Source organism: Chiloscyllium punctatum, chromosome 38 (genome assembly GCF_047496795.1).
Source record: "Chiloscyllium punctatum isolate Juve2018m chromosome 38, sChiPun1.3, whole genome shotgun sequence".
NCBI lineage: Eukaryota > Metazoa > Chordata > Chondrichthyes > Orectolobiformes > Hemiscylliidae > Chiloscyllium > Chiloscyllium punctatum.
In genome coordinates this window covers 24,557,412-24,687,786 of record NC_092776.1, presented here as the reverse complement: position 1 = coordinate 24,687,786, position 130,375 = coordinate 24,557,412, and the positions used below count along the sequence as shown (strand labels likewise).

At 40.3% G+C, this 130,375-nt stretch overlaps 2 protein-coding genes across 4 annotated transcripts; both read left to right on the top strand.

Moving 5' to 3' along the window:
• Positions 1-16,180: 16,180 nt before the first annotated feature.
• LOC140463454 (hyaluronan-binding protein 2-like) lies at positions 16,181-61,043 on the top strand. The gene is made up of 13 exons (XM_072557391.1): positions 16,181-16,312; positions 17,252-17,270; positions 25,012-25,080; positions 32,063-32,170; positions 35,631-35,747; positions 41,786-41,905; positions 46,038-46,209; positions 49,920-50,014; positions 51,040-51,319; positions 53,843-53,985; positions 58,398-58,532; positions 58,649-58,791; positions 60,416-61,043. Exons 1-13 carry the CDS (start codon positions 16,241-16,243, stop codon positions 60,569-60,571), a joined length of 1,629 nt encoding a protein of 542 aa, XP_072413492.1. The 5' UTR covers positions 16,181-16,240; the 3' UTR covers positions 60,572-61,043.
• A 16,246-nt stretch (positions 61,044-77,289) lies between these two features.
• On the top strand, positions 77,290-129,159 carry LOC140463453 (hyaluronan-binding protein 2-like). 3 transcript variants are annotated; one of them, XR_011954682.1, is made up of 14 exons: positions 77,290-77,502; positions 77,751-77,775; positions 91,551-91,649; positions 95,567-95,674; positions 103,675-103,791; positions 105,264-105,383; positions 105,766-105,937; positions 110,842-110,936; positions 114,777-115,035; positions 120,325-120,467; positions 121,433-121,567; positions 121,662-121,804; positions 125,244-126,208; positions 127,910-129,159. XR_011954682.1 is itself a non-coding variant. In XM_072557390.1 (13 exons), exons 1-13 carry the CDS (start codon positions 77,440-77,442, stop codon positions 125,397-125,399), a joined length of 1,641 nt encoding a protein of 546 aa, XP_072413491.1. In that variant the 5' UTR covers positions 77,290-77,439; the 3' UTR covers positions 125,400-126,856. The 3 variants fall into 3 exon arrangements, 1 of the variants encoding a protein (XP_072413491.1); XR_011954681.1 differs by having other exon boundaries at positions 91,545-91,649; XM_072557390.1 differs by lacking the exon at positions 127,910-129,159 and having other exon boundaries at positions 91,545-91,649; positions 125,244-126,856.
• Positions 129,160-130,375: the final 1,216 nt, after the last annotated feature.

The window sequence follows — 130,375 nt, the reverse complement described above, 5'->3', positions numbered from 1 at the left end:
CAATTGCTAAACCACCACCCTGTCATCCTCAACGCCACATCAAGAGTAGATCTTTGGGAGAGAGTGCAGAAATTCCACCACCTTCACCTGTCTAAAGTGAAGGTAGACCTAAGTTTTATATTCCAATATTACAGAGGTTGTGAGGCCTTTATACCTCTAGAGTGTTTCAGTTACCTTCCCCAGAAGGCACTTGCTTCACTAGGGAAATAAGATTAAGCAGAATGTATTTTTTATTTATTTGCAAAAATATACTTTTTTCATAAAATACCTTTATATGCATATGTGGTCACTAAAGCAGTGTGGTCCTATACAGCAGCATATGGAAAAACAAACAAACATCAAGCTTGATTCTACCTAGTAAACAAATTAAAGACATTTCTTACTTGTCCAAGATCATATTAACATGTATTTGAGGACCGGCAGGTTCCAATAACTGGATGGACCACTATTTAACTTCAGCTGAAAGACCTTAGACCATGGTTTTTCCCCACAGTGTCTTGTCAGCAGCTGCCCCAGGCTTTACTGCATCCCTCGGCATGCAGTCCTGGACCTTGGAATGTACTAGTCTGCAACACTCAGCCAAGGTTAACTTGTTGCTTTGGAAGACCCACAAGTTTTAGGCAGACAAAAGAGCATCTTTTACCAAGTCAATGATCCTCCATTACTATGTCATTATTTGTCTCAGTGTGTGTGAACAGCCCAGAGAGCATAGAGTCCTGCATCATGGAGCTGCTTGGGAATACCTCGACAAGAACCATTCCATCTTTCTCCAGACTTCATTTGCAAAGGCACATTCCGGGAGGAGATGTGTGACAGTCTCTACCCCAACCCTTGCAACCACGTCATGGGCAGCATATGATGGTGCAAAGAGTCCATGTTTATTAATAGACACTTGCTAGGTCCCCTTTCTGGTACTATAACACCGTTCTAGTGTTCTGACCAGCAGCTTATAGCTGGTGTAATTGATACAATCTTTCAGATGTGGTGTGACCATATCACCACGCAAATTAGTCTATCTCCATACAGATCTTTATCATCAGAAATTGGCAAAGTCCAGTGCAGTGCATGTGCACTGGTGTGGTGCAATATACAAACCTGGGAACTTTTGATTAGTTACAGACAGTGAATTCCCATTCTTAAGATTTCAGGAGGAATTGGTGATAAGTAATTATTTCAATCAGACGCAAAATTTTAGTTTCTCTTTGGACAAAATGTTAACTTCCTCTACAACTCTTTAACACTTAATGTGGGGAAATCCAATGGGACACAGACATTTAACAATACACCTGGTCCCAAATAAATAGAGCAGCTGCATTCTTATTGTTAGGAATTGAAGTGCATCAGGTAGTTTGTTGCAAATAATTATTACAGAGTTGTCCATCTTGCACAATACAATGGAAAAGTAATCAAGGTCACTACTACATAGTATGCAATCAAAGATGAGAGTCACAAGACTGGAGTCCTGCAACAGGGGAGAAAACTGCTCTGGTAGATTTGTCCTGGTGGATTGGGTGTTTGGGAGTGGAGTTTAGGAAGGAGCACTGACCTACATATGCTTTTGCTCCATTGGCCTTTATCAGAAATCTGATAGCAAGGTGAGTTTTACTTCAGTCCACTCCAGTATCTGACAGCTTCTTAAGGATAGTCTTGGGGCCACTCCAGGAATTAGAAATGCCACATAATCTAATAGTTCAGTAATTCTTATGACCTCTTAAAATTGGTATGTGTTCTATGTTGGACCATTTGATGGCTCCAAAGTTGGGTATAATAAGAAAGAGGATTGGTTATGTCCAGATGCTTCTCCTTGTATGCTTCCAAAACAATTGCAAAACTCTATATTTCTGCTTCAACCTCTTAAAGAGCTTTGGGTCTTCTGGTATCTTATAACTACTGATTCATTAACTGCTGATCAAGGAGGGCTGGCCCTGTAGGAATGGATCAAAATATTAAGATGCCCCCATCTGAGCACAGTGGGCAAGGGTCAATGTTGATTGTTGCATTTCTCAGCTATAACACATGTAATGATGATGTTGGCTTCAATGAAATTCAGCTCAGTTAGAACTCAATATCTAACATATGAGGAAGATGTTGACCAGACCATATAAATAATAGGAACTCAGAGTGTGAGTTATTTAGTCAATGGAAATCAGTAGCTTCAATACTACCATGTGCATTACATGGTATGGCTTTCTGTCAGTACAAAATGGTTTATCACCTCATCAAAATATCATTTTCACCCACTCTCAGTGGATAACCAGACTGAACCTGCAATCCCATCTGAAGTGAGCAGGAAAATGGAAAGCATCTTATTTAAATGCACTATGGAGGTTTTAGTTATTTAAATTGGGTTGTTCCATTTTGTGCAAGAGTAATTTAGGCTCATATGAAACTTCAGTGGAATGATTGGACACTACATTAATCAGGTGGCACATGAATGTCTCCTCAGTTTCTTGGCTCTTGTATGTCATTTTGTGGCTTAGTAAAATGGAAAAGGATGCATTTTGCCTCTTAACTGGAGTCAGGGGCTAACTTTGATATACTCCCCAGTATTTCCAGATTTGCATCACTAATCAAGTGAGAAATACAGGAAGCTCAGCATCGATCCTTCAGGATATCACTTGTCGCTATCTGGCCAATCCAAGAATGCCCACTCTACACACTATCCCACTCTACTCACTACTAACATATCATCCATACAACAAATTGCTTCTGAATGAATGTGTTTTGAGTTTACAATAACTGACCAAAGTTGAAAATTGTCTTAAAGAGAACATTATCTATTTCTTCAGTGATGCTAATGAGTTACGTAACTTTTCACAGACCATCATTAATCCTTTTTAATCAATCTATACTTACCCAACTACTCACTTACTCTGTTCCTGATGGTGCATTCTAATTTATTCACTAATGATATTAAAATTAGTGACCTGTCTTTATCTGATTTATCTCTTCAACTTTACTTGAAGGATATAATGTTTGCTACTATTAGTACTGTTTAGAAATCCAGTGTGTTGGAATATTGAAATTGATGCATTTGCATATGATCCAATTTCTTTGAGTATGCTCCTACGCAAATACAAATATAGTGAGAGACCTGAGAATTACCTATTTTTTAAAGAAAAACAAGAATGCCGATCATGGAATGTAAGTACTTACAATTATGTAAGGATGAACAGGATCAATAGTAGTGTAAACTTCAGATAGGTACACGATTAAATGAAAAAGATATAGAACATAGTGGAGGAAAAAAATTCACACAGATATTTGTGGAGTTCATTTCCAGATGTGAACAGGGATGTAAAGACTGACTAATGATTGAAGGAAGGAATAGGGATGTGGCTGAATGGTGGTCAGCAATGGGTTTTGGCATTCCTGCTGTTTTTGGCTCCATATTAAGATCAGTTTTTATTTATACCTATCTTCTATCTGACAGCATTCAGTAGTCTCTTGACAGATTTCTGGTTAGGCCATGAATAAACCATGATTTCCTGAACACGTTAAGCCTTATTTTCAAAGGGCCAATGCCAATTTTAGGTTCAGACTTCAAAAGCCTCTTTTATAGCACTGATCAACACGGTGGCTTTCTGTACAAACGAGTGTCTGTACTCTGCTTATGCCATTGCATGTGTGCATAGCCATTCTGCACCTGAAAAGTGAACAAAACACATTCAAATACTTAGGCCGTTATGTCTATATCTGAACAGCAGTTAATAGATTTATCTATGTCTGTTTGTACTTTGGTCTTTATTGATGTGCTGTTTATTCAATGCTGGTTAAAATGCTGTAGAAATATTAACTGCAATTAAGCTTAAGCAAAGTATTTAAGTACAGTAAAATATTGACACATCCTAGCATGTGACAAGATCAAGCAATGTCTCTCAGGGCCATATATGTAGCAATTTGAATGTTGTTTGAAAAGGACATAGAATTAATGAAACAATGACAGAATATGGTATAATGTTCAGGTGATTTGTACCATTGAAGCTGATGCTTTCCAGCATAGAGTTACAGAATATGCAGAACAACAACAAGTGCAGTATGGGATATACAAATATTTGCCTGACAGGGAGGCAGAAAGGCATTTTATAATCCAGCAATGAGGAAAAAGTAGCAAGGAAAGAAAAGCAATTCAGGTGAAAAACAGATACTGACCAGTGACGAGGGTGCTCAGCAGCGTATGTACCTTTGCCAAGTTCTCTTAGCTCATGATTGTTAATGACATGGACATAAATGATCATAGGATCCAGAAAATGGGAAACATTTACCACATAAAATTAACAGATTTGTTAGTGCAAGAATAGAGAAAATTACTTCTCAAGCAATTTGTTATCATTGTTAGTCACAAATTATTGAAGAATAGTTATTTTGCCCTCTATCCCCACATTAGTAGAGACTTTGATAAATTCCAGAATCTGAATCTGGAACTGCAGTTTTGCAAAAACTACTCATTTTTTCCTTGGCCATACTCAATCTGTATACTAAATTCCATTAGTTTTTGGGATATGTTGCTTTCAGGCAAATAGAGCAACAAAAATCTATCTCTGCCCACCTTCAGTGATGGAGGTATTTGCTGTATTTTACATTGCAGATATGATTTGCTTTATTTATTCATGAGATATTGGCATTGCTGGCTAGGCCAGCATTTATTGCCCATCCCTAATTGCTGTGGGGCTGCAGTCACGTGTAGGCCTGACCAGGTTAGGATGGCAGATTTCCTGCCCGAAGTAGGACATGAGTAAGTCAGATGGGTTTTTATGACAGGGCTCACATGGTCACCATTAGGCAAGCTGTTTCTTTGCCCAGATTTTCACTGGACTCAAATTTTGCCATCTGCCCTGGTGAGATTCAAAACCATATCTTCAGTAATAAGCCTGGGGTTCTAGATTGCTAGTTAGTGATACTTTCACTGTCACAAGAGAGGGATAATCAAACTGATCAGACTCATCATACATTTCAATCTCACCTTGAGTTTACCCCAAACATAGTGCAGTATAAGATCAGTATAGTGAAAATCTGCATTTTAATCTATCCATCAGCCTCTATTGGGTAATCTTGCTACTTTATGGTTTCATTTTTTATTGTACAATTGAAAGCATATTAATTTTCTCTTATGCTTTTCCTGTAACATAAAATATATGGACCAAAGCTCTGATCAGCGATTGTGGCACAGCTTTTTGTCATTTAGTGTGTCATCATTAATGTGGAGAAAGTGAGGACTGCAGAGGCTGGAGATCAGAGCTTAAAAATATGTTGCTGGAAAAGCGCAGCAGGTCAGGCAGCATCCAAGGAGAAGGAGAATCGACGTTTTGGGCATAAGCCCGCCCGAAGGGCTTATGCCCGAAACGTCGATTCTCTTTCTCCTTGGATGCTGCCTGACCTGCTGCGCTTTTCCAGGAACACATTTTTAAGCCATCATTAATGTGCCACTAGTGTTATCCAAGCATAACATTACACAGCATTGAGGTAGATCCAAGAAACTTAATTACACCTTCTTCACCATATGCTCATTTAGAGAGGACTATAATTAATTTTCTGGCAAAACTTTCATTAGATTGCTTCAATTTCTTTTGAGTTATGATTATTCAGATGACTATTAATATTTTTTCTCTGAATTCAGTATTTGAGAGAAACGTTGAGAAAAAATAACTTCTTCAAAGTAATTCTTTGTATCCTGGTGCAAAATACTACAGGCACAAAATGCTGGGAACTGCACAGCAGATCACTTAACATTCAATTTAGCCAGTTAGGGCACATGCTGAGTAATGGACCAATGGGCCCATTTTATGATTAACTTGATTCTAAATAAATTGGAAATTTATTGTTCAGTTGTGCAGCTTTCTTTGTCTTAGCCTCACTTTCTTAGCCTTTCTCCCTCTGAGACTATGCAACCTGCGACATGATACTATCACTGCATCCACAAGTGTGTCTCTAATCTAAATAAAGATACATGGACCAGATATTGTAGACTGAACAATCTCAAATGATGACCTAGAAATTCCAAAAGAATAGGTGAAGGATTTTAACTTGGCTTGTGCAATGTGAAAGATTCGTGAGTGGGCAGTGAAAATGCTTTCGGTTTCTATCCAACAGAAGGGTCGGAGCCTAATGTGCCTAATTTAATTGTAGCATTCTGGACTAACATTTAAAGCATCTGTGGAAAGCCAGTGGGTTCATAATTCCAGACTGCTAATTGGTCTCCAATGATATTCAGTCCCGGAGGCAATTTTAACCGTGTATTGAGTAAGGGAGAGTGCTGTGGCTTTTTTGCTAAGGAAAGATCAGTCTGAGGACAATTGGGAAGGTCTGTACATTCATTATTTTAATGGCTTTTTTTTGTAGGATCAGAAGGAACTGTGGTTGGGAGAGACACAGACATATAATTAAAGCTTTGCAATAATAAGAAGTTTTGCAATTCATGGGCAGACAAAAGGAAACAGGGAGAAGTGTTCACACAGCTGAACAAAATTCTACGCTTTTGAAATCATAGCTGACTCAGAAGTTGATATCAGAACTCAACTCAGAGGAAACACCAAGGTCATCAGGATTCCTAATTTATGTACTATAAGGATCAACTTGGTCACGTCAACTTACATGCCCCAGGAAGGCATTTGGTATGCTTTCCTTTACTGGTCAGAGCATTGAGTATTGGAGTTGGGAGGTCATGTTGCAGTGATACAGGACGTTGGTTAGGCCACTTTTGGAATGTTGTGTACAGTTCTGGTCTCTCTCCTATAGGAAGGATGTTCTAAAGCTTGAAAAGGTTCAGTGAAAATTTATATGGCTGTTGCCAAAGTTGGAGGGTTTGAGCTACAGGGAGAGGCTGAATAAGTTGGGGCTGTTCTCCCTAGAGTATCGGAGGCTGAGGAGTGACCTTCTTGAGGTTTATAAAATCATGAGGGGCATGGATAGGATAAATAGACAAGGTCTTTTCCCTGAGGTGGGGGAGTCCAGAACTAGAGGGGAAAGATTTAAAAGGGACCTAAGGGGCAACTTTTTCACACAGAGAGTAGTGTGTGTATGGAATGAGGTGCCAGAGGATGTTGGGGAGGCTGATACAATTACAACATTTAAAAGGCATCTGGATGCATTCATGAACAGGACGGGTTTGGAGGGAAATGAGCCAAGTGCTGATAAATGGGACTAGATTAATTTACGATATCTGGTCAGCATGGACAAGTGGGACCAAAGGGTGTGTGTCCATGCTGTACACCTCTAAGAATCTAATTACAATTAAATGTGTTTTCTTTTGGTGAGCAATAAAATATAAATGGATGCTGAAATGGAAGATGAATATGTCCCTCCACCATATTGGGTGTAGAAACGACATTGGCTGAAGAGCTTGGATGTGCAGCATGATTCTGGACAATAGATTTCAGATACAGTCACTGGATTTTGTCAAGTGATTCCACTGCATACACTTACACCAAAATGCAGGGCACAGAGATCACCTGGAAGGAGAGACAATCCAGGAGATCTCTGAAGCAATAATTTACAAAACAAAGCTGTTAAGAAGATGAATGACTGCTTCAAGAGATGCTTTGAGTGTGAGTCTGAGCACAGCACTTTTTGTAGACCTTTCAGGCTTTTTAGTCTCCCCAAACTGTTGGAAACCTGAATCCTCCACAAATGGGAAACAGGGAATCATGACACATGAAGAACATCTTTGACTGAAGCCTGCTTCAATGCAACAGCAATGCAGCAGACAGTGAAGAAAGCAAATGGTATGTAGGTCTTCATGGCAAGAAGATTTGAGTACAAGAGCAGGGATATCTTGCTGCAATTATATAGGGCCTTTGTGAGAGCACACCCAGAGTATTGTGTTCTTGATTTTTGTCTCCTTATCCAAGGAAGAATGTTCTTGTTATTAGGGAGGATAAATGAAAGTTTCCCAGACTGATTCCTAGGATATTGAGAGTGTGTTGATGGAAAAGCACAGCAGGTCAGCAGGTCGTGGGCGGCACGGTGGCACAGTGGTTAGCACTGCTGCCTCACAGCGCCAGAGATCCGGGTTCAATTCCCGCCTCAGGCGACTGACTGTGTGGAGTTTGCACATTCTCCCCGTGTCTGCGTGGGTTTCCTCCGGGTGCTCCGGTTTCCTCCCACAGTCCAAAGATGTGCTGGTCAGGTGAATTGGCCATGCTAAATTGCCCGTAGTGTTAGGTAAGGGGTAGATGTAGATGTCAGGGTATGGGTGGGTTACGCTTCGGCGGGGCGGTGTGGACTTGTTGGGCCGAAGGGCCTGTTTCCACACTGTAAGTAATCTAATCTAATCTAAAAAAAAAAAAAGGTCAGTCCGCATCCGACAAGCACTTCTTCAACAATTCCTGATGAAAGACTTATGCCTGAAACGTTGATTCTCCTGCTCCTCAGATGCTGCCTGATGTGTTTTTCCAGCATCACACTCTCGACTCTAATCTCCAGCATCTGCAGTCCTCACTTTCTCCTGATTCTGAGGATGGCAGGATTCAAATATAAGGAAAGACCAGATGGTTTAGGACCACATTCATTTAAGTTTAGAAGAATGAGGGAATCTATAAAATTCCAACAGGATTATACTAGACTGGATCAGACTGGACTGGACTAGACTAGACAAGACTAAACTAGACAGGATAAACACTGGAAGGAAGTTCCTGATAACTAGGAAGTGCTGAGCCAAGGGTCGCAGTTTGGGACATTTAGACAGAATAGAGGAGAATTTCTTTCACGCAAAGAGTATTAGAACATAAAACATAGAAAAATACAGCACAGAACAGGCCCTTCGGCCCTCGTTGTTGTGCCAACTTGTGGCTTATGTGTTGAGCCTGTCATAGAATTCTGTCATAGAAAGTAGTTGACACAAAAATGTGAAATGTTTTCAAGAAGTTCTTGGAGCAAAAGGGATCAGAGAATAATAGGAGAAAGCAGGAATAGGGAATGGAGTTGGATAATCAATCATTGTCTGGGTAGTGCAGGCTCCCAGGACAGACTGGCCTGTTCTTGCTCTGATTCTCTACGTTTCTATGTAATGCCAACACATTAAGGGAGTTTCAGATTTTAGCTTGGCATATTTTAACAGTGCAGGCAAATGACAATCAAAAATAAACTGACGGACATTGTGAATGTTCCACATAACAATCACGTTTAATGCACCGTACATTTGTAGGAACTTCAGACTGACTGTTAGCTTTCAAGCTGTGGAGGCTGCATTTAAAAAAAATTGTTAATGATCTTCTTCATCCGAACTGTGTGATGAAGATCCTGGAAGAATCCAGCATCGTAAAAGTATTTTCAAGGTACTGGACAACTCCAATGTTGCAAACAAAATAATTCTGTTGGAGAAAGGATGTTAAATGAAGTTGACATTATTTCCCAATTTCCTCTGAGAAAGAAATGCAACTTCTGAGGCACAGACAGACTTTTAAACAATGCCATTAATCCACTTGGCATGGATATTGTAGAAAACAAATATCTGCGATGCCTAAGAGCTTTCTATGTTGCCTCTTCTAGAACTTCCTATACTTCATCCTCTTCCTAACAGGAATAGAGAGTTTCCCATTGTGAAAATTATGTCCCTCCTCCAATAGGAAATGCCAGGGAACATTCTCAACTGGTCTGCATGAGCGCAAATTCTCAAAAATGCTCAAGAATTTCAACTATAACTAGAACAAAGAAGCCCACATGATCAGCAGCCATTCGACCACTTATGACATTCACTTCCTCCCTCACTAATATACAGTGACAGCAGTGTGTTCGAGGTAAAGGAACGTCACCACCTGCAAGTCCCCCTCCTGAAGTTACATACCATTCTGACTAGATGCTGTACGTGCCTAAACACTATCACTATTGGTAAACCCATGTCATTCTCAAGGTCATTCACCACCTTGATCTCAAGGTCACTCACAACCTCATTTTCAAGGTTGCTCACTGCCTCATTCTCAAGGTCACTCATCACCTTGTTCTCAAGGTCACTCATCACCTCGTTCTGAAGTTCACTCACAACCTCATTCTCAAGGTCCTTCACCACCTCATTCTCAAGGTCATTCACCACCTCTTTCTCAAGGTCACTCACAACCTCGTTCTCAAGGTCATTCACCACCTCGTTCTCAAGACAAGTTAGAAATAGGCAATAAATGCTGCCTTATTCGTGATGACATAGCATGCAAGTGAATAAAAAGGATCTTCAGAGCAGTTCCAAGATAAGAAGCAATCAAAAAGCATTGTCTGTGAGTTACTGACAAAACCTGCAATGACTCCTCAGGATGGGATCAGCCTCCACAAAATTGATAATACAGGAATATTTTGCTTCAAATATTTAGGAAGATTTTCCATTGTCGCTCTCTAAAATGTCAAGGTCTTTTTATACTTCAAGTTATCTGTCTACCAAATGAAGAGGCAACAAATAATCCCATCCATCCCTAGCGCACAACATCAAACAAATATCTCTGCCTCCAAAGTCCAAGATAAAACATAATGGAAAAGATCCCAAGGTATGCCTGAACATACCACTGAACAGTCAATATAATAAAAGGTGAAGCACAATGTGGGCAGGATCTTACAGGAGCCTGAGAGAGACAGGCTGTGGTGAGGTTTGTGGCAGAATCAGAGAAATCCAATGAGGACCATCTTCATGTGGAAAGTGACCTGCAACTACCAGGTCATTGAGGTGAGTTTCTCACTAGGCAGTAATAGTTATACATTAAAGGGAGATGTTTACTTGGTAAATCCCTAATTAATGGCACAGCATATCTCATTAATATTCTGCTGCCTAGCTTACCAAATCAGTCAAACAAATGAGACATGAACAGCTCTCAATGTAGAAGCCAGAGTAAGTATGTGCGTTATCAGCTCACTGCTGGCTGCGAGGAGCCTTCATCTCGCTCACTGAGCATCTCAGATCATAGTCCGTGGTTACAAACTCCATGTAACACTCCTCCATGGACACTGGCATCTGGGATTTTCTAACCCCTCATTACATCGTGGATCCAACTGGAGGATACTTAGGTAACACGGACCTGCGTTGCAGGACAGACTAGCAACAAGTATTGAAAAGCTGATGCAAGGACACACTGCACAGAGGGACAACAGCCTACCTCACAGACTGGACCAGGTTACATTGTGGGGGCTGCTCACTTCGTACCCCCTCACTTAGCGCCCACTTGCATGCCCACAGCACCTGTGCCTTGTCTTTGCCATGCCATGCTGTGCCTGTTAGTACATTGGTGCTTCAGGCAAAGGCTATAGGCTATTGATAAGCTGAGCTGCTTCAGGTGCTACAAGGCAGACAGGACCTGATTAATACCTAGTCCTAGTCAATGAGAGCTGCGTGCTACAAGTCATCATGGAATATAGAAGAGTCGTTGGTCATGCTGCCAACATTTGGGTGTGTATTGTGAGGGTGAACTACATCCTCTTTTGGGTTTGTGTATGCTTATGCTGGTTGTAAGTAAAATCTTGATCAGGAGTATTACCAGGGTCTGAGCAACATGAGCTACAGTGAGATTTGTGGCAGAATCAGAGATGATGTCAGTTAAGGGGAATTATCATTTGGTACATGCGTTATTAGCTGTGCAATTCATCTCATCAATAGTCAGCTTCTTACCTCACCAAGTGCACTGAAGGAACAACAGTACAGGAATTCTTGACATGGAAATCTGAGCAAGTACTGAGAGACTTCAACTCAATGCTAGCTGCAACCAGCCTCCATTTTGCTCAGCTCCAAACAGCATCTCAGGGCACAAACCACAGGCACCAGTGCACACAGGCTTTGCCCACAGAGATTGGCATTCGATATTTGCTACGATCCTTGTGGCACCTCTCCGACTTACTTGCAGGATGTTTAGGAAGTACAGACTTGCATTGCAAGGTGCACATGTACAGTACCTCAAGGGCACCTCAGATATCACCCCCCCCAGGCTTCCAATCAGGATGTCCTCAGTCGTGGGTCATGCCTCTCCAGTCAAGGGAGGGGAATACAGACAGTAATATGGCTCCATAGCAGCCAGTCTGGGCTGTCGAACTGATACAGCTGGGAAGTGTGCTGGCATTAATCAGTGCTCTGGTCATGTTTGGGCTAGGGGTCTCCAGTTAGGGTGCTGAGGGAATGGTGGACAATCAGTCCATCAAATCTGTCCCCTGAAACTGAGGGAAAGGGCAATGGGGGGGAGGTGTGGGCAAGGGGCTATCTGAAGCAGGAAGGAGACTCAAGAACCTATTCTTCAAACTAGGGGCTGTGAGCTGAGGGGAGGCAGCAATTATGATGAAGAGGGGCAACGTTATTTGTAAGGGGGGGATACAGAAAAGCATGGGTGGGAAGAGAGTTATGTGAAAGGAGAGTTTTCATCCATAATCAGGAGTACCCTGGCTTCAAGGCAGGTCAGTTTGTGCCCACACATAGTAATCCCATATGACAGGAGCTGCAGGAGAAGGAGGGTGGAGTAAATGGGTTGGATAGGGACCCTGCGAAGGTGTAAAGCCTGGGCAGGGAGTGGTTTGGGGAAAAGGGTTGTGGATGTTCAGGGCCTTGCTGACAGGTAGAGACTGGAATCCACTGGCCAAGGTGTGTTCACTACCACCCCCCATCAAATTGAGACTCAGAAGTGCCAAAGGGAAGGAGCATGGCTGTGACAATGCCAGGAGGTGAGGAGCTTTAAACAGAAACAGCACATGCCTTTCAGCAACCCCAGGGTCTGCTGGAGCTGGGTCTCCGAGGCAGACAGCCAGAATTGCACTGCTGCAGTTCCTGGGCAATGAGGGTCATTGTGTCCTGTATTCCTGTCTGCTGCTCTTGTTCCTCCCTGTCAATGTGGACCAGCACCTCAGGCTCCTCTCCTCTTATGCCTAGGGCTGAGCAGGTGTCCAATCTTTGGCAGTCCTCCAAGTGCCAGCGTCTGGGCTCTCTCTGGCTTGGCCAGCTGTGGAGCTGTTGCAGTAAAGTGCTGACCAGACTGTGTTTCCCATTCAGGTGTCAGTATCTGGTGGGATGCAGGAGGAGCCTTTGCTAATGTTCCTGTAAAGTCTCCCTGTCCTCTAAGACTGAAGAAGTGATTTCTACCAAGGTGGTGGACCTCCCAGTGGTACTGTGAGATACAAGAGAGAGAAGAAGTTACAGCTGTTGGTTAGAAGTGACACTGATAGAAACAGACATTGACAGAGACTGACACTGGCTGTAATGAATGGTTGGCTGGACATGAATATCTCAGAATGCCTTCTGGCATCTTCCTGATCCTTTCTCGTGAGGGTGAGCATTCTCGCCACCTCTGCTGAGAGGTGGCGCAGACTAATATTGGGCCCTATATCTGCCCTATTGTGAAATGGGAGAAAAGAAGGATACTGGTTGGCATATCTGATGCTTGCACTGTCAAATGTTGATGACATTTCCCAAGCAAATAAGTTGGCAGCTCAGAGACAATGCAGGTGGTTTTGGGGGAGTGAGAGCAAATGAAGGAAGATGTTGCCAATGATAGTAAGAGCAGAAGAGAATGAGCCTTGGTGAAAGGTGATTGCATGAACAGAAATAGAGTGACTGTGCAATAGCACAGAGAACAGTGTGGCACTTACCCTGGCATAGAAGAGAAGGTCATTAACCTTCTCACCAACTGCTGGCCATTCCTCTAGATAGCTGAGATTTCACTCACCTCAACCCAGTGGTGACCCCAGCTCATGCTGCCAATGCCAGAGGAACCTCCTCTGCTGGTCGTTTGGGAAGACCACTCCCCTCCTTTGCACCATTCCCTCCACCAGCCCTTCTAGATCCTGATAAAAATTGTGTGGCTCTAACCTCCCAATCTCGGACAACCTCAAAACTTGTCTGAGGACAACCTTGGAATGCCAGGGGTCGTCTGGGCACTCAACTGCATTTTTAAATTAAAAAAAACATTGACAGGAACACTGCCCTTTCAGCAGGCATCTGTTCAGTGACTTGTTCAGGAACAGCTCATGGTGAGGTGGGGATAGAACCAGACGAGAGGGATCAAGTAGTGACAGGGTGGGTAATTAATGAGATAAGTTTGGTAAGATGTGGCAAGAAATCTCACTAGGTCTCATTGTTAAAAATCCCTGCAAAATACCCAAGTAACTGGCAGTTAGCCAAAAACCAAGTAAGATTTAGCCTCTCCTGTTTGGAATTGTCTCACCATTTGTCTGTATGCAATGTTCCCCTAATGGACAATGACAGGCTGTGGATCGCCAGCAGGTGTTAGAGATGGAACAACAGTGACTTAGAGAGGAGTTTAGATGGGACATGACTTAGGATGGGTAAACTGTGTGCAGCCTGGTGCTTAAACAATGACCAGGGTGAGACAATAAGGGGTTATCTGTAGGAAGAAGTGTCAGCCATGTTGACCATATGTGTGGCGCTAGAACAGCACAGCAGATCAGGCAGCATCCGAGGAGCAGGACAGTCGACATTTCAGGCATAATCCCATTCCTGATGAAGGGCTTATGTTTGAATCATCAATTCACCTGCTCCTCAGACGATGCCTGACCTGCTGTGCTTTTCCAGAGCCACACTTTTCGACTCTGACTCTCCAGCATTTGCAGTCCTCACTTTGTCCATGTTGGCTGTATACATTGAGCAGTGTGGCTTTGTAGCTGCTGTACCATTATGCTGCCAGTGAAGGACAGCGTCAGAATGTCAATTCTTGCCCCATTTCACATGGCCTTTTAAAAATGGCAGGAGCCAGGCTGCTGAGATCTGCCGAGTGCCTAGTTGCTCAGGGATGGTAAGGTTGTGCTAGAATTGGATGTGAGGGATGCCTTCAGACTGGGCAAATAGTTGATGGGACAAGTTTGGTCAGATTGACGAAAAATCTCATTGGGCTCCATGGCAAGAATCCCTCCAAAAACTCAACACAACTCCTACTTAGCCAAAAAAAAATCGACTTCGGCACATGGAGTCCACGTTTTTTGTTTTGCATTCATCAGGACTGAAATGGAGTTCTTTTTTGACCCCTTGTTAAACCTCCCTTTGACCATCTGATTCGCAGTATAGGGCAGCCTTCAGACAAGCCTTGCAAATCCTACCTAGTTGTTACAATTAGGAATCAGTGGATAAAGTGAACTTGTGCCAGTGGACTAGTAATGTCAAAACCTGTGAGTACAGGTTATACTCCACTGAATGTTAGTGTACCAATTGGAGATGTGCAATATCAGCAGTTGTTTTCTCAGTACAGTCAGACATTTGACAGCAATTGTTAAAATATCATATATATTGTGACAATATAACTTTCTACGAATAACATATAAGCCTTCATTCTTAAACAAAATCCACCTCCTGTTCAACACAGTCAATGTGAAACCAAATGAGTTCTTTTGTCTGACAGTTCAGCTTTGAGAGGAACTTTTAAAAACTTTGGGACAAAGTCGTAAAACATAACAGGTCAAAAGAACCACTTGAGTCAGATTTTTGGATTGACCTCACCTGCCCAATGAGCAGCTCAAACTTTCAGGCCATAGGTGTTAAAGTATGAAATTGTATAAAAGTTGCCAGTGAGGAGAGACTTGGATTTTGTTATGGCAAAAACTTTCTGGTACTAAAGGGATCATTTTAACTTTGATCGATGGTAATGTTGAATTATCTACCTCCATCCAAAAATCCTTTCCATTGAAGTTAGTGTAAAAAAAAGTTAGGATGGATAACAGCCTATTTTGAATTACTCTTTTTACATTACCGTCCACAGTTAAAGAGGCCCTCTAGAATAGAATAGACCAGAAAGTGCTGGAGAAACTCAGCAGGTCTGGTAGCAGCTATAAAGAGAAAAACAAAGTTAACTTTCCAAGACCAATATGGCTCTTCTTTTCCAAGTTACTCGCAGCCATTGTGTTATAAGCGTTTCAAACCACTTTCCTCCAAACAATAATGGAAGAAAAGCAAAGACAAAATAACTGAATATAATTGAATTACTCAGTCTGTACGCTGAAATCATATTTATACCAATTTAAGGAGATAAATTTTTAATTTATGTTTTTGATGACAATAAAGCAACAGTTGCTAAATATGTACTTTAAATAGGACATTTGTTGAGAAATAGTCCATTTGAAGAGTTTCTTTTTACCTTTATCGTTATGTATTCAATGATACTAATTTCAAGTCTTTTTGCCATTTTTACCAAAGCCAATGCTTTTTGCCTCCTTAAATTATCTATGTTTGAAGACTGGTTAATAACTTCTAGTCTGTTCATATGACCCTGCTCGTGTGTTGTAATATAAATAGCAGAAAGTCAAATGTCCAGAGTGAAGCAAAGCACTTTCAAATCTTTGAAATATGCCAAAAGCAATAGTTTGGTCAACTACCAGGTGCTTTTTCATCTGGCTGGCGGTGTTACTGTCGTACTCTGTAAGTAAGCACTTTTTACGTAGCTTTAAAATGTATGAGTGCTATTTTTTGATGAAAGTAGAAGCACAAAAACAGTAGTCGCAGGAACTGGTTTTCTGGATGCACTACACTAGGTCTAAAATTGTTACACATAACTTTCCAGTTTCAATGGTATCGTTAAAGCTGTGCACGTTGTAAAACTTAATTTATCCACTCACTAAAAAAGCCAATGATGAAACATTTCTTCCATTATGTGTTTTTTTTTCTCCCACCACCAACTCCCCACCCCTCCCCCCTAAATTAATTACTGCGCACATTCCCTGGCCTGTTTCCTCTTGATTTCTCTGCTCAGTAAACTCCTATTCTTTCCATTAGGCCTCTGGATTGCAAGATATTGTTTACTTGCAATGGGCAAATGATGTCATGCTGCTTTAATAGTTCCTGCGTACAGCCTATTCCCATATACTTTTTTATAGCAGTAATAAAATCAATGTTGTGGAGGCAAGCTTTACTAGAATCAGCTGAAAATCATTCACAGTAATTACTCAATGTATATAAAGGCATTGCAAATAATTTATTTCTCCTTTAATTAAAATGTTTTGTCTTAAAGGGGCATTGTCCGTACTGAGACTTTGTTTACAAATATGTTGTTGAATCACTGATAAATACAATGGTGTAATTGCCGACACAGTGATGTCATTATGTTATTACATCAATCGTTCCATCTCACCGTGAAGACATTTAAACTGCAAATGGAGAAATCTACACTGTTGTCTTTTATACACTAGTCAATGTAATTTAGACTAGAGTATGAATCTACTTTAAATAGCAAAGTTTTCTCAGTGGAATGTTCCAGAGACTTAACTTGTCTAGAAGTTTCCAAGTCACACATTTCAAAGTTATGAATGCCCCTTTGTACGTTGCAGTAGATTCATGTATAACATTTTTTTCTCTCCACAGAAAGTCTGCAGTGACAATGGTGAGTGTTCCTTTCCTAAAAAAACAACATATATAGCATATATTTAACATTAAAGTTCTGTTTAATGAACAGCTGCCAATTGATTGACAATGAAACTGTGCAATGCACATTGTTTGGATAATTCTTGCATTGAGATATAAAGTAGAAATGCAAAGTATGTATAGATGGGAATTTTTACAGCAATTTAATAGAGTTTTAAATGGGTCAACATAACAGGTCTGGAGTTTAATATTTTGCCATTTTCTGTCTGATAAGTTTTCAAAAGAAATTCACTCTTCCAGTTAGTAGCTGAAAGAATAACAGAACAAGATTTTACAATTTAAGACTTTTGCTGTAACAAAAGGCAAAACGCCTTACTGACTAAATGATATTATCTCAGGCAATTTATATTTCAACCCATAAAACAAAGTGTTTACTTTTTACTATTATCTCAAACAAAAAGGAACTTCACAGACATTCTATATACTGTCCTTTAAGTAGACATTTAATTTACTCAGAATCAGTCTAAGGAGATTACTGCATAGAGTCATACATCATGGAACAGATCCTTCAGTCAAGCAGTCAATGTCAAACATAATCACAAATGTATCCAAATGTCTTTTAAATGTTGTAACTGTACCCACAACCATCACTTCCTCAGGAAGATCATTCCACACGTGAACCATCCTGTGTGTAAAACTTTTGCCCCCATTTTTTTTTAAAATCTCTCTCCTCTCACCTTTAAAATGTGCTGCCTAGTCTTGAAATCCCTCTTAACTCCTAAGAGGTTACTTTTATTGTTTTGCTTTCTCTGCTTAAATTGAAGTTGTCTTTCTTTCCTTTAGACGTTCTTCAACTCACATAAGCAACTTATGAGATTTTTCATTATTACAAGCTTGAATGTTTTTGTTGTTAATATATCCTTCATCTTTACAATGTTACTTTGGGTATTTCTATCCTTCTTCAACTTTTGCATCACATCTGCCATCTTCTGATAATCATTGGTCTTAGACAGATAAATTTGTCTCTTTGTTCCAGTGTGACACTATCCACATCAATCTTCACCCTAGTTTCTTCTAATGGATTCCTTCTAACTACCATTGTTTTCATGACTTGGTGCCCACACTCAATCCATGTTCTAAAATTCCACAAATTCTACTTGATCCATGATATTTTGTCCGGCCTCATTTTTCTATTTTTGTAGTGCTCTAATTTAGAACTTACTGGGTTTTAAAAAGAGAATTGAAGGACTTGTTTTCCCAACACATGGCTCTGCTTGGCCAACAGGAAGTAGCTAGCAGAGTTTCTGATAAATGGCGTAGTTTCAACATCAGTGAACAATGCTCTAATTCTTCACCAGTGCTACCAGCCCAGATGTTCTGAAGACCATATTACAGCTCACTGAACTGAAATTGCCAACCATAATGTTTCTCAGCGAGCACAAAGCATAAATCAACAGCCTTACATAAGCCAACATTTAAAATATGCTTTTTGAGATATGTATGACTCTGACTAAAATGTCTCTATTCATTATTCTTAGTTGTTCTGAGAAAGTGCTCAAAGGATTTTTCTTTCAACGGATGCATTACATATGGGGATAACAATCCTTCCACAATGCTAATAGAAACAAAACAACTGCAGATGCTGGAATCCAATGTAGGCAAGCAGGAGGCTGGAAGAACACAGCAAGCCAGGCAGCATCAAGTGGTGCAAAAGTCAACCCTTCAAGGAAGGTTACACTGGAAATGTTGACTTCTCCACCTCCTGATGCTGCCTGGCTTGCTGTGTTCTTCCAGCCTTATGCTTATCCACAAGGCAAAGAGACAGGGAATTCCAAGGTATTGATTCAACCATTAACAAGAGATGGTACAAAATATCCAAGTCAGGATTATACGGGAGGAACCTGATGATGTTCGATTAACATTGCTGCTCTTATTCCTTTTGGTAGTAAAGTCACAGGGTAGGCATATCTCTACCATGGTACTGATGAGTTCAACCCCAGACTGAGCATCAGTAAGCAGGCTATTGGTGCATAGCTGTTGATGTGGTTTTCTCACTGTTTATTTATTATGGTTACTGTGACACATTCTCAATTCCAATTTATTATTCAATGGTGCTTCTTCCACCAACCAATGATACCTCCATTTTTTTACAATTTATAGTCATGAGGAATGGAAATATCTGGAACTACAACAGGTTGATGTAATACATGCCTTGTCCTGTACACAAATACACTTTAGATTAGATTCCCTACAGTTTGGAAACAGGCCCTTTGGCCCAACAAGTCCACACCAGCCCTCTGAAGAGTAACCCACCCAGACCCATTTCCCTCTGACTAATGCACCTAACACTACGGGCAATTTAGCATGGCCAATTCACCTGACCTGCACATCTTTAGACTGTGAAAGGAAACTGGAGCACCCGGAGGAAACCCACACAGACACAGGGAGAATGTGCAAACTCTACACAGACAGTTGCCGAGTCTGGAATTGAACCTGGGTCCTTGGCACTGTAAGGCAGCAGTACTAACCATTGAGCCACTATGGCTGTGCTATTGGGTTATTCATATTGATTTTATGCACAGTGTATTCGGCAGTCTGTTGTGAGAAGTGGACATAACATTTCAATTAGTGTGATTCAGTTCAACAATAAATACAAGCTTGTTGTATGGATTCAATTACTTAATGATAGGTCTATTTTCAGAGCAGCTAATAACATAACTTACCAAATTAGAGAGGTTTTATAAAGAGAGAAAGTGGAAGAAAGGAGTAAGAGATTAGGTTACGCTTAGTTGGGAATGGCAGACAGACTATCCAGACTGTTCCACTGATCAGAAATGAATCCTTCCAGTTGCTAACAAATAACTTGAAGCAGCTTCAAATGAGGAGACTTGTGTTCAAGTCCTACCCACTCTCGAGGTATGTAAAAACATCTCTGAACAAGTTGGTTTGAATATATCTCAAACAAGGTGGACTTCACATTGAACATGCTTCAGTCACATCCTGACTAAAAGTTCCAGAAATAAGAGGAGCTTAGAAATTTGATTGTGCCAAGAAATGAGAGGACTGGGGCTGGTTTGTGACGGTGTTGACCCAAGCAAATCGTAATTTGGAAGACTCCAAAAACATACAGCTCAGCAGGGTCTGGGTGTCCTTGTGCATGAAACAAAAAAAAAGTTAGCTGCAGATGTTATGTAAATTAGTTTGTAAGTAATTTAAAGAGGCGTATAGAATTTTGTTCTTTATTGCTGTGGGGTTGGAATTTGAAAGCAGTCTTGTTAACACTATACAGGGTGTTGGTGAGGCCGCACCTGGAATACTGCAGACAGTTTTGGTCCTCAGATTTTGAAAAGGTTATACTAGAGACAGTTCAATATGAGTCATTAACCTGATTCATGGAATGAACTATAGATACTAATGATTTAGCTGAGGCAACTAAATGTGATATCTCTAAGTTTGCAGATGACACAAAGTTGTCAGAGAAGATGAACTATGAGGAGAATGTAGAATTGCTTCAGTGTGATTTGGACAAGTTGAGTGAGTGGGCAAATGGATGGCAGATGAAATGTAATGTGGATACATGTGAGATTAACTTCTTTGGTAGCAAAGATAGAAAGGTGGATTATTATCTGAATGGTGATAGATTGAGAAAGGGGGAAGTGCAATGAGAGTTGGGTGTCCTTGCGCAATAGTCACTGAAAGTAAAAATGCAGATGTGCTGACGAAGCAAAATGGTATGTTGGCCTTTACAGTGAGAGAATTTGAGCACAGCAGCAAAGATGTCTTACTACTTTCATACAGGATGTTGGTGAGACCACACCTGGCATATGTGTGCAGTTTTGGTCTATTTATCAGAAGAAGGATGTTCTGGCTATGGAGGGAGTGCAACAAAGGTTTACCAGATTGATGCCTGGAATAGCAGGACTGACCTATGAAGAAAGCCTAGATTGGTTAGTCCTGTATTCACTGGAGTTTAGACTAGACAGAGTAAATGCAGGAAGGATATTTTTATAACCAGAGAGATCAGAATCATGGGACACGGTCTCAGTATATGAGGTAGGCCAGTTAGAACTAAAATGAAAAGAACTTTCACTAGAGAGTGGTGAGTCTTTTGTATTTCTCCTCCACAGGAAGCGGTTGAGACTGAAACATTGAATATTTTCAATAAGGAGTTAGATGTATTTCTTAGGGCTAAAGAGATCAAAGGGTGTAGAGAGTAAGCAGGAACAGAGGACTGAATAGGATGATCATCTATGACTATCTAGAATGGCAAATGGCCTCAAAGAATCAAATGGCCTATGTTTCTATAAAGAGATTGATTTATTAAGGACAGCTAAACATGTTAGGCAGTTATTGATCAGAGTTTGGAAAGAAAGAAATCTTATTGAAATATACAAGATTCTGAGAGGGCTTGACAGACTGGATGTTAGAATGTTGGTTCCACTAGTGGGGAAATCTAGAACTAGGGGACATAGTTATAGAAAAAGAGGAGATACTAAGACACAAATGAATTTTGTCTCACAGGGTGTAATGAATGGCTGGAATTCCCTGCCTCAGAGAATTGTGAAAGCCAGATAACTAAATATTGAAAGACGCATTAGACAGATTTTATTTTTGAAATCTCAGGAGTTAATTACTGGCATAAAAGAGGAATTTAGGCCTGAAGGAGATCAACCGTGAATTGAATGTCAGGGCAGGTTCAAGGTGACAAATAGCCCACGCCTGCTCCAAATTTGCTGTGTTGTTACGTGCACTCAGCTGTTTCTTGATATCACATGAAGTGGACAGAATTCACCTGTTTCCTCATTTCCCCACTTCACCAGTTTCCTCATTTCCCCTTCCCCCACCTCACCCCAGTTCCAAACTTCCAGCTCAGCACCGTCTCCATGACCTGTCCCACCGGCCTATCTTCTTTTCCACCTATCCACTCCATCCTCCTCCCTGACCTAGCACCTTCATCCCCACCACCACTCACCTATTGTATTCTATGCTACTTTCTCCCCACACCCACCCTCCTCTCATTTATCTCTCCACCCTTCAGGCACTCTGCCTGTATTCCTGAGGAAGGGCTTTTGCCTGAAACGGCGATTTTACTGCTCCTCGGATGCTGCCTGAACTGCCACACTTTTCCAGCACCACTCTACTCCTGAATTGGCTGAAGATTGGCAGCTGTAATGCTGCGGAACCTCAGGACGGGGCTGAGACTGGTTACCTATTTCTGTGTGTAGTTCCTACAGGGGATGCTGGAGAAACCCCAGGAGAATGGGCTTCATTGTTTCAGAGAGACAGCTGCAGTTAACCCGCAAGATGGTAGCATTCCATGCTCACCTTCTTTTGATTCCACTAATATCCTTGTTAATCCTAACTATAGTAAATCAGGACCCTTCCAGCTCCTAAATTGTGATAACTGAGGATGTACTTTGTGGGAATACCGGGATAGGCAGATGAGCTTACAACCCATGGACCAAAAGCTTGCACAGGTTGATTCATCATGCTATTGGCTAACTGTTAGGTACAGATAGCATTGATTTGTTGTTAAAGTAGTGAAGTGAGAATAAGATCCATAATACTGTATTGAAGTTAATCAGATGGTAGCAGCATTAGTCCTCTCTGAATTTAAACATGTGGGTTATCTTTCTGGAGGGAGATAGTGCACACTTCATTATGGGTATGTAAATGTATAACCCATATATCTCTTATAAGATTGATTTAGCTACTATAACATGGGGGAATGACTTTCTGTGTGTGTTGGACACTGAGAAAATAAACAAGAACCCTCAACAAAATCTTATGCACTTGAAATATTGTTGCAGCACGGGACCATTTCCAGGGCCTGCTGTCAACCTATCAATTCCTTCCAAAGGTTCACCAAGTTGGAGGCTGTCTCCAGGTCTGTCTTCCAGTTAGGGACAGTGGGTCAATCGCTGAGGCGGCAAACCCAATCAGATGATCCGCACCTTTGGAAAGACAGCACACCCCACATCCAAATAAAGAGATACCACTGCAGAATGGGCACTGTGAGGGCATCTCCATCTTGAAGGTCATGTGAAAAGGTTTGAATTTTATCCAAATAAACCCTGGCCACATTAGCAAGGCCATGGTGGAGGAGGAGTCTCTGCATAGGATGCGTGTGGGCGCAGCTGTGGCACGCTGAGCTTTCAGGTACCACTGGGGGGAAGGTTACATAGAAAAAGGCCTCATGAGTTTCTCTGACCAGCCACTGGAAAGCTGCTTCAGATATGTAGGAGCTACAGGGTTGGTCAGCACTGCCAGGAGCCTAACTGCCATTGGACAATAGTTGGCTCTGGCAGGTAGCCACTGCAAGCTGTGTGGTCATTGCTGCTGGGTGCTCCCTACTGGAAGGGCAGTCATTACTGGATAGGTAGGCACTGCCGCTTGGGAAGCCACTTTGTTACAGTGGGTAGTCACTGATGGGTGGGTAGCCAATTTGTGCCAGTGGGTAGGCACTGATGGGGTGAGTAGCGGATGACAATGATGGAAAAATAGGCTGGAAGCAGAAATGTCTTGTCATGCTTTCAAACTCAAAATCCGCACATTATCACTGTCAAACCCCAAGCAATAAATCAGAGTGACAATGGACAGTGTACCAAAAGCTCGGATTGAATGTTTCCTACTGCCTTGTTAGACTATCAAATATTAATTCTCTCGGTTTAAATTTAAATTTAATATAAAATGTCATAAATAATAAACACACTTCTAACTTTGTTGCTTTGGATCTAGTGACACTTAGGCCATGTGTATGTATTTTCCATGATGGTGCCTATGAACGTGAGGACGTGTAATCGATCTCCATACAAACAGTGAGAGGGAGGGCAGTGAAATTGTGCTCTATGTAGACAGTGTATCACTTCCATTAAAGGGGCCAATGCATTCAAGCCTACTGCATAAAACAAAAAGTTAATTGTAGGGCAATCTGAAATTGTCCAGTTTAGGTCATTGGATTAACAGTTCAGTTTCAGCTCCGTTTCCAAATCAAATACAAATTCTTAAATCAGTTAATTTTCTGCTTAACAGGCTGCAGTAGTTTTTCCTAATAAAAAATAATCACAGAGAAGTATTGAGCCTCGATTCAATCTTCAGTTGAAGTTACCTGAATTAGCCAATCTCAGCTGGGTAAACAATAAAATTGAAATAATTGACCCAGTGTCCTTGGGCTCTGGAAAGGAAAAAAAATTTCAATTCCTGCATATGATCGAGCCATTTTTTGGGGGGAAATTATATACATGCGAACATCAAGTAATGGTAGGATTAGGGACAGCTGTGGTTTCCTCTGATTGAATAATCTATCAATACTAACTGCTGAAGCTATTTTGGCCAAGGCAGCAGATAGTTTCTGGAACAATTGGAATTATAAAACCAACCGGAATCACTTTCCTCAGAAAAACAGCATAAAAACCTGAAAATCAAATGATAGAAATTTTCATCAGGCAAAGTGGGCCCAGAGTAAAGTTTTAAAACAAATTTTTGACGCTTTCAAATGCAAGACCAATGCTTAGCTTTATTGATCTCAAAGAAAATCTTCTCTGCAATTTCTAAGTTTATGAAGGAACGTTTCTTAAAAAAATGGCAAATACTTTTTTTGGAAATTTTCTAGAATAAAATTAATCAATATCGTTGGCCATTTACTGCCAGGAAACTGGAACAGAACAAGGCAGAAATAGGTTTTCATTGCCTTGCTAATTATTGATATGCCTGAACTCACAACATTGCAATGATACTATTTAAATGTGATCCAATCCTAGGGGAAGATCCTGCAGGATTTGACGAGGACAATTATCCTCCTTGGTTAGAAAATTCCTACGATAATAATGGTTTGTGAACAATGCTTTTTATATTTATTAATTTATCTTCTTGCAATTGAGTGTTCATTATGAAATGGTCTATGTGATAGATAATTCAAGTACTTCAATTAAATGTAAGCAGATTTAATATTATGTTAAAAAGCTGCAAATTAAGCATACTTTATGTGTCTCATTTTATTTATTACTGTAGATAAGTTGCCAAAACCAACATCAGCATGTAAGCCATGAACTTTCACACTGTTTTCAGTGAGTCTGCAGGAAAAACAAACTGAGACAGTATCTTAAAGGCCTGCACATTAGATGGAAGTCTCTTATGATTAGCTGCACAAAATTGTTCCACATAAATATCTATAAGTTCTCAGCACTTCTTCTTAGTCACCAGCCATTTGGCTAAATACCAAGCTAGCATAAATGGTAATGGTTTCTGTGGCTTTGTCATACTGCATTACCATTTTTACACGTATGGTGTTCTAGCTGCAATCACTGGAGTGTCGGAGGTTGAGGGGTGAACCTCACAGAGGTTTATAAAATCATGAGGTTCATGGATAGGGTAAATAGACAAGATCTTTTCCGTGAGGTCGGGGAGTCCAGAACTAGAGGACATAGGTTTAGGGCGAGAGGGGAAAGATATAAAAGAGACCAAAGGGGCAACTTTCTCACACAGAGGGTGGTGCATGTGTGGAATGGGCTGCCAGAGGAAGTGGTGGAGGCTGGTACAATTATAACATTTAAAAGGTATCTGGATGGGTATATGAATAGGAAGGGTTTGGAGGGATATGGGCTAGTGCTGGCTGGGACTAGATTGGGTTAGGATATCTGGTCGGCATGGACCGAAGGGTCTGTTGCCATGCTGTACATCTCTATGACTCTCTATGACTCTAAGTTATTGCAACTGGGAGTAACATTTTGAAGCATTTTACTTGTATTCAGGATTGGACTTCTCACTGAGCTGATTTTGAGATCACTGGGACAATTAAACTCCATCTATTTATATTTGAGGTATCTGGAGACCAGGCACACATTTCCATAGGGCACACCCTTGCCACAGCCACAGCAGAGGAACAAGAGGTGTTGCAGGAAAGGAGAATGAGCTAGCTTTAAAGGAGGGTGAGCATCATCGTATATTGGCCCCTATCACTTCCACCAAAGCTCCCCTCCACTCCCAACAACTCCATGAGAGCTTGTTAAAGAGAAATATTTAAGAGAATATAGGAACTTCTACCACTTGCTTCCTGAGGGTCTGCTGTCGCAGTTATCCAGTCCACCTGAACACAGTCCACAGTCCACCTGGTTCTAAGTACATGAATACTGGGAACTGCACTCTACATGTATGGATCTAGGACAGTCACAGTCTTTGTCAGGTAACTAGCCTCCTTTGAAGGACAATTGTGGTACTTAACTGATTTGGTATTAGAGGTAGTTAGGCCACCAGTTTTAACATTATTACCTTTCCAAACATTACATTGTAATAAATGACATTCACAGTGCTCTATATTAAGTGACATCCACATTCCTCTGTATTGAGCCTCCTAAACAGTCAGTATTTGAATTCCATGAACTGACAAATTGCATGTGGCATCTTAAGCAGCTGGAGATGTTCCAAATTCATTTGTCCTTCAGAATTCTGTCCTCCCTGAGTACCCAAGGAAAGGAGTCATGTCCAAGAATGCCTTGATAGTAACAAAATGTAGTTGAAGAACATAGTGCTGGAAAAGCACAGCAGGTCAGGCAGCATCCAAGGAGCAGGAAAGTCAATGTTTCAAGCATAACCCTCTCTTGAATGGTTAATGATCTCACTAAATGTCAACAAAGCAGTGGTGTTGAACACTAAAAAATATGACAACGCGTCTATCAGAGTGGCATCAAGGGACAAATCAGTACCAAAAGAGGATTTGACCTGAAAATCTTCAACATTAAAAAAAAGGGTAAGCTTGGCTATTATTGCAGAGGTTTCTTTGGAGGCAGAGGTATATGAAGGACAGCATCACCATAAAGATCACTCAAGGACTCTTCATTAACTATTTCAAGGAGCATCCAAGCAAAACTGATAACTGAAGGTATTTATTATGTTTCACACTGTCTACCTTTACCACTGTCAAACTTGGTCCGGCTACAGAACCTTCAAGTCAAATTTGTTACCCATCTTGGAACATGACAACAACAGGCAATTCTGCTGCTACGTGAACAATAAATTAGGATAAAATAAGAGGACCATTTCTCCATAGCTTTAATACAATGCCTTTCTTTGACATGTTATGGTGCTTCTGCTTAGCTGCAAGCTCAGGTCCAATGTTACAAGAGATGCGTGGCTGCTGTGCTATTAATGCGTGATGGAACAGTTTTGACAGTTCTTTTATGAGAACTTGATGTGAGAAGAGCCACAATTGGCTATGTCTCTGAAGCTTGTAGATCAGGACCAGGGAAACTTGGCATTTACTGCTAACCTGAGAGACTGAGTTCAGCCAGGTGATTCTAGCGACTGATCTACTGGACTCTTAGTCACTGGTCATAAAAAGAGTTTATCAAATAATGGTTATTAAAGGAAGAAAAAACTTGCATTGATATAGTGTCTTCTCTGGGCATTCCAAAGTCCTTCACAATGGATGGATAACTTTTGAAATGTATTGCCTCTTTGTACAACATGACTTGGGAGTGCTCGTGTTGGATTTGGGTGGAAAACGTTAAAAATCACACAATACCAGGTTATAGTCCAGCAGGTTTATTTTGAAGCACTAGCTAGTCCGTAGCTACCTGATGAAGGAGCAGTGCTCCAAAAGCTTGTACTTCCAAATAAACCTGTTGGACAATAACCTGGTGTTGTGCGATTTTTAATTTTACACAATATAGCAGCCAATTCACCCACAACAAGGTCTCACAAACAGCAATGAGATAAAGAACCAGATAATCTGATTGTGATGTGGATTGGAGGATAAATGTTGTGCAGCATAACAAAGGAAACTTCCATGCCCTCAAGACATGTCTTGGGATCTTTCACACTTGCCTGAGAGAAAAGGCACAACCTTGAGGTAGCCCCCTGTCCAAGAGAGTGACCTGTCTCAGTGTGGTACTGAATTGTGTATATAGTGGATTCAAATATATAGTATGGAATTTGAACCCATTACTTCATTATTTATAAACAGGATCCAAGGTTAGCAATTCAATTGTGAAAGTTCTGAGAGAAAACAATTAGCATCTCGGTTGACAAGGTTTATAAGGTACAGCCTTTTGCCTCTCATATTGTAATTTGTGTTTATGTGGAGATGGCATTGGCTGCACCATGTTTGCTTCTTAAGTGGGAGTTGATTGTGAATTCGATGGAAATTTCCACATGCATTACATTTGGCAAATATCTTTCCCCTTAGTTCAGTTCTAGATTTCACAGCTCCCCGAAACCATGGGCAGCCAACACCTCAGCCTCTGCTGAGAAAGTAGCACATCCTCAAATCACTTTCAATCACCTTTTCTGTCCAAGCTCACTGGGTATATCTAACTTCATCCCCCATCCAAACACACAAATGTACACATCTTCTTGAGTGAATGCATCTAAGCTAGTTGATGGAAATGAAAAGATGTCAGGGATAAGACTGGGAGAGCTATGGCAATGTAACATATAACAGGTCAAGGGACATATGGGTTGGTGTGATGGTACCTGTGACAGATAGATCGACCCAATCCTTAGATGAGTATAAAGGCAGTAGGAGTATACTTAAGAGGGAAAACAGGAGGGCAAGAAAGGGATTTGAGATAGCTTTGGCAAATAAAGTTAATGAGAATCCAAGGGTTTTTACAAATACACTAAGTACAAAATGGTAACGAGGGTGAGAATAGGACCCCTCAAAGATCAGCAAGGCAACCTTTGTGTGGAGCCGCAGGAGATGGGGGAAATATTAAACAAGTATTTTGCATCAGTGTTTATTGTAGAAAAGGACATGGAAGATATAGACTGCAGGGAAATAGATGGTGACAACTTGAAAAATGTCCATATTACAGAGGATGAAGTGCTGGATATCTTGAAATGCATAAATCCCCAGGACCTGATCAGGTGTAACCTATCTGTGGGAAGCTAAGGAAGTGATTGCTGGGCCCCTTGCTGAGATATTTATATCATCAATAGTCACAGGTGAGGTGCTGGAAGACTGGAGGTTGGCTAACGTGGTGCCACTGTTTAAGAAAGGTGGTAAGGACAAGCCAGGGGACTATAGACAGGTGAGCCTGACCTCAGTGGTGGGCAAGTTGTTGGAGGGAATCCTGAGAGACAGGATGTACATGTATTTGGAAAGGCAGGGACTGATTAGGGATAGCCAACATGGCTTTGTGCATGGGAAATCATGTCTCACAAATTTGATTGAGTTTTTTTGAATAAGTAACAAAGAGGATTGATGAGTGCAGAGCGATAGACGTGATCTAAATGCACTTCATTCGACAAGGTTCCCCATGGGAGACTGGTTAGCAAGGTTAGATCTCATGGAATACAGGGAGAACTAGCCACTTGGATACAGAATTGGTTCAAAGGTAGAAGACAGGGAGTGGTGGTGGAGGGTTGTTTTTCAGACTGGAGGCCTGTGACCAGTAGATTCCACAAAGATCAGTGCTGGGTCCACTATTTTTGTTATTAATATAAATGATTTGGATGTGAGCATAAGACGTATAGTTAGTAAGTTTGCAGATGACACCAAAATTGGAGAAGTAGTGGACAGCAAGGAAGGTTACCTGAGATTACAACAGGATTTTGACCAGATGGGCCAATGGACTGAAAAGTGGCAGATGGAGTTTAATTTAGATAAATGCGAGGAGCTGCATTTTGGGAAAGCAAATCTTAGCATGACTTATACAGTTAATGGTAAGATCCTTGGGAGTGTTGCTGAACAAAGACACCTTGGAGTGCAGGTTCTTGAAAGTAGAGTCGAGATGGTTAGGATAGTGAAGGTGTTAGGTATGCTTTCCTTTATTGGTCAGAGTATTGAGTACAGAGTTGGGAGGTCATGTTGCGGCTGTACAGAACATTGTTTAGGCCATTTTTGGAATATTGTATGCAATTCTGGTCTCCTTTCTGTCGGAAAGATGTTGTGAAACGTGGAAGGGTTCAGAAACGATTTTTAAGGATGTTGCCAGGGTTGGTGAATTTGAGCTATAGGGAGAGTTGAGTAGGCTGGGGCTGTTTTCCCTGGAGTGTCGAAGGCTGAGGGCTAACCTTATAGAGCTGTATAACATCATGAGGGGCATGGATAGGATAAATAGACAAAGTCTTTTCCCTGGGTTGGGGGAGTTCAGAAATAGACAGCACAGGTTTAGGGTGGGAGGGGAAAGATATATAAGAGATTTAAGAGGCAACCTTTTCACGCAGAGGGTGGTGCATGTGCGGAATGGACTGCCAGAGAAAGTGGCGGAGGCTTGTACAATTGCAACATTTAAAAAGCATATGGATGGGTATATGAATAGGAAGGGTTTGGAGGGATATGAGCCAGATGCTGGCAGGTGAAACTAGATTGGGTTGGGATAACTGTTTGGCACGGACCACTTGGACTGAAAGGTCTGTTTGCATGCTGTACATCTCTATGACTCTTTCTCCCCCATTTCAATATCAACTTTCTTGTCTTCATCATCCATATAGACAATAATGAAAGAAGGGTTTGACCTCTCATTCTCCTCATTCCCATAATTTTTCTCCCTGATACAGATTTATAGGAAAAGGAAACACAAGTCAAGAATCGGTGAGCATATGATGGTGACTCTGTGTTATACTGTAATCATTAATCTGGTACCGACACTGTACCCACTAATCCTGACTTCTCACACAGCAAGAACTGCCTATCAGCTCCATGTGAGTCAGAACTTAATAAAGAGGATGTCTTCTTTGAATTTAGGTTTTACATTATCATAGTGCACCAGTTAATCAGATGTGGAGATAGCACCCTTTTAAGCTGAAAGAGGCCTATTAAGATTGTGCTTGCAAGTGACTACTGATAGGGGACATTAGATAAGATCCAATTTTTATCCTTCATTTAAGCAAACTTTGGTGTGCAAGGATTGTAGTATGGCCTCTAGTTTTAGACAGTAACAAGTGTACTAGCATTCAGGGAATCCTAGCCACAAAAACAGAGAATAGAATGGTATTACTTTGTCTGATTTCATTCAGATCATTGAACCTTTTGCCTAACTCTTCTGCAGGTCTGAGCCCAAGAGATTGGAAACAGCTTCAAAGAAATTGCAGAATCGCGTCACAGGAGATATCAGCTTTTACTTCATCTAGATTTTTTTAAAGAAATGCCGTAATTTCAATGGAATTGCTCTTAAACTATTGCCACAACTCCAACAGAAACAAACCTGGATTAAATTAGCAAAATGACCTCCCTTCATACAGTAATGATGCTATGAGAAGGTCAGTGGAACCTCTGGACAATTGGCATAAATAAATAAAAACAGCTACTTGTGCCATTTTTCCAGGATTTCCAGAAATCTCCAGCTATGATTACATTGGTATTTTCCCCATAGGAGATGAATTTCGATTCCCAAAGTTCCAAGAGTTCCAAAACAATGCAACAACTTATAAAACAGTAATTACTGCTCCAAATATTTGAGGAAATCAGCTCCACCACTAGAAGTGCCTCAAAAAAGGAGCAGCTCTTTTAACCACATTTTTCCTCATCCTCCATCCTGGATTACCCAGAATCCTTACTTGAAGAAACTGTGTTTTTGATTTATCAGGGAAAGTAATATGCATCGTTTTTTTAAAATAAGTGAATAATGCAGAATATAAAACATTCACTGTCCATTAATATTCACAAAATATAGAACAGTTCTGTTAAATCCACAGCTGATCAACTTATTTTTTTCTCCAACAACATTGTTGTTCGTTCAGTGATATTGACTCATATATGTTCATTGAAATGATTGCTTTGACTAACGGAATTTTAAATCCATGAACAACTAAGAAAAGATGTTTAAAGATTATGCTCCTTATGAAATGTTAACAAAAGTAGCATTCTTCTAGATCCTTGTCAGTCAAATCCTTGCCGCAATGGGGGCACATGTGAAACAACATCTTCAAGTTATGTTTGCCGATGTCCTCGTCCATTTAATGGAAAGAACTGTCGCAAAGGTAATAATGTTATTATCCTACAATGGTATTGATGAAAGGCCTGAAGAAATGCCTCAGGAGTGTTCATAATTCACAAATTGCAATGAATAGCATTTGGATTGATTTCCATGTCTTTTCAATGTCTCCTTCCCCACTATAACTTTAACCAGAAATATAGTTGAGGTATGAAATCAGCAGCTTTTGGATTAACTCTGCATACCCCAAAATTATGTTGTAGTATATTAATGTCCCACATATCTTCACCACTTGCAATGCAAGCTGTGTGATTTATCGATATTTTAATATCATTTATTTTAGAGTTTAGATTTGAACTATCAGCATGTGGGTTTTGTCTATGTGCCTAAAAGGGTTTAATTATTGTCTTGTAAGTATTTTTGTAGCTATGGTGATTTCTTTTTAGAAACAGCTTGAGAGAGATACATCTTGAAAGCTAATGGGAATTTGTTTACTTTGGGAAAATTATTATGATCAAACTTAGAAAGCAGTTGTGTAAAAGACTTTTGATTTAGAATGTCAAAGATTGACTTTTGTTCTTTTGATGAGAGAAACGTCAAAAGTTTGAAAAGGCTTTTGGGTTTCATTTCGGCACTTTGCAGAAGTGGCGTAGGGATCCTGAGAAAGAGAAGATTATTTCTAATTGTTAAGAAATAGGTTATCTCAGTTTACAGAGTTTAGTTTTGAAGTTCCAGATCAGAAATCTGTGGTTAAATCCTGAAGGGGTTATTTGAAGCTGAGAAAGTCTACACTCAGTTGTACAAAGTCTCAAGAAAGTGGCAATCAGATTTTCTCAATGAGGAAATGAAGCTGCAGCTGCATCTGAGTTCAACTTTCTGTGCCATAAAGAAAGGAATTTTCTCTAGTGTGAGTACTATACAGGAGTGTTTTTGGGATTGTACCTTATCATGTACTTTGAAATATTTAAATTTGTGCATTATGTAAATATTTTGGCTTATTTCCATTTAGATTTCCATTTTGTAAAGTAAATTTATGTTGTATTTTTTTCAATTGAATCGGTAGCATTGTATGTTTATGTTTTAGTAATAACAACCTTATTAAAATCAAATGGAGAAAATATGATTTATTAGGCCATATTTTAGTCTGGGATCTGACTTAGAGTCATAGAGCTGTATAATGCAGAAATAGACCCTTTGGTCCAACCATCATACAGACTAGATATCCTAAATTAATCTAGTCCCATTTGCCAGCATTTGCCCCATACCCCTCTAAACCCTTCCTATTCATGTACCCATCTAGATGTTTTTTAATTGTTGTAGTTGTACCAAGTTGCACCACTTCCTCTGGCAGTTCATTCCATACACGTACCACCCGCTGCATCAAAATGTTGCCGTTTAATTCTGTTTTAAACTTTTCCCCCTCACTTTAAAATTATGCCCTCCAGTTTTGGACTCCCCCACCCAAGGGAAAAGACTTTGCCTATTCACCCCATCCATGTCCCTCACAATTTTATAAACCTTTTTAAGGGCACCCCTCAGCCTCCGACGCTCCAGGGAAAATATTCAACCTCACCCTATAGCTCAAAGCCGCCAACCCCACAACATTCTTATAAATCCTTTCTAAACCCTTCCAAGTTTCACAACATCCTTCCTATAACAGAGAGACCAGAATTGCACACAATATTCTAAAAGTGGCCTAACCAGTGTCCTGTACAGCCGTAACATGACCTCCAACTCCAATACTCAATGCACTGACCAGTAAAGGCAAGCGTACCAAATACCTTCTTCACTATCCTATCCACATGTGACTCTGCTTTCAAGGAACTATGAACCTGCACTCTAAGGTCTCTTTGTTCAGCAACACCTCCAGGATCTTCCCATTAATGTGTACTTGTCCACTGAGAACATCAGATGGAATCATAGCACACTGAATGATCCACCAAAGGCAGATCATAAGTGTTATGTAAGGGATTAGGACCCTGGAGCTAAATTGGAGTGATGTCATGGAGCTGAACATCACTGGGTTTAAATACCACTGAGTTAGAACACTGGAAGGAGCTTGCTAAAAGATACACTGAACTCTCTGAAAAAGACAGAGAATGTATGGATTTGAAAAGATGGGTTAGTTGTCACCTAATGAACTATGAGTCAGAACCTACTATTTGTTTGTCATGTACAGTATCAGTTAGCACGCAAAGATAACAAATAATGTTATTTAAAAGTTTACCTAAAGTCTATCCCTGATTTTCCTTTCTCCTCGATCAATCTGGAAGAACCCAAACATACTATGTAGCATCACACATGGGCCAAAAGGTAGTATCTGAGTTGAGATACACAACCTTTAAATGAATAATCAAGTCAGGCCTTTTATAGAATCTGGTTTAAAAACATCATGTTAAAATCTGGCCCACCACAAAACAGATCAAAATGAATCACAGACCCCTTATCAAATCAATCACTATTGTGAAATTCTGCTAAATATATTCGATTGTAGATCTTCAAACAGGCTCTAAAAATTGATTATATATTTCTCTATAGTGAGAAAATAATCATTTTTTAACATTTCATTTAATTTTTGTTATCTTTAACCCTGTGAGAACCATTCAATCCACAATCACCGAAGATTCACGTTAAAAAGTATTACAAATCATTGTGACTTCCTTGTTATTTGAGTTTCATGACTTCAGTATCATAGAATCAGTACAGTGTGGAAACAAGCATCCAGCCGACGCTCCCCCCTTCCCCTCCCCCCCCACCACCACTCCATCCCATCCCTACCCTATCCCTGTAACCCCGCAATTCCCATAGCCAATCCACCTTGCCACACATACTTGGACACTATGAGTGATTTAGCATGGCCAACCCAACTAACCTGCACATCTTTGGACCATGGGAAAAAACCGGAGCACCTGGAGGAAACCCGCACAGACATGGGGAGAATGTGCAGACTCCACATGGATGGTCACCCAAGGCTGGAATTGAACCTGAGTCCCTGGCACTGTGAGGCAGCACTGCTCACCACTGAGCACCATGGTGCTCCTAATAATTTGTTGCTTCCTTGTTTACTGATACCATTATTGCTAAGTACCAAGACACCCCTTAACCTCACAATAGATTTAAAACCCAAAAGGGAAAAAAGAAGAGAGCACTAGATTTTCATTGGTAACATTTTTAAAGGTTATCAGTGAATGAAGTATTACTTCACCCCTCTCAGCAAAATCCAGCCCATTATCAGTGAATTATATCAATGTTAACAAATATAATTATCAATTATTCATGCGTTCTTTTAAAAATTAAACTTTCTAAAATTAAATCAAAGAATTTCTTAAACTTATTCATATTCTTTAATGTATGGAATTTGAATATTCATTAAATATTTACTGTACTCTTTGTAATAAGTTACTGTTAAGATTATTCTAAAATAAGCATAAAATATACTCTTTCATACATTAATTTAAATCTGAAAGATGAATGCTTAATACTGGGATCCTATATTTTTGTTACAGTGAATGATCCTTGTAAGAAAAACCCATGCAAACATGGAGACTGTGTTGTTCAGCCCAATGCACCATATTATAAATGCAAATGTAAACATCCATATGTACCACCACTATGTAAAAGAGGTAAGTCTCAATACTGCTTATTATTGTGAGTCATGTAATATATTGTTCCTTAGAAATAAGGCCAAAAATTCTGGACTCAATATTCCCCATTCATGATGTAATATGGCTATGTGGTGGTGAGCTTTTGCAGATAAACAACAGGCAGGAGCCAAATGGCAATTTATTACATATTAGTAAAGAAGAAAATAAAATTGAATAGTGAGTAAAATGGGAAACGAATCCACTATTGCCCATTTTCCATTGAATAGGTAAAGTGAAGGTCAATCACTATTCAAGTGGGAAGAGAGGAATAAACCAGGAAGCTACAAGCCATGCAGTATGTCCAACATCAGTGGTGGGGAAGCTATTAGAAACCATTGTCAGGAACAAAATAAATGTTCATCAATGTTTAATCAAAGAGAAAGACATCATTCATTTGTTAAATGTCTGACTAACTTAACTGAATTATATTATGAGATTGTAGGGAAAAATGATCGAACTAATATGGTAAATGTTTGTGAAGACGCATGGAATATACTTGACAAAGTACGATACAGGAGGCTTATTAAGGAAGTGCAAATCTTGGAGGAAAATGCAACTTTGGATGAAAATTACCTCAGTGACAGGAAACAAAGGATGAAGATGGATAGATGTTTTTCAACCTGGCAGGTGATTTTGCAGTGGTATTTCCCAAGATCAGTTAATTAATCCTTTCCATTTTTATACATGACCTAGATTTAGGTGTTAAGTTTGAAGAGGATATAAAACTTGGCAAATTAGTAGATAGTGATGAGGATAGTTTCAGGCTTTAAGGTGTAGTATGCAGAATGGTGAAATGACGTGAGTATGGCAGATGGTGTTCAATGTGCAAAAGTGTGAAGTGAAGCACTTTAGGAGGACTAAATAGAAAGACAATATTCTACAAATTCCACAAATTGAAAAGTATAGATGAGCAGCAATATGCCGAGTGTCCATACAAATCCTTAAAGGTCACACGGCAAGTTGCTAAAATGTTTATAAGATCATGGTTGTACATTTACATAGGAACAGAAGTAGGCCATCATGCCTTCCTCACCATTGTAGATCATGGTTCATCATCGCCTCAGTGGCACTTTCCCACATTTTCTTCCAGTCCGTTAATGTCAATATTATCCAGAAACCTATCCATTTCTATCTTGAACCTGCTCAATGATTGAGCTTCCATGGCCCACTGGGATAGAGAATTCCAAAGATGTACTACCCGTTGGAGATGAAATTACTCCTCATCTTCATCTTAAATAGCCTGTCCTGACTCTGAGATTCCATCCCCTGGTTCTAGAGTTACCAGCCAAGGAAGACATTGTATCTGTATCCACTGGTAAGAATTTTGCAGGTTACAATAAACTCACCTCTCATCCTTTAAAATCTATGGAATACAGATTTGGTTTCCTCCAGCCCTTCTCATAGGATAATCCCATCATTATATGAATGAATGTAGTGAATCACCATTGAACTTCCTATAGCACATCTTTACTATTAAGTCTATTCCACCTGAAATGAACACCAACATACCATTTACCTTCTTTAGCTACATCTGCATACTAGCTTTTAGCAACTTGTGGACAATGACTTCCTAACCTCTCACTCATATTCCATCTTTCAGTCTTTCCTACCAAAGATAATAATTTCACTGTTAAAAATCACACAACGCCAGGTTATGGTCCAACAGGTTTATTTGGAAGCACTAGCTTTCTGAGCACTGCTCCTTCATCAGGTGGTTGTGCGAGCAGGACCATAAGACACAGAACTTATTACAAAAGATTACAATGATACAATGATACATTGAACAAAACTAGATTGTTAAGTCTTTCATCTTTTAGAATGGATTTGCAGGTTTGGTTCTTTAATATGTAAATCCCAGAACATCTTTTAAGTCACATTCTCAAGATAATTAAAGGTTTTATAACAAAAAGTGACATCTCAGCTCAGACAATGACTTAAACGTGTGAGTCAGAGCAATCTAGTCAGACTAGTTCTATTTCCAAAGTGGAACTTATAAATATTATATAGATTCACTGCCTGCATTGACTTGTATTGTTTGAGCAAAATAGACTGTATCTGCAAATATAGTTCTGCAAATACAAATTCACCCCGTTAGCTTACATGTGTACGCGCATGCAGGAAAAAGAGTCAGAGTGTGTGTGTGTAAATTTGGTAAAGTGTGTGTGTGAGTGGGATGGGGCATAAGCCTGTGAGAGGGTGCGAGTAAGGGTTTGAGTGTGGTAGGTGTATGCATGTGCATCTGAGAGAGTTTGTGTCCAAGTGGTCGAGCAGAGGCTGATAGCCAAGTTCGGTACCCATGAGGATGGCCTCAATCGGTAACTTGGGTTCATGTCACACTCCTCTATATGCTCTCCCACTCATACACACGAGCACACGCACGCACGTACACACAGACCCTCGCTCCTACACAAGCTCTCTCTCATACGAGCACACATACACTCCCAGCATTCACACCGACGCACACACCCTCTCACAGGCTTATGTCCCATCACACTCACACACACACTTTACCAAGCTTGGACACACACAAACATACACTCTCTTACATGCACTCACACAGTCACACTCAACATGCACACATTCACTCTGACTCTCTCTCCTGGATGCGCACACACACATATGGGGTGAATTTGTATTTGCACAATTATATTTGCAGATACATTCTATTTTGCTCAAGCAATGCAGAACCTGCAAGCAGTCAATGCAGGCAGTGAATCTATACAATATTTATAAGTTCTACTTTGGAAATAGAACTGGTCTGACTCAACATTGGTCTGATTCACACGTTTAAGTCATTGTCTGAGCTGAGCTGTCACATTTTGTTATAAAACCTTCAATTAGCTTGAGAATGTGACTTAAAAGAAGTTCTGGGATTTACATATTAAAGAACTGAAACTAACAGATACAAAAGATGAAAGGCTTAATAATCTAGCCTTTTCAATGTATTATTGTATCATTGTAATCTTTCCTTAGAAATTCTGTGTCTTATAGTTTTGCTTCACAACCATCTGTTGAAGGAGCAGCGCTCCGAAAGCTACTGCCTCCAAATAAACCTGTTGGACTATAACCTGGTGTTGCATGATTTTTAATTTTGTCCACCCGAGTCCAACACCGGCTTCTCCAATCATACTGTTACTCACATTGTATTGCACCTGTCATGTTCCAGCACAATCAATAGACTTGTCAAGTACTCTTTAAAGCCTTCTTGCATCCTCCTTGTCACTTACATTCCCATCTATTTAGGAGTCATCAGCAAATTTGAAAATATTATAAATAGGTCCCCACATCCTAATATGGATTGTGAATAATGATGGACAGAGCACTGAGCCTTGTGATACTGCTCTAGTAACAGTCTGCTATCCTGAGAATGATCCATTTATTCCCACTCTCTACTTTGTGTCTGTTAACCAATTTTCAATCATACTAGTAGATTACCCCCAAATTCCATGTGCTCTAATTTTATTTACCATCAATTGTCTTGTGCAGGACAATACCCAAAGCATTCTGAAAATCCAAAACATCACGCCTACTGGTTTTCCTTTATTAGTACTGCAAGTACTTCATAAATCCGCATTCACTCTGCCCACTTTTACCAGTCTTTTCTCAATATCCAATGATCAAATTCTTTATAATAGATTCTAACATTTTCCCAAATACTGACACACAATAAGACTGTACCTCTCCACTCTCCCTCTTCCTCTCTTATTTAATAATGGTGTTTATATTCATCACCTTCCAATCAGCAGAAACCTTTCCAGAATCTATACAATTACAAAAACTAGCCACCAATGAATCCATTATCTCTATTGCTACTTCCTTTTACACTCTGGAATGTAATTCATCTGGTTCAGGGGAGTTTACCAACACCCAATCCAGCTAATTTTCAAGTATTACCCCATTATCTATATTAATTTCTTTTTGTTCTTGCACAACAGAAGTCCCATAGTTGACTAGTATTTCTGTGTGATAGGGAAGGATAGCAGTTAAGTAGGTGAGAGCTTAGGGTATGCCAAGGTTTCTATTCGTGCTTGGGGTGAGGGTTATGGGGAAACGGAGGAAGATGTAGAGGCTGAGTATGAGTCATGGTGATACTTAGGTTATTTGACATGGGATTCTGGTCCATGATGGATCGGGGGGGGGGGGAAGGTTGGTGGAAATCAGGGAAGCAGTTGGGAATCAATTTGGAGGAATGGTGGCTTGAATATCCATGAAAGGAGAAGGGTTGGATTTTCAATCAGTAAGGGATCTGGTATGGGAGGGTGTTGTGTTGGGCCTGTGGGTGATTGTGAAGGGAGTGCAATTCAGGTATAGTCGGTTAGCAGATCAGGTATCTGTGTGGTGTTGGGGCTGGCAGATAATCAGGCGGTGAGGATCAGATCAGGGTGTTGGGATTAGTTGTCTATGGTGCTTCCGTGTGTCTGTAGGGATTCGGTTGTGGTAATTAAATGGGGGTGTTCGTAGAGGTAGTCAAGTGTCAGTTCTATAGTTAGCCATGTTAAGAGAAGTAAGTCAGAGTCCCACCTCTAACTTTAACTTCAGAGGGTTCTGTATGCTGCATAATTACCTGCTGGAAGTTTTGATTTTGAGCAAGTCCTGTGGAGACAGCTCCATTGGAACATCTGCACAGTTTCAATGTGGGACTTAAGTCTATACTTCAGCAAGAAATGCCTTCCAATTGGAAGATCTGAGCTTTAGTTTTCCTGCCCAGGCATTCTCCTCCCATCTGATCAGAACAAAACCTTGAGTATGGTAAGACCCAAGCAGTATTCTCTATTTACCTTCAATAAAACTAAAAAGGTTGCAGATATTCAGCGGCGTGACAACATCAGCGGATATAGAAACAGTGAATGTTTCAGGTTAGAGTTAGCGTTATTCAGTGTACCTGTTTTCTTGTCTCTGTCATGCATATTCAATGTCATTATCATTTTTCCTAGCAAGGATTTTATGATCTTCGTTCCTTCCAATAGCTTTAGTTGTATGACTAGGCTGCCTTCAATCTTCTCACACATTTCTACTGTCTGATTGAGCGGAGCGTTGTCTATCATCAAACACGTTTTCACTTTCAGCATTGTTGTTACCTGTTTGCAGATCTTTACTGTGGAGGATCCAGTGTTGGACTGGGGTGGATGAAGTGAAAAAAAATCACACAACACCAGGTGAAAGTCCAACAGGTTTATTTGGAAGTACTGGCTTTCGGAGCATTGTTCCTTCATCAGGTAGCTGTGGAGCAGGATCATAAGACACAGAATTTATCGCAAAAGATTACAGTGTCTTGCAACTGAAATGATATATTAAACAAACCTAGATTGTTGTTAAGTCTTTCATCTTTTAGAATGGGTTGCAGTTTTCAGTTCATTAATATGTAAATCCCACCACTTCTTTATTGTCACATTCTCAAGATAACCTTAAGTTCTGGGATTTACAAATTAATGAACCGAAACCTGCAACCCATTCTAAAAGATGAAAGACTTAACAGCAATCTAGGTTTGTTCAATAAATCATTTCAGTTCCAAGACACCGTAATCTTTTGCGATAAATTCTGTGTCTTAGGATCCTGTTCCACAGCTACCTGATGAAGGAGCAGCGCTCCGAAAGCTAGTACTTCGAAATAAACCTTCAGATCTTTAAGTAGGAACAAAATACTGCGGATGCTGAATATGACTCTTCTTTGGAACAAGATGTTGCAAGAGTTTCTCCAGCACTTCCTGTTTTTATTGAAGTTCTTTAAGCTGATGAACTGTTTTGCTGCGACTGCGGTTAAACAATAGACAGCGGACTCTCATCAGTTACTTTCTCTCTGCCTATTTAGCCATGTTCAATTCTGTTCATATGTTCACTTATCCTTCCAGGTTCTAGTTCAGATAATGATCTATGATTTAAGTGTTAATACTTCTCTAGCTGGCTGTTGGGGAATCTACTGAATTTTGTCACCTTTATTCATTTTTGATTCCAGAATTTCCAGCAGCTGTAATTCTTTTCTCCTCAAATAGTCATTTTTGACAATTGTGTCTTTCAAGCCACCTCACCATGCAGCCCCAATCCTTGTAAAAATGGAGCAACATGCCGAGCTGGAAAGAAAAGAGGATCCTTCACTTGCAACTGCACAGGATCATTCAGAGGGGAGCTGTGTGAAATAGGTAATAGAGCTGTTCATGGTCGCTGTGGCTGATACTGTAATATAAATCTGTTCACAGTGGATCAGTTAACTTATTTCCATTACACTAACCTCCAGCCACAGTAAAAACCATCTACTCTCATTACATTGCTGGCATGCCAATTATTCAGATTCTTGTGAACTGGACATATCTAGGAACATAGAACATAGGAAACGTAGGAGTAGGCTATTCGGTCCTTGGAGCCTGTTCCACCATTCAATGGCTGATCTGTGGCCCTAGATCCAAATACCTGTCCTTGGCCCATATCCCTTAATACTTTTGTTTAACAAAAACTTATCTATCTATGATCTGATCCTGGATCTACTGTCATTTGTGGAAGAGAGTTCTAAACATCTACCACTCCTTATGTAGAGGTGCTTCCTAACATCTCTCCTGAATAGACTAGACTTAATTTTCACATTATATTCCCTAATTCTCCAATTCTAAATCAGTGGAAATAGTTTATCTTTATCTATCCTGCCTTTTCCTGTTCATATCCTGAAGACATCGGTCAGATCACTCCTTAACCTTCTAAATTCTAGAAAAAACAGACCTGATTTGTTTAGACTCTCCTCATAACTTAATCACTGAAGTCTAGGTATCATTCTGATATACCTGTTTGAGTTCCCTCCAAGGCCAATATATTCTTCCTACGGTGTAGACCTGGACAATTTTGCTGTGTAATTGCCTGCATTGTAATTAGACTGAACAACTTAGCCAAGGGCATGACTACTTTTGGAGCATATGTTTGCAGTACTGCAGCTGGGATGTTGTCAGATATCAAATCTTTGCTATGTCCGATGTTTCAGCAATTTCTTGATATCACATGGAATGAATTGAATTAACTGAAGATCTGTAATGGTTTGGACCTCAGGAGGAGGCAGAAGTTAGTCACCTGCTCAGTTCCTCTGGCTGAATATGTTGGCAAATCTTTGACTGCTCCACTGGTGTGATGGCTTTCTTCAACATTGAGATTGGGGATGCTTTTAGTATTTCTTCCTCTGGTTATTTGTTTAATTGTCCACCAGCACTTAATGACTGAATGTGCCTTGATCTGACCTGTTGGTGTTGGATTGCTTAGCTCCATCTATAGCAAGATTCTCTAGCTCTTAAGCATGCATTTGTTTTATGTATGCCTTGTGCTCTTCAGACAGCTCTTGTATCCTACTCATTGAGTGCTCAAGGTTTACCCCCTGGCTTGGAAGTAATGATGGAGTGAAGAAATTGCCAGGCCATTGTGTAAAGATTATAGCAAAATACATTCCTGTAATTGCTAGTGATTCATAAAAACTCAGAGGTTCAGTTTTGAGCTGGTTGGTCTGTTCTGAATCTATTCGACCTGACACTCTGCAGTTCCACACCACACAGTGGAGGGTGTCCTTAAAGTGAAAGTGGGATAATATCTCTAAGAGGATTGATAGTTTTACAAACAGGGCCCCTTTTTGTCTGTGTCTTTAAAGCATTTGGTCTACAAGGAGAAAGATTTGTTTTTTATTAAATGGGGATACACCAGGATGGCTGCATAATTTCACAACAAGGAATTCAATACATACATGAATTCTGTTCTGTTTGTATGGTTAAGGGTTCCTGCAATGTACAGATGATCTGGAGCTGAGCAGTAATTTACAAGTGAAGCTTATTGGTTCTCAGCTAACTGAGCAGGTTGGAACTGAAAATAAGTCACAGAGTCACAAAAGACTATGATGTTGATCTCCCCAATAGAAACTGCCTGTTCTCTGCAGTAAAGAAAATTCAGTTTAGCCTTGAAAATAAACAGTTCTCTTTTCCCGCAATTGTTGCCGTGAGCTGCAACTTTTGAATTGATAGATAAGAGACTTTTCCAAGTGATTAATTTGCCTTGTACTTCTTATAAACCATTGAAAACTTCAGAAGAAAGATACCTGAACACCAAGGACCTGCCTAGCTGAAGAATTTTTATTGCAAAACCAGAATGCAGAAGCAAAAACAATTTAACTGACTTTCCAGTTCTCTCTACCTTCACCAAGAATCTATTTTCATTATTTGATTGTCAGTTATAGGAAGAATATTATCAAGCTGGAAAGGGTTCAGAAGAGATTTATCAGGATGTTACCAGGTGTGGAAGGTTTGTGTTATAAAGAAAGGCTGGCTGGGACTTTATCACTGGAGCGTAGGAGGTTAAGATGTGACATTATAAAAGTTGATACAATCGTGAGGGGTATAGATAGGGTTAATGGTGTGTGTATTTTCCCTAGGATGGGAGATTTCAAGGTATGGGGCACATTTTTAAGGTGAGAGGAGAGAGATTTCAAAAAGACATGAGGGTCAAATCTTTTACACCATAGGGTGGTTCGTGTGTGGAATGAACTTCCTGAGGAAGGAGTGAATGTGGGCAGAATGACAATGTTTAAATGACACTTGGATAAATACATGAATAGGAAAGTTTTGGAAGGATATGGGACAGAAGCAGGTAGGTGAGACTAGTTTAGTTTGGGATTATGTTCAGCATGGACTGGTTGGACACAAACGTCTGTTTCTGTGCTGTATGACTCTATGATTCTATGTGTGTAATGGCGAGTTTATAAGCAGATTAGAGGTTTAGTTAGTATCATTATATGCCAATGGTTTATATCTGTTTAGTTGTAGCTATAGTCGAATGACTTATATTAAATAACAATTCTTTTCATATAAAAACTTGGTCCAAGCTGTCTATCAATCTTGAGCTGAAAGTCAGGTAAATTGGGGTACTGTGCATACCTTAAAAAATCTTAAACACTAGTATGACTCTGGGAGTAGTGGGGTTCAAATTACAACACGCTAACAGAGTGGGTTATAAAATAGTGGCCATTCCTACAAATACTGTCATGGACAGATACATTGTGGCAGATTGATTGATAAGAACCAGATCAGGTAGATGTCTCTCTCATTCATTCTCCCAGTAACTGTGCCATGCTCTTCAGAACATGGGCAGCTCAATAAGTAAAGGCACCACTGAGCTGCCCTTGATGATGGATATTACAGTTCCTCATTCAGAGTGTGTGTTGTGATCTGATCAGAAACTACTTCCAAGTGTTATTTAACAGCGAAAGGCACTGATTCATCAGTTAAAGGAAGATGTTAGCTAGCAATAAGCAAGAGGATTTCCTTGTCCATATTTGATTTGATGTCATGAGACTTCATATGGTCTCGAGCAAACATTGAGAATTTCCAGACTCTCCCTCCCAACCATATACCACAATGCAGCCACACCAGCCCAACCTCCAAGCATTATGAGGAAGGGGCCTGAATATTGGTTGTAATACATAATTTGGTGAGTATGACTATATTAGACCGTTGCTTGAGTAGACCTTAGGGTGGATCTTCTATTGCGTAAACCCCCAGATGTTAGTGTGGAGGACTTTGCAAGATCAAAGGGCAGGGTGTCAGTTCCAACAGCAAAATAGCTGATTGAGTGGTCTGCTCAGTTTCATTCTTTCTGGAGCGGTTCGATATTCTGATTTGGCAAGCTATTTTGAGGGACAGTTATAACTCCACCACATTGGTGAAAGAACTGGAATCACATATATGTTGAGGTAAGGAGAGTAGATTTCCTCTGTTGAACAGTATTACTGAAAGAGATGGATTTTTAATTAGAAAGCCATAGATTCATGTTTGTTACTAATGAAATCATCAATTTATTCCAGATTTACTAATTGATTTAATTTTAATTCCTTCAGCTGCAGAGGTGAGATTTGAATTCATATTATTAACCTTTGTTTGAGTCTCTACATTATTAGTTCAGCAACATTACCACCACACAACCATCCCTATGTAAACAGATTTATGCCTGCATTAAAATAACAAACACAGGTCAAGTAACTAAGTGAAGCAAATATCCACTAATATTGCCAACAGTAATTCCTAACATATAATTATTATGTAGTTCACATGCAATAAAGTTGCAGTGAAAGATCTCACACAGCTCATTCACCTGGAACTCTATTCTTAGTACTGAATTTACCATTACTTTAGATAATAATAAGACTTATAACAGTGCTCGCTACATAAGTACTTTCCAAACTTATTTAGACTCATTATTATGTTTAAGCTCAGCAAAAGTCTTATTGTTGTATAATTTGTGCATTTATTTTCTTAGTGCCAAATGATTGTTACCATGGTAATGGTTTATCATATAGAGGTATGGTGAAACAAACTGAACGAGGGAAGACATGTCTGCACTGGAGCTCTCACTTGCTGCTCAAGGAAGCTGTTGGTACCCATATGGAGAATCCCAGCAAATATGGAATTGCTGATCACAATTATTGCAGGTACTGCAGCTTTAATACATTGATATAAAAAGGTAGTTTGTAAACACCCAGCTGAGTGACAACAGTGTTCTCATTAAAATTTTACCTTCAATCTCTTTAGCCTTTTCTCATTAAAACATGGACTCCCAAATTATTATATAAATTTGGGATGAGTTCAACATGGATTAGTAACTGAAATGATGAGCTTGTATAATTTCCTATCAGGTAGTCTGAGATGGAGGAGCGTGGGCACAAAGATGGGTTGATTTGAAGACTCACCTCAGTTCTCCAACACACTCCACAAAATGCCCCCTAAATGTCACTCTCCACCCACCTCCTTGCCATCTCTATACCCACTCAAATCGCCCATGCCAATCCTTGGCACCCAATGTTACATCCACAGCTACTCACCTATCATGCACTATTCGAATTCAATAAAAAATATTATACATTCCTTGGGAAGAAAATTAAACTTTCAACATCTAATAATAACTTCCATATAATTGACTGTGAGGAAAAATGCATTCTATCATGAGAAAAAAGCCTTGTCTATTTGTGATCACATTAGATCGTATCAACAAACCAGAAAGAACATCAAATGAACAATGTATAATGGCAACTTCTTAAAATTGTTATTTATTCTCAGATGAAATGAACAACTCAGCTGAAAACCATTTGCACCACCAGATGGAAATAGTGTTTGGGAGAAAATCTGATTTTGATCCTCCGTTCAAAATGGGAACTCATCGGGAATGGATGTGCTTTTTGCACACTAGGCATTCCGGAGCCCTAGAAAGATCAGGGGAAAATGAGACAGAGTCGGCAATGTAGAGGAAAGTCAAGTTTCCTCAAGAAAAGCCTTAAACTTTGAATTTTTTTTTTTCTCTCTTCTCACCGTGGGTATGGGTGTCTTTAGGAACGAAATATCCCACAGACCACAGCCGACAGCCTTCAGCTCCCCCAGCAGCCTTGCCACCAAGTAAGCCTGTTCATCAGGACAAGTCAAGCACTTAAGTGGTGATCTGGCAGGCTTCTTAGCCAATCAATTCTTGGGTCAGTGAGGTCCCACCCACCTGAAGCTGCTGGCCAATCAATGCCTATTAACCATTGTGAGGAGCAGCGTCACTTCAGATGTCCAGGTCTCTGGCTGAAGAGCACCAGCAATGGGAAAGGAGTGGTGGGGAATCACAGGATCAGGGCGGTGGAGTGCATGTCAATGGAAAGGGGTTTCAAGAGTTTCAGAGGCAAGGGCAATGTGTGGTTTTCAGTCATCGTTAACACACCATTGTCACAGTCAGGAAGGCTACCACTATCCTTTGCTGCTGGGAACAAACTAAATCATGCTGGGCAGTCTCAGTGGTCATTAATTAACCATTTAAGGGCTTTAGTTGGCAGCAGGTCAGGAAAATCAGTGTTTAGATTGAAATATAATCATGGACAAATCTCCTTTCTAATCTACTGTAATCATGTGACCTTGACCATTAGGCATTTACACTACAGGCTGCTGCCTTACGGATACTTCTATAAAGAGGTCATTCTGATTACTCTGCTGTCTGTTGCGCTCAGAACAGCGTAATATAAGCATTCCCATCCGGAACTTAATTCCTAAAGTAATGGAAAAAGGATGGGTATGTTTCTGTGCTGCCAACCAACTGGATAATTTGTTTTTCCCACCACTTCTAGGGAGGGGAGAATCAGTGTGGCCATTTGTGTACCAAAACACACCTCACACATCTCACAACCAGACCTACATTTGGCCCCATATGTAGGAACAAAACATATCCATTACAACACAGGTTATCAGGGATGTAGAGGAATCAGATTAACCATGATCTTATTGAATGATGGTGCAGGTTCAAGGGCCCCAGTGCCCTACAGTTGCTTGTAAGTCATGTTCCTTCATATGTTCACAGTTAATCAGAAAATAAAATTTACCCATGACACCCAAATAGGCTGTGCTCATTGTCTTTTCCTGCACAGGATAAATATAACACCAAGAATAACTTAATGGCCTCTTTCATAATGATTCAGTGAAACTGCATTTATCTATGGTATACAGTTCGTGAAGGAGATGGTAAGAAAAAGGGTGATTAGGTACAGGAAGACAGATATATAGGAGGAAACTGTTGATGAGTCAAGACAGTTAATATTGCACTCAGGATGCCTGTTGTAGACCCTTCTCGATATTCTAGTGAATTTATTGTAGCTCAATATCAGGTAAGTGGTATTACTAACTAATATATCATGTTAAGGCCTAGTGTCATTGCTGGGTCTCAGGCCACAAGCAAGTGATAGTAGAAGTGGGGTTTGTGTGGTGGGAGAAGCAGGGGAGAGGTTAGGGGTGTTGGAAGCAAGCACAGGAAGTGGCTCTCTATACATTCCCCTTGATCAGACACGAATTAACCTTGAACTAGGTAGGACCCATCCCCCCATGCCAGCGTGCCCCACAAGCAATTCTGCGCAGGTTTGTATGTTATTCTTCCTGCACCAACTACTGCATTAATATGGCGAAAGTGGATACTGCAGATGCTGGAGATCAGAGTCAAGATTAGAGTATTGCTGGAAATGCACAGCAGGTCAGGCAGCATCCGAGGAACAGGAACATTGATATTTCGGGCAAAAACCCATCATTTTGCCCAAAGCTGACCTGCTGTGCTTTTTCAGCACTACTCTAATCTTGACTACTGCATTAATACCAACAGCAGTGGAATGAGATGCTTACCATTAGAACATAGGCTAGAGGAACATAGAAGCTGGAGGCTGGGGTGAGCCTTAGGCCTTTGAACCCACGCTTCCACTCAATATGATCATGACAGATCTGATCTCACCTCCACTTTCTTCTGATTATGACCTCACCTCCACTTTCCTGTGTATACCTGATAACTCTTAACTCCCTCATCCAAGAAAAATCTCAATCTTGAAGAAGGTACTCTTCAAGTCAGCCTCCATTAGTGGAATCTTTGGAGAAAAATATCAGTAAGATATACTGGTTGTTTCTGCTAGAATTTCTACTAACTAGATCCATTTAGAGGTGATATTCTCTAAACATTCACTCATCCAAGTTCATGAAATCCCCACATTACATTATTCTTACTTGAATTTTTTCATGCACTGAGTTATCAAATGAACCTGACACACTTGCAGTTACAATACTGAGAGAATCTTTCCCTCTTTGTTTCATCCGGCATTTGTTACTCCTCCTTACAAATTCAATTACTCATTCCTGCATTTTATTCAGTCCAGAGGTGAATCTAAATTTATTTTATGTAATGAGAGCGGCAATATGCAATATGCTCAGCATGTGCTATTAGAGTCATAGAGTCATATAACCCCTTTGGCCCAACCAGTCCACACTAACCATGTTCCCAAACTAAACTAGTCCCACTTGCCTGCATTTGGCCCACATCCCTCCAAACCTTTCCTGCTCATGAACTTATTGAAATGTCTTTTAAATGTAGTAGCTATACCTGCATCCACCACTTTCCCTGGTGGTTCATTCCACACATGACCCATTCCCTGTGTATATTGTTCCTATTCTACAGGTAAAGTAATTAATGTATGTCACCTATTTGACATATAAGCAGCTGGGGGCTACATACCACCTGCAATCCTATAGATCTTTTGAAATCAAAATCAGCCTTATCACTGAAGCCATTTGGTATACATTTAGATATTGTTTTAAAGATATGTGGCAGGATTGGTTACAATAAAAATACATTAAAAATTTCCAGAAATCCTGATGGCGATGATAAACCTTGGTGCTATTATCGGGAGAAACGTGATAAATTAAGTTGGGAACATTGTGCCATTTCTCCCTGCCCTCCAGGTATGTATCAGCTGTTAATTGCATTTTACAACAGTTAGTTTATTCCATTAATGTCATAATCCAGATGAGTATTAACCCTATCTTACTTAATAAGCAATAATTACAAAATAATGTCATAAATATGGAGCTTGCTAATTCTTTTGCTGCATAAATGTTAGATTAAAAGGACAATGTCAATTGGTTTGAATTAAGTTGAAACCTTTCTAATTTTCTCTATTAGATTCAATACTTTCAGGGTTGAGAGATTTTATCAAATCCCCTTCCATTTTGCTCTGGGACAGTGCCTGGGTAAAAAGATTTATTTTGTTCTGGCAGCCAAAGATTTTCAGATTCTCAAAGTGCATTCTAAGGGTATACATGGGCTGTCTTTAATTTATTCTAACAATCCTTTTCAACTGGAAGCATTCTAATCAACAGACAATCTGCCTGTGCACAAGATAGGGTCAAGTCTGTTGCCTGAAAACTGCATATCTGTACTTGTTCAGTTAATTATGTTGTTGTTCATGACAACTAAAGAATTTTAACGAACAGTTGGAGCAATAACAACTTGCATTCTTTTAAAAGCAAAATAGTGCAGATATTGGAAATCTGAAATAAAAGCAGAAGGTGCTGGAGAATCTCAGCAGGTCTGGTAGTATCTCTGGAGGGAGCGACAGAGTGAACATTTCAAATTCAGTATGAACCTTAAGAACTTTGAAATACTGGACACAAAACAGTAACTCAGTTTCTCAACCAATCCTGTCAGGCCTGCTGAGTTGAACTTGCATTCCCATAGCAACCTTCAAGGTGGTCCTCAATCATTTTCGTTCACAATAAGATAGTCATCTAATGGAGTTAATGATCTCATATTCTAGATGTGCAGTGATTGTCTTGCTCATTTTGTTGTTGTTCTTTTATAATTTCAGCAGCTTTCTGATCCTTTCTGAAAAAGGATCAAATAGCACAATTACAAAGAAAAATTACAATGACTAACAAACACTAATGTATAGGATGAGGTTTGACTCAGTACTGTTTCTCCACCACAGCGGCTAAGACACCACCCCAAAGAGAAGCTACAGCCAAACCTGTGACCCGATCCCCTGCATCTGCGTCCTCCATTACACGTTTTCAGTGCGGAATACCTGAGGTTGCAGTAGTCTTAGGCAAAATCCTTGGTGGAAAAAGGACAGTACCAGGAAAATACCCATGGCAGGTATCTCTGCAGCTGAAAAATCGCATTGGACTTTATAAACCAGGACATGTGTGTGGAGGAACATTGATTAAACCATGTTGGGTTCTCACTGCCGCCCACTGCATTGTCTCACAGTAGGTATTAACATGTTTGTACATTGCTTTGAGTTATCTCCTTATTTTAGTGAATCATTTCTGAAGAGGTGCCTCTCTACATTTTGTACCTTTGCTATTATACATTTACTTTCTACAGGATCCAACTAAAAACCATTGCTTCTCTATTTTGAGCAAAATAAGGCAGTACTTAAGCTCAGCAGGTGGCTTAACTCTGCTCTTGTCTCAGTTGGGAGTTATAGTTTCCTAAAATCCATTTATTATTTCTTTGGTCTGAGTTTATGGATGTGTGGTTATAGTTTTGACAATATTTATAATATTGGATTCTTTCAAATTCCCACAACCTCTCCTCCATATCCACATACTTCTCATCAAAAAGTTTTAATGAGGAATTCTTAAAGGGAAATCCAAAGACTCTCCAACTAATTCCCAAACTGTAGTGAACAAACCTCATCTTATAATAGACATTGTAAATGTTAGCTTTACTCAGTAATGAAATGACCTTCTTCAGCAATAACCTCCACCCTCTGTTCATGACTGAGATACCATATTGTTCCTACCAGTGTGTAATGACAGGGACGAGGGTTGATGCAGTTGGGAAAATAGTAGGAAAAACGCAGTCACATTCTACCGACAATCTTTAAATCCATCAACCTTCACAGTTTGACAATCAATGCTAGAAATAACCAAATGCTGAATTGTTCAAAAATGAGGGAAAATGCAGGATTTCTTAAGCCTACAGCCTTTAATTTACCTCTACCACTTCTCAAACCCTCCAGTGTATAGTTCAGATGTTGAACACTATTTGCATAAGAATCTCCTGACACCAGTTTTAAATTTACTCTTTACTCCCCTGAACCTGTCTCCTTGTCCTACTCAAATATTTAATTTAATGTCATATTTCAAATTAGTTTATCTCATAAGTGCTTGGGCAATTAGAATGTCTATCTCACAGCTGGAAGCAAATTAATCTGAAGAAAATTCCAGGAATAACTTTCATCTTCAGCTCTGGAACATAAATGGTGGAGTCAAGGGTCACAAGAAAAAAAAAATGGTGATAAAGATTGTATCAGAAAACACATTGTGCAAACTATAAGGAGATGACCACAAAGCTGTGTTTTCATTTTTTTGTTCATTGTCTGATGCCAACAGAGTACCATTTCATAATTCCAGCAGTTAGTTCAATGATACTGAGTGTAGATCCAAATCTTTTGTTTTATCTGCTGTGCACAATTAACCTTGGGGTTACAGGAATGGGATCCATAGCCATGCATTTAGCAGTCTCTAAGTGACAATATTATGCTTTTTGAAAAATGTAGTTAGCCTTATCAGACAGAGACATAGCTAATAGATAGTTTGATAGTCAAACTTGCAAAGACACCATGAGTAATAAATAATTACAGGGAGTTATGGATGTTTTTGTAATGGTATTCTATTAGAGCTGGCTGATATCACAGCACTCCATCAAGTGCACCAAAATCCCCAAATATAATTCACCACAGGCCATCAAAAAGGATGGCTTTTTGAGGAACAGTGGTTCTGGGAGGGGGGAGAACAATGAGGACAGAAGTGTGCAAATGAGTTCAACATACTGAAGGGTTCTATCCATCATAATGCATAGGGAGGGGGATTCCTCAGTTGAGGAAAAAGGAAAACATTCCAGTAGCATAGGTGGGAGAGAAGCCATTATTCAAGCAGTTACAACAGAGACAGAGGAACTGAAAGAATAGAATGCAGTCCTTTCAGGATTCAAAAAGGGCAGTTAAGGTTTAGCTGGGAAGGTCCATGGGTTTGCAGTGAATATTAGTAGGCAGCCTCTCTCCAGAAATGGAGACAGAGAAGTCAAGAAGGGAAAGAGAAAAGTTAGAGGTGGACTAGCTGAGGATGAGAGAAGAATGGAAATTGGAAGCAAATTTGAGTAATCTTTATAGTTCCAGAAAAGAGAAGGAGGTGGCACTGATGCAGGCCTTGACCTACAGCAAAGAGTTGTTGAAAGGGCCCATCTCGGACTGGAACAAAGAATGTTCCACATCTGCCTCAAAGAGTAGAATATAACTAGGCCCATGCAAATACCTAGGGTGCATCTTTTCATTTGAATGAATTGAGATAAGTTAAAAGAGAAATTATTCAATGAGAGAAGAAAGCTCCACCAGGTGGAGGTGTTTGGACTGTAAAGGTCCCTGTGCAAGGAAGAACTGAAGAGCTGCAGACAGTCCTGGTGAAGGTTGGAGATGTAGAGGTATACATCCAAGTTACCACTTTGCTTCGTGAATCTGGTAGTACAGAGGGAGGCCTTTTCAAAAGCTACATATAAAACCTCGAATCATTTAATTTGTTAACAACAACAGACTTAAATAAGAATCAGGCATCTTAATTAATGAGAAAACTGATATCTGGTAAATCAAACATGTAGGAAGACTATAATGCCTGTTTGTCTATATTTTGATTACAATATTCATTTTACATATTGTCAGTAATTCTAAGAATCAATTGCTAATCCTTTTTAGTTAAGAGTATTGTCTCTTCTTTTAAACCAATACATAGGGCACAGGCGAGAGATTTCCGTGTACAGCTTGGCAAACAAGACCTTCAAAGAGATGAATGGCATGAACAGAACTTTGACGTTGAAAATGTAATTGTCCATGAAAACTATCATGAGAGCTCAGTGGGATTATACAATGATATTGGTAAGTAATCTGAGACTTGTACCTTCAAGTTCCTTCCTGAGTTTTACTGTGAGCTTCAGAATCAGGTCCTGAGCCTGCTCTGACCGATAGCGGCTCACTGATGTTCCCTCAGGCAGCTGCCTAATTACCCTCTGCAGGCCTGCCTGCCAATGAAGGAGACAGATTATCACTTGAAGGGCATAGAAGGAGAGGCATCACAGCGGAGGAATGTAGGTCACTTCAAGCTCTCCCCCAAGGTAAGTTTAAAAAAAAGGAAAAATTCAGGGAGTCCGAAGCAAAATGACTCATTGTTGCTGTGTTGACTGACCTGTCTGCCATCACTGTTTGAGCTGTGGGTCCTCTTCACCAAATGGTCAAGTTGCTGTAGCCCAAGCAGACCATTAGACTGCTGTTTCAATGGATAGAGATGACTGGTAGTGATTTAACCTGAGGGTCAACATGCCTCGAATGAAGGGAGAGGGTGACAAAGAGATTCCTTCATTGTAACGTCAGTCAGTGTTGGGAATTCAACCCACACTGTTGGTAACACATTGTATTGCAAACCAGCCATCCGAGCTAATGGAATTCCCCCTCCTGACCTATCAAAATTTATTTAAGAACATAAGAACATAAGCTCTAGGAGCAAGAGTAAGCCATCTGCCATTCAATAAAATCATGGCTGATCTTTATGTGGACTCAGATCCACTTACCCATGTTCTCACCGTATCCTTTAATTCCTTTAGTGTTCAAAAAAAATCTAGCTTAGCTTTAAAACATTTACTGAAGTAGTGTCAACTACTTTACTGGGTAAGGAATTCCATCGATTAACAACCCTCTGGGTGAAGAAGTTCCTTCTCAATTCAGTCCTCAGTCTGCTCCCTTTAATCTTGAGGCTATGCCCTCTTGTCAAAGCTTCACCTGCCGCAGGAAACATGATCTCTGCTTCTATCTTATCTACTCCCCTCATAATTTTATATGTTTCTATAAGATCCCCCTTCATTCTTCTGAATTCCAATGAATATAATTCCAGTCTATTCAGTTTCTCTTTAACCCCCTCAACTCTGGAACCACCCTAGTGAACCTCCTCTGCACCCCCTCCAGTGCCAGTACATCCTCTCTCAAGTAAGGAGACCAAAACTGCATGCAGTATTCCAGGTGTGACCTCAGCAGCACCCTGTACATAACTTCTCTGCTTTTAAACTCAGGGATTTGCATAAATATGCAAATCTCCAGCTGCTCTGCATTTTGTCCTACCGCAGCGACACTGCAGTCATAACAGGATTGCAGATCCACTTAGTGGTCATAGAGTCATAGAGACATAGAGTCATAGAGCATGGAAACAGACCCTTCGGTCCAACCCGTCCATGCTGACCAGATAGCCCAACCCAATCTAGTCCCACCTCCCAGCACCTGGCCCATATCCCTCCAAATTCTTCCTATTCATATACCCATCTAAATGCCTCTTAAATGTTGCAATTGTACCAGCCTCCACCACATCCTCTGGCAGCTCATTCCATACAAGTACCACCCTCTGCATGAAAAAGTTGCCCCTTAGGTATCTTTTATATCTTTCCCCACTCACCCTAAACCTATGCCCTCTAGTTCTGGACTCCCCAGCCCTAGGGAAAAGACTTTGCCTATTTATCCTATCAATGCCCCTCATAATTTTGTAAACTTCTATAAGGTCATCCCTCAGCCTCCAATGCTCCAGGGAAAACAGCCCCAGCCTGTTCAGCCTCTCCCTGTGGCTCAGATCCTCCAACCCTGGCAACATCCTTGTAAATCTTTTCTGAACCCTTTCAAGTTTCACAATATCTTTCTGATAGGAAGGAGACCAGAATTGCACACAATATTCCAACAGTGGCCTAAGCAATGTCCTGTATAGCTGCAACATGACCTCCCAACTCCTGTACTCAACACTCTGACCAATAAAGGAAAGCATACCAAATGCTTTCTTCACTATCCTATCTACCTGCGACTCCACTTTCAAGGAGCTATGAACCTGCACTCCAAGGTCTCTTTGTTCAGCAACACTCCCTAGGACCTTACCATTAAGTGTATACGTCCTGCTAAGATTTGCTTTCCCAAAATGCAGCACCTCGCATTTATCTGAATTAAACTCCATCTGTCACTTCTCAGCCCGTTGGCCCATCTGGTCCAGATCCTATTGTAATCTGAGGTAACCCTCTTTGCTATCCACTACACATCCAATTTTGGTGTCATCTGCAAACTTACTAACTGTACCTCTTATGCTCGCATCCAAATCATTTATGTAAATGACAAAAAGTAGAGGGCCCAGCACCGATCCTTGCGGCACTCCACTGGTCACAGGCCTCCAGTCTGAAAAACAACCCTCCACCACCACCCTCTGTCTTCTACCTTTGAGCCAGTTCTGTATCCAAATGGCTAGTTCTCCCTGTATTCCATGAGATCTAACCTTGCTAATCATCCTCCCAGGGGAACCTTGTCGACCGCCTTACAGAAGTCCATATAGATCACATCTACTGCTCTGCCCTCATCAATCTTCTTTGTTACTTCTTCAAAAAACTCAATCATGTTTGTGAGACATGATTTCCCACGCACAAAGCCATGTTGACTATACCGAATCAGTCCCTGCCTTTCCAAATACATGTACATCCTGTCCCTCAGGATTCCTTCCAACAACTTGCCCACCACCAGATCAAATAGATAGACCAGATGTAAAAGTTGAAGTCCTAAATTAGAGAAAGGCCAATTTTGATGGTATTAGGCAAGAATTTTCAAAAGCTGATTGGAGGCAGATGTTTGCAGGTAAAAGGACGGCTGGAAAATGGGAAGCCTTCAGAAATGAGATAACAAGAATCCAGAGAAAGTATATTCCTGTCAGGGTGAAAGGGAAGGCTGGTAGGTAGAGGGAATGCTGGATGATTAAAGAAATTGAGGGTTTGGTTAAGAAAAAGAAGGAAGCATATGTCAGGTATAGACAGGATAGATCGAGTGAATCCTTAGAAGAGTATAAAGAAAGTAGGAGTATACTTAAGAGGGAAATCAGGAGGGCAAAACGGGGACATGAGATAGCTTTGGCAAATAGAATTAGGGAGAATCCAAAGGGGTATTACAAATATATTAAGGACAAAAGGGTAACCAGGGGAGAGAATAGAGCCCCTCAAAGATCAGAAAGGCGGCCTTTGTGTGGAGCCACAGAAAATGGGGGAGATACTAAATGAATATTTTGCATCAGTATTTACTGTGGAAAAGGATATGAAAGATATAGACTGTAGGGAACTAGATGGTGACATCCTGCAAAATGTCCAGATTACAGAGGAGGAAGTGCTGGATGTCTTGAAACGGTTAAAAGTGGATAAATCTCCAGGACCTGATCAGGTGTACCTGAGAACTCTGTGGGAAGCTAGAGAAGTGATTGCTGGGCCTCTTGCTGATATATTTGTATCATCGATAGTCCTTTTGCCCGAAACGTCGATTTCGCTGCTCATTGGATGCTGCCTGAACTGCTGTGCTCTTCCAGCACCACTAATCCAGTATTTGGTTTTCAGCATCTGCAGTTATTGTTTTTACCAAGTTTTGCACCTTCTCTAGTAGGTGCATCCACATACTGAATCAGAAAATTGTCTTGTACACACTTAAGAAATTCCTCTCCATCTAACTTTTCACACTATGGCAGTCCCAGTCTGGAAAGTTAAAATCTCCTACCATAACTACCCTATCATTCTCACAGATAGCTGAGATCTCCTTACAAATTTGTTTCTCAATTTCCCTCTGACTATTGGGGGGAGTCCATAATACAATCCCAATAAGGTGATCATCCCTTTCTTATTTCTCAGTTCCACCTAAATAGCTTCCCTGGATGTATTTCCGGGAATATCCTCCCTCAGTACAGCTGTAATGCTATCCCTTATCAAAAATGCCACTCCCCCTCCTCTCTTGCCTCCCTTTCTATCCTTCCTGTAGCATTTGTATCCTGGAACATTAAGCTGCCAGTCCTGCCCATCCCTGAGCCATGTTTCCATAATTGCTATGATAGCCCAGTCCCATGTTCCTAACCATGCCCTGAGTTCATCTGCTTTCCCTGTTCGGCCCCTTGCGTTGAAATAAATGCAGTTTAATTTATTAGTCCTACCTTGTCCCTGCCTGCCCTGACTGTTTGACTCACTTCTGTTCTCAGCTGTACCCATCTCAGATTGATTTTTTTTCACTATCTCCCTGGGTCCCAACCCCCCCCCCCCCCACCCCCACCTCCCTTACAGATTACTCTCTGTAATCTCCCTTCAGAATCTCAACCTTTTCCCTTGCCGCAGCTTCATAACATTTTCCTGCCACCATTGTCTCTTCCCCCACTCTGAACGGTTCCTAACCTTGCCACCCTTTGCCGATCCTTTGTTTTAGTCTCTTGGTGCCTCAGCAAGTTCTAATGGAAATCAAAATTTGCATTCCAGCTTTGGTGAAGATCAAGCAAGTCAACAATCACTGTGCCAAGGAAACAAAGTATGTAAAAACTGCCTGCTTACCAGATGCTGATTTCCAGCCTGGAACTGAATGTCACATTTCAGGATGGGGTCAGACAGAATCAGGTGCTCCTATTAATTTGGATAATTTTATAATCATATTTTTCTTTAAATTAAAGCATTATTTTGATAATGGGCAACAAAATCATCACATTATTTTCTGTGTATTAAAAATTGTACAGAGGCATCATCCAATCAGTTATTGCATACGAATGTGAGACTGATATCTGACAAGCGATGTAAGGACCCTCGTTCCTATGGAAACGCTATCAATGACAGCATGTTTTGTGCAGGAAACCTGGATGGCAGTGTGGATTCATGTCAGGTTTGCTATAAGGATTTGTTGGATTGTGGAATTTATTTGCCCTATTTGGTGATTTGTGACTCGGGTCAATCTCCATGAAGGCAGGTTAATACATTACTGGAGAAACAATGTTCAAAGGGCAGGCTTCAGGTTTTTGGGACATGAAGTTCCAAGCAGAATGCATCTCAGCCACGCTGGGACAAATATCCTCAAAGGGAAGTTAGTTAGTGCTATGGGACAATAGAATACAAGCAAAGTTGGCAAAGGATGAAATAGTAGCGAGAAGAAATAAGAGGCACAGAGGATTGGGAGAGACAAAGAGCACGAGCCCTCAGAAGGCAAATACTAGGCAGTGTACATTGGGTTTGAAATGCACATAGCATAGTTAATGAGGTTGATAAACTGCAGAAACAGCAAAGAACTGGCTCAGAGGAAAGGAGAGTTGGGAACTTTATGCACCTAATCTTTGTTTGGGCAGAATTTCCAAGTGAGGAAACAAAGTTCTGGCCCTCGATACTGTAGGGACCATGTGTTTTGTAAGTGGGATTCTCACCTGAAATTGAAGGATAGGTTTACTCCCTGTTGGATTGAATATACTTCAGAGGAGGTCACAGTTCAGCAGCAGCTAAGTTTCTTGCAACGAGAGATGGGGAGTGGGTGAGGTGATGATGTAATAGTGCAACATGACTTAGAAGGTCAAAGCTGATCACAGGGATCCAGAAAGAGATCAAGGTCAGAGATGATGGAGTCAACAGGTTGTCAGATAATATTGCGGGATTAGTTGATGACCAAGTGGGGATCTTTGTTAGCCGGTATGGAATCAGTGATTGGGTGGGTTATTCCAATACAGGGGTGCCAGATCATGAGAAACCAAGAGTGTGTCCAATTACAGGTAGAAAAGCAGGTTAGCTAGGTGGAAAGTGGCAGGAAGTGGTCCTATTCCTCCTAGCCCACAAACAGAAGGCTTTTAGTCCAGTTATATGACAACCTTGGTGTCCCATAAACTACTGGGTATCCTGTGGTCTGAGACACCAGACCAGCCAGAGATACAAAAGGAAAATTGCAAAAGGAAAAGAAGAACTATGACAAATGTAATGTTGATTATACTGTACAAAGCTAAAGAGATTACTGAAAGGAGATCTGATAAAGGAATAAGAAAAGAATAGAAAGGTGATGAGACGAGATTTAAAAAAGGAAACTAAAAATATTTTATGATCATATGAAGTGTAAAAAGGTAGTCAAAGAAAGGTGGAGAGCAAAAACTTCTTCTTGAGGAGGCAGAGAGTATGGCAGAGGTACGAAATGAATACGTTGCATCTATCTTCAGTAGCAAAATGGATGCTGCCATTGGAGCAGTGAATGAGATGTAGTACTGATATTTGATAGGATAAATATAGATAAAAGGCCAGTGGGCTAAATGACCAAATGTGCCTTATTACCTTATGTTTTTATGTGAACAAATGTAATTTAAGGACGCAGTAAAGAAATGTCTCTATCAAAAGAAAAACACTCCTGTTCACAGTACAAGTTGGACCGAAGTGTCTGTTTCCGGTCTGTACATCTTTATGACTCTATATCTCTAAATGACTGAATGGATGTCTCGCTCATATCTTGTAAAAATTACATATCTTTGTTTCATGTTCAGGGTGATTCTGGAGGACCACTGACTTGTGTGAAGGATGGACGTTACCAGATCTATGGCGTAGTGAGCTGGGGTGATCGCTGTGGGGTGATAAATAAACCTGGTGTTTACGTCCGTGTCACCAAGTTCCTTAAATGGATTAAGTCACGAGCCACTTAAGTGCAGTTGTTGAACATGTGGGATTGTAGTGGAATATAAAAAGATGCTTGACATTACTATTTAACACATCCATTATTTCTAGAATACCACATAAAGGATTTTCAAATATGTTATTACCTCAGTTTTAGTAACAATGGGATCATATGTAACATCTTAATAATAATTCTGATTAATAATTATCATTAATTTTGCATTCCTGTCACATCATTCTTTCATAAACTGAGAAATATAATGGTCTGTGTCACAATCTCAGTGATTGCATTTGTAAAGTGTCTTTGGTTTTGAACTTGCATGGTAAAAAATCTAACTCTCAAAGCTGAATGCTCATTCTGTTGCTTCTTGTTTTAGTTGACAAAGCAGAACTACAGACTTCCCGAGCGGGAAATAATGCCTTTATAATCTATGTATGCAATAATTTACAATTTGACTGTATATTACTAATTAAATACAATTCTACTTGTTGCTCCTCAAATGAGTACTTTTTAAATTATTGCAAAGCTGAATCTTGACAGCATTAGCTAACAACATAGTTATAAATACCAACCAATAAGCAATGGAAAAATTAATTTTGTCATTCAAAATTTAGTTTTAAGTTTGGTTAAATACGTTAATTAAAATTCCCTCCATATTAATACAAGCTATGGTGCATAGTCAATAGATTTATTAAGTTACAAAGTTTTAAGAGGTTTAAGAAGTTTAAATTACTGATTAAAAGGAATCCTTTCCTTTCTGGTGTGATCATGTAACGGATGTTAATTTAGCTTGTTACATAACATCTCTGGATTTGCATTCCATTGTGTCAGTGACAGAGGTTAATGACAGAATTGGTTGATATGGCTTTAGACAAAGAGGTCAGAATCAAAATGCCAGGCATGACTTTCATGCCATTGTTGGCCAGCATTTGTAGTTGTCCTTTCAAAGAATATCTGAGGTAAAGTTTCACCTTCACTGTCTGACCATTAGCTTGATAGATATTATCTGTCATTCATAGAATTTGTCTCAGTTTCTATTGTTATGAATCATCAGAAAGTTAGGCGAATTCCATAAAGGGCTAGTAATCTATTCCATCAGGTTATTTCTAAGGTGGTATTGGTGGCAATCTGCCTCTCTGTGTCTTTGAGATCTATGTTTACTTGTATGGGTACCCTATAAATGGGTTGTTTATGAAGGAAGATAGAGAAATTAAGAAATATTTAAATGGCTGTGCTGATCCATGCCTCAGTATCAAGGGAAAGCTGTATAAGAAGTAAGATGTCAAAAGTCGAACGCCACAAGTGCAACACCATTTTAGACTTATCAGTTTTATTATAATTAGATGAAGAGAAAAGCTATATTTATTTAAAGCAATTTAGTCCAAAAGTTCAGTTTGTAAAAGTTGTATTATTTCCAAAAAACAGTTTCTCCTTTTCCCAGCTATTCTGGTACACAATTTCTGTCAATAATGTGGGGGTGACTCAAAGCAAGACACTACAGCTTTACAAAGCTTTAGTTAGGCCACATTTGGAATATTGCACATAGTTCTGGTCGCCTAACTATCAGAAGAACTAAGTGGATGCTTTGGAGATAGTGGAGAGAAGGTTTACCAGGGTGTTGCCTGGTCGGGAGGGTTTTAGTGATGGGGATAGATAATGTTTAAGGTGTATCTTGAATCACACATAAATAGGAGGTGAACAGAAGGATTGAAACTGTGTATGCGCAATACGTAGCTGGTCTAAATTAGGATTAGAAACAACCATTGGCAGGCTGAAGGCCATTCCTGTGCTGTATTGTATTGAATTTGTTTCTTTCAATCTGAGCAAAGTATTTTCACAGAAATATGTGCAATAAGACCATAAGACCATAAGACATAGGAGTGGAAGTAAGGCCATTCGGCCCATCGAGTCCACTCCGCCATTCAATCATGGCTGATGCGCATTTCAGCTCCACTTACCAGCGTTCTCCCCGTAGCCCTTAATTCCTCTAGACAACAAGAATCTATCAATCTCGGCCTTGAAGACATTTAGCGTCCCGGCCTCCACTGCACTCCGTGGCAATGAATTCCACAGGCCCACCACTCTCTGGCTGAAGAAATGTCTCCGCATTTCTGTTCTGAAATGACCCCCTCTAATTCTAAGGCTGTGTCCACGGGTCCTAGTCTCCTCGTCTAACGGAAACAATTTCCTAGCATCCACCTTTTCCAAGCCATGTATTATTTTGTACGTCTCTATTAAGTCTCCCCTTAATCTTCTAAACTCCAACGAATACAATCCCAGTATCCTCAGCCGTTCGTCATATGCTAGACCTGTCATTCCAGGGATCATCCGTGTGAATCTCCGCTGGACACGTTCCAGTGCCAGTATGTCCTTCCTGAGGTGTGGGGACCAAAACTGGACACAGTACTCCAAATGGGGCCTAACCAGAGCTTTATAAAGTCTTAGTAGTACATCTCTGCTTTTATATTCCAACCCTCTTGAGATAAGAAATGCTGTCATAGAGAATTCCATGTTGTTGTTTTCTCAGTATTGTTATAGGAACACGAGTAGGCAATTCAGTGCCTCGAGTCTGCATCACCATCCAATGTGATCATTGCTCATCTCATCTCAAACTGAATGTCACTTTCCTGCCCATTCCCCATAACTCCTCAACCTACTGCTCCAAAATAACCTGTCTCTCTTTGACTTAAAATTACTTAATGTCCCATCATCCACTGCATGCTGGGGTAATGAATTTTACAGATTCACAACCCTTTGAGAGTAGTTATTTCTCCACATCTCTGATTTAAATCTGTGGTTTCTTATTCTAGATTGCCCCACAGGAGGAAACAATTGCTCTCCTTCGAATTTGTCAATCCCCTTTAACATTTGAATAGCTCCATTACATCTCCTTTCATTCTCCTAAACTCCAGAGAGTATAGGCCTAAATTGCTCAATCTCTCTTCACAAGGCAAACCCCTCACCTCCAAAATCAACTTAATGAATCGTTTCTAGACTGCCTTCAATACAACTACAATCCTCCTCAATTAAGGGGATCAAAACTGTATGCAATATTCTAGGCACCCTATCACTAATGTCTTGTACAGTTGTAGCAGCACTTCCCTATTTTTATACAGCATCACTTTAGCAAGAAATGCCAAAATTCCACTTACCTTCCTGGTGTCAAGATTAGAGTGGTGCTGGAAAAGCACAGCAGGTCAGGCAGCATCCAAGGAGCAGGAAAATCGATGTTTCGGGCAAAAGCCCAATTCCTGATGAAGGGCTTTTGCCTGAAACATTGATTTCCCTGCTCCTCAGATGCTGCCTGACTTGCTGTGCTTTTCCAGCACCACTCTAATCTTGACTCTAATCTCCAGCACCTGCAGTACCCACTCCACCTTATTACCTGTTGTGCCTAGATACCAGTTTTCTGTGATTCATGCATGAGGACACTCAAATCCCTCTGAACTGAAGCATTCTAGGTTTCTCTCCATTTAGATCATAATTGCCTTTCTATTCTTCCCACAAAAATGAATAACCTCACATTTATCCACAATAAACTCCATCCATCAAATCTTGGCCCATTCTTCTGATGTATCCATATTAATTTGTAAATTTCTTATATCTTAATTAAAACTTAATTTCCCATTTAATTTAGTGTCATCTGCAAATTTGACTATAATACTTTCTAGGAGAAAGTGAGGACTGCAGATGCTGGAGATCAGAGCTGAAAATGTGTTGCTGCAAAAGCGCAGCAGGTCAGGCAGCATCCAAGAAGCAGGAGAATCGACGTTTTGGGCATCAGCCCTTCTTCAGGGCTGATTCCTGAAGAAGGGCCGATGCCCGAAACGTCGATTCTCCTGCTCCTTGGATGCTGCCTGACCTGCTATAATACTTTCTATCCCTGTATCCAAGTCATTAATATAGATTGTAAATAGTTGGGTGAAAGTGGGTACTGACGATGCTGGAGATTAGAGTCAAGATTAGAGTGGTGCTGGAAAAGCACAGCAGGTCAGGAAGCATCCAAGGAGCAGAAAAATTGACATTTCCTGATTAAGGGTTTTTGCCCAAAACGTCAATTTTCCTGTAAGTAGTTGGGGCCTAAGGACTGAACCCTGTGACACACTATTGATTACGTCTTGCCTACCAGAAAAGACTCATTTATCTCTGGTTTCTGCTGTTAACCAATCCTCTCACTGAGTGAATAAATTACCCCAACACCATGTGATCTTTATACAAAAGGTTAGTATCCCCATGTTATTAACCTTTTGTATAGCACCTTATCAAATGCCTTCTAAAAGTCCAAATATATTACAACTACATCTATAGGATCCCATTGTCCACTTTGCTTGTTATGTTTTCAACGATCTAGAAAATTAGGCAAACATGACACACCCTTCATAAAACCATACCAACACTGATGGATTGTGTATTGACTTACCAAATGTCCTGTTATTACTTCATTAATAATGGTTTCTAATCATTTCCCAATGTCAGATGTTAAACTAACTGGTCTATAGTCTTTTTAATTTTCTACTCCCCCCCCCACCACCACCTTTTTGAGGAAGGTCATTATATTAGCATTTTACCAATCCACTAGAATATTTCCTGCATCGAGGGAATTTTGGAGTTTAACAACTAGTGGATCAATTATCTCTGCTGCCACTTCCTTTAAGGCCCTAGGATGTATACCGTCAGAACTTGTCTGCCTTCAATCCCAATAGTTTGTTCAGTACATTCCTCACCCCCCCCACCCCCACCCAGTGCTGATTATTGTTCTAAATTCCTTCCTTTCAATAACCCTTTCCTCCCTTTCTCTTACAGGAATGTTATTAAATACTCAGAGCCACAGTTGGTTATCCCATATAATTCTGAAATGACACTTCACGCCACATCAATTTATTCCTGATTTTCCTCCTGTAAAACCTTGAAAAAGAAAACATTTGACCAAATCCAATAGATTGAGGTGCAATACTTTGGAAGAGAATGCAGACTAGTACCTGTAACAATTCAGAACTTAGTTCATGTCAGAGAGATCAAAGTGATTTTTGACTTCATGAAAAACACACCTATCATTCAGTGCTACTAGAATAAACAAGAATTGGACTAAAGGTTAGATTTTAGTATTTAGCTTAAAGAGTAATAGCTATATGTCTTGGTCTGACAACAAAACTTAATTCTGTCCCTATAAGTTATGTTGAATTCTAAAGCTCCACTACTGTAAATCTGAAGGTTAGATTTTCTTGCTATGGTTTTCAGAAATTCTGAAAAGAGTCACACCAAACTTAAAAATGAGAACTTTGTTCCTCTCCACTGTTGCTGCCAGACCTGCTTAGTTTCTCCAACATTCTTTGTGTTTTTTTATTCTGTTGTATTTTTGATGATTATGTTGTTGACTGGTCTCAAAAATATTGGCACTGCTGCTAAATAAAGTGGCTTGATGGTAATATAGAACAGAGGCAAAAGTGAGGACTACAGATGCTGGAGATCAGAGTAAGGATTAGAGTGGTACTGGAAAAGCACAGCAGGTCAGGCAGCAGCCGAGGAGCTCCTGAAGGGCTCCTGCCTGAAATGTCAATTTTCCTGCTCCTTGGGTAATATAGAACATTCCATGTCAAGTTGTTAATTGCCTCAAATGAGAGCTAAGGAGTGACCAGTAGTCAATAATCCCTGCTGTTGTGCAATGGTAATGCTGACTGATTATGATTTATTTGAGCGTTTCCCTAAAATGTTTCAATTCCTGTGTAACAATGGATTACATGACAAAATTGAGGCGATTATTTTTTGGTTGTACAGGGATAATTGTATTTATTTGAATATATTTGCCAATTCATTTATTTCCTATGACCTGAATTACTCTGAGTTAGTACTGCTTTGTCTAGTATAATGTCCAGCTTTGAGAATCTTTTCAGGAAGATGTCAAGGCTAGGGGGATAAGGCTGCAAATGATATTTTAGAAGGAAACGTTTGTCAAGAAAAGAGATTTGAGAAACAGTGAGGGTTTTTTTCAGAAAAACAAGTCAGGGATACTTATCTTCAAAATTGTGAAAAGTTTTAAGAAAGTAAATCAAGAAATACAACTTTCACTGATGAATTCATAAGTACAGAACATCGATTTATAATAATCATCAGGAGATTGATGTCAGAGATTAGGATTTTTCTTTCATGCAGGAAATTATAAAATCATGGCATGCTATAACTGAAACACAATCAGGAACACAATTGGTGATATCTTATAAAAGAAATACTTGAAAAATTGGACAAATATTTGAAAATGAAAATAATCAATATGGAAGAGGTGGTGGAATGGGACTCAATGCATAGCTCTGTGAGAGGACTAGTGTAGACACAAATATCGTTCGGAAAGCAAATTGTGAAGAAGACATGGGAAGGTTACAAAAACATATTAATAGGTTCAGTGAATAGGCAACATGTGGCAAATGGTGTATAATGTGGGAAAGTGTGAAAATCTCCTTTTGACAGGAAGAATAAAAAAAAACATATTATCGAAATGGTGAGAGATCTGAGACTCGGAGGGATCTGGTCGTCCTTGTGCATGAATTATAAAAGGTTTCTGCAGGTACAGCAAGTAATTAAGAAAGCTAACAGAACATTATCATTTATCATGAGGGGAATTGAATGCAAAAGTAGGGAAGTTATCCTGCTGTTATAGAAGGCACTGATGAGATCACACCTTGAGTACTGTGTACTGTATTGGTCATCTTACTTAAAGAAGGATATGTTGGAAGCAGTGCACAGAATGATTGCTGGACTAGTATCTGACATGGACTGGATTAGTGGTGCTGGAAGAGCACAGCAGTTCAGGCAGCATCCAAGTAGCTTCGATTTCAAAGCTACTTGGATGCTGCCTGAACTGCTGTGCTCTTCCAGCACCACTAATCCAGAATTTGGTTTCCAGCGTCTGCAGTCATTGTTTTTACCTCTCTGAAATGGGCTGGTTGTGTTATGAGGAAAGGTTGGACTGGAATTTGGAACAGTAAGAAAGTCTTGATTAAAACATATAAAATCCTGAGGGGTCTTGAATGGACAAATATGGGCCGGAAGATTACTCTTATGCGAGAATCTAGAACTGGGGATACTGTTTAAAAATCAAGTGCCATCATTTAAAACAGAGATGACATGAATTTTTTATCAGAATGTTATGAATTATTGGCACTCTCTCGCTGAAAAGATGGTGGAAGCTTGATCCTTGAGCATTTTTAAGACAGAAGTTGATAGATTCCAAGCAACAGATTGGAAGCATATCAGGAGTAAGTGGCTCTGTAGATTTGCAGTTGGAATCAGATCAACCATGATTTTATTGAATGGCCTAGTCGTGGTCCTGAAGCGTATGGTCATGAGGATGTTTGTATAATGGGCTCAGTAACCTCCTGTATGCCATTTTATATCAGGACTAGTTTTCTGAAATACAACGGGAAAGAGGTTGTAATTCAGTAACAATAGATTTCAGAACTGAACATCCCACTCCTGATTACATTCAGTCTGCCTTCATTAGGATCGTAAATGGATGTCCTCGTGAATTGAATAACTAATGGAGTGTCACAGGTCACTCAAAACAAGGTTGAAGATTTGATCTTTTGAGTGCTGCATTGTCACACGTGCACAATCACTTGTATGTAATTGAGGTACTGTTCTGTCCTTCAAGAACCATTCCCTCTGAGATCACAGTCCCAGGTCACAAGGAGTGTGTTGCTCCATCACTGCAAATTTACCACCTATTCTGTGTTGCAACTTCCAATTAAATCATTGAGACAATAATTTGGTCAAAGATATTCATGCATGCATGCCTAATATAATGAGCATAATGCAGTTGTACAATTTGTTTGTCATAGTTGTCATGGAAACCTGGATTCATCCTATTTCAAATTAAAAATATCTTTTTCAGTTCTTCCTGGAGCAAAAGACTCGCAATCTTTAAAAGAAAATCATGACCTTCTTTTCTCAGAGTTTCTTTTTTCCTTTTTGGTTTGAAGGCCTGTATAAAACAAATACACACATCTGGATAAAAGGAAAAGAAGGTGAAAGAAAATTATGGAGCACCATCAGTGAAATCAGAATGTTTGAAAAGCTGAATAAACTATAAAAGCAACAGCAATTTATGTAGCATCTTTAACATGTTAAAGTGTTTCACCATGTTTCACAGCAGCATTATAAGACAGAATTTAACATCAACTCACAGAAAGAGATATGAGGACATATGACATGTCCCAGAGGTGATTCTTAAAGAAGTGAATTCCAAAGTTTCAGATGACACAAGACTCAATCTCTTTTGCAGCTTCTTTCACTTCTTCACAGGAAGCACCAGGTGATTTCTATATGCAATACAAAGTCTCTTAGTTACTGTTTAAAGGCAACTGCATACAGCAATTGCATGGTGAAAATAACTGCTTACCTGCAGGTTTCAGGTAGAGGCACAGCACCTGTTCTTCCAGAGGTTCTGATGCTTCTCCCATTGCAATATTCAAATTCACAAGCTGTTCGGCTGCTCAGGAACCAATCAAATAGATATTGTCAGGCCAATGACCTTTGGCTTCCACAACTAGTCACAATTGCACAAACCAATCAGTTACCTGTTGCTGGCCAAATCTCACTGGACACACATAGACCCCACAGTGCTGTGCTTTGTTATCTCACCTCCCCGACTGCTTGAACAAAACAACAGTGTAAACACAGCTCACACCAGTAACCTGTTTACAGAAGTACAGCAATTCCTTCCATGGACTTTGATTTTAAAACAATCCTATTCCCACTTCAATTCGCAATCAAAAGTAAAGGAAAATAAAAAGATACAGTCTTGACAGTGCTATCCACGTTGTAATTTGCTTTGTGGATGCATCATGGACTCTAGCTATGACCTGAGTTCCAAAATCCAGATCTCAAGTTTTAACAGCAGGAAACATTTCCCACACATTATCATTTGACCACATAAAAATTACACAACTCCAGAACAGACACAGGATGGGCATTTCACACATGAGCTGTCCTGCCATGCTTAAAGCCTACTTTCAGACTATAGACTTTAAATTGAAAATGAGAAGGCAGAAGGTATACTTAGTCAGCAATCAGTTCCTGAACTAGTTCTGTAACAGACTCCTTGACTTGGGTCCTTTCCTCCCTTACTAATCTAGGTGATGCTGGCTGACTATCTTGGTGTCTTCTTCTTGCCAACAGGTGCCGTAGACAACCTATTTTGCATCTTCTCAGCTGCTCCTCTGCGTGTTGCTGACTGCTTGCCTCAGGGACCTGCTGTCACCTGCTCCTTTAGACCAGGCTGCCTGTCATGGGGTTCCCTTCTCGCCCATTCCTGTTGCTTGAGATGAAATAAATTTCTTCATCATTTATTGATGAATTTGTTATTTTTAAAAGTCATTTCATTAATTAAAAAGAAAACTATTCACTATATTTAATTTTAAAAACCTTATCAACACTTAGAGCTGTGAATCAAACTTCTTAATCAAATTTCTAGTTGGACATGTTTAGATCTATATAATATGAATATCTTATTGTGGAGCAAGGATATGGTCACGGTCTTTCAAATTATTGACCAGTTCATGCAGTATGAGTGATCTTCTAGAAAATCCAGCAAAGATAATTCTCACATTAGCACCCCCACTTTGTTAATGATAAGTTGTGAAACCAACCTTTGCAGCACTATCATTATAGCCCTCAGGCTGATGGTAGCAGTACCTTGAAAGAGCAAGCACTAATTTTTTGAACAGTGCAGATAATTTATTTTCCTCCAAATATTTATTGTGCACATGATTTAAATGCTTAATGGTTTAAAGTTTAAACTTTTCTTCATAGCTCCCCTCACGCTACTCTTAGAACTCAATGATGCATAGGGATCTAGTATCCTAGAACATGAATTATAAATTTATTTTTAGAAAAGCAAATGAAATGTTAGCACTTATCAAAAGAGGAATGTAATATATAAGGAAAAAGGTTTTTACTACAGATCTACAGGGTCTTTTTGAAAACACATCTAGAGTATAGTTCTTTGAACTTATTTGAGAAAACATGTAATTGCATAAGGAATAATGCAGAGTTCTCTGAACTCATTTCTATGATGAAGGGTTTATATTATGAAGAAAGATGGAACTAGTTGTGCCTATACTCATTTAATTTTACAAAGGCTACCAGGCCAATTGAAACATCATGGAGGCAATGGTGTAAAGGTAATGCTCCTGAATTAGCCATCCAGCAGACCAGGCTAATCCATTAGGAACCACTAGTTCAAATCCTACCACTGCATCTAATGGTACTTGCATTCAATTATTAAGTTTGAAATTAAAAGCTAATGTCAGTAATGGTGACCACCAGCCTTTCTCATGAAAATCTAACTGGTTCATTAATGTTCTGCCATCCTAAAGATATCTCTAATCCTTAGTGAGGTAGACAAGCAGGAGGCTGGAAGAACACAGCCAGCCAGGCAGCATCAGGAGGTACAGAAGCCAACGTTTCGTGTGTGTGTGTGTGTGTGTGTGTGTGTGTGTGTGGTTGTGGTTGGGGGATACCAGATCCAAAGCAATGTGGTTAACTACGAAATGTCCCAGCAAGATACTCAGTACAAGGTCAATTAGGGATAAGCAACAACTTAGTTAAGATACCCACATCCCAAAAATAATGAGAAACACATATGTTTCTGCATAGAGTGGATACCAAAAGGATGCTCTCTCATTTGAATAAATTCAGTCTGATCATTTATCTCAAGCCATACTCTCCCTTTCTCCCCTTACCTTTGATGTCCTTAAAATCTAAATACGTATTTATCTCTTTCTTGAATGCATTCAGTTACCTGGCCTGTAGAGCTTTCTGTTGTACAGAGTTCCATAGGTTCACTATCCCTTGAGTGAAGAAATGTTTATTTATCCCTGATCTAAATGGTGTACCTATATTTTGAAACTGGGTCCTCTGCTTCTGGAATCCCCAATCAGGGAAAACATCCACCTTGCATCTCATCTTTCCTGCCCTGACCATGCCTGACTTAAACTATGGAACACAGTTTAGGGACAGGAGATCTCAGAGATGAGATTTTGTTTTCCTTTCAGAGGCTCATTAGTCTGTTAAATTCTTACGCCCAGAGAACAGTATGGGGTGTATTATTGAATTCATAAGGTAATTTTTAAAATATACACAAGAGACAAGGGTAATAGGCAGCAGATAAGAAACTAAAGTTGGGACCGCACTAGACAATCCCTGATCTTATTGAATGTTAAAGGAGGCTTGAAGGGCTGATTAGCTTACTCCTACTCTTAAGTCTTATGTTCCACTCTCAATAGCTCCCTTGACAGTTCCAACGAAGTTGGTCGTACCTATTTAAAACCTAAAGCTCCAACAGCACATTTGGCCAATCCCAAAATTGACATGTAACTATATCCTGATGAGGGACTGAGGCCCAAAACGTCGATTCTCCTGCTCCTCGGATGCTGTCTGACCTGCTGTGCTTTTCCAGCACCACACTCTCAACTCTGCTCCAGCATCTGCAGTCCTCACTTTCTCCATGTAACTAAATCCAAAAGGGTACCTTACCTCTTCTAAAGAAGAGACTTTCCAGACTCTCCAATGGACCGTTATAAACCGGGACTTCCTAATATGCTGAAAGTGCACAGGTCAGGTTTTGGAAATGCACTAACAAAAGTTGGATCCGATTGAACCGTTTGCAGTTTAACATGTACAGTTGCCTCTATGCTGTTATTCCTCCTCTATAACAACGGTGGGATCCAGGATCTGGGGATGAACTTCCAGATTTGAGCCTCTGACATTGTTTTGGCTAAACTTGGGAACCAGTTCATTTATGGCAAAATTGAAGCCTAAGGAAATGCATTTCTCCTTCGCACTTTTCAGTGTTATTTGTTACTTGACTAATATTGGGCAGGGCACTGAGCAAAGGACCTCTGCTTTTATTTAAAATAGTGCTGTGATATAGTGCTTTTTAGTATCTTTGATCAATATTTGGTATTATGTTATTGCAATACAATTTGCACTAGCCTGATCACACCACAGCTAATGCTGGTGGATTTTGTGTAGTCAGTCTCAAAAATATATCTCAAGCAGGTTTTTTTGAGATACTATACTATACTAGGTACAGCCCAGAAACAGACATTCTTGCTGAGCCCGTTACAGATGGGGATTTATAGGTTGCATCAGACCTTAAATCATTTCAGCCAAGCTTGCTTTCTCAAAGATAGAATTGCAGAGAGTGTCATTTAATAGCATACAGTTTGGGAGATGGACAGTGATTCAATTTCCCCAGGATCATTGCTACACATAGAAAGTCAGTAGCTTGAGTGCAAGAAGCTCTGTCAGGAGCAAGTAAAGGTCCAGAGGTAAAGTTAGAGATCCCTAACGAAAAATGGTTAAACTTTAGAGAAAGGTGCACATACCAGAAAGGGAAAACAAGGATGTGTAAAAGAGAATTCTAACCTCTCAAAATAGGTGGGCGGGCACAGAGATGTCTCATCTGGTTTTCAGAAGGAACAGATAGAGGTCATAGAGTCATAGAGATGTACAGCCCAGAAACAGACCCTTCGGTCCAACCCGTCCATGCCAATAAGATATCCCAGCCCAATCTAATCCCACCTGCCAGCACCTGGCCCATATCCCTCCAAACCCTTCCTATTCATATACCCATCCAGATGCCTTTTAAATGTTGCAATTGTACCAGCCTCCACCACTTCCTCTGCCAACTCATTCCATACACACACCACCCTCTGTGTGAAAACGTGGCCCCTTAAGTCTCTTTTATATCTTTCCCCTCTCACCCTAAACCTATGCCCTCTAGTTCTGGACTTCTCCACCCCAGGGAAAAGATTTTGTCTATTTGTCCTAGCCATGCTCCTCATGATTTTATAAACCTCTATAACGTCACCCCTCAGCCTCCGACGCTCCAGGAAAACAACCCCAGCCTATTCAACCCCTCTCTATAGCTCAAATACTCCAACCCTGGCAACATCATTGTAAATCTTTGCTGAATCCTTTCAAGTTTCACAACATCTTTCTGATAAGAAGGAGACCAGAATTGCACGCAATATTCTAACAGTGGCCTAACCAATGTCCTGTACAGCCACAACATGACCTCCCAACTCCTGTACACAATACTCTGACCAATAAGGAAAAACATACCAAACACCTTCTTCACTATCCTATCTACCTGTGACTCCACTTTCAAGGAGCTATGAACCTGCACTCCAAGGTCTCTTTGTTCAACAACACTCCCTAGGACCTTACCATTAAATGTATAAGTCCTGCTAAGATTTGCTTTCCCAAAATGCAGCACCTCGCATTTATCTGAATTAAACTCCATCTGCCATTTTTCAGACCGTTGGCCCATCTGGTCAAGATCCGGTTGTAATCTGAGATAACTTTCTTCGCTGTCCACTACACCTCCAATTTTGGTGTCATCTGCAAACTTACTAACTATACCTCTTGTGCTCAGATCCAAATCATTTATATAAATGATGAAAAGTAGTGGACCCAGCACCGATCCTTGTGGCACTCCACTGGTCACAGGCCTCCAGTCTGAAAAACAACCCTCCACCACCACCCTCTGTTTTCCACATTTAAGCCAGTTCTGTGATGTATCTGTACCAGTCTCCCGAAGGTCCTAGTTAAAATGCCTGACCAAATGTAGTTGTACATCTTACTATCATGAAATAAACCTTGCTATTTAATAAAAGTCCTTCTTCTGTAGATATCCAATGGTAGTGAATTCTGTACTACTGTGAACTAGACAAGCCAAAACAAAGTAAAGCCAGAGTGGGCTTGGTCACAGAGTACAACTTCAAACAGTACCACATACTGGTAGAATTGGCAATTTACTTGATGTAGATATGTTATGACACACCACCAGGGTAGGTGGGACCTTCTGGCTCAGAGGTAAGAACATGGGCAGCATGGAGGCACAGTGGTTAGTACTGCTGCTTCATAGTGCCAGAAACCTGGGTTCAATTCCCGCCTCAGGCAACTGTCTGTGTGGAGTTTGCACACTCTTCCCTTGTCTGCGTGGGTTTCCTCTGGGTGCTCCGGTTTCCTCCCACAGTCCAAAGATGTGCAGGTCAGGTGAATTGGCCATGCTAAATTGCCCGGAGTGATAGGTGAAGGGGTAAATGTAGAGGAATGGGTCTGGGTGGGTTGCTCTTCAGAGGGTCGGTGTGGACTTGTTGAGCCGAAGGGCCTGTTTCCACACTGTAAGTAATCTAATCTAAACATTACCGCCATGCCACAAGTAAGCGCTTCTGCCCGAAATGTCAATTTTCCTGCTCCTCAGATGCTGCCTGATCGGCTGGGCCTTTCCAGCACCACTCTAATCTTAATTACCATGATGTATCAGCAGTGATCATCTGGAAAAGAAAAACTACAAGTGTCATTTGTAAGGCATGTTTTTGTTGCTCATCACTAATTGCCCTGGAAATTCTTGTTAGATCCTTTCAAAGTGGATTTCTGGAGTGACATATGATTTGTTGATTTTGATCATAATGAACAGGCATGAACCTAATGGGATTTTACAGCAATGCGGTAATTGCATTGTTACATCACAGATACTGCTTGTTTATTCCAGACTTATTTATTAACCAAATGTAAATTCCCCAGAGGTCACAGAGGAATTTGGACCCAAGTCTCCAGATCATTAATCCCGAGCTCTGAATTGCAATTTCAGTCCAATGGTATAATTGTAATGCCATTCATACTGTATAGCATTCATAAAATAATCATACCAGTCTCTAAAGGGACCTAGAGTTAATACCAGACACCGCCAAGTATGACAAGTGAAATACCATTAAGCCCATTACACACTGCTCATTCTGACACTAAAAAAAGTATCTCTTATTACAATGAAGTGCACCTCTGACAAAGAAAACTGACCTAGCTTTAGTAATAATTTAAACATTAATATCTTCTTCCAATTTATCTTTTCAATATAAATAAACATGGCCTAACGTCCCATGCAGTGACAATGCTGCAGCTCTATCTGCTATCTACAGATATCTTCCTGACCTGAATTACAGCCCAGCATCTTCCCAACCCAGCTGTTAAAGCCATCCACAGAACAGCACCTCCCCTTAAACTCCAGCAAATGGAGTCATGGTGACTCAGGACACACTCTGTTCATGCACCACAAATCACCATGTTCTGGTTTGTATTAATGGTCCAGTCCTTTGATGAATATTAGTGAATGAATGAGTGGACAGATGAGTAGGTGATGGGTAGGTGGATGAGGAGGGCAATTGGATGAGACGATCAGTTGGCGAGTGGGTACTTAGGTTGGTAGTAACCAGGTGCATAGGCAGTAGCTGGTCAGGTCGGATCAGGTCAAGTCAAGGAGGTAATCAGGTTAGGTTGAGGTGTAATCAGTGGTCTTGAGTTGGGGAGCATCAGGAGGTTGGGTTGGGTTGGTGTATTGTTGGGTATGGTAGTCAGTTCAGGTTTGGGATAGTTCAGTTGTTGGGGAAGGGGATGTGGCAAGGGGTAGTCAGGTTAGTCAGATCACCAGAGAGCCAGTTAAATTGTGGAGTAATCAGGCAGTCAGGGACAGTCAGTTCGGGTTGTGGGGTTAGTTGAGTGGTCAGTGTTGGTCAGGGAGAGTTTTAGTGAGTCAAGAAAACGATTGGGCTGGCGGGGCAGGTCAGATGGCATGTCAATGGTGAGACATGATAATTGGGTGGTTACTTGGGCAGAAGGCATTATGAAATTACCCACATGTTAGACCGGTTTTTACAATTGGTAACCACCTAGATGAGTACAGGTAATCAATCCTAAGTCTCCTAAGCTGTTTCACAGTCTGAGACTTTCATAGAAGATCATGGATAGCAATGGAGTTGCCCCTCAGAACTTCCTGAGCAATTCTCACACAGGCCTGGAATTCCTATTGGAAATAGAATTTTTCAAATGAAGAATGAGCTGACAGTTTTGCATGAGTATGAGATTAGAATGAGGGTGAACTTTGAAAGGTCAGTGAGAAGATGGGAATAATTGAGCTTGGAGGTGATAAAACCTTGTTGGTAGGGAAATGAACTAAAGACAGAGACAAGAGATAATGCAGAGCTTGAATGAGGTACCTAGGTCTACCTGTGCTAGGTTTGAAGCTCAATTCAGGATCAAGCAGGTTATCAAAATATACACTGTAGAATTCAGCCTGCATCAGATGCAAACGGGATTTAAGTAAAGTGTATCAAGGAGGAAGTACTTTGGAAAATACTGACATGTTCAACTGTTGAAGGTGACAGAGGACTCAAGTATGGCAAGGAGAGACAATACATTAAAATCATTGCCACAAATGTTGTCATTTGTGATGCTGGCCAGGACTGTCTTGGTGTTGTGGGCATGTTGGAAGCTAAGGCATGTGATTAAATAGGAAATGGGAAATATTTTGAAATAACATTATTTTCTTGTTGAAGACTTTCATTTAGAATTTTATTGGATCTCCATTATTTCTGTTATCAAAATTACCCTAAATTGGTGCAATGGGTGTGACAATAAACATTTCTTTGATGTCTTCTTTTTCGGGTATTGAAGTTATAGTTCTTTTGACTGCTACTTTAACAGTGGTGCAAAACTGATTTTAAAAAGTGGATGATTTGTGGATGTCCACAAATAAAGCAAACAAATTTTTAAAGAAAAATTGTAATTCTACAAAACTAGACCTTGGTTTATCTTATCTGCACCAAGCTTGCTGAATATTGACCAGATTGTGAAAAGGGACAAAAACTAGAAATTATCTGTGCAGGGTCGTTAACTGTTAAACATTAATCAACATTCAATGTCTCGGTAGCATTTTCCTCTCTGCCTATACACCAGTAAATTGACTTCTGGTAAATATACTTTTTTTTACCATATAATTAAGGTTGTCATTGCTGGCAAACAGCAAACAGCTCAGGTCTCACCATTATATCTGTCAGTATGGCAAGGGCTTTGGCTTTGGTTTATACTTGTGTGATCTGGCATGCAATTCTACCATTAACAGTAAGTAGGATAATTTTTTTTTCATCTATAAAGCCAAATTTAAAATGGTTGTGTGCTGTGTTTATACTTAACTTTTTATTAAAGAGTGTGATATATTTGTATTCAGAGAAGTAGATTCTAAAGTACATGATTAGTTTTAGGTAACACATTTTCCAACTTTTATTAAAGTTTTGCTGTTCATTTTGTACAACATATAGGGAGCCATTTGATTCTGCTATCGTTTTCTAATACATGCTTTTTCTGTACAGAAATCAACGGATTGGTATTACGGTGGTAAGTAAAATAAATTTTTATCTGTGAAAGGATTAAAATTGTGAAATGAAGGTTGTAAATGATAGTATGACATTTACATAGGAAGATACAGCACTTACCAGAGTTCAGCAGAATATATACACTAATTAAATAGAGGGCAGATGTAAAATTGCAGGAGACTATTTTGTGTGATGAAATATTCAAGCAACAGCATCTGCATATTATAATGAAAAAGATAACGAGGTTCAGTTGATTACACTTAGTCAAAGGAATTTTTTTAAAGCTGTTTGCAGTTTTGACTTTATTTGTTCTAATTTGTCATTGTAATTATTTGCATCTTTACAGAATACTCTTTGGTTTTTATTTCTCTCTGTTTCAGTTAAATAGGCTTATTTAGCAAGTTGGGAAGAGGAACAAGTTGTTACAAGTTTGAGTAGCAAAGATCAACAGACAATGGGCACTTATGACAGGTCTTCTATTTAACTTATAAGAGAATCTGATGTAGTGCCAGATACATGAGAAAGGTTTGATCATTTAGTGCTTTAATTGGTATCATTCATCTATTGTGTTTGAAAAAATGAGTTTTGTTGTTTGTGATTAATCCATTGAGGATGATTTTAAGTTAATAGTCTTGTTCCAAACAAAAGTGGCAATTCAGTGAAGGACTCTATTGTACTGTCACTATGTGGGAAAATACTTATAACTGTTTTTGTTGTATCTCTGAAAATAATTGCTCCATTGGGATAAATTTGTAAGGCATTTATCCTGCTGTGAATGTGAGTAACTGTCAAAGATAGGACTGCTTCAGTTCAGGTTCATTCTGTCCAGTGTTGGCCCACACAGAGCCACTCCTCAGAAAATCATCTCTAAATTCTTACTTATAGTTAAATTTTGAGAAAGAAGTTGTATGTGTACTCTACATACATTTACAAAAATCGGAAATATGATTCATGACACCAGCTCATGTAGAAATTTGTTACCACAGAAAGCTTCAGCATTAATGTAAATTTTTGCAGTTCCTCCTTTGGAGTACAGTAAGAAATCATGGCAGAAGAGACCTTTGCTTTTTGAATTTTCCTTTCAGTAATGACTCTATTTAATGAGTTGGCCTTATTGTAGTACTGTTCTACTAATGAGACTATCAGGAGTTAGGAAAACTACTGTAGGTAAAAATTAGGTCTGGTCACCTGGAATCCATTGCAAGATCTCATCGCCTTTCCTGAACAAAGCTAGGAGAATGGAGATTAAACCATTGTGACAAGTTATGAAAATTCGGTCTTGACATGCGGGATTATATCCATCTAATTACAGATAATTTAAACATTGTGGGATTGGAATTACTTTCTTTTCAAAGAGCTCACTGTTGGAATATGCTCTGCAATATAGTTGAAGTTGGGGAATGTGGAAATGTAATTAAAACTGAATTGCTCTGTCATATTACTGTCTCAGAATCATCTCAAACTTAATGTATCTTTAGCTCTCCAAAAGTCAGCACTGGTGAACAATCTCATTTGAATTCAGATTGCAACCTGAGTGATATAATAACTAGGAAGGAACCAATGGCACAGAGGCAAGGCCTTCCATAATTTTAACGGCCTTTAGCAGAATTGTCCAGTTATTTGATGGACTTCATGCCACTGTGTAGCAGGTAATATAGCTCTTCCTCAGTTAATCACTGTGGGGAAAGTCAGAATCACTCAGACCCTCTTAGCACCTCCTCCATTAAAACACACAATCTACAGTAAGCAAGTTATGTTGCTCGAAGTTATCAATCCCACCCTTTAGTGAAGTGGGAATTTACTTGTAAAGGAAGAATTTGAAGGGCTATGGAGAAAGGGTTGGATAGACAGAACAGGACTTTCAGACAACCTGCACAGACTCAGCATGTTACCTGCTTCGAAGGTAACTAATGCTTCTTGAATATGCATCCCTTGTCTTAATTCATATTTTGGCATAAGGGGCTGAAACATATCATATTTTGACAAAGTGTCACTTTCACTGAGTTTCATGAATGGTTTCTCTTTACAACTCCTAGAAAGTTTACTCATCTATTGTTTGAAATTGATCTCATTAACTATCTGACACATCCCTATGGTGTGCCTGTTGTCCAATGCTAGCTTGGTACTCCCACTTGTTGGGGCCAGAATTACTTGCAACTGCCAGATCTCCCAGGACCCCTGGCACTTCCACCGTTGTGCACCAGGTCAGGCTCCATCAGTCCAGAGCTGTCCTGCAGGTCCATGACATTCACATCCAACATGGCACACAAGGGGAGATTGGCACTCCACTTCACAGATATGGAAATGGAAACCCTGCTGGACAGAGAAGGAGACATCCTCCTCCCACAGGACCAGCAGAGGAGGGCATGACACCAGACCCAGCCATCCTGGTCTGAGTTGTCACCTGGGTTAATGCAGTGTCAGTTGCCTGCAGTACCTCACACTCACTCTATCCCAGCTACTGCACCCACCTCTCACTAAGGCTCATGTTCCACAACTCTGACTATTACATGCAATGACTTCCTTTACTTGCTCCTACCCCTCAACTCCCACACCACTAGCCCTGCATCACTCACTTAGAGTCAGGGTCATTGAGATGTACAGCACAGAAACAGACCCTACGCACCGCCCTCTGTATGAAAACTTTGCCCCTTAGGTCCCTTTTATATCTTTCCCCTCTCACCCTAAACCTATGCCCTCTAGTTCTGGACTCCCCCATCCCAGGGAAAAGACCTTGTCTATTTAATCTATCCATGCCTATGATGATTTTATAAACCTCTATAAGGTCAACCCTCAGCATCCGATGCCCCAGGGAAAACAGCCATAGCCTATTCAGCCTCTCCCTATAGCTCAAATCCTCCAACCCTGGCAACATCCTTGTAAATCCTTTCTTAACCCTTTCAAGTTTCACAACATACTTCTGATAAGAAGAAGACCAGAACTGCATGCAATATTCCAAAAGTGGCCTAACTCCCGTACTCAATGTTCTTGGGAGTATCACTATCCATCCACGGTGGCTCAGTGGTTAGCACTGCTGCCCCACAGTACCAGGGTCCCAGGTTGGATTCCAGCCTCAGGCAACTGTTTGTGTGGAGTTTGCACATTCTCCCCGTGTCTGCGTGGGTTTCCTCCAGGTGCTCCGGTTTCCTCCCACATCACAAAGATGTGCAGGTCAGGTGAATTGGCCATGCTAAATTGTCCATAGTGTTAGGTGCATTAGTCAGAGGGAATGGGTTTGGGTGGGTTACTCTTCTGAGGGTCGATGTGGACTGGTAAGGCTGAAGGGCCTGTTTCCACACTGTAAGGAATCTAATCTAATCTAATCCTCCACCTGAAACAGCTCTAAAAACTGTGTCACCACTTCCATCTCACTCAATCCCTCCCTTCCTATCATTGCAGGATCAAACAGTACACAATAGGGCAGAGTAGGCCCAGACAGGTGGGAGGGAGGTGTGTTGCCTGACATTTAGCTGCACACCTCCTACTTAACCCCGACCACCTCCCAAGAGGCTGAAAGACAGTGCCCAAGCTTCATGACTGACTTTGGGGGCTATCCCTGTTTTATTCTGCTGGAAAGCCCCTGAATGGATGGTATTTCCCTTGACTTGACTGAGAGCTATTGCCTTTAGATATTGAAACATGGCCATTTGCTTGAAGCATAGTCAATGTTGTCGCCAAATAAGCTGCTAGTACACAGTAGTGGTAAGACTGATATAGCATGGTGCCACAGTGCAACATGTCCTCCAACCTGACTGATCACTGCTGATAAGCATTGCAAACCGCCTGTCTTTCATTTTGCTCTAGTCTTCAATGCAATAGAACAGTGCTGTAAGCCTTTAGGCTCTGTCTCAAAGAGCAAAGCGCAAATAAACAAGAGGAGGCAAAGCAGGACTGCTGGGAGAACGCAGACAGGTGCTAAATGAGTGAATGCTAAGAGAGTGAGCATGCAGCCTTAAGAAGTAGCCTGTTTCAGTCCGTGAGCTGGATGCCCTTCCCTGTCCACAAATTATCCTTGTTTTAGCATTGCAGTGAAAGGTCTCAGTGTATCCCAAAGTACAACACTACACTGCAGAACACATACTTTAAGCAAATCAGGGGTATGTTGGATGCCAGCATATGTGGATGTTGAGTGCATTCAGCCATTGCCCAAGGTGTGCTACCTGAGACATTGGTCATGCTATCTTGAGAGTAGTGGGCTACAGTCAGTAGATGCCCACTGTATCCATGTCAGGGACTCTTGATATCTAGTTTCTATCCAGTGGATGGTAGAATGGGAACCTGAGTGATGTAAGTGATAATGGGCAATAATCCCCATTAATATAGCTCTCACCAAATCTTCTCCCGAAATCCAGAACCGAGTTGGAAAATGAGAGCTTTCACCTTTGGCATTGAGAAAGGCCTCCCTCGCCTTCTCACATGATTCTCCCAAATTCCTCACCACAGCCTACATTGTTCAGAGCCTGGGATGATTCACTCAAGGTGATTTTGTACAGATGCCAATCTTTTGTAAAATGTGCTCAGTTATTATCTCCATTCAAAATACCACACTGATTTGTTAGTTATTTTCTCTGATGGATCAATTTTACCACTAAATAATGCGGTGCAACACCAGGACAGGCCAAAGGAATTCTGCCTGGAGAATCAGCTCTGTAAGTGTGGCATTCTGACTTGGTTAAAATCAACCTCGCAAACAGTGAATTGCATGGCACACTAGAATTGTGAGAATAGTTATCCGTCAAGAATGTTTTTCAAGGTTTTGAGCATGGAACTATAAGTTAGGTGTCAACTCATCATAGCCCATATATTACATAGAACAACAATAAGGTTGGAGCAATTTCCTGGATGAACTTAAGAGGTTGAGAACAATACTTTTAATAATTATTTTCTATTCTTCAGCTTTCTCTTTCTCTGTCTTCTTTTTATTTCACTCCCTGGGCGGCACAGTGGCTCAGTGGTTAGCACTGCTGCTGGGTTCAATTCCAGTCTCAAGTGACTGTCTGTGTGGAGTTTGCACATTCTCCCCATGACAGCATGGGTTTCCTCTGGATGCTCTGGTTTCCTCCCACAATCCAAAGATGTGCAGGTTAGGTGAATTGGTCATGCTAAATTTCCCATAGTGTTAGTTTTTAGTCAGGGATAAACATAGATTAGGAGAATGGGTCTGGGTGGGTTGCTCTTCAGAGGGTCACTGTGCCTTGTTGTGCCCAAGGCCTATTTCCACACTGTAGGGATTCCAATTCTTAATTTCTCACTCTCCACTCTATGCATCTCAGTAGTTCAGATGTCACTTTCTCCATTTCAATATCTCTTCAAGCATTTACAAGTAAAATGTGAATGCTGTAAGACCTAATGGAGCAAAATAGAACTCAACAGCATCAGATTTTTAAGTACTAATTGGTTTCCTACAGGTCAAATATACAACTTTGACCTGTTGCTGTGCTGTCATTTTCAAAAAAGTCTCCTCTAAACAAGTCCTTCTCTTCACCAAATAGAACTAAACTTGATTTGATAGCACTAAGGCACCCTGCAATACCGCTCTAATACTCCACACCCAAACATAGCTCCCTAATGTCCACCACCCCAAAACAATGGACATTCAATACTTGCAGGCAACTTCCTCACAGCCTGCTCCCATAAAGACGCTATCTCATTGTCCCAATTCCTCTGTGTCCATTACATATGTTCCGATGATGTGGCTCTCACCCCCTCTCTTCCCTCCCACAACAGCGATAGAGTTCCCCTTGTCCTTACCTACCATCCCACTAGCATCTATATCCAGGGGATCATCAGCCACCAATTCTACCACCAAGCAAGATGCAACGACCAGATATATATTCCCCTCCCCTCCCTTATCCATCTTCTGCTGGGATCGTTCCCTCTGGGACAACCTGGTCCACTCTTCCTTCACTCCCAACACCTCCCACAGCCTCACGGCATCCTCTACTGCAATCACCAAAGGTGTAACACTTGTCCGTTTACTTCCTGTCTTCTCGGTATTTATGGGCCCAAACACACCTTCCAGATGAAGCAGCACTTTCCCTGCACTCCACACAATCTAGTCTACTGCAGTCGCTGCTCGCAATGTGATCTCCTCTACACTGGGGAAACAAAGCGTAGACTGGGTGATCGCTTTGCAGAACACTTCCATTCTGTTTGCAAAGAAAGGCTCTGAGCTTCCAGTTGCTTGCCACTTTAACACATCATCCTGTTCTCTGGCCAACATCTCTGTCTCAGGCTTGCTGCAGCACAAGCTGGAAGAACAGCACCTCATTTTCCACTTGGGAACCCTGCAGCCCTCCGGACTCAATATGGAGTTCAATAATTTTAGGGCATGAACTCTTTCATGTCCTTACCCCAACCCACACACACCTGGCCTTGTTATCACATAGTCTGCTAATATACACAGCCTATTGTTTGTCACTAACAGTCTCCATTAACAGTGATTCACGCTCCTCACCAAATCATTATCAATTCCTTTCTCTGTCTGACTGTTCTTCTCTCTCTTTGGCTTCGATCCCCACCTATCATTTACTCCTTATCCCCAGCCCATCTTCTGCATATAAACCAACATTTTCCTAGCTACTATCAATTATGCAGAAAGGTTACTCGACCCGAAACGTTAACTCTAATGTCTCTCCACGGTGCTGCCAGACCTGCTGAGCTTTTCCAGTAATTTCTATTTTTACAGGGAACTCACTGAGTTACTTCTTTCAACTGCTGATGAAATTGCATGGATATTTGACTCTTTTATTTACTTGTCTAAAGTTTCAAGGAGTGATCTGGCCGAAGTTAAAGTCCTTTCTCAGTGGCTTAGACGTTTGTGTCTCAGGTGAGCTATCAGCCCTACCCGCCCCCCCCCCCCCCCCCGCCCCCCCCCCCCCCCCCCCCCCCACCACCCCTTGACAGGACTGGGTGCATGAGGAGAGATCACACAGAGTTTGACAAGCTGCCAGACGAGGGAGGAGGAGAGGAAACTCAACAGAGGATCATAATGACCTAAGGTTCTTAGGAAACAACACATTTACCTAAACTTTAGGTAGATCTAATGCATGCGATGTTGTTGTTTCATTTAAATGCTTTTGGTTGAAATCTATTGACTGCTTTAGCCACAACTGCAACCTCAAAATGGAACAAAGACTGTCTTGCCTGTGGCTGTAAAGTTTTATACATTTTACCCTTTTCAAACTGAAGATTTCAGCAACATCTCGTGGTTTGCAGTAGACTGTTGAGTATGAGAGATAAGTGAGACACTCTAAACAGAAAGACAATTAGTACTCATTCCCACATGTCAGATGCAAGCAGCATTAGACTTTGCTGTGAATGCAAGCTTCCCTTTAATGGAGGGAAGACCATGTAAACTTTACCCTGCGTTATGCCTCATACAAATTCATCCATTCTCCAGAACTGCAAGGGTCTCAATTTGCTGGTCAGTAAACAGGTGAACATCTATTGTCCTGGTGCTCGTCATGATTATTTCATTCTGCAGCAATTCACTGTTCTAGTTGTACTTGATCCAGTGCAAAAAAATCAAAGGCTATCTACCAGACAACAAATTTATCCAATCATGACGTTAATCACTACTCGAGAACCCACATACACAGACAGAGTAGATATCCAATGAGAGACAGGCAATCACAACAAACATTATAGCGAACACGTTTGCCATCCTTTAACAACACTCCTTCTGCCCAGAGTGCTTTAGAGAAATCTTGCAGTATTCCAGTAAGTAACTACAAAGATTTGTGGTAGTGTGTTCTATAGTACACAACCTGTTCATTATGAAAGAGCAATCCCTCATCAACCATACGTCAAATGAACATTGAGGAACGGGAGAACAACAAAGTGGAGGAATAGGAAGAGAAGAGTGAATGCAGGAATCTAAAAGTCCTGAGAAAGAACGACAGGTTTGTTCTGTATGCAGTCTCTGCCCCTCAACCTGGATGTGGCCTCAACAACCTGAGTAATCAGCTGAAGAGCAGAGCAATGGACTGTTGTGAGACCCTGAAAATTCCTTTCAGTTTTAGAGTCCAGAGCCATGATGACTGCAAATAGAGACTGTGTAGTAACAATCTGAGGGCCCAGCCTTAGTTCAGACTATTACTGCTTGTGTATCAATGCAGGCTGAGGCATTGATCATCAGACACTTCACTCTGATGAACGTGGCCATCTATTACATCTTGAAAGGGATGATGTTCAAGCTTTGTGCAATTTCCTATCCCAAGTCAATGTGTGATTCCTGATATTAAAGGGAGGTTTTCTGGCAGTGTTAACACTGCTGCCTCACAGTGCCTGGGACCCGGGTTCGATTCCCACCTTGGATGACTGTCTGTGTGGGAGTTTGCACCCACTCTCCGTATCTGCGAGGGTTTCTTCCGGGTGTTCCGGTTTCCTGCCACAATCTGAAGTATGCAGGGTAGGTGGCTTGGCCGTGCTAAATTGCCCATGGAGTTCAGGGATGTGTTAGTTAGGGGTAAATGTAGAGTAATTGGCTTGGGGAATGGGTTTGGATGGGATACTGTTCAGAGGGTCGATGTGGACTTGTTGGGCCAAAGGGCCTGTTTCTACACTGTACAAATTCATTGATTCTATGATCTGTATGGATGGATACACCCTTCTTTTGCAGACCTATAAATGTCCTCACCTAAGTCCTTTATAAAATAACAGGTATGTGTCTGACTTTGATCTCCGTGAGCTGGTATCTATATTAATTTCACTTTGCCCTGGCTGCAACAGATTTCTGCTCAATATCCCATAATGTGCAGGATTTCCTCTATCCAAGCCTGTGAAATGTGTCAATATCTGAGCGAACAAGTGCAGTGTAAGATTTCATAAGTATCTCTTGTCTTGCATCTTTTTCTCCACTACCTGGGCATGTTCCAGTTCTAGGGTATCTGAAATGAAAAAGGAGTAGAGGTTGGGTATTAGGGAAGGGAGAGGAGAAAACATATCATACCCCCTTAATAACAGCAGCAGTTTCTATGACAGAAGAGAGTTAAGGATGACACAGTGACTGCAGAATCAGAATTGCTTGTTCCTTTGATGACCAGGCCTCTCTCCTCAGTGTGTCATAAAACAGACTGCCACACTAATCGCTCATCAGCACATTGCATATTCCCCCTATCATGCATCAGCTTCTCCTGCAAAAGAGAGGCAATGTTGCCAGTGTATATCATGCATTATGCTTTATTACACATGGCTGTATTAGCTATCAGATTGAGCAAGTGGTGTATTATTGTTTGCAAGGCATGCAACTGTGCTCAGTGAGTGATGGTGAGGGAGAGCAAATGAATATTAGGGTATAGTCCTGATTGATGATAGGTGAGTGATATTGTTGTAGTGAATTGAGCAATAACTGAGGCTATTGAAAATGAAATCACGTATCTTGTCAACCTCTGTGAAATCATTAAACTTCATCTTGTGCTCCTTTTGGGTTCCTATCGCAACATTCATAGTATCTACTTTCACCACAACTTGTTCCCACTGCCTCCTAAGGATGTGTCTGGAGGATTCCCTATCTCCCTCCAGATACAGAATATAGTTTCTCCTTTCCACCTCTTCTGGTAAGACTTCCAGTGCATTGTATGAATATAGAGGTAATCACACTCTCGCATCTTCAGCCATTGCTCAAAGTATCATATCACTGATTTAGTCATGAAAATTAAATTTCCATCACGTTTTTCAGCCAATACACCAATTCTGTAAGAGGTGCTGTTCGCTTCGAAGTCAGAATACCAAACCAAAGAGTCAATGTGGAGAAGATGATTCCTCGAGTTGAAAAGGCTAGGATTCAACAGTACAGTCTCTTTCGAACTGAGAGGAAGAGACATTTCTTCAGCCAGAGGGTGGTGAATCTATGGAAGTCATTTTCACAGAAGGTAGTGGAGGCTAAGTCATTGAGGCTCTTTAAGACAGAGCTAGTTCTTGATTAGAAAGGGAATCAAAGGTCAGTGGAAAAAGCAGGAGAATAGGATTGAGAAACATATCAGCCATGATCAAATTCTGGAGCAGACTCAATGGGCCAAATGGCTTAATGCTGCTGCTGTATTTTATGGTCTAAACCCACCCTGCTGATGACTCAGAGGAAAGAACCAGTATAAAACCAATAATATTTGGAAATATTTAACCATTCTGGTTATACCAGAGCTCCATTTTGAAGTATGCAAGATGGGTTAGATCAGCGTGAATCATTCACACGCTTAACTAGTCTTAACTTAATCAAAAAGCGTAGGGATAATGCAGAAAGTAAGTGCAAGCAACACCAACTTTCTGTATCAGCTGAAATGTTTGAATACTTATTGAGGAAGAACTGGACATCCCTCCAGAAGTGTCATCATTCATGAGCCATATGTCAGAGGAACAATCATTAGGGAAGCAACACTGAGTAAAGTAATGGAGCTGTAGACTGTCAAGATTCTGAGGCCTAATAAATTTAATTTAGACTCTTAAAAGAGGTCACCAATCAGATAGTTACATGCATTGGTGTTAATTTCCCAACATTCATTAGATTCTGGTCAAACAAGGTGAGAGTCAGAAAACAAGAAACTTTAGGCGGCACGGTGGCACAGTGGTTAGCACTGCTGCCTCACAGCGCCAGAGATCCGGGTTCAATTCCCGCCTCAGACGACTGACTGTGTGGAGTTTGCACGTTCTCCCCGTGTCTGCGTGGGTTCCCTCCGGGTGCTCCGGTTTCCTCCCACACTCCAAAGATGTGCAGGTCAGGTGAATTGGCCATGCTAAATTCCCCCAGTGTTAGGTAAGGGGTAAATGTAGGGGTAGGGGTATGGGTGGGTTGCGCTTCGGCGGGTAGATGTGGACTTGTTGGGCCGAAGGGCCTGTTTCCACATTGTAAGTAATCTAATAGCATGACATCTATCATGGAGAAGATATTAGAATGGATCATTAAGTTGGTTATTGCTGTGCGTACATTAAAACTCAAGGTAATTAGATGAGCCAAAATGGTTTAGTGGAAGGTAAATCATGTTCAAAGTTTGGTAGAAGATTTGTAGCTCGGGTGCTCGTTGTTGTGGTTCTGTTCGCCGAGCTGGGAATTTGTCTTGCAAACGTTTCGTCCCCTGTCTAGGTGACATCCTCAGTGCTTGGGAACCTCCTGTGAAGCGCTTCTGTGCTGTTTCCTCCGGCATTTATAGTGGCCTGTCTCTGCCGCTTCCGGTTGTCAGTTCGAGCTGTCCGCTGTAGTGGGCGGTATATTGGGTCCAGGTCGATGTGTTTGTTGATAGAGTCTGTGGATGAGTGCCATCCACATCAACAAACACATCGACCTGGACCCAATATACCGCCCACTACAGTGGACAGCTCGAACTGACAACCAGAAGCGGCAGAGACAGGCCACTATAAATGCCGGAGGAAACAGCACAGAAGCCCTTCACAGGAGGCTCCCAAGCACTGAGGATGTCACCTAGACAGGGGACGAAACGTTTGCAAGACAAATTCCCAGCTCGGCGAACAGAACCACAACAGGTAAATCATGTTTAACTAACTTATTAGAATTTTTTAAGAGGATAGCATATGAACAAAGGGGACCCTGAACTATACTTGAATTTCCAGAGGGTATTTGACAATGTGCCACATAAAAGGTTATTGCACAAAGTAGGAATCTATGGTGTAGTGAGGACCTATCACAGATGGAAGGTTGGCTGGCTGGCAGAAACAAAGATTACCATAAATAGATCTTTTTCTAATTGGCAGCATGTGATGACTGAGGCTCAGCAGGTTCTGTGCTGGTACTTCAGCATTTTACAACTTATACCAATGATTTAGATGAGGCAAGCGAAAGCATGGTAGCTAAATTTACAAATGGCACAAAGATAGGTGGGAAATTATGTTGTGAAAAGGACATAAGGAGGATGCAGGCAGACACAGGCAGATTGAGCAAGTTGGCATATGGAGAGTAATGTGGGAAATGAAAAGTTGTTCATTTTGGCAGGAAGCATAAGAATCAGTGGATTACTTAATTGGAGAATGACTGCAGAAGTTTGAGGTTCAGAGGGATCCAGCTGTTCTAGAACATGAGTCACAAAAGATTTAGTGTGCGGGTACAGCAAGTAATTAAGAAGGCCAATGGAATGCTATCCTTTATCACAGGAGGAATTGAACATAAAAGCAAGGATGTTATGCCTTGGTTATCAGGGCATTGGTGAGCCACATCTTGAAAACTGTGTGAAGTTTTGGTCTCCTTCTTTAAGAAAGTCACCTCAGATAAGGTTCACTAGATTTATAACTGGAATAAGCAAGCTGTGTTACAAAGAAAGCTTGGACAGACTAGATTTATTTCCATTGGAGTTTACAAGAGTGATGGATGACATGATTGAAGCTTTTAAGGTGCTAATCAATTTTGACAAGATGAACATGGATTAGTGCATGTTAGCCAGAACTAGGGGTCTGTATTTAAAAACTAGATGTTTCTTTTTTAGGCAATGATAAGGATTTCTTTTTTCTTAGACAGTTGTGTAACTTTGGAACTCTTTGTTCCAGAAGACAGTCAGGGTGCTGTCATTGAAGATTTTTAAGTCAGGAGGTGATATATTCTTGTTAGGTAAGGGAATCCAAGATTGTTGGGTGGATGGGAATGTGGAATTCAAACCACAAACAGCTCAGCCATGATCTTATTGAATGGTGGGGCATGCTTGATGGGTACTCCTGATTCGTATGATTTGTCAATGATGAAATGAATATGGTATTCAATAACTTCAGCAGAAAATTTAATGAGGATGCATTCGCATCTTCAGAAGTACTGAAAATATTCAAAATCTTACTTAGGAAATGAGCCGTTCCAAAGTCTGCAATGATCTAACTCTTGTTTTTGAAGAACAGAACCTTGTCCCTATTTGCAGCCTTTAGCCAAGTTCTCCCCCATTGTTTTTGTGTGAACCTGTCCATTCTTTTATCTCTGTCTTTGAAAACTTGATTACCAATATTGAGAATATCAAATGGATTGCTAGAAATGATGAATTTGAGTGTCAAGCCAAAAGTCAGAAATAGTCTGTTGACAATTGAACCTGTGTTAGATATCTTTGAAAATGCTAAACCACCAGATAAACTTGGAGATAAATATTTTGGCACAAAACATGAGGTGATAAATGTTTGTTATTTTGTGGACATGAAATATAAGATTTAATTTAGGATTAAAATAACATCTGTGTCTGAGCACAAGAATTCCAGAATCAGTCATTAAACATATCAGTCATTAAGCATCACATCTTAATCGACCAAAACACAGAATCCCTATAATGTGGAAGCAGGCTATTCAGCCCTTCAAGTCCACACCAATCCCTCCAAAGAGCATCCCACCCAGCTCCACACCCCTACCCTACATTTCCATTGGTTAATCCACCACTCCTACACCTCCTTGAATACCATAGGAAATTTAGCAGGGCCAATCCACCTGATCTGCACATCTTTGGACTGCAGGAGGAAACCCACACAGACACATGGAGAACGTGCAAACTTCACACAATCACCCAAAGATGGAATTGAAACCAGGGTCCCTGGCACTCTGACGCAGCAGTGCTGACCACTGAGCCACCATGCTACCCTAATCTTTCCAAATATTCTTCAGTTTTATTACACTGTCACTGTATCATAGAAATGTTGGAAGTATAAATCGAACACGATATGTAACTGTTAAATACTTGTTGATTCTACCTGTGAGGGACATTCAACTATTTCTTCAGTAACTTCATCATTCATGCACAATAATATTTAACTGGATAAATGAACGTGCCATTCAACAACTTCAGATGGAACTGAATAAATTCCAAACATTTTCTCAAGAAACAGATGACGACGTTGACCCTGATGATCCAGATTTTGATGATGAAGATGAAGCCCAAAATTCAACCAACAATGACTGGTTATTTGATGATTCTGAGGAAGAAGGTTTCTACAATTTTTTTGGCAATTTTTATGGTGATAGTAAGATAGAATATCTGATTATTGCTTTTAAATTTCAATGCTGTTCATTTTGCAACACACAAATGTAAACGATTAATGCATCAGTACTCTGTCTTGAAATTGTTTAAAAAGTTATAATACTTGGCCACTACCAGGAATATCTTCAGAGCTGCTCCTGTTTTTCTGAAGGTACAATGAATATATATAGTTGTAATTGTAGTTTTCACCACATGACCTGTGATATGGAAGCAATTTCAAGAAATTTCAAAGACGTAATAACTCTGGCAAGCTCAATAAGAAGTCATAGATTTAACATATAAAAGAAGTTAATAAATCTCAATTTTGCCATTCTAATCACAAAAATGTTTCATTTTGGAATGCTTGACCCATAATACCAGAAAGATGCCTCATACAATATTAAAAATCACACAACACCAGGTTATAGTCCAACAGGTTTAATTGGAAGCACACCAGCTTTCGGAGCAATGCTCCTTCATCAGGTGATAGATAAAGGAGCATCGCTCTGAAAGCTAGTGTGCTTCCAATTAAACCTGTTGGACTATAACCTGGTGTTGTGTGATTTTTAACTTTGTACACCCCAGTCCAACACCGGCATCTCCAAATCATGCAATATTGATATTGAGCCTTCTTGGTGGCCATCTTTAAAATGCTTTTGGCCCTTGAATCCGTTAATGAGACTTCTGTTTCCCCAGCCCCAATGCCTCATCTTCACCATGGATATCCAATCCCTCTACACCTCCATCCGCCATGACCGAGGCCTCCAAGCCCTCTGTTTCTTCCGCTCCCGACGTCCCCAACAGTACCCTTCTACCGACACTTTCATTCGTTTGGCCGAACTGGTCCTCACTCTTAACAATTTCTCCTTCGAATCCTCCCACTTCCTCCAGACCAAAGGGGTAGCCATGGGCACCCGTATGGGCCCCAGCTTTGCCTGTCTCTTTGTTGGCTACGTAGAACAGTCGATCTTCCATAATTACACCGGCACCACTCCCCACCTCTTCCTCCGCTACATTGATGACTGCATTGGCACCACCTCATGCTCCCATGAGGAGGTTGAGCAATTCATCAACTTCACCAACACATTCCACCCTGACCTTAAATTTACCTGGACCATCTCTGACCCCTCCCTCCCCTTCCTGGACCTCGCCATCTCTATTAATGACGACCGACTTGACACTGACATTTTTTACAAACACACCGACTCCCACAGATATCTTGATCACACCTCTCCCACCCTACCTCCTTCAAAAATGCCATCCTGTATTCCCAATTCCTCCACCTTCACTGTATCTGCTCCCAGGAGGACCAGTTCCACCACAGAACAAACCAGATGGCCTCCTTCTTTAGAGACCGCAATTTCCCTTCCCACGTGGTTAAAGATGCTCTCCAACACATCTCGTCCACATCCCGCACCTCTGCCCTCAGACCCCACCCCTCCAACCGTAACAAGGACAGAACGCCCCTGGTGCTCACCTTCCACCCTACCAACCTTCGCATAAACCAAATCATCTGCCGACATTTCCGCCACCTCCAAAAAGACCCCACCACCAGGGATATATTTCCCTCCCCACTCCTTTCCGCCTTCCGCAAAGACCGTTCCCTCCGTGACTACCTGGTCAGGTCCAGGTACAACCCACTACAACCCATCCTCCCATCTTGGCACGTTCCCCTGCCACTGCAGGAATTGCAAAACCTGCAGCCACACTTCCTCCCTCACCTCCATCCAAGGCCCTAAAGGAGCCTTCCACATTCATCAAAGTTTTACCTGCACATCCATTAATATCATTTATTGCATCCGTTGCTCCCGATGCGGTCTCCTCTCCATTGGGGAGACTGGGTGCCTCCTAGCAGAGCACTTTAGGGAACATCTCTGGGACACCCGCACCAATCAACCACACCGCCCCGTGGCCCAACATTTCATCCACTCTGCTGAGGACATGGAGGTCCTGGGCCTCCTTCACCGCTGCTCCCTCACCACCAGACGCCTGGAGGAAGAACACGTCATCTTCCACCTCAGAACACTTCAACCCCAGGGTATCAATGTGGGCTTCAACACTTTACTCATTTCCCCTTCCCCACCTCACTCCAGTTCCAAACTTCCAGCTCAGCGCTGTCCCCATGACTTGTCCTACCTGCCTATCTTCTTTTCCACCTATCCATTCCAACCTCCCCCCAACCTATCACCTTCATCCCCTCCCCCACTCACCCATTGTACTCTATGCTACTTTCTCCCCACCCCCACCCTCCTCTAGCTTATCTCTCCACGCTTCAGGCTCTCTGCCTGTATTCCTGATGAAGGGATTTTGCCTGAAACGTCGATTTTACTGCTCCTTGGATGCTGCCTGACTCTGGTTTCCAGCATTTGCAGTCATTGTTTTTACCATCTGTTAATGAGGGATCTAATGCTTACTCTATCTCTCAGAAGTTGGTTACAAACTGTCTTTCCAGTTCCCTTTGTTAAAAACCTTACAGGGTCCCTTAATTGCTGAGCTGGATAATGTGAGCTGCTGACATACCACTCTCTTTCTTGTCAGTTGCCACCTTCTCTGTTTTAACAACTGGTGCAAACTGGTCCAGAGGAAACAGCTGAGCAGCCCCCTCGGCCCCACCTGCACCTCACTAGGACTAAGTGATGGGAGCTCATTTAAAATGAGATTTGTAGGGTAAAATAAAATTTATGGTAAACACTGTGGTGCATCAATCACTCCAGTGATGAGGATGAGACTAAACATATTATGAAAACAAACTCACTCTTACCAATGGCATGAATGACCCAACTCCAGAGCACAGTGCAGTCATAGACCCTAATACACATCCCTGGTATTTGATTTTACATTTCATATTACATTTTCTTTTGCTCAAAAACTGTATAAATCCATGTAAGATTCTGTAAATCCCTTTTTTTCAGAAATGGAATCAGTCTGAACATTTGGACACACACCTCACACCTTCAATGCATTATCTGAGTTGACATGGTACCTATTGTTAAAGTTCACTTGAGAATGTAACTTTGAAAAAAGTTCTGGGATTTACATGTGAAAGAACTGAAACCAGCATTGTCATTCTAAAAGATAAGAGACTTAACAAATAATCCAAGTCTTTTTCAATATATCATTTCAGTTGCATCACTGTAATCTTTTGCTATGAATTCTGCATCTTACAATTTTATTCTCTACAACCACCTGATGAAGAAGCAGGGCTCTGAAATGCTGTTGGACTATAACCTGGTGATGTGTGATTTTTAACTTATTACAATGGGTGCTTCTTTAAACTCCCATCTCATGCCATTCTATCTTTCCTCTAATATCCCTCTTATACCATGTCCACACATTCCTCACATTTCTCTCCTATCAATTCCATCCTATTCCCCAACATGTGCCTTTTCCCTATGCTATCCCAATTCCCCCATTTCACATGTCCCAAGCCTGCCTTCATCCTCCTATCCTTAACTCCCATTCCATACATCACATGCATTTCTCCTCCTCCCAAGCTGTCCATCTCCCATATACATTCACCTTCCCAAGTCACCTCCCTGTCCCTAGCTGCCACCATGATCTCCCCCTCATGCTGCTCCCTCCTCTGCTATTTCCAATTACAAAGGTCTCCCCAACTTCCAATGCCATCTTCCCCACCCCAAACCTTCCCCCATTTGGAGCAAAAAGCAAAAAGATTTAATTCTTCAATCCAATTGTAATCTCTCTGGATGATAAAAGTAGCAACTTGAAGAAATGTGTTCCTTTCGGCCTCTGCCTTGCTTAGTGTTTTGAAGTAATATATACCCAATTGTTGCCTTTAGACTGTAAGTTATTATTAATTTGTGTACTGAGTTCCACAATTAAACTATGTGAAAACTAACAATGTTACTTCAACCTTTTTTCCAGATCCTTGTTTAACAAATCCTTGTGACAATGGGGGTACCTGTGAAACGAAAGGCCAAACATTTGTGTGCCATTGTCATCCATTTTATGCAGGAAGGACGTGTCAAATAAGTAACCATCTTTCTAAACAGTGTCTTTTTATTGCCAAGTTTTATTGCCAAGTTTTAATGTTTGGCAAGCAATAAAGTTAAAAAGAAAAACAAAGTAAAACTATTAAGTTTAAGATAATAGACTAAGCATAAATTGACTGAAATGAAATCCATGATTTGGTTCAGCCCAGAATACTGCATCTTCTCCAATTTTTATTGGTATTGGTTCAAGTATCATTCAATAATGTATTTTTCCTATATTGTAGCTCAAATCACATTGGATAACATGAATCCTTGGTGTTTTCCTCTTTGTTTCTTTCTTCCAGAAGGGCAAAATATCTGAAGATGCTTAACATACTGAATATTATATTTAAAATATATTTTAATGAAGTCAAATCAATTTTTTATAAGTTGCAAACAAATTGTGCATGTGCTGTGTATAATGCTTTGTATAAATGTAAAGAAATACCTTTCTCATTAATTGTAATGGCAACTTTTAGAAGCCTTATAGTATAAATGATTAGGGGGGGGTTTGTGCACAGATCTTTGAAGGTGATAGGACAGATCACCAAAGCATTTAGTGTAACATGTTAGCATATCAGCTATTTCGGCAAAGAGCCCATGCTTTATAAGTAGAAACATAGAGTACCAAAACCAGGAAGTGAAGCTAAACTTGTATAAAACCATAGTTTGTCTTCAGCTGGATTGCTATGCCATATTCTGGGCACTAAACTATAGGAATGATGTGTAGGCTTTGAAATGGGCACAGAAAGATTTTACAAGTCATTTCTGGGATGACACTTAGAGTTACATAGAGAAGTTAAGATTACACTCCTGAGAGCAGAAAAGAACAAGAGGAAATTTGATAAAGGCATTTGAAATTATGACAGGTTTAGATAGAGTGAATAATTAAAGAGAAATAATTGGGCAAAGTATCATCAGTGAGAAAGGTCTATAGGATGTTGACATTCACCCAATGTAGGGTGAAGTATCAAAAGAAAATATTGGCTACTTGTGATAAAGGGAGGACAATAATCACATATAAACTGGAAAAATCATACTGGTTATAAGAGTTTAGTTGAAGGGTTCAAGGAACACTTTCAAAATAGCTTCTTAAAGCAGCACATTCTGTAACCAACCAGAGAATAGGTTCTATTAGATTGACATTGTGTAATCAGGATGAATTCATGATCTCAGTGTAAAGACACCTCTAGGTAGTAGTAACTACAGTATGATTGAATTTTACATCCAGTTTGAACAGGAGAAGAGAGGGTCCATGACCAATATTTTAAACTTTAACAAAGAAAGCAATGTCGACATGAAAGTTGAGGTAAACTAGTATTCTAGTCTAGGACATAAATCAGTAGAAGGCCAGTAGCAAATATTTAAGGGAATATTTTAGAACACTCAGCGTAAATATATTTCAACTTCAAAAATTCCAAGAAAGGACCAATGAGAGGACCTATCATCTATGGTCAACTAAATTAATTGAGGAAAGTATTAAATGTAAGGAAAAAGAATATAATTATGCAAAAGTGAGTGACAGATCAATAGATTAAGCAAAATATAAAAAAAGCAGAGAATACTTAAAAGATTAATCAACAGAAATAAATGAGAGTATGAGGGGAAGCTTGGTAGCTTCACTTTAAGATTGCATTGTAATACTTTCTATAGGTACCAAAAAAAGAAGAGTAAGACAAGTGAATGTTGCTACCCCTGAGAAGGCCAAAGGGAGCTAATAGTGGATAATAAGGAAATTACAGATGATGTGAACAAATATTTTGCTTTTGTCTTCAGTATAGAGTATACAAAAAAATTCCCAGGAATAATTGTAATTCAGGAGAGTGAAGGAAGAAAGGAGCTTTGAGAAATTATAATCACAGAAAGCAGTACTGAACAAACTGTTGGAGATGCAGACTGATAAATCTCTGGGTCCTGGTGTATTTCATCCTAGAATCTTAAAAGTGGTGCCAATTAAATGCATTGGCAGTAATTTTCCAAAACTGATGGCAAATGCTTTGGTGTTAAATTTCCAAAAATCACTAGATTCTAGAAAGGTTCCAACAGACTAGGCTGAAACAATATAAAAGTCTGTTCAAAAAGGGAAAGAGGCCAAAAAAAAAACAAACGTCCATAAGCCAGTTAGCTGGATGTGTATCATAGGGAAGATGTCAAGATCAATCATTATAACTAGGCACTTGGAAACACACAAAGTGATCAGGAAGAGTCAGCACTGTTGTGTGAAAAGGAAATCAGTAACTAATTTATTGGAATTCTCTGAAGCAACAACATATGCTGTGGATTTAGGGATTGTGTGAATGGACTATACTTGGATTTCCAGAAGACATGTCACACAATATAACATAAAATATCATCACACAGAGTAGAAGCTCATGGTATAAGAGGGTGCTATATTAATATGTATAGAGGATTGGTTGGATGTCAGAAAACAGAGAGTATTCATAAATGGATCTTTTTTTGATTGGCAGGATGTGGCAAGTGGGTTCTTGAAAGGTTCTGTGCTGGGACTTTAACATTTTACCATTCATATCAATGACTTTAGATAAGGAGAGCAAAGATGTGGTAGCCAAATTTATACATGACACAAAGATGAGTAGGAACATATGTTCTGAAGAGGATGCATTATTATTGAAGACTGATTTGAATAGCTTGTGAGAGTGGACCAAAATTGAACAGGTGATGTATAATGTGAGAAAATTAGAAATTGGCCACTTTGGTGGGAAGAATGAAGATCAGAGTATTAATTAAATTTATGTCTAGGAGAGCTAGGTAATCCAGAAAGCTAATGAATTGACGTTTGCTATTGCAAAGCAGAATAGAACATTAAAGTGTGAATGTTATACATTAGTTATACATTAGTCTTGAATGCTGTGTGCTGCTTTGGCCTCCTTATTTAAAGAAGAATATAAGTACATTGGAAGTAATTCAGAGGAGAAATACTAAATTGTTACATGGAATGAGCAGGTGGTCAGGCTAGGTTTATTTCCAGTTGAGTTTAGAAAAGTGAAGGGCAATTTGATTGAAGTGCATAAGATCTTAACGGTGACCATTGAAAGGATGCTTCCTCTTCTGGGTGAGTCAAGAACTAGGGCACTGTTTTAAAATAGAGGGCTGTTCTTTTAGGATGGAAAGAAGGAGACTATTGCTCTCTCTCAGACAACTCTGTAACTTGGGAACTCAGGAAGGTAATTGAATAATTTTAAGGCAGAGGTAGACATATTTTGTTAGGCAAGAGAATCAAAGATTACTGGGAATTGATAAGAATGTGGAATTCAAAATCAAAACACATTAGCCATGAACTTACTGAATGGCAGGGCAAGTTTAAGGGACCAAATAGTCTGATTCCACTCCTTTTTCTGAAATTCTCATAACATGAGGAAACATAGCTTTGTGTGATGCATGGTTAACATTTGGAATCATAGAGTACTGGGTTTAATCTTAATTTTAAAAACAGTATGACAAATACATGAAAAGAAAAGAGAAACAGAAACTTGGGAATCGTTGGTAGAGTGAGATAAAATGTAATGGTCTTGGGAAGGGAGAAACTACAAATGATTGGATGAATGACCCTTCAAACTGTAATGTTCTATGAATCTGAAATTATCCTTCATGAAATAGGCATCATTTCTTTCTCACTTTACCAATTTGAGGAAAATAAGCTATATGCTCACAAAGGAACGTAGTCCAAAGGTCTATGATCTGAGAATTCTGATTCTTTCAAAAGTGGATTAATAAATATTAATGAAAAAGTAGTCCACCCATTTTGTATGTTAAAGCCTTATAGATATCATCATGTGAAATATTGTCACCATTCTTAAGATGGACGATGAAATCAATAATTAGAAACAAAAGCCTAAAAATTGCTGGAAAAGCTCAACAGGTCTGGCAGTTTCTGTGAAGAGAAATCAGAGTTAACATTTCGGGTGCAGTGACCTAAAACTTTAACTCTGATTTCACAGATGCTGCCAGACCTGATGAGCTTTTCCAGCAACTTCTGTTTTTGTTTCTGATTTAGAGCATCCGCGGTTCTTTCAGTTTTTTTATTTAGAAGTCAATCATTACTTTTCTCAGTTTGAAAGGGGGAAGATATTGAAATATCAGACATTGTTAAAAAAGCTGCATTGAAATATCCTGCCAAATTCCTAGGTGTCATGGCAAATACTGGGGATATCACTATGGAGCTACATGAGACAAGTAACTACAGAAGGCACTGAAGATGCTTGATTCACTAGCCCATAGAATCTGCCACCAGAGAGTCAACTCCTTGGACATGTGCTGCTCATAGATCTTAAAATTTCATCAGAAATTGTGAATAAGATGTGTGACTTGCACCACAACAACCAATGAGGGTCATCAGCAAAACAGCTTTGCACTTCCTGTCACAGTGAAGATCAAAGTCAGAAATCACACGATATCAGGTTATAGAAGAAAAGATTTATTTGAACTTACAAACTTTCAGAACACTGCTCCTGCGTCAGGCCATTTCACCTGACTGAGCTTTGAAAACTTGTGATTTCAAATATACCTGTTGGGTTATAACCTCATGGTTGTGGGACTTCTTACTTTGACCACCCCAGTCCAACACCAGCACCTCCACATGACAATGAAGATCATCAGCCTCCTATATTTAGATTAGATTAGATTCCCTACAGTGTGGAGGCCCTTCGGCCCAACAAGTCCACACTGACCCTCCAAAGAGTAACCCACCCAGACCCATTTCCCTCTGACTAATGCACCTAACATTATGGGCCAATTCACCTGGCCTGCACATCTTTGGACTGAGGGAGGAAACCCACGCAGACATAGGGAGAATGTGCAAGCTCCACACAGACAGTTGCCTGAGGCTGGAATTGAACCTGGGACCCTAGCGCTGTGAGGCAGCAGTACTAACCACTAAGCCACCGAGCCACAAGTTTCCAGACATTCCCATGAAACTTTATTGTATTCAAGCAGTTTGTCTTTTAGGCAACAGACACTCTGTACTGTAAGTATACAGTATATATTGGAAAGTAAATGAAGACTAATTACTTCATTAACAGTAGTACTTCATCAATCAAATTTTCAGAAGTTCACGATTTTAAAACTGCAAGAGCCTATGATTTTGCTATAAAGTCACAAATTATAATGGAAGTCAGGCAGTTCTCCCACTTTTGAATTTAGAGGACAACATTATTCCTGATTCTCCTCAACACATCTTAAACAAATGGTATTGATTTTATTGCATAACATTGATGATTGGATTTGTGTTTTTTGACTTTCTTTGTACAAAAAACGTAGGCAGCAGTAGCTCAAACTTTGCCCCACGTGCCACAAAAATAAATTTGTGAAACAATGTTCAAGGTTATTTTATTTATTTAGTTTATTTTCCCGAATCTCCAATAACTTGCTCCTTGCTAGTGTGTTATTGAAGCTGCAAGTAACCAAATCTGATCTTACCAATTTTCATTTGACGTCCTGACCTCAGTCAACGCAATCCCTTTTGTATCTTGTGCAGGCAACTCCACAGTTTTTCAGATGTTTTTAGAAGATATTGTTTTGCAAGGCTCCATTCAGCATGTATAAAAAAAAAGACTACGGGCTGAATCTTTCTTTCAAGCTAGGTCTGAGTTGAGTCAGATTTTTTTGGAGGGTTTGTTGGCATGAGGCCTAGCAGATATCTCACCATATCTTACCAAACATGCCTCATTAATATCTTGTAGAGGGTTGTAGAGGGTCTTGATGAAGAGCTTCTGCTCGAAATGTCAACTCTCCTGCTCCTTGGTTACTGCCTGACCAGCTGTGCTTTTCCAGCACCGCACTTTATGCCTCATTTTTTATTTACTGGACTCCTATGGTGTTCATCAAGAGCTCATCCTGGCCCCATCTTACCACACACTGTTCCTCCAAACATTCACCAACTCTGCGACATCCACCTAAAGATTATCGACCCTTGTTCTCACAACATCTTCAGAAGCCTGTGGTGCACTTGGACAAACACTGTCAGTCCGAAGCAGCCCTACATGGTTCCTGAGATTTGCCCCACACATGACGGACTGAAGGATATTATTGCCCCACTTTGTGGTCAGCTTCCTAGAGGTCCTGCTGAATGGAGTGGTGAGACACAGGACTCCCTCCTCCCCCAGCTACTATCAGACCATGCCTGACTGGACCGAGGTCATCATCTGGGTTAAAGCTGACTCAGTTTTCTAAAGAAATGCCCAGCACTATAGGAAGGTCAATATCCTTCACCACTCGGACAATGTATGTGGCACCATCTTCTTCTTGATGCCTCTTACTCAATAGTTCTGCTGCTGTACCCACCTGCCACCTAGGCTCGTGTCCTACCACTGTCACTATTACCTGTAACAACTTCCACACTGATTCTCACCCATCCTGGACCCCTGACACCACTAACCATGTTATCTGCAATATTCACTCACTCACTTGGGATACTTCCCCCTCTGTGCCAAACACCTACTTTCATCTCCTGTCAGGAGGAAAACAGCCCACAATAGGGCAGAAACAGTCAAGGTGGGTGATTCAGTTCCCCATCCCTTATGAGGACAGGATCCTGACCCTGACCACCCCGAGCAGATCCTGAACTGGTACCGAGGTTGCCTTTGACTTACTGTGCTGGGAGCCCTTGAGCAAAACCTAACCGCAAAACATGACTGAGGCCAGCTGACAACTATGACAAGGCTTTGTGTGTGTACTAAATAGCACAATGAGACAGCAGTATTACGAGGCAGGTAGCTCTAGCTGAAGGGGCAAAGTGCGCAAAGGCAATGTAAGGTAGGGTTGCTGTGAGCATCTGGCTAGGTTCAGAGTGGGTGAGCACTATGTCAGTGAGCAAAGAGCCCTCAGCTGCTGCAGCATTACAATGACAATTGCTGGTGCACCCCAAGGTACAACACTGAAATGTGGAAACATCCTACAAGTGGATTGGATATTGGTCATGAGAGTTCTTAAAGGCTAATGTATGACAGCTGCCAATATTTGTGGATTGGGGTTGCATGTGGCTGATGCCCATGGAGTGTGCCTTGAATTGTTGCTGCTGAATGTCCAACATAGAGAGCATTCAGAGCTGGTGGTAAGCTAAATCCTGGCATTGGCCTTGTTTGGCGAGTTTGGTAAGATGAGAGACTCTGAATTAGTGAGGCAACAACAAAGTATTTAACCAGCAATAATGAGCATCAACTGACATCTTGCTACTGCCTGGTAAGAATCTTGCCACGTTGTCCGTGTGCAAAAGCATAAAAGGTGGAGCAATTTTCATCCTAATATTAAGATTGGCCTTTCTGGATTTGTCACTCTATTCTACCACAATCCCACCACAACAAGGAAATTATGTTTTCGATGATTTGCTTTGCTTTCAAAGCTTTAAAATTTTAAACATTGTTTTACAATCTTTAAAGTGGTAGGGAAACATTTCTCAGTTGCTACAATATTCATGGATTCCTACATTGACTTTCACTAATTCCATAGTGGGAGGCAATGGCCTAGCGGTATAATCGCTGGTCTGTTAATCCAGGGATTTGAGTAATGTTCTGGGGACCTGGGTTTATATCCCACAACAGCAGATGGCGGAATTTGAATTCAATATACAACAAGAAAATCTGGAATTAAGAATCTAATGATGACCATGAAGCCATTGCCGATTGTTGGAAAAACTCACCTGGTTCATTAATGCCTTTAGAGATGGAAACTGCCATCCTCATCTGGCCTGGCCTATATGTGACTCCTCAACCACAGCAATGTGGTTGATTCTTAACTGCCCTCTGGGCAATTAGGGATGGACAATAACTGCTGGCCTCTCCTGTGATGCCCACATCCCATGAATGAATTCTAAAAAATACAATCCAGAGATGATGATGTCAGTGGTGATTTTTTTTTGCTTGTTTCTACTTTGGGAACTGTAGGGCAATATGGGGATGTGAAAGGTAGTACATAAATTCAAATTCTTTCTGGTTTGTAACTCCTAACAACTACATACATTGCAAAACTATGTTCTTTAAATTGCAGTAAACAATCCCTGTCGGAGGAGTACATGCAGGCATGGAGAGTGTGTTCTAACCTTTAATCCACCATACTACAAGTGCAAGTGCAACTATCCATTCAAACCACCAGACTGTAAAAAACGTATGGTAACCATTCCTACTTATCAATATGATGTACCCTTTTACAGTACTTTGTGAAATGTGGTCAAGAAATCTGTCAAAGTCAAAAGGGCATTTTTAAAACCATTACAGTCGAGGAAGTGTTAGGTAAAGGGATAAATGTAGGGGAATGGGTCTGGGTGGGTTGCACTTCAGAGGGTCAGTGTGGACTTGTTGGGCCGAAGGGCCTGTTTCCACACTGTAAGTAATCTAATCTAATCTAATCTAAACAAATACAGGAAATTCCGTGATCCAGTGCTCCTTCCACAGATCATTTCACTCCTCACTGGCAGTGTTGGATCATGGAATCACCCTTTGCATTGAAGCATGTGAAAGAAACATGAATAAATGTGCTCCAAAATGGTATCAGTGAAAAGATACAGAGGAAAATCTTTGCAAAGTTTTAAAGGGAAGAGAGATAGAATCGTGTGTTATCCAAAGCGCACATAAGTCAAAACAAAAACAATTAAGGAAGGCAAAAGGAAACAGAAATAAATGTTACATCAACTGTAAAATTCTAATGTTTCTTAAAAGTATATACCAACAAAAAGGTTAATAAACAGGGAAGTTAAAAGAGTCAGGGAATCAAAAGAAATTTGAAAGAATAGGGATGATAAATAAAAAGATATGACATAAGTAAATTCTCACAGGTTTTTTGGTAAGTTTCCTGAGGAAACTTATTCTTTTACAAAAGTGAGTTATGGCTGTGAGGGGAACTGGGTCTCAAACTGACCGGGTCCAAAATGAGCCTATATTGGAACACCATCACTCATATCAGCTCCAAGCAACTACATTTGATTTTGCAATATCTGAAAACCTGCAGTAAAAATTTGAAGATAATGTAGTGGCAAGAAGAGCCCTGTGAACCAGGAAGGGTGGGAAATGGAACTTGTGTGGAGCTCCGGATTCCTACTACCAATCAGAGACTCGAGCCCATGCTGTCAGTCCCCTAAAGAATAACTAATGATGATCTTCCTTAGAAGATGGGTGGGGAGTAAATGAGTTTTATCCAGGCTTGATGTGATTCCATGAAAAAGATAAGTTTGATTTGAAGTTCTGAAGAAAATCTGACCTTTAGTCTGACATTGAGCTGCAGTTATTACATACAATTAACCAGGCATTACATCCCTGATTAGCATATTCAATGGGTCTAATGGCTGTTTTTAATAGATAACACAGATACCTCCAGATGACAAATCATCAGGTCGCACACTTCCAGGGGAAGCAAGTTGTGAGAGAACATGACTGGAAATTGGTTCCAAAAATCAGGCACAGTGGGGGCCTATTCCTTCTAATGATTTTTTTCTGAGTGTTAGTTTGTTTTTACTGAAATTCAAACAGTTTCAACGTAGAAAAAGAACCATAATACCTATAGAAAATGTGACAGTCTGAAATGAATATTTCTTTGGTGACATAATGAAGTTTAAACAATGTTTCCCAAACTCTTCCTCTTAGCAATTCACACCTGTTCAAGAAATCCTTGTAAAAATGGTGGAACTTGTAGAAGGGGTCTGACAAGAAGATCTTTTGTTTGCATCTGTCCAAAATCCTTCAGAGGTCGATATTGTGAAACAGGTATTAATGCTTTCTATTTGTGTTTTATTTATTTCCGTAAACATATGCATAAAATCAACTCAGATGCTTAATTACAACTTTTAAATCAATAATTTGGAGCTAGCTTTTATTATTTGGTGCAAATAGACTTCCATTAAGTCAGCTTTAACTGTTGTAAATAAAACCTCTGCAATGTTGAAATGATTTCAGAAGGCAGCTAAAATTCTATAATTGTGTTTCCTTTCATTAAAGGTAACATAATCTTCTATGATTCTTTGGTTTAATACCAGGTAAACATAGAATGAACTTTTAAGCCGGGATAGTTCTCATCCCCAAGGTGAATATCTGATATTGCTCAATTTTCATTAACCTGCATGTAACTCTCGGCTTTAACATTCTACAGATTCTAATGACTGTTATGAGGGAAATGGTGAAGATTACAGAGGCAATGTTGCTGTAACACAACAGGGGAGGGAGTGTTTATACTGGAGCTCACACTTACTTCTAAAGAAACACATCAATATATTTCAGCCTCAAGCTGAAGAAACTGGCATTGGAGATCACAGATTTTGCAGGTAAAAAATATTATGTAAATACACAGGGTAGACTTTAATGTGACAGTAAAGGTAGGAGAAAAGGAAGGTGGGACATTTATTAATGGGTGAGATCCAAAATCGTAGTTTTGCAACATCAGTTGGAGTTGTTAAAATTGGTGGCACATCAATGGTGGAGTGGCAATCAATGCCCAGTGGCAATTATCTCAGTCCAAGGCGATCACTGCAAAACATTCATCTTCATCTGCTTCATCATTGACCCTCCCTCCATCAGATTGGGAGATGTTCCCTGATGATCACACAATGTCCAGCACCATTTGTAACTTCTTGGATGCTGAAGTAGTCCATGTCCATATGTCAAAAGACCTGGTCAATATTCAGACTTGTGCCGATAAGTGACAAGTAAAAGTAAAGTCACCATTATCTTACCAGACCCCAGGGCTGATCCCTCATTAGAGAGAGATGACTGGTAGTGATATAACTTGTAGATCACCACACCTCAGGTGCAGCATGAGGTTAAGAAGAAGAGTTCTTCATGGTAACCTCAGCTGGTGCAGAAATTGGACCCACACTGTTGGCATCACTACATCACAAAGTGGCTATCCAGCCAACTGTGTTAAGCAACCCCTCCCAAATGACAATATGCACATCACACAATTGCCAGGTAATGACCAGTTCCAACAAGAGAAGATCCTAATGCTTCTCCATTGACATTCAATGGCATTTCCAGGTAAAAAATATTATGTAAATACACAGGGTAGACTTTAATGTGACAGTAAAGGTAGGAGAAAAGGAAGGTGGGACATTTATTAATGGGTGAGATCCAAAATCGTAGTTTTGCAACATCAGTTGGAGTTGTTAAAATTGGTGGCACATCAATGGTGGAGTGGCAATCAATGCCCAGTGGCAATTATCTCAGTCCAAGGCGATCACTGCAAAACATTCATCTTCATCTGCTTCATCATTGACGCAAGCAACATCCTGGGACTTATTATGAAACTGAACTGGACCAGCCATATACTACTGCAGCCACGAGAACAGATCAGATTAGAGGAATTTGTGGCAAGTAATTCACCTACTGTCTCTCCAAAACCTGTCCACAAACTGCAGGGCACAAATCAGGAGTATGATAGAATATTCTCCACTTGCCTGGATTGGTTCAGCTCTAAACACATTCGAGAAGCTCAACACAACCCAGGACAAAACACCTGCTTGATTAGCATTCACTCCTTCCACTGCTGATTCATCATGGGAGTAGTGTATACGCTCCAAAGGATAAAGATGAACTCACGATGGCTCCTTGAACAGCTCCTTCCAAATCTGTGAATTCTATCACTTTAAAGGACAAGGGCGACAGATACATGGGAACACAAGCATCTGTAAGTTCCCCTCCAAGCCACACCTCATCCTGATCTGGAACTATGTTGCCATTCTTTCACTATCACTGTGTCAAAGCCCTAGAACTCCTTTTCTAACAACACAGTGGTGTACCAACACCCAATGGACAGCAAAGTTCAAGAAGGTAGTGTCGCATCACCTTCTCGATGGCAATTAGCAATAAATAATGACCTATCCAGCAATGTCAAGATTCCATGAATGAAGCTTTCTAAAAATCATTAACCACATCCGTTATCCTTAACAAAACCAAGGAGAGTGGATCTTCATCACGTTAGATGAAGCTGGTTGACAGCCCCTGAGATTATGGGCTTCATACTGGCACATAACTCACTGAAATGTTGCTGAGCCATCATTCTGCTGCTGGCATACATTGGCAGGGACTGTTTGAGCAGCAAATTACTTTCCATGTTCTTAAGTGACCTTAGCAAGTGACTTGTCGAAGGCCAGCAGATGCTGCAGGTAGCATTGCCTTGAGAATATGAATCATAAAGACAATACCTAAAAATTCCACCCATTATTCCCTACACAAGTGAGATGTCTCTGAATCGCTTCATTCAAGTAACAACTGCCTGACATGAAGACCATGCATTATGCCCTCCAAAGGAAAATGTCCCAGCAGTGGTTAGCACTGCTGCCTCACAGCGCCAGAGACCCGGGTTCAATTCCCGCCTCAGGCGACTGACTGTGTGGAGTTTGCACGTTCTCCCCGTGTCTGCGTGGGTTTCCTCCGGGTGCTCCAGTTTCCTCCCACAGTCCAAAGATGTGCAGGTCAGGTAAATTGGCCATGCTAAATTGCCTGTAGTGTTAGGTAAGGGGTAGATGTAGATGTAGGGGTATGGGTGGGTTACGCTTCGGCGGGGCGGTGTGGACTTGTTGGGCCGAAGGGCCTGTTTCCACACTGTAAGTAATCTAATCTAATCTAATCTAAATTTTAATAATGTGCACAATATCAAGTAAACAATCTTTTTATCTATACAGATATGTGTATGTGTCTATCCCCTCAATATGTTGCATTGTTTCCCATGCAATGGTTATGCCTTGGTGTCACTCCAACACCAGAGCAAACAACCTGATACCACTCTACCTGCGATGCAATCGATGCACTCTGTCTGGCAGCCCTAGCGCCTGGGCCTACTGGGGGACCTCTGGAATAGTAGGGGGCATCCTCCAGGACCTCACCCACTCGATTCTCTGGAATCAGCAGCAAGAGGGAATGAGAAATGTCTACTTACCCTGGAAGTGCTCTGTGTTTTTGAGCGGTTCACAAGCCTCACTCTTCTCTGATTCAAACATTGCTGTACTGAGCCCAAGGCCAGAGCGGCAAAGTGAAAGTGCTTACATTTTAGATCTTCATCCCCATGATAGTCAACAGCCTCCCTACGTAGGAAAGCATATACTCACCTGATGGGAACCATGACGGAATTCAACAAATGGATAGTTTTCTGCACAGTTCATGCTCTGATCTAGATAGTCTCTTTCTCCACTGCCCTATGTTCCTGTGTATCCCTGTGTACCTCTGCAACTGAAGCATGTTATGATTCAGGGCTAGAGGCCCATCATTAGCCCAGGGCTCCACATGGGCCTTACCCACAAACATCCTCCCGCTCTCAGGGGGTTAGGCTGAGCCAGTCTGCCTCAGCTGCTGGCATGTGTCTATAAAGTGAGCAGCAAGATCTGCTTCTGATCTTCTGGCAATGCTTTTGAAACCTGTGTAAGTGTAATGTAACTGTTATGGTGGAGGACAAGAGGGAACGAGATGATAGTCATTCTCTGGGTGTTGTAGGTCTCAGTCAAAAGTGAAAATATATCTTTGCACAATTGATTTTTGCATTTTGTGCTCATGGCAACAATCTGCAGTGAAGAATAACAAGAAAGATATTAAGGAGCAGCTCAGACTATTAGGAAGTCAGTTTTACACATTTTTCTAATATGTTAATATCTCAACTGTATCTTGAAGACATTCTCATTTTGTTGGCTAGTCCAGCCTTCCTGCTCACCTGTAATCTCCAACGTATTCCTACTCAAAAATGTTAGCACTTTGAGTTCACCCTCTCCTCTTCCATTCTTTGCCCTCCCTCGACATCGAATGTTTCCTCATCCTTCAAGAAAACGAATTTGGAGACTTGGAAACATTTCAAGTGACATCTAACTCCTTTGACCTGATGCATACATTTTAACTGATACTCAGTTGCTCTATTCTACACAACTCTCACTTAGTCCGGTCCCTATTACCATGTGACACTGATCATAGAACACATTTCCAAGACTGGCTTCTCTTCCCATTTGCAAAGTCTCTTTGTTTGGTTGCCATATCAGAGGCCATTGATGCAACATCACATTTCCTGGTTGATCCAGGGAAGTGGTTCATCCTTCTGTGGCATTGCATCCAGCTTCATGTATGGACCTGACACTGCTCACTTCCCCCATGTGATCTCTGAGATAACCAAGAGGGTCTCCTGCTGTCATCCCTGGGGAAGAACAGTTCCCAGTGTTTCCTGATGACCTGGTGGAGAACCTGCAGGGAAGTAAAACTGAACTATGGGGCTGCTCTTTGTCTGTCTGAAGGCATCTTGATGATTGAGGGGTGTGTTGGGTGATAACAATAGGGGTTCAAGAAGGTGAAGTTCCAGATGAAAGTGACAAAGAATGGGGGACAACTGATGGGAGGTTTCAAGGGAGACAGAGGCTAACTCAGCCCAAAATGCTCTGAATGACTTGGGGTCCATCTGGAGAACCTGTCGTTAAGAAGGATGCCTTTTATAGTCCATCAGAGCTATAATTCACTCAGCTGATATCCTGCCCCACAGCGTGATTGTCCTCTGCACACACTTCCAGTTTACACTGTGGGCATTGCAGCTCCTGACAAATGAGCAGAGGCAGCACCCGCTTCTAGTCCCACCACTGGGAGCTGTATTCCTTCTAAAACGTTCAGAGTTTGGACCTGGATAAGCCCGATTCCCATCTAACCCCTAATCTGGATTATACTAGGACCAGTAACATATTGGGCTGCATCAGCAGCTCACTGGCATTTCGAAACCCATGATACCAGACACTATGACTGAGTATATTGGGTGTGTTCAACTTGTATTAATAATACAGGGAGCTGTGCTGATGGTGACATTATAGGCCGACGTGCTTATTATTGTAAGGAATGCTGTTTAAGTCATGGCTTCTCAGTGCTTCACTATAGCTCAGCAAATGAATGTGTCATACAAACCCCTTCAAGTTGGCTCTTTATTCTTAAAGGGATTTCAGCTCAAAAATTGTAAGAAAGATGTCCAGTTTATAGTCGATAGGACGTTCAGCATCAGCTATACAGAAGAGAACAAAACAAATGGATATAGTCTTGTTGAAATGCATCTCATTTTTCTGAAGTGAAAAAGGCATTTTAAAATTCAAATTAGTGTTGAGAGGAAACAACGGAAAAAAGGAAATGGCTGCAATAATGTATAGAAATGATGTATACTTTCAAAATGATGTCTAGTAACTAAATCTGACCTTGCATTTTAAACATTCTTTTCAACCAGAAATCCAGATGATGATGATAAGCCTTGGTGCTTTTTTAAAGAACCAAATGGAAAACTGAAATGGGACTTTTGTGCAATCTCTCAGTGTGACCCTGGTGCGTACAGCTAAAATATTTGTGCTGTTGTATATGGTTGACCACAGCATCGTCATATTGCATGATCTGGCTTTTCAAGGATACCATTTTGTTAAAGATTTCATACTTGGATGAGAGGTGGGTGTCAATGGCATGGATGACATTTGTTGTCTGTGAACTGATTGGCTCTCTGGCCATTTCAGAGAGCAGTTACTTTGCTGTGCATCTGGAATCACATGTAAGGCAGATCGGGTATGAATTGCAGATTTCCTTAATATAGAGGACCTCAGTGAATTGAATTACTTCTTATGGCAATGGTTATTTGAACATCATCAGATTTTTATCGAATTCAAATTTCACCATCTGTCATGACAGGATTTGAATACATGTCCCCAGAATGTTACCTGATTCTGAATTGCTAGTCTACAGAAAGTCTCCACGTAACTTTATAACATCTAGTGACATTACCACTATGTATTATGTAAGACCACTTCTGTATGCAGAGTCTTATTTGGTCATTACAACCAAAATAGATGACAATCATGCTAACCAACAGCGTGAAAGTTATAGACTTGAGGCAAATTTTGTACAGGATCTGAGCCATGGATTGTAGAGTCAGAAAGAGACTGGTGCTGATTTTTTTTTTAACTGGCTGGTTGATCAAACTACTTTCCCATCAGGCATTAGTGAGGTCTCCAATAGACCTCTTAAAATCAAGACTTTGGAGATGGAGGTCTTGCCTTCTGAAAATAGTCAGCCAATGAAGAGCCCAGTCCTCATGTGCATTCTGGGGATGTAGCAAGTCATGAACCTTATGTCTCTAGTTGAAGGTATGACATTTTTTTTTCTGTAGTACTTATTCATGGTCCTGCATTGTCACACTTGGCATTACTGCCTAAGAAAATGAGGGATGTGGATTTGCAGTCTTCCACACTTCAAAAGTTGGCATCGGGTGAAGACACGTACCTGTGGATAGCGAGAGTTGAGTAGGACTAAATGGAAATCTTCTTTCGCAGAAGTACTTATGATGAGGTCCCTCAGCCATGTCATTGTCTTGAGGATACCTCAGTGAGCTTGTGATATAAGCAAACCCAAGTGAGGCTGCAAAGGATTGGAAACACTCATCAAGAAAATTCTAAGATTTGGAATTGTTAGAGATAATCATGTCCAGGATTCCATGTATGGAAAACAATTTCCTAAAAGAGATTATCCTAGCCCCTGAGATGGATCAGCTGAGTTTCTAGATCTCAATCCAGGAATAATAGTTGATTAAAATGAGAAAAATCACTCCAGAAGCTCAAAGGTATCCATGCTAAAGCATTTCCACAGTTGAGCTTCAAAGGATGATAACGGAACAGTCTCTCATATGAAAAGTGCAGGTGGTATAGTTAGAGAGCATGGCCCCAAACAGATTGATCTGACCCTGCCTGACATGTGGAAGTACCCAGAATTCCCTGGTGGGTCTTTTACTAGATGTCCATATGAAAGGTTGTAGCATCACCAAATTTTTATATAGACCAAAAGGACATTGGCAACATTAATGTACAGTGCTGTTTAAAACACTTCATAGAGCAAAACCATTAAGGATATACTTGAGCCAGTCATCAAGGCAGAACAAACAGATCTGTGCTGCAATTTCTTCACTGTGCCTCATAAATAAGCGAACAGATAGTGCCTTAAATACATTGAGTTCTTGGACAATTGTTTGCCTACTTCACCTGAACCACCGACAGGGTGTCAGCAGTAGTCTGGTGTTTCCTTGTGTCCATTCCATTACCAAGTCATTTTGCGTGAGCTGCCTTCACAGTCTCTGGATCCTGGGAGGAATCCTCACAAATTCCATTGCTTCTGATTTTGAAAGTCTGACCATGTGGGGCTTGGAATTTCTACCTTCTAAGATTTTGTCTGCAGTCAGTTTAACTTCAATCGTATGGAGAAAATGTGGAGCTTTTAAAAAATTTCACATTTTTAAGTTTCAAAATTTTAAGTTTTTGGAAAAAAGTAATTAAGGCTTCTTTCTTCCCGCATCATCTTAACTTTGTTTGGAATGCCTTTCTCAAACTCTCCTCTTAAATTTCTCAGTTTTAATGAAAAGAACCCCAATTTTCCTTTGGTCCTTCTTCATAACAAGCAACTCTTACATAGCTTTCCAATGGTCCTAACATCCTTCATGAAAGACAACATGAAAATTGAACACTGTCAGGTAAAGCTTCTGCACTAGACTCAATCAGAAGAACATCCAATGGGTGGTTGAAGTTTGTTGGTTCATGTTAATTTGCATAAATACAAGTGTAAAATTATCCATAACCCAACACAGACAGCATAAGAGAACACAAATTTTTTTCTTTCCATTCTTAGTTATTTTTCATGTGCTTCAGACTGGTAACTTGGTGCAATTTTATTAATGTTCTTAACATCAAAAATAAGTATAGTTCATAAAGGGATGCAGTTCTAATGACAATGACTTTAAAGGGACTATACCAAAACTCTTACCAATATACTTGGTGTATACCCCACCATGGCACCTACATCAGTGAAGTCATACATAATAATAATAAAAAAGGCAAAGTTCATCACTGTTCAGTTAATGGCTCCTGCGGTTAGGGAAAGCCAGTTAAGGAATGATGGAATACCCTGAAGATGCAGCCAGACGTGACCACCTCAGTGGCCTCTGGAATACTAGGCTGGAAGCCTCCACCGAAGAAGCCTACTATACCGGGTTAAAATTGCCTCTGCTGGATGAGGCTGCCTGCCTGGCCATTGGACTACCTGGGTGCAAAAGATGAAGAAGGCCTCCATACAGGAATGAGACCTCCATACCAGAACGAGACTGCCACACTGGGATGAGATTGTCACACTAGCAGAACACCATGCCGAGCCAAGACAGCCTTTCTCCTCCTTCCAAAACCCGGGCCTAGCTGTGGACCTGGAGCCTTCGAAGCCTGTGAGCCCGGGCTGGGTGAACCAGCCCCGGACCTGTTTCTCACTCACTGGGAGACCTCAGGCTGGCTCGTCCTGGCACTGCTGCTGCCGGAGGCCTCCTCCTTCACCCAACACCTTCCAGGCTTAAGAAAAAAGAAAACGAACAGAAGAGGTAAAGAAAAGAGCAAAATTAAAAAGAATTTTAAAAAAGGAAGAAAGCCAACACAAGTGGACAAGTCCCAAGCTCAGCTCCCCCCACCTTGCTCTGTCGTCATCTTGAAGAAACGATTTCTCAGTAAACCAAAATTTTAATGCTATGAAAAATTGTTGAAAGCATAAATACTAGCTCCTGTGCAGCTAAGAAAATGAATACAGTTTGAATAGCCTTTTAGTAACTGGGGATTTGCAGTCATTTTTTGGGTAGGCCTTAACTCAGACACATTGAAACATAAACCAGCTAAAGTACTAATGTGTGCTTACACTAAAGTTGAACATGGTGCAATACAAAAGACACTCGTGTATCTTAGACGCAATGTAACTAACTATGAAGTAATGTGAATAAAACTATTTACTGATTAAGAAGGTTGAGCCAAATCTGCCTGGTACATCCTATGGACATTCTTCTTCACCTGATACCATAGTCAAGACTAATATCACCAAAGAGGCTTGGTGCTAATTAATCAATTTAAAACATTCCTGATCATATCAAACATTTAACAGTTTTGGTGTAACTCACCCAAATTCTAATTCTATTATACTGCTTCAGACAAATGTCTTGAAATGAATGCAAACTTCTCCGCAGTGATTTGCTCAGGTGATGTTCTTTGCTGACAGAAACAATAAGTTTTATTCCATTTCTTTTTATTTTTCAGGTTATGGTATGGTATAGGAACGGAACCTCTTAGACAATAACCTAAAATATTTTGTGTTCTGTTGTAGGAACCACTGCAGCACCTGAACCAGAGACTGTGCCAACATCTATGATCCCGACTTCTTTTGAAAGTTGTGGAAAAGTAGGATTGAGAAGAAATTTAAGCCGCATCTATGGTGGGCAGAAGACAGCTCGTGGCAGGCACCCTTGGCAGGTATCTGTGCAACTAAAAATTGCACTGAGTATTTATGATGCAGGACACCAATGTGGAGGAACCTTAATTGCGCCCTGTTGGGTTCTTACTGCAGCTCACTGCTTAGAAGCAAGGTATGAACTTAGGAACAAACAACATTGCTTTAGTCTAACCTGGAAGAGATAGATTTTGATGGAAATAATATGGATTATGGTTAACCATTGAAAATATTATTATTTGGATAAAATGCATTAATAAAGAGTTTTTGAACACTTCCAGACTTTAAAGGAGGCGATCTTTTCCATAACCATGGCTTGCAATTTTTATTTCCAGTTTGAGGCAAAAACAATTGGATCATCATGAAAACTTCTGCAACTGTGAATGCATAAGCAATTTTGAAAGTCACCGTTCAATATGAAAGTGTAATAAAGTGTAGCAGAACAAATTTGGTGAAGCTATCTGAAATGAAGAAGCAATCATTATCTGATACTGAATTATGAAACAAAAAGACATAGAAAATAGATTCAACATTATCATGGCTGATCATCTATCTCAATACTATACTAGCGCACTCTCCCAGAACCCCTTGATACCCTTGGCTTCTAGAAATTTATCTGTTTATTTCTTGAATGTGTTCAGTGACTTCACATCCAAAGTTCTCTGTGGTATTGAACTTCACAGGACCACCACTCTCTGAGGGAAGAACTTTCTCCTTATCTCGGTCTGAAATGTCATTTTCTGTGACCACAATTCCTTGTTCTAGTACCTCCAGTCCAGAGAAACATCATCCCTACATCCAGTCTGTCGAGCCTTGTCAGAATTTTTCATATTTCAATGAAATCCCTCATTCTTCTAAACTCTAGTAAATGCAGACCCGATCTCTTTTTGAATGACAAATCTGCCTCCGCAAGAATCAGTGTTGTGAACCTTCACTACCTCCACATCCAGTATAATTCTCCCTCAGCAAAAGGGCTAAACTCCACACAATATTCCTGCTGTGATCTCATCAACCTGTACAGCTACATAAATTGTCCTTGTCCAGTACTCGAACCCTCTTGCAATGAAAGCTGACATGTTACTTACCTTCCTAACTGTTTGTTGCACGTGTGCTTTCTTTTAATGATCAGTGTACAAAGACACAAAGGTCCTTGTGCATATCAACAGTTTCCAGTCTATCACTATTTAAGTAATACTCTGCCATAGAATCATAGAGATGCACAGCAAGGAAACACATCTTTCGGTCCTTCACGTCCATGCCAACCAGATATACTAAATTAATCTAGTCCCATTTGCCAGCACTTGGGCCATATCTCTCCAAACCCTTCCTATTCATGTACCCATCCAGATGCCTTTTAAATGCTGTAATTGTACCAGCCTCCACCATTTCCTCTGGCAGCACATTTCAAACATGCACCACCCTCTGTGTTAAAAAGTTGCTCCTTAGGTCTCATATCTTTCCCCACTCACCCTCAACCTATGCCCTCCAGTTCTGGACTCCCCCAACCCAGGGAAAAAAAACTTGCCTATTTATCCTATCTCTGCCCCTCATGATTTTATAAACGTCTATAAGGTCACCCCTCAGCCTCCGACGCTCCAGGGAGAATAGCCCCAGCCTATTCAACCTCTCCCTATAGCTCAAATCCTCCAACCCTGGCAACATCCTTGCAAATCTTTTCTGAACCCTTCACAAGTTTCACAATATCCATTCTGTTTTTCCTATCAAAGTCAGTAATTTTACATTTATCTATGTTGTTCAGTATCTGCCATCCATTTGCCTATGAACTCAACTTGTCTTAATTGTCCTGAAGTCTCTTTGTGTCTTCCTCACTTCTCATAAAGGCCCGAGTTGTGACATCAGCAACCTCGAAAATATTATATTTGATTGTGTGGAGTTCATCTTAGCAATCCTTCCCTGAACTGCCTTCAATGAAACAATGTTTTTCCCTAAGTAAGGGGATTGATATACATTGTGATTCGCTGTGACCCATGCACTAATCCTGGCATTGTCCAATTTACCACCATCTTTCACTCCAGAAATAAACCATTTATTCCTACTCTGTCTTTTCTATTTGCAACCAATTCTCAATCCATGCCAATAAGTTACCATTAAATCCAATGTGCTTTTATTTTGAATAATAACCTCTAATTTGAACTTCACCAAATGCTTTCTGAAAATTCAAATATACCACATTCATTGATTCTCCCTCATCGTTTCTAGTTGTTACATCACTAAAATAATCCAATAGGTTTATCAGACGTCTTTTCCCTTTCATAAATCCATGTTGACTTTGAGTAATCCTGCTGGTACTTTCTAAGTGCCCTGTTATCACACCCTTTTTAATAAATTATAGCACTTTTCCCTGTTCACCATTACTACTTCTGTTCAGACAATAAGGGTCCCACATTTGTCTTCAATAATATTGTTCTGTTTAAATTTTTGCAGAAACTCTTGCAAACTCTTACATTGCTTGCAAGTTTACTCTCATACTCTACCCTTCTCAATCAATGTCTTGGACATCCTTTGATTCATTCTAAACTGCTGCCAATTCTTAGGCTAGCTCCCTTTTCTATCAACTTTTCTTGGTTTCTCTTTGGACCTAATATAATATATAATTTGTTCTGTTAACCACGGTTGAGCCATATTTCCTGTTGGATTCTTCTGCCTGATAGAAAGGTAAACCTGTTGCAATGTATTCATTCATTCCTTAAACATTAACAATTATTATACATTGTTTTCTCAAAATTGCCACGGTACTTTATTTGCTGATTCAGCACTGCTAAGGCTTGAATAAGGCCATACATGAGTTCATTTCATTTGGTTAATAAAGTCTGCAGTAATAGACTGTTGCATTACTTTCAGCTTCTTGTTATGTAAAGTTTGCAAATGCTAACCTCTCGAGTTGCTTATCAACCTTATCAGATAATATTAAATGAGTCTGAGCTCAAAAGTGAGCAGTTGACTGGATAAGGCATAGAATATTATGTTAATGTTATTCCTTACGTGCTCCCCCCGAAACAGATCATTGGCTCATTCTCTTTTGATGCTTCATAATGAAATGTTAATGGTTTTGTTAAAAGTTGGCAAATGGAGTATAGTGTAAGAAAATGTAAAGTTGTTTGTTTTGTAAGGGAGAACAGAGTGTTATTTAAATGGAGGAAAACACAAAGGGGGTTCTTGTGCACAAATCACAGAAAGCTAGCAGACAGGCGCAGCAGGTAGTCAGGAAGCCTAATGAAATGTTGACCCTTATTTCAAGTGAGTCACAGTATAAGAGTAGGGACAGTTTACTGCAACTGTACAAGGTGCTGGTGAGACAATATCTAGAGCACTAGAGTTTTGGTCCCCTTACTTAAGGAAAAACATTGTTTCATTGAAGACAGTTCAGGGAAGGATTGCTAGGATGACCTCCTGTATTGAGGGATTGGCTTACGAGCAAAGGCTAAACAGATTGGGACTCTACTCACTGAAGTCTAGTAGAATGATAGGTGATCCCATTGAAACATAAAGAGGCTTGACGGGGTAAATGCTGAGAGGATGTTCCCCCTCATGGGAGAGTCTAGGACCAGAGGCCATAGTCTCAGAATAAAGGGGTGCCAATTTAAGACTGAGTTGAGAAGGAATTTCTTCTCTCAGAGGGTTGAGAGTCTTTAGAACTTTTTGCCCCAGAGAGCTGTGAGGACACAGTCCTTGTGTATATTATGGCTGAGATAGATTCTTGACTAGTAGCTAAATCAAGAGTTACAGGGAAAATGTGGAAAGTGAATGTGAGGAATGTGTAATCAGACATGAACCTATTGAATACACAGTAGGCTTGAGGGGACAAACAACCTACTCTGGTTCCTATTTCTTATGGTCTTGGGGCTTGTTGTTGCCTTCCACTCTCAGAGCCAAGAAATACAGGCAGGGTCAAAATCCACCTCAACCAGAACAGGATTCAAATCTGCATCATTAGCCTTGATCTGAACTATACTCTGGCCTGTTGAACTTACAATTTATGGAACACCAGTGGTGTTCTGGACCCTCTGCTCTTTGTGATTTTTACAAATGACTTGGATGAGGAAGTGGAAGAGTGGGTTAGTAAGTTTGCCAATGACATGAACGTTGGTGGAGTTGTGGATAGTGTGGAGGGCTGTTGTAGGTTGCACTGACATTAGGACATTGACAGGATGCACAGCTGGGCTGAGAAGTGGCAGATGAAGTTCAACCAGGGAAAATTAGAAGTGATTCATTTTAGAAGGTTAAATTTGAATTTAGATTACAGGATTAAAGGCAGGATTCTTGGCAGTGTGGAAGAATAGAGGGATCTTGCAGTCCATGTCCATAAATCTCTCAAAGTTGCCACCCATGTTGATAGGGTTGTTAAGAAGGCATATGGTATGTTTGCTTTCATTAGCGGGGGAATTTACTTTAAGAGCTGCAAGATTATGCTGCAGCGCTATAAAGCCCTGAGGGTGCAGAAGAAATTTACCAGGATGCTGCCTGTACTAGAGGACATGTCTTATGAAGAAAGATTGAGGGAGCTAGGGCTTTTCTCATTGGAGTGAAGAAGGATGAGAGGTGACTTGATGGAGGTGTACAAGATGATAAGAGGCATAGATAGACTGGATAGCCAGAGACCTTTTCTCAGGGTCGAAATGGCTATCACAAGGGGGCATAATTGTAAGGTGATCGGAGGAAGGTTTAGGGGAAATGTCAGAGGTAGGTTCTTTCTACAGAGGATGATGAGTGTCTACAGTGGTGGTAGAGTCAAATACATTAGGGACGTTTAAGCGATTCTTGGATAGGCACATAGATGATAGTACAATGAAGGGTATGTAGTTTGGTCTGATCTTAGAGTAGGTTAAAAGGTTGGCGCAGCATCGAGGGCCAAAGGGCTTGTACTGTACTGTTCTATGTTCTATGTTCCATAGCACATCTCCATGAAAATGGACTCCTTTGGCTATAAATTCTGTCAGCATGATCTTAATCTTCACAATCACCCGATGAAGGAGCAGCACTCCAAAAGCTTGTGCTTTCCAAATAAACCTGTTGGACTGTAACCTGATATTGTGTGATTTTTAACTTTGCCAACCCAGTGCAACACCGGCACTTCCAAGTTATGTTCCATATGGTTATTAAAAACCAGTGTCTACTAAAATAAATAAAAAATAATTTTTTTTAAAAAGTGATACGAAATAAAATATATAGAAATTAAGTAACATAGATAGTAAGTGTAAAAATTGACTTTTTAATATTTCAGTAGTGCTATTGTTTTAAAAGTATCCATTTTACTTGTTAAAGGCATTAAGATTTGTTAATTATCTGCCAGTACAAACCTGTGTTTATTATCGGTAGCTCTGCATATGACTGTACAGTGGGATTTAATCACTATGTTGACTTTTTATCAGAATCTAATTATTTTTATCACTCCAATGACTTGTAGCACTCAAGCCAAGCACTATCAGGTACTACTTGGGAAACACAATATAGATCAAACAGAACTAAATGAACAAAAGTTCAACGTTGAGCAAATAATTGTGCATCCAAACTATGAAGAAACTGAAAATGCCTTGTTCAGTGACATTGGTGAGGAAACTATTTGCTTAATCAGCTCGTAAGTTGCAAGTTTAAAATCATAGCGATTACTGGTTGACTGGTTCCATATTGGTAAGAAAGACTTCCAGAAAAATAATGGAGTTTTCTTTATTTACTTGTTTAATGCAATGCCAAAGTAACTCCATGGATAATACCATGTGCAGAAGCGCACACTTTGAAGAAACGAGTAGCAGCTTTATCTTGCAAATTTATGTTATATTGCAAATTTGTAATCCTGCTGCCAAACTTTGAAAGTCAGGCATATACTCCTTCTAATTTTCCATCTGAGACAAACTTAATTCCCAAGTTGATTACCTCAGAAAGCAAAGTTCCAGTCAGGGAGATAGGTTCACTAAACAATTCTCGATGTTATTAGTGATCTTCACAATAGTTGTTTGGTTATTTTCATGAATCTGCTTTGATTTACTACCTTTAAAATCATTTTGCCTGTTTCAGAACAAAGGAACATAAACCTTGGAGCTGGTTTAGGTTATTTGGCCCTATCATAGTTGATCCAGTCACAGTCACACCTTTCCGTTTGCACACATAGTCTTTGACTCCCTTGTCTATCAAACATTCAGTTAAGTCTGCCTAGAATAAATTCAATGATACACCTTCACTATTTTCTGGAGAACAGAATTCACAAACAAAGTCTCAGAGATGCAAGTATTATCTTCATTTTAAAAAGGAGGCCACTTATTTTTAAATTGTATCCACTAGTTCTAGAATCCTCCACAAGAGGAAACATCTGCCCTTGAGCCATTCTATCAAGGCCTCTCAGGAATTTTTGGTTTCAAAATATAATTTCAAAATTAAGATCAGCGATAGTATCCCAGTTGATCTGGATGTTGTGTAATGGATTTGAAAGACTTTTTGCTAAAAAGAGCAAACCTATCCTAAGTTATTTATGACTTTATGCATGGAAATCTTAAAATAATTCATTACTTGTATTTCAGCCTTAATGAAATTACAAAGTGTTGGAGGAGAGTGCAGCAAGGAAACAAAATATGTCCGAGCAGCATGTTTGCCAGATGTTGAGTTACCTCTCAACTCAGAATGCTATATTTCAGGATGGGGTGTAACTAAAGCAGGTTAGCAAATGCATTATGTTAATTTTATTTTTTTTATTGAAAAGCTAAATTTCTGTGCCAAGAACTTAATACTCATGCATTTTGTTCTTTTCAGGGAACGGATCAAAATATTTATTGGATGCATCTGTGAAACTAATCTCTCAACGAATTTGCAATAGACCAATATCTTATGATGGTGTCATTGATAACACCATGATCTGTGCAGGAAATCTAGAAGGAGGTGTAGATAGTTGCCAGGTTGGTCTCATACTTAATTCCTGAGATGATTGCTCTGATAATTGTTAAGGAATTCTCATTATTAAGGGGTATGTTTCCACATTGTTGATAATGAAAGCACTTGGAAACTTGGCTTCCCAATGTGAAATCTACACTCTAGAATGGACAGCACAGAGTCCAACTTCGCCACCATACTAGCATTCTTTCATTTTCAATAAGCCATATTCTGAAAACAAAAACTTGAATAAAATGTCTTCACCTTGGTAGAGACAAATGTTTGCAAAATTATTGCTCACACTATGAGGGTATAGATTGGTTACCAGTACCTGCTCCATAAAGTGGAAGGTATTGCAAATCTAGTGTGTATCCAGCTTCTGATCACATTCTGAAGGGAAATGCCTTTGTATCTAAACCCTAGTTTTACTGTGTTCCAACTATTTATAATTTCATCGCAGATTCTGGTGCTGGATGACACTTTTATCCCAGTTTTATTTATGATAATCAGCTAGATATGTGTAGTGCTGTATTTACATTTCTACATTTCTAATACTTAATAACGTAAATAGAATATCAGCACTTGTCAATGCATCGTTAGCTTTATTCTGACAGTTATAAATTATATGAGGCAGTTCAGAGTGCTGGGCAATATATGGTTTTCCTGTTTCCAGCAGGAACCTAGAATTCCCAGTTCAAGTCTGCCACCAAAGTAGTTCTGATCCAGACATTAGCAGGAATTATCTTCATCTTCATGGTGTTATGACCCTGAATGATGAAATGCAACTGGAACCCCAGGTTTATAACTAATTCCTTGTCAGAATACTGGAATGATATTCACCATCTTCCAATTACCCAACAGACTTGAGCCTCCAAAGATTATCGAAAAAAAATGTCTGTGATTTCTGCTTTCAATTCCTTGTAGATTTCAGGATATATGCTATTTCACCCAGGGGCTTTATGGATATTTCATTCTTCCAATTTCTCTGTAATGGATCTTTACTAACTTCGCTGGGCCCCTTTCATTCAAACTGCAATTTGCTTACAGTACTCATTTGTGAAAATTGATGTGAACAATCCATTCAATATGTTTCCACATCCTAATCATCTCTAATAGTTTTAGCTAATTTATCTTTTAATGGACATATCTGTTCTCTGACCTTCTCTCTGCTACTAACATAGTTAAAGAATATTTTTTGAGTGGCTCTGGCTGAACTTCCATTTGTGTTTTCCTTTTTCTTACACTTTCTCATACTTTCTTCTGCTTCCCTTGGATGCTTTTGTGTTTATCATGTGTATTTGATTGTATTAAGGTAAAGTTGTGTGATTGTTAGGTTCAACCTAATTTATGAACTCCATCTCAAGGTTATGTATGGTTCCTTTTATACATTACAACATCATTTGGCTCTTCCTCTCACTTTGTTGTGTACTTCAATTGACCACGTTTCTTCCTATTTGACTTTTAGCATTATTTTCATTTCATTTTCGACAGGACATTTTCTCAGCTCCCAAATCCGCCCTTCTAACCTCCTTGAGCAGCACAATTTTAGTGGTTTATTAACCTCCAACACGAAATTCAACATGGCTTTTGTGCATGTTCTGAAACCTTCTCTGGCTGCCTTCTTGCAATTTTAGCCACCCTTCTGTGTCTGACATTGACACACTGATGTTGAAGCTCCCATAGGTGATTGGTGCAAATATGACTAATAAAACTAATTTCTAAAGGTCAAATATTCTAGACCTAATTCGGAAACATGTTAAATTGAGAGTGTTGGAAGAGAAAGCCAGCTGTTGAATAAATGCCTCTGCTTCTGACCAATTTGATACATGTCTTTGGTTTCAGAGACAGACTCCTTTCACTGAGAACACTGCAACTCTTCTATACACTGCTATTGTCACTTTTTAGTTGACCTCATTAAAGATGTCTCTTTTCTTTTCTATCTCAGTACTTTATGCAATGTAGTTCAATCGGAAGATTAAAGGATTCATAAGTCCCAAATCTGCCTTGAGTAATCTGTTTTCAGCCAAAGGATTTTGAAGTGTGGAAGCAAGTCTCAGTGCCCCAGGGCCAGGAAATGGGGTGGGAGAATTCAAACATAACATGAGATTTAATCACATGGACAGTCCATTGATCATGAAACAAAAGGTTCTTATTCCACTGACAGCAGGTTATTACAAACATGAAGGAAAAATTAGGTTAGCACAAAAGAGGCAGTATTTACACGGCACAAGCCTATGGTTTACATTTGGTTGAGAAAAGTCTTTGTCTCCTCCATCCCATAAGGCTTCTTTCACCCAAAGAATCGTATAATCCCTACAGTGTGGAAACAGGCCCTTCGGCCCAACAAGTCCGCACTGACCCTCCGAAGAGTAACCAACCCAGATCCATTGCTCTACACTATTATTCTACATTTACACCAACTAATGCACCTAACCTATATGTCCCTGAATACTATGGCCAATTTACCTAACCTGCACAACTTTGGATTGTGGGAGGAAACCAGAGCACCCTGAGGAAACCCACGCAGACATGGGGAGAATGTGCAAACTCCACACAGATAGTTGCGCAAGGCCGGAATTGAACCTGGGTGCCTGGTGCTGTGAGGCAGCAGTGCTAACCACTGAGCCACCCATTCCTCCACAGGGAGTCTGTTCAGCTGTCCCAGTTGTCATACCAGTGTCCTCAAATAAAGGCACAATATGCACATATTCTCTGCAACAAACACTGGAGAAACTCAGCAGGTCTGGCAGCATCCACAGAGAACAAAACAGAGCTAATGGTTCAAGTTTGGTATAACTTTTTTTCGGAATGACAACTCTTTTGAAGACGAATTATACATGACTTGAATCATTAACTCTGATTGTCTTTCCACTGAGGCTGCTGGGCCTGCTGAATTTCTCCAACATTCTCTGTATTTGTGCCAGGACCCTCCTTCACTACCACCCCCTGCTGCTGGAGGTCCCAGCAAAAGTGCTTGAACGACTCTCTTTCCCTCACCATTTCTAGCTGATATTTAAGACTCCATTACACAAGGTGCCCCCTGAATTATTTCCCAGTGTCTCTCTGTGCGTATTAGTGGACAAATGCAAAGTTTCAGCCTTTCACATTCACATCAACATAGCTGCCGTGCAATGTGATATGTAGCATATTGTTGCTGTTTGCTCAACTTGTGGTCTTGTGGCACAGTGTAATGTCCCTACTTCTGAGGTAGGAGGCCTAGGTTCAAGTCTCACCTACTCTAGAGTTTTGGCTGGACAGGTTGATTAAAAGTTTTTTTGTACCTGCTGACACCCAATTCCGAGACAAATGCAGGAAAAATGGCCACTTGAGCAAGAAAGCAGATAGTTGCTGGCTCCAGTGGAACTGCATCCCAGCAGGACTCAGAGGCAATGATAGCAGAGGGAGGGGGGAAACAGGAAGCAACAAATGAAACAATTTAACCCAATGCTGTCAATTTTGCTACAGGGTGATTCTGGAGGACCACTGACTTGTGTGAAAGATGGACTTTACCAGATCTATGGCGTAGTGAGCTGGGGCGATCGCTGTGGGGTGAAAGATAAACCAGGTGTTTATGCCCGTGTCACCAACTTCCTCAGCTGGATTCAAGGAATAATATACTAATGACTAATTTTACAATGTGAAACTTAAGTTCAACGTGCTTAACATTCATCCACACAATTCAGAGGAAGGAGTTAAATAATTCTCAAGTAAAATGTCTACAGGTTGTGTTACTTAACCTGGATTTTAATTGTTTAAAACTTACTATTGCTTAAGTACATTAAATGCATTGTATATCTCACAAAACATTGTTCATAAGCAGGGAGGTATGACATAAAAGCATCTCAGTAGGTAATTGGTGATAATAATTCAAAAGTGAAAATAGTAAAACTTCCCACTTACATAAGACAGAGGATGAGATAAAAGAAAAATGTACACTTTACTCCATGCTAATTTTGAAAGGGCAAAGAAGTTGGTTATTATATTTTTAATAAACTGAAGTGCATTAATTGTCTTTCCATTTATTCTTTGTGTCCTACAGCATATAGAACATAATTTCAACTTGCGCTTCTCAATTCAACACTTGTAAACAACTTACTACAGGAGAATCCATAAAAAAGTTTAAATTACTACCGTAATGTTATTTTATATACAGAATGCTCATAACAAATCCCCCTTTCAGCTATTTCAACATTGCTGTTAATTATTGAGGTGAACAACGCATGCCCACCAAAATAATGGGGAGTGGATTTTGTAATAAAAGTTTACTAAGTACTCATATAACAATCACGAAGTATAATCTCAACATTATTTTTGAGAATGATCAACTTGCAGCTTTAGTTTCACAGGTTCTGAACTGAAATACGTTGATGTAATGGTAGAGAGACTGCTGTTAAAATTGACAGCAACTTTTGGAATCCACAATTGCATAGGTAAGCATGGAAATATAGACATTCTGTCAGTAATGAACTGCTCACTCATTAAGTATTTTGTTGTCAGTCTATGCCAATGCAATAATCACAAAATCAGTGATTTAAAATGAAGTTTGATTTTATATACACTTTGGCCACAGTAAATACCCTTGAAAAATTCAAGGCTTGTTGAATAGGGTGTAACTGAGTTATTAATGATGTGCTAAGCCATAACCTATTGTTGAACAACCTCTCCAGCCCTGAAAAATTGATTTTACAAGTACAGATTGTCATTGCCTCCGAATGACATGAAGACATTCATCAATGCATCAATGACTAAATTGTCTTTCAACAGACTCGTGAAAATGCACGTTTCATCAATGCGAATTCACTTTACCATGATTGACGAATTGGGGATACTGCTTCTACAATGCAAATTTTTAAAATGTGCATTGGCTGTAATGCAATTACATTAGAAACAAAGCTTAAAGTGTTAGCAAAGTGTGATTTTTCTATAATGTAGGGTTGCACAAGAACACAACCATCTCTTTATAGAAGAACTAACTGTAGTATCCTTTTTAGAAGTTCCTTAATAATGTTCAGCTACTAGCTTAATCCTATATGTGTTGCTCAATTTTCCATAAAATTATTAAAAAAACAAAATTGTAATCCATGTTTTTTAGTTCCATATTTGTTATCAATGAAAATTATTCAAGTGGTTCGCTGGTCAATCTACTTCATGTCTTCACTATGCATTCCCCGTAGATGATGATAAATGTAAAGATACTAAGCAATGAGGAAGTTGAGGCTGTAAATCTGGTTAAAATCAGTAGACAGGTTTTTTTAAAACAGTTTGTGCTATGTCTTCTCTATTGACTAAAATCCCATCCATAGTACTTTTAATTAATTATAAAAGACATAACTTCTTATTTAAATAAAAGGAATTAATATGATTAAATCAATGTAAGTGAAATGCACTTGTTGGTCTGAAACATCTCGAAAATGTTCCTGAAGTCATTTCCAGCTGTGATTACAGTATTACCCCTTATGTATCCAGATGACTACAATAGTCTCTAGTTAATGTTGTATGAAGTAATAGTTCTGAAATGATTAATGCTAGAGATTGACATTAAGCTCCACTCAATCTGGTGATACCATAGGGATTCGGGGAGAGTGAAAGGCAGAATATTTTAGAATCTTGAGAAGGGTTAGACCTCTTATTGTAGTGCTGCCAGTGCTCTTTGTCCAATAGCTTCTTACTAATATAACTTGTACCTGATTGCTATTATACAATAAACTATACTTTGTTTAAGACAAGAGTTCTTTCTCATTAAGCTACCTGTTGGTTCTCTCCTTCCACTTTAGACCAAGTATGCCTTGGTACCAATGAGGACAGGGGATGGTGGCAGCAAACTACCCAAGCACATGTTGGCACTGGTTGGCATCACATGCTCACTTGTGACTTGGTGTCAGCAGTGGTAATTTAAGATTTGATCTAGCTGCACAATTATAATAGTCATCTTTTCTAGTTACCAAAATTTTGATCATTTATTTTGATAACCACATCACTTTTGATTTCTTTCATGTTTCTCTTGTCTTGCTTCCTGAGAATCAGAAATGACAAGTCAGCCCTGCACAATAGGGATTATTAATGTTTAACTTGGTGTCAAAGGATGATATGAGTGAAGGTTGAGATACTGACTGTGTGTATTGCTTTGTTAGATGCTTCAAGACTGCAACTACTGAGACTAAATTGTCTTTCAACAGACTCGTGAAAAGTTCTTACATTTTCTCAGCAGTGAACTCAGAGGGCATCGAAACTGTCACTTACCATTACTGTACTCAAAAGCAACCTGAATTAATGGCTGTCATTGTTATTAAACTGATAAAACAACAAAGTTTTAAGCTTGTCAGGATTGCAACAATTTTCCACTCACTCTTCTGAGCTCATTACTTTAATGTCTTAGTTATAAATGAATTTTTAAAAAGTAATTAATTTAATCAATTATTGCCTTTTATCTATGGGCTATCACAGAATGCTCTGATGTAACAGTTAGTGTCTTGATTAAACCTACCCAATACAAATGACCTTTTAAAGGTAGGTACTTTGAGAAATAGTAACTGAGTTCTGGTTGGGTCATAGACACAGAGAACAACTGGAAACACAAAGCCAGCATTTCACATCTAATTGCTGGTGCAAATGGATAAAATCGTCTTAACATTAATCTGAGAAAGCAAATTTAGATGGTGATTTAAAATTGCTACCTGAAAAGGGTCTCTCGATTAGACTCTAAGAACTCTTGGATGAGCTGGTACATTTAGCAGCCCATGGCAACCTTTTGTAGCCAATCCTGTTTCCAGCAGTTCTGTCACTCCTTGTGTCATTAGCACTTGATTGTTGCGGTCAAGGGAATTGAAATGTTTCAGCATTATATCTCCTCCACTTAACAGAAATTTATGCACAGCACACCAATCGTGATTAGCTTTGCTTTGAAGTTGCTTGCATAATTATGTAGCAATGGGTGCAGGAAATATTAAATGCCAGTACTGCCTTTAATGAAGATCAAACAAACTGGCACTCACGTAGAAATTATTAATCGAGCACCATGGAAGCAGAGCACACATTCCAGTTTGGAGAGCAGAAGCTTGATTCTTTTCTTGCGCTGCTCTATCAGTAGCTGTGCACAGTTCCAAATGCTTTTTAAGTCATAACCTGCAAACATACTCACTCTCCCTGTTCATACACTGCTGAGAGCCCTAAGCTTCACACAGTTCTTGCAGTAGTTGCTCAAGTGCTTAGATATTAAAGGATCTTACTGTTTAAATCTGGTCAATGACACTTCTAAAACAGTTTTGTGTGTTTCATCCTGTTTGGAAGCAATCCACACCTGTCTGGGGTGATTCTTATTATCTCTTTGCCTGTTTTACGGATTGTCAACATCATGCAAGATTAAATATCATCTGCTTGTGGATTAAGTCTACTGTGTCAGTTTCTTTTATGTTTCAGTTTTTAGTACTCATGCAGTCAGGCAAGCTGCAATAATGAAGACTGCTTAGGCACAGGCTTTTTAAATAGTCTATCAGAGACTAACTGCTCAGCATCCTGGTCTGTATATTACTTTTGCTGCTGCCCTTGCACATTGAACTTTGCCATTAATTTTGTACCTTGCTACCTTTTATTGGGTCAATTAGGCATGAATCAAATACAAACTCCTTGCAATGAGTACCTACAGTTTTAGTTATGTCTTATCTCTTGAACATCGGTATATGACTCCTTCAGCATTTCACATGAACAGGGACTGATGCAGTCAGAATGTCACTGGACAATTACTCCAGGAGCCAGAGCTAATTAATGTGGAATTGAAAACTAGCCTCAATAATGGGTGACCATGAAATTATCTTTGATTGTTGCAAAATGTACCCATCTGGTCTAGTTTGCTAGTGCCCTTCAAGGGAGAAAATCTGTCATTCTTACCTGGTACAGATCTACAATAATGTGGTTGACCCTTAAATGCCCTCTGAAATGGCCCAATATGTCACTCAAATGAGATGGGCAACAAATACTGGCTATGCCAATTATGCCCACATTCCCCAAAAGAATGATTAAAAATAATTTTCTTACAGACAACATTTGCAGAGAGAAACAGAATTAATATTTTGAGGGAATGATGATCCTTGTTAAAATCTCAGTAGAGACTAGTAACTTTAAAACAAAAAGCAAACCAGAATTCCAGCTACTTACTAAAAGAATAAAGCTGCAAGATACACAGAGACTGAACCTTGCCAAAAATCTGCTGGGTGTCACTTTCATCGTGTTCCATGGAAGAGAATTGGGTGGGGGGAAGTGAGAGGGGGCTCCTCATCATACAGCAGAGTGAGTTTTCTCATGCCATTATCCCAAACATGCCCCAGGTCAGAATACCAGAGCTGAAAATGTGTTGCTGGAAAAGCGCAGCAGGTCAGGCAGCATCCAAGGAGCAGGAGAATCGACGTTTCATGCATCAGCCCTTCTTCAGGAATGAGGAAAGTGTGCCAAGCAGGCTAAGATAAAAGGTTGGGAGGAGGGACTTGGGGGAGGGGCGCTATAAATGCGATAGGTGGAAGGAGGTTAAGGTGAGGGTGATAGGGCGGAGTGGGGGTGGGGGCAGAGAGGTCAGGAAGAAGATTGCAGGTTAGGAAGGTGATGCT

Excerpts from the sequence above, each read along its gene's own strand:
- LOC140463454 (XM_072557391.1), top strand. The coding sequence starts at position 16,241 with ATGCCAAAAGCAATAGTTTGGTCAACTACCAGGTGCTTTTTCATCTGG. Across the intron at positions 25,081-32,062 it reads AAATTCCTACGATAATAATG|ATCCTTGTCAGTCAAATCCT; the intron begins GTTTGTGAACAA and ends GCATTCTTCTAG. Across the intron at positions 35,748-41,785 it reads ACCACCACTATGTAAAAGAG|CCACCTCACCATGCAGCCCC; the intron begins GTAAGTCTCAAT and ends GTGTCTTTCAAG.
- LOC140463453 (XM_072557390.1), top strand. The coding sequence starts at position 77,440 with ATGGCAAGGGCTTTGGCTTTGGTTTATACTTGTGTGATCTGGCATGCA. Across the intron at positions 91,650-95,566 it reads TGATGATTCTGAGGAAGAAG|ATCCTTGTTTAACAAATCCT; the intron begins GTTTCTACAATT and ends CCTTTTTTCCAG. Across the intron at positions 95,675-103,674 it reads AGGAAGGACGTGTCAAATAA|TAAACAATCCCTGTCGGAGG; the intron begins GTAACCATCTTT and ends TTTAAATTGCAG.